The sequence below is a fragment of the Eulemur rufifrons genome, chromosome 30 (assembly GCF_041146395.1).
Source record: "Eulemur rufifrons isolate Redbay chromosome 30, OSU_ERuf_1, whole genome shotgun sequence".
In the NCBI taxonomy this organism is placed as follows: Eukaryota; Metazoa; Chordata; class Mammalia; order Primates; family Lemuridae; genus Eulemur; species Eulemur rufifrons.
The window spans coordinates 78139656-78283834 of record NC_091012.1 but is presented as its reverse complement, the minus strand read 5'-3'; positions in this window follow the sequence as shown (position 1 = coordinate 78283834).

Genomic DNA, 144179 nt, shown 5'->3' with positions numbered 1-144179 from the left:
TTACTAGAAATACACAATGTACCAAAATGACTCAAAAAGAAATGTTAAAAGAAACACCTGAATAGAACTATAACAACTCAATTAGTTATAACCCACCTCCCCCACACAAATTAGGTCTGATGTCTTTACTGATGTAACACCAATCCACTGCTATATACATACCCATAAAAAATCAAAACGTTCTGTCTATACAAAAACTTGTACATGATGTTTATAGCAACGTAATTGTAACAACCACATACTGAAGATAACCAAAATGTTTGTCAGCTAATGAATGAATAAACAAATTACAATTTTCCATACAATTAAATATTGTTTAGCCATAAAAGTGAAGTACTAATACAACATGGATGAACCTTGAAAGATTATGCAAAGTAAAGGAAGCCAGAGATAAAAAGCTACAAATTGCATGATTTCATTTACATGAAATACACAGAACAGGCAAATCCATAGCTGTAGAAGGTAGATTTTGAATTGCTAGTTATTGATTGAAGGAAGAAAGGGGAAATAACATCAGTATGGGCTTTCTTTTGGGGATGATTAAAATATTTTTGAATTAGACAATATTGATGATTGCATGAGAGATGTAGGGATGGTTCGACATGCACAAATCTATAAATGTAGTTCACCACATAAATAGAAGCAAAAACAAAGACCATATGATTCTCTCAATAGACACAGAAAAGACATTCGACAAAATTCAACACCCTTTTGTGATAAAAACACTTAACAAAATGGGCATAGATGGGACTTACTTAAAAATGATACAAGCCATATATGACAAACCCACAGCCAACATCATACTAAATGGAGAAAAATTGAAAGCATTCCCATTTAGAACTGGAACCAGATAAGTTTGCCCTCTATCACTGCTTCTATTCAGCATAGTGCTGGAAGTCCTAGCCAGAGCAATCAGACAAGAGAACAAATCAAGTTATCCAAATGGGGGCAAAAGAGGTCAAACTATCAGTCTTTGCTGATGACATGATCTTATATCTAGAAAACTCCAAAGAATCTGCCATGAGACTACTGGAATTGACAAACAAATTCAGCAAAGTCTCAGGTCACAAAATCTATTTTATGAATATATTTATGAATTACTGAAATTTAAATTTTTAAAAGGTTGATTTTATGGCATTTGAATACATCCCAATGAAAATATTAATATGAAAGAGAAATTTCTAACATGGAATGTAATATATATATACCTGTCTAAACTGAAAAATATTAGTAGTTAAAAATTCTTTAAAATTTTCCTTTGTATTCCCTATGTTCATTAGCAGTCATTTCTCATTTCTCCCTTTTTCTAGCCCATAGAAATCATTAATTTACTTTGTGTCTATGAATTTGCCTATTCTGGACATTTCACATATATGTGTGGAAAACAGTTGAAAAAAGCCATTGAGGTAGTCTATATTGTATGTAGGGAAACTTAGATCCAGAGAAATGAAGAAAGTGATGTGTCAATAATCTAAATTACTAAAAGATTTTTGGATGAATCTCACAGCTCATAGATCCACCTTAATACATATAGCACTGTAATGCCAACCTCCTCTAGTTTGAATTTCCAGAGCAGGACATTTTTCACATCATTGCTGAGAAAGTATTTAGCCCCTGCATATGAGACAATGATTTATATATTTAATATATATATATAAGATTTATACCACAAAATAAGAATATTAATATAACATGGATAAATACTGATACTTCTTTCAAATGGATGTTATTTGAACACTTTAAAAGAGCTATGTTGAAGTTGGCCTCCATAACATAACTAGATTCAATTGCCACTGTTTTCCTGAGCTCCACCCAAATTCTTGTAGGCCTCCCCTGCCCAGAGTCTGTGCAGAGACATTGCACTGGAGAACAAGTGAAGCAGAGATCTGGTGGCTAACAATCTGAGTTTCTGCAACCAATGTCATCCTGATAGGTCTGGTGCACAGAGCAAGGTCTTCCTGGGACTCAGCCTTCCAGCAGTAGCCTTTTCATCAACCCTGCCAGGCCAGGGAGGGAGCAGACAGAACAGATGCTCCCACATTTTCTGCTATGTGACTGGGGTCTGAGTGTTCTTCCACCCCCACTCCCCCACCCCTGCATGAGATCTGAGCAGAGGAGGAGCCTCAGAAGCCATAGGCACCACCTGGGAAGACTTGGGTGACTGCCGCAGTGGGTCCTAGGTGAGGAGGGAGAACCTTGGCTGACCAGCAGCTCTGGCCTACCTACCTGGTTCCTGGGCCACTGAGACAAACCCCTGCCTTTGCAACTGGGTATCAGCAGTCTCCATGATGGTGAAACATCCCTGCATCCATGTTGCTCTGCCCCCATAGTCCCCAGTGGCAGCTCTAAAACTCTTACTGTTCCTGAGCCCAAGGCTCTGCCCCTGAAGCTCCAGGGCCACTACCAGGCCTGAGCTACCACCCCTGACATTCCACAGTTAAGCTTGGGGCTCAAGACCCCAACAATAAGTCTCCACCACTGCTGCTGGGCCAGCAAAATCTCCCAGCAGTCCAACACTTTATTCAGGACCTGCCAACCCTGAGCAGCCATTACTCCTGGACCTGGTTCATGAAAAGACCTACAGCCCAGTCATCCACAATTGCTGCTCAAATAGACTAAACCAGCTGCCACTTTTAACTTTACTGGGTGATCCCAGTCAGAGCAATCCACCACAACAACAGCTACAGTGTAGGGGTTACATATAGCCCCTAACTTGAATTTCCAACAGTGAGCTGGGGAATGGCCCTCCACCCAACGAGAAAATCATTCAGCACAGGCTTGAGCTATGGTAATCAGAGGGAAATGGGTTAAAACAGAACAGCTGTTCTACAGGCTCTCCGTGCATGTGCCCCTCCCCTGATGTGTCAACATTCCAGAGTGGGACACAAAAGCTTCATTTAGGGTCCACCTCTTCTTCTAACTAAAGAGGAGAGTTTCCAGCAAAGGAGAATAGTTATCCTTCAATCATATTAACTCAGAACCAAGAGAAAAGGAAATCAGGACAAGAACTCTGGCAACATGACAAAAACAAAATAGTTCAACAGCACCAAGGGATAACAATGGAGCTACAGTAGTGGACTCCATCCACAAGGAAATTGCTGAGATGACAGAAATGGAATTCAGAATATGGATGGAAAAGAAGATGAATGGAATTGAAGAGAAAGTTGAAAACCAACAAAGAAAAGCCAAAAAAAAAATTTCAGGAAATAAATGAAAAAAGTCACTAAAGAGCTTGAGAACTTAAGAAAGGATATAATACAACTTAAAGAAAAAATGAAAAAGTCATTTAGGGAATTTCAAAACACAGCAGAAACCTTCAACAACAAATTAAATCAAGGAGAATAAACAATCTCAGAGATTGAGAACAAGGAGATCGAGATAATGCAGTCTTTCAATGAGGCATAGAAGAAAATTTTTTAAAAAATTGAGAAATCACTGAGATACTTGAATTGTAGGAAGAAGAAAGAACTAAAAGCACGCAAAACTTACTTGAGAAAATTATTGGAGAAAGCTTCATTGGTATCACCAGAGATTCAGACATTCAGGTCCAAGATTGCCATCAAATGTTGGGAAGATTTATAGAAAATAAGACATCTTGAAGACACATAGTAATTAACCTGGCCAAAGTCAAAATGAAGGAGAAAATTCTGTAAGCAGCAAGATGAAAGAATGAAACAATCTACAAAGGAAAACCCATCACGCTACCTGCAGACTTCTCAGTGGAAACCTTGTAAGACAGAAGGGATTGGGACACTATCTTCAATTGACTTAAATAGAAAAACTGCCAGCCTAGAATTTTGTATACTTCAAAACTAAGTTTCACAATTGGTAGGGAAATTAAGTCTTTTCCAGACAAGCAAACACTGAGAGAATTTGTCATGACCAGACCTGCCCTGTAGGAAATATTCAGAACTGCATTGTACGTGAATCAGCACAATAGATACCCACCCATCAGTGTAAATTCACCCCCAAATTCCCTAAAAATTAACAACTCTCATAAAATAACAGTAATAAGAGGAAAAAAGGCAATAAGGCCCTACTGAACATGATGAACAGATCATAATCCCACATATCAATTCTATCATGTAAAGTTAATGGTCTGAATGCTCCTCTCAGAAGACATAGGCTGGATGAATGGATGAAAAAACACAATCCAAGTATCTTCTGTCTTCAGGAAACACATCTAAACCACAAGGACACATACAGACTCAATATGAAAGGATGGAAAATTTTATTCCATGCAAATGGAAGTCAAAAGAGGGCAGGTATAGCCACTCTTATATCAGATAAAATTGATTTTAAGCCACCAAAGGTAAATAAATACAAAGAGGGTCATTATATAATGGTAAAGGAAGCAATTCAACAAAAGAGATTACAATTCTAAATACATATGTGCCTGAACCAGGAAGTCCCAGGTACATAAAGCAAATGTTACTAGAGCTTGCAAAGAAATAAATAGCACCATTGTAATTGCCAGAGACCTAAATACCTCACTTTCAGAGTTGGACAAATTATCAAAGAAGAAAATAAATAAAGAAACTATGTGCTTAATCTAGACTCTAAATCAAATGGACCTAACAGACATTTACACAAAATTCTACACCCAAACTACTAAATATACATTCTTCTTAGAAATACATGGGACATTTTCAAAGACTGATTATATTTTTGGCCATAAAACAGGTCTCAACAAATTCAAACATTCAAAATTATACCATGTAATTTCTCAGACCACAGTGGAATAATACTAGAAATGAATCACAAGAGAAATACTCAAACCTACAGAAAATCATGAAAATTAAACAACCTGCTTCTGAATGATTATTGGGTCAAGAATGAAATTAAGATGGAAATCAAAAGATTCTCTGACCTGAACAACAAAGGGAACACAAACTAGCAAAATGTATGGGACTCAGCAAAAGCATTCCTCAAGGAAATAATTATACCCTTAAACGCCTATATCAAAAGGACAGATAGATCACAAATTAGCAATCTAATGTCAAATCTCAAGAAACTAGAAAAGTAGTAAACCAAACTCAAACGTATCAGATGAAAAGAAATAACAAACGTCAGAACAAAAAATAATGCAAAGGATCAATGAAACAAAAAGTTAGTTCTTGGAAAAATTAAACAAAAGTGACACACTTCTCACTAGATTACCAGGAAGAGAAGAGAAAGGACCCAAGTAAGCTCGATCAAAAATGAAAGAAAATGACATTACAACTGATACCACATAAAGACTAAACATTATCCATGAATACTATAAAATTCTCTTTGCACATAAACTAGAAAATGTAGAGGAAATGAATAAATTCCTGGAAACACACAACCTCCAAAGATTCAATCAGAAAGAAATAGAACTCCTGAAGAGACCAATAATGAGCAGTGAGATCTAAGCAGTCCAAAAAGCAAAAAAAAAAAAAACAAAAAAAAAAAAACAAAAAAACTTCCAACAACAACAAAAAAGCCCTGGACCAGATGGATTCACAAGCAAATACTACCAGACCTACAAAGAGTGCTGTTAGCCATACTATAGAAATTATTCCATAATATTGAGAAGAACATAATTCTCCCCAACTCACTCTAGGAAGCCAGTACTAGCTTGAAACCAAAGCCAGGAAGGGACACAAAGAAAAAGAAAGCTACAGACCAATATCCCCTATGAATATAGATGCGAGATCCTCAATAAAATACTAGCAAAATGAATTGAACAGCAAGTAAAAAAAATAATAATAACTGACCAGGACCAAGTGGGCTTCATCCAGGGATGCAAGAATGGTTTAACATATGCAAATCAATAAATGTAATTCAACATATAAACAGAAGCAAAAACAAAGACCATATGATCATGTAAGTAGAAGCAGAAAAAGAATTCAACAAAATCCAGCACCCTTTCATGATTAATACCTTCAACAAACTAGGCATAGAAGGAACATGTCCCAGAATTCAAGCATTATGTTGAATAGAAGTGGTGAGGTTGGGCATCCTTGTCTTCTTCCAGTTCTTAGGGTGAATGCTTGCAACTTTTTCCTGTTCAGTATGATGTTGGCTGTGGGTTTGTCATACATGGCTTTTATTGTTTTGAGGTATATTCCTTCCAAACCTGGTTTATTGAGGGTTTTTATGATAAAGGGTGCTGGATTTTAGCGAATAATTTTTCTGCTTCTATTGAGATGATTATAAGGTTTTTGTTTTTAATTTTGTTTATGTGGTGAATCACATTTACTGATTTTCATATGTTGTACCCCTGGGATGAAACCCACCGTGGATCATGGTGAATTATCTTTTTGATGTGCTTTTTGATTTGGTTTTCTAATATTTTGTTGAGAATTTTTACATCTATATTCATGAGGGATATTGGTCTGTAGTTTTCTTTTTGTTGTTGTTGTATCCTTTCCTGGCTTTGGTACCAGGGCGACATTGGCTTTTTAGAATGAATTAGAGAGAATTCCCTCATTGTCTACCTTATGGAGCACTTTCATTAGGATATGTACCAGTTTTTCTTTGTATATCTGGTAGAATTCAGCTGTGAATCCATCTGGTCCTGGGCTTTTTATTTGTTGGGAGATTATTTTTATTACTGATTCAATTTCGTTATCGATCTGTTCAGCATTTCTCTTTCCATTTTCATTTCATCCTGATTCAAGACAATTGAAAGTTTGGGTTTCCAAAAATTTATCCATTTCCTCTATATTTTCTAGATTGTGTGCATAAAGGTGTTCATAGTAGTCTATTATAATCTGTTGTATTTCTCTGGAATCAGTTGTAATATCTCCTTTTTAATTTTTGATTGAGTTTATTTGAATATTCTCTCTTCTTGGCTAAACATGACAATGCTCTGTTGATTTTGTTTACCTTTTCAAAGAACCAACTTTTCCTTTCATTGATCCTTCATATGTATGTATTTAGTTTTTGGTTTCCATATTGTTTAGTTCTGCTCTTTTCTTCGTCAATTCTTGTCTTCTGCCGGCTTTGCGTGTGGTTTGGTCTTTTTCCAGTTCCTTGAAGTGTGACATTTAGTAGTTAATTTGCGATCTTTCTCTCTTTTTAACGTAGGCATTTGGTTCCATACACTTCATTCTCAGCACTGCTTTCACTATACACTAGAGATTTTGGTAGCTTGTGTCATCATTGCCATTCAAATTGAATTTTTTTTTTTAAATTTCCATCTTGATTTCATCATTGATCCAAAACTGTTAAGCAGCAGGTTTTTTTTTTTTTTAATTTCTATATATTAGTATAGTTTTGAGAATTCCTATTGGAATTAATTTCTGATTTTATCCCACTGTTGTCTGAGAAGACACATGATATGATTTTGACTTTTTAAAATTTACTGAGACTATTTTGTGACCTAACATATGATCTGTCTTGGAAATCTACTAGCATCATTAACTTCAGTAAAAGGGGAAATTATATTTAGAGTACAGGGGAATTCTGTGGAATCAAATTGTAGGGGTATAGCCAGGACTTAGGGACATTCTAGAATGAGGAATGTTAATGCTGTCTTTTGGTTCATGTTCTCTCTATCCATTTTCTGTGTTCTTTTTTCTCATTCAAATTGGATTCCTCTTCTTTTCAGTCAATATTAGTGTTGGCAGTGAAAGGAATGTGCATGTTCATTCTTTATGTGTAAAATAATATGATTTTTACTTTTCCCTACAAAATTCAGTAAAATTTTAAGTATAAATTAAAATATGTTGTAATACAAGATGTGTGGAATTGTTCCTGTCTATAATTGCAGCCCTATACCTGCCCCATTACATGGAAGTCATATAGCCACACCAGTATTACTTCTTGTATTAATAATGCATTCACATTAATCAGAGTACACAAGGTAGTTTTCAGAAAATATATTGGTGAAAATTTTGAATTTAAGCAATACAAAGGGGAAATAATGGGAATACTGATGGTTTTCATTCTTTTTAATGACAATGGAATCAAGGGCCATGGCTAAAGGCATTTTGTGCCCATTCTGTGGTCACTCTTAGGAAAAGAGAAACAGAGATTTTTATTTTTGCCTCCTACTTCCCAGTTGTGTATGTTCTGCAAACAGAAAAAAAGGTCTTATAAGCGTACTGTTATTCTTTGGTGTAAAACAGAGAAAAGGGAAACTAAAATTTCTTATTTTCCTGATTTTGGTCTTTTCAAAATTTAATGTCAAGGAAGATACATTAATTTGCAAATTAACCGTAGTTTCATTTATTTACATAGCATTTTTCTGTTTTTTATTGTGGTAAATATGCATAATATAAAATTTATTATTTAACCATTTTGAAGTGTGTATTTACTGGCATTAATCACATTCATATTTTTGTGCAACTATCACTACTATCTATCTCCAGAACTCTTTTTATCTTCCATTATTGAAGCTCTGTACCTATTAAAGAGTTATTCCCCGTTCCCTCCTCCCCCAAGCTCCTGGCAAACACCATTCCACTTTCTGTCTCTATAAATTTGATTTCTCTGTATACTACATATATGTGGAAACATACAGTATTTGTCTTTTTATTACTGGCTTATTTTACATCACATAAAGTCTTCAAAATTCATCTGTGTTGTAGCATGTGTCAGAATTTAACCCCCTTTATGGTTGAATTTCTGTATGGCTCTTTTTCATAATTTCTATGTCTGTGTTGATATTCTCACTTTGTTCATATACTGTTTTCCTAATTTCCTTTAGTTATTCATTTCTGTTTTCCTTTAGCTCTTTCAACATATTTAAGATTGTTGTTCTGATGTTCTGTCTAGTAGCTCTAATGTCTATGTTTCTCATAAACAATTTCTATATATTTATTTTATTCTTTTTAATGGCACATGTTTTCCTGTTTATTTATTTATTGGTATGTCGTGAGCTCTTTTGTTGAAAATTGGAAATTTTGAAAAACATCTTTTTCTAATCTTTACAGATTGGTTGTTAAACCTTTACTAATTACGACTGTAAGTTCTGAGTCTTGGGGTCAAACTACAGTGAAGGCTTAATGTCTTCTAAGTTCTTTTCTGGGCATGTGTCCTGCCTGGGGTTCTATGTGTACTTTTATTATTTCTTCCATAGTCACTGTTGCTTTAAATATTTTAATATCCCAAGGAGTCTCATCAAAGCTTTTTCTCAGGACTTTAGATGTTCTATTGTATTCTACATATCACTTCTTGTCACAGGAGTCTACAATCCCCCTGCAGCTTTCTTATGATTCCCTGTCCACTGTTGCCTTCTTTGGCTTTTGCCAGCATAAGATCTCAGTTATGCTGGCTCTTCCTTTCTGAACTCTGAGTCAAATGAGACAAAAATCAGTCCCTCAGGCATCCCAAAGACAGATTAAAATGTTGCAAATAAGTTCTTCTCTGCTCCTTCAGGCCCCAGAGAGGGAACCAGAAATTGGTCTACTTTTCTCTGACTGCACCACACTGCACCAAATAGTGAGTAGGGCAAGGCTAAATAAAAATGCCATGATAATTTTGATCATTTAAATGTGTCTTCTTGATTGGGCATTTGCATAGTTGCTCTCAATCCTTGCTTTCAAGAGTTTCTATGATGTTATATTAGCCATTATCTAATTTAGAAAATATGTTTTCATGGGAGAACAAGGGCCTGATTTTGTTGGCATCAATCTTCTATTTACAAATTTTAGTCATCTTAAAATGTAAAGGAAAGTCAGAAAAGCTTGACAGACAACTTGGGTGTCTTCATCAAAACATTTATATGGAAGGAAAGTAAAATTCAGATAATGACATAACTGTTATAATTTTGTTCTTATTTTAAAGCTACTCATTAGTTACCTAACTTTGAAAAAAGTCACATAAGTTTATCAAACTGAAATAGTTATGTTATGGGGATAGGAAGAAAAAATAATATCTATATTTGGTATCTGCCCTTAAATGTGTTTCATATTGCTTGGATAGAACTTTAAAGATTGATCATTAAATCACAAAAGTGACAGCAAGCCAACATTAAAATAAAATTTATGTAAAGAGTTTTAATTGTAAGGTATCCTTTACCTTTTGAGCTGGTAGTTTCCTTTAGGGGATAATGGTAGAGGAAATATGGTGGGCATGACCATTACATTTTGTAAAAGATGAGGTTAAGAAGTCTTTATATTTAAACCAAAAGAATAAGTATTATGCAAAAAGAAACTATTGCATCATGGTGTTTTGGGAAACCTTCAAAAGATTCTTTTAGGGTCACTTTTGGACTTAGGCACTTTTATCTCATTCATTTTAACTTGTACATGCATCTAGCAGTAGGAGAAATTCAAATAATTTGAATCTACATTATGTTAAATCTATATTGGCTTAACAGGTTATTCCAATTTTATTCATTTAAAATATAAATGCATTAATTCTTAGAAAAACTAGGCTCAAAATGAATAGTTGTTTCATTTTACTTGCTCCCAGATATTTAATAATACAATATTTAACAATAGTAAAATATTTTAACTATTATTCAATGTCTCATGAAATGCATTAAAACACAAAGCACTTAAAAAAATAAATGACATTAGGCAGTAAAACAATAATTTATCTTAACATTTCATTAAAGAGAATATAAAGGGTGAATCTAGCCTACTGACCATTTTTTCTTATTTACTTTTTATTTTTAAGTTAATGTGGCTTATGCTGTTAACTTGAAATGCATCCTTGTAAAAATTTTGATAATTATGTTTAAATATTAAATTTAAATTAATGAATCATAAAATAGTTGTAAGATAATTATCCTATGCTTTTGAAATTAGCATGCCAAAATTTTAATTGCAGCCTGTTATGGTATAGAATTTTTTGGTCATAGAAATAATTTGTTACAAACATACAGACACATATTAGCAAAATCATAAGTGAGTATATAGAACATAGAGAAGGGAAGGTGAGATTGCTTTTAATCAATCTCAGCAGGAGAGAGAGGCAAGATGGTGGGTGAGAAACACATCCAGTTAGAGTGCTTCTGCAAGAAGGAAAGATTTTAGATGAAAGTGAAAAAAACAAACAGGCAGATAAACATATTTCAGATGAGGCTTGGAAGGAAGGATGCCTGAACCTACAGGAGACTTCACAGGAAAAGGTTGCAGAGCAGAACTGGAAGGAGAAAGGCATCGACAGAGTCTAAGCCCCAAGAGGCTTGGAGACCAGTGAGAACAGAAGGTCGAGAGGTTAAAATTCCCTTCTCTTGCATCTTGCACTACTGGTTTGCTCCTGAGATGCTGGAGACACCTGCCAACACCAGCCCAGAGACTGCTGACACCAGTAAGCAGAGAGCCTCTTGTGTACAGGGCACTGGGTTCCAAGCTCCCTCAGGACATCTCCTGCCCAGAGACCAGAGCTGATTGGCAGGTGCCATATTACTTCATTCTCCCCCTTCCCCTACACTACAGTGGCTGCAGAAAGAGACAATTTAGCCACCACCGGGAGGAATCCACAAGGAATGGGATCTTTCCTTTTAGAGTCCTGCAGCAGACTGAGGGGTACTAGGACTGTGAGCTCTCCAACCACCGGACTTCCCTGGTGCTGCTTGCCTGGTGACTCAAGCACAGCAGAGCAAACCCCAAAGTGGAGGGACATTAATCCAGCTTGGGCACCCTGTGGGTAATTTTGGACCAGCATTCTTCTTACTGGCAGGGTCAGGGATTGATCTCCAGGGCCCAGGGGACAGGCCTGCAGGCCAGAAATTGTACATGCAGGTTTTGATTGCATTGCCCAGGGATACAGAAGGGATATTTGTGAACTAGTCTACTGAGGTGTGTGTGCCTTCAGAGGCAGATCAGAGTGGGTCTTAGCTGCAGCATGCTCAAGGGGTAACCCTCCTCCCACAGGAGGGCCACACTTCCAGCTCAGGCTGTGATCCTGGGCAGGGAACCTCCCAGCTCACATCACGGTCAGAGGTAGCTCAGCTGGCTTCAGGTCCTGCCTGCCGGCAGAGGCCAGGGAGAAATTGGGGAATAGGGGAGGGTTGAAAGCAGTGAGACCTGCTCCAGACTGCCATACTGCAGGTCTAAGACAGCCCCACCTTGACATGCAGACTGTCTGCTTGAATGGGGCCATTTCGACCCCTCCCTGACAGCTTTGTCCAGAGGAAGGGAACAGACCTTTGACGCCTGCTATAAGCATTTGTGGAGCTTGAGGACAGGCTCATCCACACTAGTCCTGTCAGCCTCACTCCCCCAACCTACCCCCTCTGAGGTGGAAAATAAGGACACACCTGGAAATCCCAGGGCCCCATCCACCACCTGAGGCACTAGAGTGCTTCTCCAGAGGAACAAGAGCTGGTTACAGGACCCCAAAACAACATTGCAACTTTCTCCTCCTGGCAAGTGCCACCTACTGACAGGGAGGTCAATTTGCATACACTTTTACTGCATTTACTGACTCATCCCGCAGGGTGTGGTTGAATCTTACCGATAAGCACCACTTACTGGTACAGAGACTAAACTGGGTGTGTCAATACATAAATGAACTTCCAAAAGTAAGAAGTAACAGATCCTCCAGATGGGAAGGAATCAGCGAAAGAACTCTGGAAGCATGAAGGATCAAACCGAAAGGACACCCCCAAAGGGAAACACCAGCTCTCTAGTAATGCATAAAAACCAAATTAAGAACATTAAAGTGATAGAAAATTTCAAACATGGATTGTAAGAAAATTCCATAATATGCAAGAGAAAATGGATACTCAACATAAACAAACCACAAAAAAAAAAAAGAAAATTCAGAATTTGGAAGAAAAATTCACTAAAGAAATTGAAATATTAAAGAAAATTCAAAAAGAACTTCTGGAAATGAAGAATTTATTCAAGGAATTACAAAACACAGTGGAAAGCCTCAAGAATAGGGGGGTTCAAGCAGAAGAAAGAATCTCAGGGATTGAAGATAACACCCTTCAATTAAACAAGTCAGTCACAGAGAAAGAGCAGAGAAATAAGAGAAAAGAGCAAAGTCTGTAAGAAATGTGGGACTATGTGAAGAGGCCTAATATGAGAATTATAGGCATCCCTGATGGTGAAGAAGAAAATACACAAGAGTTGTATAAACTATTTGATGATATAATGGAGGAAAATTTCACTGAGCTTGTTAGAAATCTAGAAATTCAGGTAAAAGAAGCTCAAAGGATTCCTGGGAGATTCATTGCAAACAGGAAGACACCATGACACATAGTCATCAGACTGGCCAGAGTGAACATGAAAGAGGCCCTCCTATGAGCCATAAGGTGAAAGCAGCAGGTAACCTACAAAGGGAAAATCCATCAGACTAACTGCAGATTTCTCAACTAAGACCTTACAATCCAGAAGAGACTGGGGTCCCATTCTCAGTCTTCTCAAACAGAATAATACCCAGCCTAGAATTTTGTATCCTGCAAAACTAAGTTTCTTATATGAAGAAAAAATAAAGACTTTCTCAGACAAGCAAAGAGTGAGGGAATTCATCAAGACAAGACCTGCCCTCCAGGAAGTACTCAGAACAGCATTACACACAGATCAGGACAATAGATTCTCACCGGTGTAAAATCATCCAAAAGCTAAAGGTCAAAGGCCACATACCACAATGGGTCAAGAGAGAAAACAAAGCAACAAAGTTCAACTTAACAGGATGAACAGAAATCTGTCCCACTTATCAATTCTTTCAATACATGTGAATGGCTTGAACTGTTTGCTAAAGGGACATAGGCTGGCCAAATGTATAAATAGACACAAGCCAAGTATCTTCTTGTTTAACCCACAAGTATGTATTTACACTCAAGGTGAAGGTATGGAAAACAATATTCCATGCAAATGGAAACCAAAAGAAAGCTGGCACAGAAGTTCTGATTTCAGATAACTTAATCCTCAAATCAACAAAAGTAATGAAAGACAAAGATGGTCACTATATAATGATGAAGGGTACAATTCAACAAGTAGACATATCCATTCTAAATATTTATGCAACTAACTGAGGTGCACACAGATTCATAAAAGAAGTCCTACTTTATCTAAACAAAATGACAAACAGCAGTACCATAATAGCTGGGGAGTTCAACACCCTTCTGACAGAACAGGGCAAATCCTCCAAACAGAAAATGAACAAAGAAACAATGGACTTAAACAGAACTCTAGAGCACATGGGCCCGACTGACATTACAGAACATTTGACCAAAAAAACCACTGAATATATGCTTTTCTCATCAGCTCATGGGATATTATCTAAGATTTCACATATCCTAGGCCATAAAACATCTCTCAACAAATTTAAAAAATAGAAATCATATCACACATCTTCTCAGACCACAGTGGAATAAAATTAGAAATCAACTCCTACAGAAACCTTCATCTCTACAGAAAGACATGGGAACCAAACAACAAACTTCTGCTGAATGATTGTTGGTTTAAGGAGGAAATTAAGATGGAAATCAAAAGGTTCTTTGAACTAAATGATAAAGGAGACATAAGTAATCAAAATTTGTGGGAGACAGGTAAAGCAGTCCTGAGAGAAAAATTTATATCCATAAATTTAATCAACCTCAGCCTCCAAATTAGTAGGTACATAATTCCTTATTGATCAGATAAATATTACTTTTAGCTATACTAGACTTAAGGTCATTGTAGTGTCTTCAGATATTTACTGCAGAGGTTACAAGTATTGGAAAGGAGCATGATATGCTGACATTGCTCTCATTTTTATCCTATCCCCCGTTTACCAGCAAAGCATGCCATCTTATTTACAGCAAGAAGCCAGACAAAATGGAGAAACTCAACTGCCTCTAGATATCCATAGTAGGGTAAGAAAAATGCTCAAGTAACTAAATGCAACTTTTTCAGGTACCTAAGGGAAACCTTCTACCAAATGTACAAAAACAGAGCAAAATCTTATGGAAGATTTCTAGCAGGGCATGATGAAATGAGCAGAACTTAATAGCTGAAATGATAATAGCTACCCTTTATTTAGAAATCACTATGATTGCTGTGATAAGTGTCTTACATAAATTGTATAAGGCCATCTCTTGTCTAAAATCTATATATGATTTTTCAGACCCAACCATAGGCAATTAATTACAAAGGATTTGTCTTTGCAACAAATATGCCTCCTATCACCAGGCTTGGTGCAGACAGTGCACTGAGTCCCTGAAGCCAATTGCAGTTAGATGCTCAGGACCCCCTGGCCAGCCATGCTCTTATGCCTGTCTGCATTTCTTGCCCATGGACTTCCATTCAGAGGCTTCCTTAGCTGGGCCTTTTGTTCAAAGCTTTCCTCAAGTGCCTCTGACAAGACCTCTTTATGGGCCAGGGAAGGGAGGTTGTGGGGAGGAAAACTTGGAGATACTTTTTCTCCACTCTGACTCAGAACTTGATACTTTTCCATTTCCAGATCTTTTCCCTCTTTCTACTTTGGATACTGGTTCCATAAAATGGCAGGAAGGCACTGTTTTCGGGGAGGTTTCCTTGGCAGTCAGACTACTCCTCACATCTGTGCTGATACATCTAACCTAGACCAGTGCAGTTCCAAGGTAAAAAATGGAACATTGGGGAGTCGGAACTTTCTATGGTTTAGTCTCTTGATTATACTATTGCAGTAAGCAATTAAAGTCTTGATTGCTACTTTCATTTTGACTTGTTATCTTTTTTTTTATTTCAGCATATTATGGGGTACAAAAGTTTAGGTTACATACATTGCTCTTGCCCCCACCCTGAGTCAGAACTTCAAGTATGTCCATCCTCCTGATGGTGCACATCACACTCATTGTTTTCTTAATTGGCTACTCCAGCATCTGGCAGCTCAGCTTACCTCCTGACATCATATAATTAAAACTTCTAAAAAACCCAATGAGTTATGGATTTTTATTATACACATTTTTATATAGGCAATGCTGGAACTCAAAAAGGTTTACATAACTTGCTTAAGATCACATAAGTAATAAGTGATGGAAACAATATATTAACTTTGTTCTCACTGGACTGTAAGGCCATCACTTTTGACTAACACTCTCATCAACTTAAGTGAAGAAACCACATTATCAGAATGTGGTTACTTTGTTTGAGAGGGGCTAGGGTGCACCAAAAAAATAAGTTTCCTGAGAAATAACTGAACACTGTTTCTCATCTGAGCTAATTGAATTAGCACGAAGTACCAGTAGGTTGGGGTTGAGAAGTATATACAGGAATAGCTAATGAGCATCAAGTAGATGAACACCAAGGGTTAAATGCTCAGAGGAGCTAGCACTGATCAAAGCAGGTGATCATAGTTTGAATGCCATCATGTAGACTGCATTGTCAATTAGCAACCAAAACAAGGAAGAAAAATAAAACAAGAAAACAACAAAAGGAAAATAGCATTGAAGTGTCATGAAGATCACCCTAGTATCATATTTACCACAGCAAAGCATAATGTCCATTTTCAGTATAATCATTTGATGTAGTCATTCACAATATGTTTACTTTTTTATTTGTTGCTATAACAAATTACCACAAATTTAGTGACTTAAGACAACACACATTTATACTGGCTGAATTATATTTCAAGTTGAACTCCTAGTCTTCTATGATGTCTACTATAAAAGTGAGGACATTGATTGAGAAAGAATGGGATACTGAAAGTTAGAATCAACATGTGTGGGAAGACCCTAAAGGGGACATTGAATACCTAAACTCTGATGAGCTTCTTTGTCAGTGGAAGAGGCCTCTCCAATTCCAATGGAAGTTGCCACCAACTGCCAGTGAGTGGAAGTGGCCTCTCCACTTATGTCTTCTCATATGAGATGGTTAACCCCACATTGCCTAAATAAATGGTGATGGATATCCCTGAGGCAGTTACCATGCAAGACAATTTGGATCTTCTCAGAAAGCAGTCTTACTGCCCTATCTTCTTTTAGACCTACACCTCCACTCAAGTCCTAGTAGACCTTGAAAGGTGAGATACAAACTGTGAACCATAAGGAGGTGTGCTACACTACAAAATAGTTACTTGAATTTTCTAATTTATGCCAAATGGAAGCCACTAGAATTGCCTCTACCTAGGAAGATAGTAAATCAAAGAAAAGCCACATTCCTAGAGGAATTACAGAGATCAGTGCTACCATCAAGCACTTAAAGAGATGTGGAGTGGTTATTCCCACAACATGCCCATACAACTTACCTATTTTGCCAATGTAGAAAGTATATAGATTTTGGAGAATAACAGTGGATTATTTTAAGCTTAATTAGGTTGCAGCTGCTGTACTAGATGTAGTTTCATTGCTTTGTTCAAATTAGCACAAACCCAGGTACCTGATATGCAGCTATTAATCCAGCAAATGTTTATTTTTTCCATACCCAGCAATAAGGACTGCCAGAAGCAGTTTGATTTCAGCCTGAAAGCCCAGAAATATACCTTCATTGTTCCACCTCAGGGATAAATCAACTTTCTGGCCCCAGGACGTAATTTAGTTTGCAGATACTTTGATCACCTTTCCTTTCCATAAGATACCATATTGGTCCATTACATTGATGACATTAGGTCGATTCAACCTAGTGAACAAGAAGTAACAATGACTCTAGTAGACTTATTGGTAATATATGTGCATATCACAATGCTAGGGATAAATCTGACAAAAATTCAGAAGACTTTTACCTCAGTGTATTACTAAGTGTCCAATGGTGTGGAACACATCAAGATATCTCTTCTTCTTTCTTTCTTTCTTTTTTTTTTTTTTTGAGACAGAGTCTTGCTCTGTTGCCCGGGCTAGAGTGAGTGCCATGGCATCAGCCTAGCTCACAGCAACCTCAAACTCCTGGACTTAAGCAATCCTACTGCCTCAGCCTCCCCGGTACCTGGGACTACAGGCATGCGCCACCATACCTGGCTAATTTTTTTCTATATATATTTTTAGTTGGCCAGATCATTTCTTTCTATTTTTAGTAGAGACAGGGTCTCGCTCTTGCTCAGGCTGGTCTCGAACTCCTGACCTCGAGTGATCCACCCGCCTCGGCCTCCCAGAGTGCTAGGATTACAGGCATGAGCCACTGCGCCTAGCCCAAGATATCTCTTCTAAGGTGAACAATACATGATTGCATCTGGCTCTTCCTACAACTAAAAAAAATGCACAACTTCTAGTGAACCTATTTAGATTTGGAAACAACTTATTTCTCATTTGAGTGTACTACACTGGCACATCTACTGAGTAATTTGAAAAGGTACTAATTTCGAGTGGAGGCGACCACAAGACAAGGCTCTACAACAGGTTCAGACTACTGTGTAACCTGTTCTTCCATTGTGGTTACATGATCTAGCAAATCCAATTTTGCTTAAAGTGTCAGTGGCCGGTAGAGATGCTTTTTGGTGCCTTTGGCTGGTTCCTATATGTGAGTCACACAGGGAATGCCCTTAGGATTGTGGAGCAAAAATCTGCCATCCTCTGTAGATAATTACTCTTCTTTTGAGAAAGAGCTCTTGGCTTGCTGATGGGCCTTAGTAGAGACTAAATTCTTGATCATGGGCCACCCTGTTACCAAGGGACCTGAGTTTCCCATCATGAAGTGGGTATTACCTTATCCACTGTCTTAGCCTGTTTATGCTGCTATAACAAAATTCCTTAGACTAAGTAATTTATACACAACAGAAATGCATTTCTCTGGAAGCTGGAAGGTCCAAGAACAAAATACTGGAAAATTCAGTGTCTGGAGAAGTTTCACTCTCTGTTTCCAAGATGGCGCATTTTTTTGTTGCATCCTCACATCATAAAAGGTGAAAGGGCAAAAAGGATGGAAGAGTTTGGATGTTCTCTGCAGCCTTTTGAAAAGAACATTAATCATATTTATAGGAGTGGAGCCCTCATGGCTTAATCACTTCCCAAAAGACCTCACCTCTTAATACCATCACCTTGGGGTTTAAGTTCCAACATAAGAATTTTGGGGGAACACATACATTCAAACAATAGTAACCCACCAAATCATAAAGTTGGCGTTGACAGTCAAACTGATAACCAAATCAAAGAATCAATACCCTTCACAATAGCAAAAAGAAAATAAAATACCTAGGACTATATTTAACTAACGAGGTGAAAAACCTCTACAGGGAGAACTATGAAACACTGAGGAAGGAAATAGCAGAGGAGGTAAACAGATATAAAAACGTACCATGCTCATGGGTTGGCAGAATCAACATTGCTAAAATGTCTATGATACCCAAAGTGATTTACAGATTCAATGCAATCCCTATTAAAATTCCAAAATCATTTTTTGCAGATCTAGAACAAATAATTCTATGCTTTGTATGGAAGCAGAGAAGACCCCATTTGGCAAAAGCAACCTTAACAAAAAGAACAAATTGGGAGGCATCAATTTACGACTTCAAGCTACACTACAAGGCTATAGTAACCAAAACAGCATGGTACTGGCACAAGAACAGAGACATAGACCAATGGAACATCACAGAGAACCCAGATATAAAACCATCCTCATATAGCTTTCTGATATTTGACAAAGCATAGAAACATACCCTGGGGAAAAGAATCCTTACTCAATAAATGGTGCTGGGAAAATTGGATAGCCACAGCAGAAGACTGAAACATGATCTGCACTTCTCACCTCTGAGAAAAATCAACCCCTGACAGATAACAGATTTAAACATAAGGCATGAAACTATAAGAATTCTAGAAGAGAATGTTGGAAAAACTCTCATAGAAATTGGCCTAGGGAAAGAATTTATGAAGAATACTTCTAAAGCAATCACAGCAACAACAAAAATAAATTAATGGGACCTGATCAAATTAAAAAGCTTCTGCATAACCAACAGAACTATCATGAGAACAAATAGATAACTTACACAATGGGAGAAAATATTCACATGGTACACATCCAATAAAGGGCTGATAACTAGAATCTATATAGAACTTAGGAAAATCAGCAAGAAAAAATCAAACAACCCCATTAAAAGATGGGCAAAGGACATGAACAGAAACTTTGCAAAATAAAATAGACTAATGGCCAACAAACATATGAAAAAAATGCTCAAGATCTCTAATTATCAGGGAAATGCAAATAAAAATTACAATGAGATGTCACTTAACTCCATTTAGAGTGGCTTTTATCAAATAGTTTGAAAACAACAAATGTTGGTGTGGATGCAGAGAGGGAAACACATACACTGCTGGTGTGACTGCAAACTAGTACAACATCTACGGAAAGTAATATGGAGTTACCTCAAAGAGCTGAAAAGTAGAACTACCATTTGATCCATCAATCCCATTACTGGGCATTTACCCAAAGGGATAAAAGACATTCTCTGAAATAGGCATCTGCACTAGAATATTTATAGAAGCAGAATTCACAATTGCAAAGATGTGGAAATAACCCAGGTGCCCATTTTTTAATGTGGTATATATATACCATGGAGTACTAAATCAGCCACAAAAAACAATGGTGATCTAGCACCACTTGCATTATTCTGGATGGAGCTGGAGCCCATTCTTCTAAGTAAAGTATCACAAGAATGGAAAAACAGCACCACATGTACTCACCATGAAATTTGTACTAATTGATCAACACTTACGTTCACATATGGCAGTAACATTCTTATGGTGTCAAGTAAGTGGGAGGAGGAAGAGAGGATGTGTATGTTCACACCTAAGGGGTGTGGTGTGCAATGTGTGGGGGATGGACATGCTTGTAGCTCTGACTCAGGTGAGGCAAAGGCAACATATGTAATTTAAACATTGTACCCCTGTAATATTCTGAAATAAAATAAATTGGGGAATGTATAGGACTCCATTATCAAACAGAAATTGCTAACAAGGGATCAGACTACATGAGGCCCTAAAGGCAAAGTTAAGTTGCCCTGAAGTGGCCAATTGTCCATTGTCCCCATTCCTCTTATGCTACCTTCTCTCTCCCAGCCTGAACCTATGACCTCATGGAAAATTACCTAAGATCAGTTAAAAGAGGAAGAGAAGACTTGAGCCCTGTTTACAAGTGGTTCTGCATGATATCTAGGCACCAACCAAAAGTGAACAGCTGCAATACTATAGCCTTTTTCTGTGACATCCCTGAATGATATTTGTAGAGAAAAATTCTCCCAGTGGACAGAACTTCCAGGAGTACACCTGGTTATTCATTTTACTTGGAAGAAGAAATGGCCAAACATGTGATTATATAGTGATTCATTGGCTCTAGACAAGGGTTTGGCTGGATGGTCAGAGGCTTGAAATCAATATGATTGAAAAATTGCTGACAAGTAAATTTGGGAAAGAAGTATGTGGTTAGATCTCTCTGAATGACTAAAAATTGAAGACATTTCTTATTGCATGTTAATGCTTAACAAAGAATAATGTCATCAGAAGAGGGTTTTAATAATCAGTTGGGTAGGAGGACCTTGTCTATGGATATCAGCCAGCCTCTTTCCCCAACTATCTGTCATTGTCCAGTGGGCTCATAAACAAAGTGACCATTGTGGCAGATATGAAGGTTATGCATGGGCTCAGCCACAAGGACTTACACCACCATGGCCAACCTGCTTAAGTGCACCACTTATTTCCTAATCTTCCAGCATTAGAGACCAATACTGTGTCCCTGATATGGCACCATTACCTACAGTAATTAGCAAAATGCCCAACAGGTTGATTACATTGGACCACTTCCATCATGGAAGGGGCAGTGTGTGTTTTCTGCTTACTGGAATAGACACTCTGAATATAAATTTGTATTCTCTGCATACAATGCTTCCGACAAAATTGTGGACTTACAGAATGCCTTATTCACTGTCTTAATATTCACACACCTCTGCTTCTGATCAAAGAACTCACTTAACAAAGTACAACAATGAGTAAATTCTTGTGGAATTCACTGGCCTTACCATGTTCCCTACTATCTTGAATTAGCTGAATTGACAGAATGATGAAATGACTTTTCTAAGACTCAAAGTGCCATCTAGGTGGCAAAACCTTGCATGGCTAGGGCAAGGCTCTCCAGAAGACTGTGTATGCTCTGAATTATTGTCCAAATATATGATACTGTTTCTCCCATAGGCAGGATTCATGTGTCCAGAAATCAAAGGATGGAGATGGCAATGGTACCACACACTATTACCCCTAACCCTTTAACAAAATTTTTGCTTCCTGCTTCTAGGAAGTTTTACTCTGCTGACCTAGAGACCTTAGTTCCAAAGGGAAGAATGCTTCCACAAGGAGATAAAATAATGATTCTATTGAACTGGAAATTAAGACTGCTACTTGTCCACTTTGTGCTCCTCATTCCTCTGAATAAACAAGCAAAGAAGAGAGTTACTGTGCTGGCTTGGGGTGACTGATCCTGACTACCAAGGAGAAATACACTAATACTCCACAAAAGAGGTAAAAAGAAATAATATGTATGAAATATAGGAAATCTTTTAGGTTGACTTTTAGTATTAATATGCTCTGTGATTATGGTAAATAGAAAACCACAAAAATCCAATCAAAGCAGGACTAGTAATGGCCCAGACACTTCATGAATGAAGGTTTTGGTTGTCCCACTAGGAAATGAACCAGGACTAGCTAAGGTATTTGCTGAAGGCAAAAAGAATTCAGAATTGGTGGTGGAAAGAATTAGTTATAAAAACCAGCTAAAACCATGTGATCAGTTATAGAAATGAGGACTCATATTGTCATGAGTGTATTTCCTCCTTATTTATGTTTATGTGTGTACACATATGTATTAATATATTTCATATACGTGTACGTAAACCAAATGTCTTTATTTTCTTCCCTCTCTATTCTCTTATCCTGTAACATAAACATTTACTTTATATTACAGTATTTAAATATTGTTAATTTTAAATCATAGTATTTAAGTTATAGGATATCAAATAAAAGAGTAAAAATTACTCAAAAATTTTACTCATTTTCTGGGGAAGGAGTTAGTATATCACTTTTTGGTGGTATACAGGATAGTTTTATCATGTTAAGTGGAATTATAACCTTCTTATTGTCTTTATTTGGAGATTAAGTATGGCTTAAGGAGTTATGTATGGGTGTCAAGTTGATAAGGGATGGATTTGTAATGGTTAAATTTGTGTGTCAACTTGACTCTACCACAGAGTGCCCAGATATCTGGGCAAATATTATTATGAGTGTATCCATGGGGAGATTTCTAGATGAGATTAACATGAATAAGTAAAACAAGTAAAGCAGATTTCCTTCCTTAATGTGAGTGGGCCTCATCAAAGCAGTTAAATATATGAAGGAAACAAAAAAATTGACACTCCCAGGAGTAATAGGGAATTCCTCCTGTCTTACTGCATTTAGTTGAGACATCTGTTTTTTTCTGCCTTCAGAATCAAACTGAAACATTGGCTTTTCTTTGGTCTTGAATCAGCTGACATTCAGACTGGAACAGTACCATTGGCTCTACTCGTTCTCAGCCCTTCAGACATGGTGGAATGGAAGTACACCATCTCTCCTGTGTCTTCAGGTCTTTGGATTTCTCAGCATCAATAATCACATGAGTCCATTCAGGTATGTGTGCGTGTATACATATATCTTATTCTGGAGAACCCTGGCTAATATACCTTAATTGAATTGTATAAAAATTAAGTAAACAATGCTTGTAAAGTATTCAGCATATGATGAGAACAGTGCTATTTTTATTACTATCTAGTGTAAATATTTTATAGCAGGATAGAATTTTCCAGTATACAAGAATATCCTCACCAGTAATACAATATATAAGAAAGTTAAATTAGGCTTGGGACCATATTTCAAATACCTGTGGTCCATGCTCTGCATAATATAAGTGTATACATACTCTTAATTCTTTCAAAGCTTCAACTAACTTTCCTTAAAAAAATAAAGATAAGCTATAAGCTCTCTGTTTGCTCTGCAAGTGTTTGTATTCCACAGAACATGCTGTCTGCTTTCCAGAAATGTGGACGTTCTTTCTGACAATTTAAACTATTTCTTGTGCTTACTTCAATGGCTGTTTTATCATCTAAACATATTATACACTACATGATTTAATCCTTATTTCATGGAGTTCAAATGAAGGGCTCCCATACCACTTATTGAGAATTTAGATAAGGAGTTGCATTAGCTAAAAAGAAAACATGGTTGAATGTCCTCCTCTTCATATCAGCAGACCATATAAATAACACACAATTTTCTTTTATGATTATTATATGTAATATTCTTTAAAACTTCCAGTTTTCCTATGTCACATTTAATGATATATTAATTTATTTATGGGATTACTTAAGTTTATTAAAAATTGAAATATTTTCTATTATAATCACATGACCTCAATAGATACAGAATATATAATTTGATAAAATTCAGCATCTTTCCATGATAAAATCTTTCAACAAGCTAGGAATAGAAGTAAATTACTCAAACACCATGGAGGTCATATATGAAAAATCATAGCTAACATCATACTCAATGATGAAAAACTGCAAACTTTTCCTCTAAGATCAGATAGAGAGCAAGGATGCACACTTTCTTCACTTCCATTCAATATACTAATGAAAGTCCCAGCCAGAGAAATTAGGCCAGTAAAAGAAATAAAAGGAATCCAAATAGAAAAAGAAGAAACAAAATTGCCCCTGTTTACAGAAAGCATGACATTATATATAGAAAACTCTAATGATTCCATAAAATAACTGTTAGAACCCCTCCCAAGGAAACAATAAAGTTGCAATGTAAAATCTACATAAAAAATCAGTTGTTTTTCTATATACTAATAATGAACTATCTGAAATGAATTCTAGAAAAATTTCTATTTACAATAGCAACAAAAAAGAATGAAATACTTAGGCATTAATTTAACTAAGAAGGTGAAAGTTTATATACCAAAAACTATGAAACATTGATGAAAGAAATTGAATAAGACACAAATGAAAAGACATCCCATGCATATGGATTGGAAGACACAATATTGCAAAAATGTCCATACTACTCAAAGTGATTCAATGCAATCTCTACCAGAATCCAAATCATATTTTTCACAGAAATAGGGTAAACAATTCTCAAATTCATATGGAACAACAAAAGACCACTAATTACAAAATCAATATCAAAAAAGAACAAAGCTGAAGGCATCATACTTTCTGATTGCAAGATATATTACAAAGCTATAGTAATCAAAACAGTATGGTAATGGCATAAAGATAGACATATATAGGCCAATAAAACAGAATAGAGAGCCTAGAAATAAATCTATGCATATCTAGTCAACCAATCTTTGACAAAGTCACCTACAATACATAATAGGTAAAGAATAATCTCTTTAACAAGTGTTGCTGGGAAAATGGGATATCCACATGCAAAAGGGTGAAATTGACCCTTATCTTACATCGTACAAAAAAAAATAAACCCAAATGGATTAAAGACTTACACATAAGACTTGAAACTCTAAAACTCCTTGAAGAAAAAATAGGGAAAAAGACTAATGACATTGGTCTTGTCAGTGATTTCTTGGATATGACAACAAAAGGAAAGGCAACAAAAACAAGAATATCCAATTAGGAATACATCAAACTATAAAGCCTATGCACAGAAAAAAACAAAAACTAAGAGAATGAAAAGGCGATCTAGAGAATGGGAGAAATATTTGCAAACCATATATCTTGATAAGGGTTTAATCTCCAAAATATCTAAGCAATTCTTACAACTCAATAAATAATAAAACACAGATACCTACTAAACAGATTAATAAATTGACTAAAGACTCAAAGAGAGACTTCCACAAAGAAGACATCCAAATGGCCAACAGATGTCTAAAACAATGTTCAATGTCACTAATCATCAAATACATATCAAAACCACAATAGGATATTATCCCACACCTGTCAGAACTACTACTATCAAGCAAAAAAGTAAACAAAAATAAATATCAGTGAAGATTTGGAGAAATTTGAACCCTTGAACATTGTTCATGAAGATGCAAAATGGTGCGACTGCTATGGAAAATAATATGGAGGTTCCTCAAAAAATTAAAAATGGAACTACCATATGATCCAGCATTCCTACTTCTGGGTATTTATTCAAAATAATTGAAATCATGCCGGGCGTGGTGGCTCACGTCTATAATCCTAGCACTCTGGGAGGCTGAGGCGGGTGGATCGCTTGAGGTCAGGAGTTCAAAATAATTGAAATCAGGATATGAAAATGATATTAGCATTCCTATAACTCTTTGTAGCACTATTCATAATAGACAAGACTTGGAAACAACCTAAGTGTCTATCAGTATGTGGGTAGATAGAGTAAGTGATACACACACACACACACACACACACACACATGTTATATATGTATATAAACACACAATGGAAAGTGATACACACAATGAAATATTATTTAGCCTTTAAAAAGAAGAAAATTTTGCAATATGAAACACAGGTGAAGCTCAAGGATACTATGCTACATTAAATAAGCCAGTCACAGAAAGACAGATACTGTATCAGTCCACTAATATGAGGTATCTTAAATAGAGAAATTCACGGAATCAAAGTGTGCAATAGTAGTTACCAGCGGATGAAGGAAGGGGGAAATGGAGAGTTATTAATCAATGACCATAAAGTTTCAGTCAAGCAAGGTGAATAAGATCTAGTGATCTGCTATATGACATTGTACCTATAGTAAATGATAATGTATTGTACACGTAAAATTTTGTTAAGGGTACATCTTCTGTTAATTGTTCTTACCATGATAAAATAAAATACCACAGTAATCTCATAATTTAATAAAAGAGAACAATTTGAAGTATGGGGATCTCAATACACTATAATGAGCTATTATTTTCTGTGTTTTAAAATCAGGCATGGCCAGTTCTTTTTTACTCTCACTGGTATATTATATTCTTTTCTTTTAAAATTAGATTAATTTTAAGAGCAAGTAATTATTCACTTATAATGTTACCAAATTACTTTTTGCTTTATCCACCCTCATCTCCTGTCTTCTTGTAAATAGAAAACTTATAATCCTCAAAGAAAAGTATATCATTTAAAACAAAAATTTACTCAATACATATCAGCCATTTAATTATCATGGAATAATATTTATCTGCATATCTAACCATCAAATTACTGATTTCTTAAAATGTGAGCCATTTTAAACTTAAAATTTTTATAAATTTAAATAAATTTTATGCTGTAAAAATACAGTAATGTGTTAGTCTGTAAAATATCTGAAGAAATAGGTGATTTGGAACTTTAACCAATGTATATTGATAAAGTATTATATTTAAGTCATTTATCAAATATTGTCATTTGCATTTTTTTAAAATATAAAACTGACATTTATATGAGAAAACTTGAAAATCCTCACAAATGGTTTATTGTTAATAAATTTAGTTTTTCTCAGACTGCTCAGAATATAAATATCTTAAAGCTCTTTCTTCTTCCAAAGAATACTTCCAATCATTCAATAATATGATCCCATCATAACACCTCACCCAGGATTTTCTTAAACAAAATGATATTGAGATAAGTTGATTTAAAAAGCAATATTTTCACATTAAATTTTAAAATATTTCTGTATTCTCATTCAGCTATGTACAGGAATGATAAAGGTAGTATCATTATACTAGTAAGGATGAAAAGTGATTGCAAAAGCAAGCTGCATAGAGAGAACAAAAGGTATTATACTTTGGCCAAATATGTTGGTGTTTGTTACATTTTTCTCATTTTTATTGTAACATCATATGATTAAAATCATTTTTACATAGATAAAGTCCTCTTTAACTTTGGTATAGGAAATGTCTTTCTAACAATAATTCAAAATACAGAAGCCACGCCTGTCTAATCCTAGCACTCTGGGGGACAGAGGCAAGAGGATTGCTTGAGCTCATGAGGTCGAGACCAGCCTGAGCAAGAGCAAGACCCCCCCCCCCCCGCACAGGTCATTAAATATGAAATGTCCAATTTCTAATTAAAAGAGTAGTTTAATATACTTCAAACAAGTAGCAGTACAATTAATCAAAGTATGTGCCTAAATTATTGGCACAATTTTGCCATCTTAACAGTAGCTTGTTTATGCCAGCAGCAAAGAAGCCTGGAGAGAGAGTGGCAAAAAAATCACAAAAGGCATTTCCCACAGCTTGTTGAGAACCGAATATTTTCTTGGCAAGAAGTGGTCCAAAGACTGGAAGAACTGGTAGTCAGTTGGTGCAAGGTCTGGTGAATATGGTGGACGACAGAGTCCAGCTTCTGTAGTCAGAGCAGGGTTTGTGTGATATGTGGTCGAGCATTGTCTTGCAAGAGAATTGGCCTGTCTTTACTGACCAATGTCAGCTGTTTAACAGCAAGCATCCTCATCATTTTTTCCAATTGGTTGCAGCACACATCCACTGTAACAGACTGAGTAGGTTTCATGAAGCTATAGGGGGTAATACTGGCACTGGTCCACCAAACAGACACCATTACCTTTTTTTGATGAGTATTCAGTTTTGGACTTTGTTTCGGCACTTCGTCTTTATCCAACCATTGATTGTCAAAAAGAATCCATTTTTCATGACACGTAACAACATGATGTAGAAATGGTTCACCTTTATATTGTGAGAACAAAAAAAAGACAAGCTTCAAGATTTCTCTGCTGACGAGTGTGGAACTCATCTATCCAGCTTCTTTACCTTGCCGATTTGTTTCAAATGGCCCAATATTGTTGGAATAGTAACGTCAAACTTTGCTGCTACTTCACACGTAAATTGAGATGGATTCACTTCCACTACAGCTTTCAGCTCATCATTATCCACCTTGGTCTCAGATCACCCACGTGGCTCATTTTCAAGATTAAAATCACCAGAATGGAACTTCTCAAACCATCCATGTATTGCATGATCATTAGGCACATCCTTTCCAAACACATGATATTTCGAGCTGTCTGCACTGCATTTGTTCCACAACGGAATTCATATTGTAAAATAACATGAATTTTTGAGTTATTTATGGTTACACAAAAATTACTCTAAAAAAATTTGAAAGATAGTCACAAGCCAAAATGTGCATTTGAAAGACTGAGGATGTACCTCCACAATAAAAATAAAACAAGAAGTGTCAAAATGAAATGTCAGAGATATCAACTGTCAAACTTAGTACTTAAGGAAATTGGACATTTCATACTTAATAATCTATTAAAAAAATTAGCTGGGTGTTATTGCCCATGCCTGTAGTCCCAGCTACTTGGAGAGGCTGAGGCAGGAGGATTGCTTGAGCCCAGGAGTTTGAAGTTGCAGTGAGCTATGATGACACCAGTGCACTCTACCTGGGGCAGCAGAGCAAGACTGTGTCTCAAAAAAAGAAAAACATCCAGAAGCATTAAAGGAAAATATAGATAAATTTAACTATACACAAAGAAAATGCATGATAAAATGCTATAAACAAAGTTTACAGATAACAGATAAACTGAGAGAAAATATGAATAACATACTACAGAAAAATAACTTTTATTGCTAATGAAGAACTCTTAAAATTTCAGGTCAAATAACTAAAATTCTGATAGAAAAGTGGGAAACAGCATAAGCACATAATTCACTCCCACATATGCAAAATATAAAAATTGCCATAAAATATGTAAAATGTTCAAAGTCAATAGTAATTGGCAAAATATAATTAAAGCATCTCACTTATACAACTGGCAAAATTTGGAAGTATGAAAACACATTCTGTTGGCAAGTTTGTAGGAATACAGGTACTCTCATGCATTGCTGGTGAAAATGTAAATTGGTACAATCCTTCTGGAATGAAATCTAACAAAACCACTATATTAGATTTTAATTATTGTTGTATCAAATTACCTCAAACTTAGTGGCTTGAAAAAGCACAGGTTCATTTTCTTATAGTTCTGGAGGCGAGACAACAAAAATAAGTTTCTCTTGGAAACCTTTGGGAAAATCCGTTTTCTTGCCTTTTTCAGCTTCTAGTGGCATGTGAATTCCTTGGCTTATGATTCCTTCCTCACATCACTTCAACGTTTGCTTCCATCATGTCATCTGCTACTCATTCCGATCTCCTGTCTCCTTCTTATAGGAACCCGTGTGATTGCATTTGGCACACCTAGATAATTCAGGTTAATGTCTCCATCTCAAGACCCTTCATGTAATCACATCTGCAAAATCCTTTTTTACATATAAGGTAACAGATACAAGTTGCTGGGATTAGGACATTCGTGTCTTTTGGAAGACTGTTATTCAGGCTACCATAACCATACGCAGTATGCACTGCCTTTTGAACCCGCAATTTTACTTTTAGGAATTTACCCTGAAGATAAACCCCAAATAATACAAAAATATATATATGCAAGGTTATTCATTGCAGCATTGTTTATACTTCCAAAATATTGGCAACAACCTAAATGTCCATATGGAGAAGAGTGGTTGAACAATGGTACATTCTGAAATTTAGCACTACGTAGCTATAAAAAAGAAAAAGTAAGAACTCAATAAGCTATACACCCATCCCTGCACACTGTCTGGGGAATGGTCATGCTTGAATGTTCTGACTCGGGGAGATGGGCGAGACATGGGCAATATATATAACCTGAACTTTTGTACCCCCATAATAAGCTGAAATAAATAATATAAAAAAAGAACTCAATAAGCTAACTTAATTTCCAGAACATACTTTTAGGTGTAAAAAAAGTAATTTTCAAAAGAATATTTATAATCTGCAATCCATCATGTACAAAAGAAAGAGATATAATAAAACATTCATGGATCATCTCAGTTATGCAAAATAAATGTAGAAAAGATAAACCAGAAACTAATGAGATTGTTTACACCAGAGTAGGTAGGAATGAGGTAGAAATAAATGAAGAATTCTTAACAGAATCTGTTAGTAGGGATGAGGAGGGAGTGACACTTCTCTAATTATACTTTTTTCTGTATGCTTTTTTACTCTTCAAATGATACTAAGATTTCACATACCCTAAGGTAAACATTTAAAAAATATATATTAACCAGCATGTAGAGGAAAACCAAAATGGATAAAAACAACAAAAATAAACCTGATGATATTTAAAAATAAGTAATGTGATTGCATTGAAGAGGGTGGAGAAAAAAAGGAACTAATCTGATTAAATGTGGAAAAGAATATTTTTAAATGAGTACTCTAAGGATAGAGACAAAAAATAATGGTATATAATGCTACAGTATTGTTAGTAAAGTTGTTTCTCGTAGAGGTATGAATTAACAATTTAAAACTACTTTAGATATATACTAATATTTAACTAAGTAATCCCTTATAAATAATAAGAGCTGAATTTGTAACTGTTGGAGAAGGAAATTATAAATAAGAAAGAGGAAACGCTAATATGAACCCTGTGTTAATGGGTATTGGATTAGAATCAGAGGTGCAAGTATAAACTTCTTGGCTTCATATATATAAATATATATGTGTGTATATGTATGTATGTATATACACACACAGTTTGCTGATAGGTGCTGAAACAAAGAGAGGTGAACGTACATGTGTGGGTTAGCACTATCTCCTGAGAAGGTATAGAATTGATGTCACCCAAGTAGCAATGAGCAAATATAGCACTAAGATCTTCATTTCCAAATACCATTCTCTAATATAGGGAAGTCTATGACTGGGGCAGGAAAAATGCAAGATCAATTTGGAATATTTTTTGGCATCAGAAATTAAAGAAGAGGGCTTGTTAAAAGGACACAGGAAGCCAAACTGAAGGAGAGCCTAATGGCCAAAGCTGTAAAGTTTTGAGCAAAAAGTAAGTAATGATAGTATAGCATAATAACCCAAAGTACAAAATAAGCATAATAATCCAAAGTATAAAATAAGCATCCATGAGCCCATATTGATAATAAATAATTAAATTAATTAAATAATTAAATAAATCATGTTTTAGAAGGGACAACTCTTCCTTATGGAAGAATTTCAATCTAAAAATTAGAAGTAAAGATAGAAATGGAGAGCCACCATTAGGCAAACACTACAGTAATAATTGCTGCAGACAAATTCCATTAATGGATAATAAAATTAGTAGCTAAATGTTGGAGAAGAAACAGAATATTTGCATAGTCTCAAATTATCTCTCTCAGTATATTTATTAACTCCAATGGGAAAAATAGTAATTTTAAAATCAATAGACCTGGTAAACACCACTTTAAGTGATCAAGGTTAACATTAGCAGTATTTAGACATAGCGACATCATGTGTCCCTGATTTGGTGCACCGAGAAGCTGGAAGCATCACCTCTGTGATGTTTGTGTCCAAAATGCCCAACCTGAAATTGTTCATGAGAAATTATCAGACAAACCTAAATTGAGAGACATTTTTCAAAATCACTGACCAGTTGCCCTCAAAGAGTGTCAAGGTTATAAAAGATAAGACTGAAGATCTGTTAACATAATAGAGGATGTAAAGAAGACAGATCAACTAAATGCCAAGTGGTATTCTGGATTGGATCCTGAAACAGAAAATGAGCATTAATGGGAAAACTCTTGACAGACAAATAAGGTCGATAGTTTAGTTAATAGTTTTGTACCAGTATTAATTTCTAAATTTAGATAATTATAATATGGTAACACTAGAGGTAACTGAGTGAAGTGTATACACAAACTCTCTGTACTATTTTTGCAACTTTTCTGTAAGTCTAAAATTAGTTCAAAGTTATAAATTTAAACAATTAATAAATTCATACAACATTCTGACTGAATATATAAGCTGTAAGGCTCTAAAGATTCATGTCAGTTTATGAAACCTTTATTACATGTCTATTTTGTGCAAAGCACTGTGATGGGCACTGAAAAAGGATATGGGAAAGTAGTAAAGATTAGTAAGGTATCAATCTCTGTCCTTGAGGCGTTTCAAGTCTAGTGTCATGAGGAGCAATCCCATACTCTGCTAATTTCACTTTAATTTGGTAAGCAATAATATTATAGTATGACCTGGGTATCATGGGAGCACAAAAGCAGCGATCTCAGGTTAATCTGAAAGTCTGGAGTTTTATTGGAATAGATAATTTCTGGGCCAATATTTTTTTGGAGGAATAAGAGTTATTTACAAAAAGCATAACATACATTTTATACTTTAATAATTCTCTTCATAATTTGCTAATTTGTTTATTCATTCATGTTAGCTTATAGATTTTCAGTTAACTTACTTTCTAATTTTAGTCAAAATATTAAAATATCAAAGAAAAATTAGATTTTCCAGTTCTTTTGGTTTTATCTATGCACAGCTACCAGCACAGACTCTGATAAAGTATTTTTTCCTGTTTTCATAATTGATTTCAACAGTCAAGCTGAATTGATTGACTGGTGATCCACCAAATTATCCACATTGTACAAACAAATATTTGAGTATGGTGTGTTCTATTTGATAATATTCTTGGGCTGGTTAGGACTAGCCTTCAAAGCTATTTGTCTCCTGGCTGAGCATGTTGGCTCATGCCTGTAATCTTAGCACTCTGAGAGGTCGAGGCAGGAGGATTGCTTGAGTTCAGGAGTTGGAAATCAGCCTAAGCAAGAGATCCCGTCTTTATTAAAAATAGAAAAATTAGCTGGGCTTTGTGGCACGTACCTGTAGTCCCAGCTACTCCGGAGGCTGAGGTAGGAGGGTCGCTTGAGCCCAGCAATTGGGGTTGCAGTGAGCTACGATGATGCCACTGCACTCTATGCAGGTGAGAGAGCAACAGTCGGTCTCAAAAAAAAAAAAAGTTATTTCTCTCCCAATTAGTATTCCACTCTTTTAAAAATTTGCCACATAAATCACTACTTCTATATTAAGTTGCAACAAATAGCTATTTAACTAACATATCTACTGAACTTCAACATTAATGCTTGCTTGTTAGATCAGCAGCTTTGTACACATTTTATACACTTAACACTTGCCATGAAATGAGACCAATAAGGTCAGCCAGATAATTACTAGCCTTGTCACACATGTAAGATTTACTATTATTCTTAATTAACTGGAACCTTGATGCAATCACCAAGGTAATCAGCAGTAATCATTCTGAACTGTTCTCCTTTGACTCTCCCTGAAATTGGGTTATTGGAGTGCTGTCTGATTTTAAGCAAGTAACTAAAACACAAGAGTCTGGAAATGCTCTTTAATACTTTATTTTAAAGAATTTCTTAACACTGCTCTCATTAATTTTTCCCAGCAGTTAGCACTCCAGAACATTTAAGTGGCCATGATGTACAGTGTATAATGCCAGGAGGAGTTAGAAAAGATGTTAACAAAGCATCTTAGCTTTGTGACAGGTAAGGCAATCATCAACAAAATAATAAAAAGTTATAATCTTTACACATAAATAGACATAACTGCACATGAATGCTAAGGGGCTTAATTGAGGTGTTGTAGATAAATATAGGTGCTTGGAGTATATAAGACTGAGTGACATTAAAAAAATCAAGCGGGAGGAATTACATAATTCACATGCAAGTGATAGTAGTACATTGTCATGGTTAGAGCAGAAGGTATACTCTCATGCAAAGACACAATGATGGATAAGCAATGGATTCTGGAGGACCTCAAAGACCCAAATTAGAGAGCCTTCATTGCTATTAAACGAAATTGTGAAGTGGCATAATCTTAGAGGAGAGTGACAAATTTAAAATGATGTCTAGAAATAAGTATTACCTTTGTCAGGACAAATCAGGAAGAGAGATTGTCATAAACAAGACTTTTCAAATTACTCAAGGTTAGTGAGAGAGAGAGAGAAAGAGGGAGGGAGAGAGAGAGAGAGAGAGAGAGAGAGAGAATGGGGGATATCTTATGCATCAACAAAAGGGAATGAATGGTAAGTCGTGTTACAGTCCTGGCAAGGAAGGATCTGGAGGTAAGCGCATGACTGCCTATGACTGTTGGTGCTGGGTTAAAGTAATATAACCTCCTCCCAAAGCAGTGACTTGATAAGGAGTTTGCTTATTTTTTGTTTATCTCATGTAATAAAACCTGGGGGTAGGCAGTCCACAGTTCGTATAGTCATTCAGCAGTGTTGCCAAGGACCCATGCACTTTATTCATTCCTGCTCTATTAGTTTCCTATGGCTATTGTAAAAGTGTCATGGTCCTGTCCATGGCTGGACTTTGAAGTGTTTCCTCAATTCTTGGGCTCCTGGATTGGAGGAATTGTAAGTCTTGGTCCATGCAATGGAGAGAGATGGCAGACACTCAGCAAGTATGTGTGAAGAATTTATTGTAAGGAAAGTTTAAGGGTGTAAAATGAAAGCATATTTTTAAGGGGAAAAGGGTTTGTCTCCAGGAGTAGAGAAGACACTTCTATGTTTTCCCTTTTATGTGCTAGTAGTACATGTTGATGTAAAGGTCAGTTACAATTACTTATGACTATATGTCAAGGGTTTGGGGTCTGGATTTTTCCAGGTATGAATATAACTTGAAGGTTAGTTCCAGGCATTCCTTTCTCCTATTAGTATAATGGGGAAAGTCACAGTTTATGGTGTTTTTCTATTTTATGATTGATGGTCACTGTTGTATGGTCTAATTACTCCTTTCTTTAAGACTGAAATAACTGTTTTCCCTGGTAATTTTTCTGTAACTATTTTCCTCTTATTATTTTCTTTAACTGTTTCCTCCTTCTTGTTTGTTTCTAGCATCCCATTATCTCTTGTTTTTCTGTCCTTAACAAAAGTTGACACAAATTTAGTGTCTTAAAGCAATAAACATTTATTCTCTTAGAATTCTGCATGTCAAAAGTGCAAACTTATAGAGCTAAAATCAAGGTGTATGCGTGACTAGTTCTTTCTGGAGGCTCCAGGAGAGAATCTGCTTCTTGCCTCTTTCAAATTCTAGAGATTGCTGTTATCTTTCTGGGGCTATTATACAGACTACCACATTTGCTATGGCGTCCCTACTATGTAATTTTGGCCTTGTAATTGCTGTACCTCCAGGCATTGCAGGAAGAAAGAAGAAAGGGAAGTCCAAAGCATGCTATTGGAGTAGTTCTTTTATGAAGAAGTTCCAAAAGTTCCACCCAACAACATTCATTTCCATTTCATTTATCAAAACCATGTCACATGGCCAATATCAGATGGAAATCAATATAAGAAGGCAATACTTTAATTTCCAGTCTCTTCAGAGGAGGAAAACAAAAAAAAAATGGGTTTGGGAACAGGTGTTGAGCAAGACAACCAAGAGTATCTAGTTTGTGGAAATCCCAGCATATGTGTGTGTACCTGTGGGAGTATATATACACATATACACAAATCACATGCCTTCCTCAATTCATAACATTTTCTAGTTATTATGTCTTTGGACTGGTGAAGGAGATGGAATGAAGGTGAAAGAGGGAGAGAGAAGAAAATGGGATTAAGAGTATATTGGCAATAGAAAAAGGAAAGCGATACCAATAAAATGATTAATTTGTTCACTCTTGAAATTCCATTAAAGTCATCTTCTGATGAAAATTATTTGTGAACAACAGGCCTATTTCTAAAAAAAGAAACAAAATCCACAACTGGATAGAAACCTAGTATCTTTTATAAGTTTTATTTTATTTTTAATTAACAAATGAAAAAACAAAAAAAATAAATAATTGTATGTATGGGGTACAATATGTTTCTTTTTTTATTTGTTTTTTTATTTGTTTGGTTTTTTTTGTTGTTTATTTTTATTTTTTTGTTATTTTATATCATCTTATTGTTATGGGGGATACAGAATTGCAAGTTACATACGTTGCCCATGTACCGCCTTTCCCCCCAAGTCAGAGCTCCAGGCGTGTCTGTTCCCCAGGTAGTGCGCGTTGCACCCATCATGTAGGTATATATCCCTCCCTTTCCCACCCCCCCTTCCCAAGTCAGCACCTTCAAGCATTACCATTCCCCAAATGGTGCGCAATGCACTCATTGTGTAGGCATACCCCCCATCCCCTCCCCCACCCCCCACCTCAGTCTGATATCCGATTGGTGTTGTCCCAGATGTGTATTTAGGTGATGTTCAGGGAAACCAATTTTCTGGTGAGTACATGTGATGCTTGTTTTTCCATTCTTGGGATACTTCACTTAATATAATGGGTTCCAACTCTCTCCAGGAGAACCATAGAGATATCGTATCTTCATTATTCCTTATAGCTGAGTAATATTCCATGGTATACATATACCACAGTTTACTAATCCAATCATGTATTGATGGGCATTTGCGTTGTTTCCACATCTTTGCTATTGTGAATTGTGCTGCTATAAACATTCGGGTACATGTGTCTTTGTTACAGAATGACCTTTTTTCCTTTGGGTATATGCCCAGTAATGGGATTGCTGGGTCAAATGGCAGGTCTACTTGAATCTGTTTAAGATACCTCCATAATGCTTTCCACAGGGGTTGCACTAGTTTGCAGTCCCACCAGCAGTGTATTAGTGTTCCTGTCTCTCCACACCCACGCCAACATGTGGTGTTTTGGGTTTTTTTGATAAAGGCCGTTCTCATTGGGGTTAAGTGATATCTCATTGTGGTTTTGATTTGCATTTCTCTGATGATTAGGGATGTTGAGCATTTTTTCATATGTTTGTTAGCCATTCTTATATCTTCTTTCGAGAAGTTTCTATTCATGAATATAGATGATGTTTCAATACATGTATACATTATGGAATATAAAAAATACTGCAAGTCCCTAAGAAATATAAATAGAGCTTTTTGGCAAAATATTTTATCAAATCTCAAAAAGAATGCCTCCCTCTCAGCTTTAGAATTTTCATTAATTTCTCCTACCTTAGAAAACTTGTCTTAGAAAAAGCTATATTGGATAACCAACATAGAGATATTTGTTGGCATTTATTATACAAAGTAGAAATGTTAGCTAAATTACCATATAAATACTTTTTTCCTCACATATATTCTTATTGAATATTAACACACCTAGGACAAAAGCCAATGAAAGGTAATGCTGCTCTGAAAATTAGACACAAAAGCCTTCCCCATTTTAAATTCATTGGCACAAGTAATAAAGATTATGGAACATCTGGTATTAAGCGTTTGACTCTGGAATCATTATATATCAAGGATAGGGTCTTATTACTCTAGCTTCATATTTGAATTTTAACAAATGCATTTGTTACATCACTCTTACTCTGTTGATTCTCTTTTAAGTTTCTAGTTCAAAAGCAAATTACTTTTCTTAATGTAGCATAGGATTCAATTTTCCTTTTTAATATGCAATTCTACTTCTCACAGTCTCCCTAAATAAAATCCAATCATAAATAAATAAAATATGTGACAATTATACTTTTACTGATGGGTGACTATGAGCTAATAATTTAAGCATTTAAAAAATTACAGCTGTCAGAAGTTTGCGTAAAATGTTCTCTATGAAAAAGCAGCTGTTAGCTAATTTTTAAGAAGACAATTGATCTGTACATTTAAAACAAAGAAGACAGCTTTATTATGCATCCCCTTGGGTGTTGGTTGAATCTTCAGAATTACAATTTATACATCATTATAATACCACTGTGTACGTTTTATTCCTCTACAGTGTAATATTTTATCTATATGTTAATTATTGTAGACTTACTAAGGAAAGATGCTTGTAAGAAATGTTAGATAGCACTTGGCTGTGATTCTGTAGAATCTGTAGGTTTTACTGGGGTCTATAAAGCCTCCTTATTTAAAGTGTGGCCTTATATTCATATCCCACCAAAATGTTTCTCAACCTTTTAAAGACTATTTTCTTTTCAAAATTCTTTAAAAATACCCAATTTAAGCTCAATTTAATTTAAACAAAGTCTTTAAACCCAGCTTTCTTAGGAAAGATCCATCCTCCTTCTGTACAGTCATTGTTTTTCAGGTAGCTCTGATCTCCAGATCTCTATTATTGCCAAAGTATCCTCCATGTAAAACAATACTGTCAGATAAATTGTCAAAACCTTTGGTACTGATTTTAACCTCAGGGCCAACCAGAGTTCTTTAGTCATTAAACAATTACTCCCAATGTTTTCAGCAAGCTGTGACTGAATTCTCAAGTTAGACAAGAGACTGCCTGATTTAGCTTTGATGGGCTCACATGCTGGGAGGATCTGACTCACTTGGTGTCCTTCCATTAAATTCACCATTGAAATGGAAGTTGACAATATGAAAAACAATAGTGACTGAGCAGCTACCTCTAGCAATACTCTTACAGAGTCAATTAGGCATTTTGGAATCTGAATGACTTCTTTCAGGGCCTTGAAGCAGTAACTTACTAATGGTACCCCAGTGGCAAGGAACAGTTCACACAGCTTCCAGAAATGCCCATATTTCTGCCAGGGAATAGTTTACACATTATAAATGTAGCCCAATCAATATGGGCCAAGTACTGCATTTATAAAATGTTAAGATATGTTGATCCTCTGGCAGATATCAAAATGGGCATATCTATTCCATGTGGGTAAGTAACGACTTCAATAGCAACCAAAATAGAAAAATGATTATAATACTAATGTAGGCAGTGTCAACAGAAAAGAAGCCAAACTCTGTAAAATAATTTTAAAGAGATTTATTCTGAGCCAAATTTGAGGACCATGACCCAGAGCCATGCCCAAGAAGCCTTGAGCAAATGGACTTGCTGTGGTTGGGTTACAGTTTGGTTTTATATATTTCAGGCATTTCAGGGAGACAGGGATGATAGGTAAAGTCATAAATCAATACATGGAAGGCATACATTGGTTTGGCCCGAAAAGGTGGGCCATCTTGAAGGGGGGGTGGGCTTAAAGGTTATAGGCGAGTTTAAAGATTCTTTGGCTTGTAATTGGTTAAAGACATGAAGATTTGTCTAAAGGCTTGGAATGTTTTAAGATAAGAAGCTGTTAATCAGAGACAAGCCACTGGATATATATTTGTTGTGTAAATTGAGGACCTGCAGGTTTGTCTTGCATACCCTTAGGCCTGTTAATGGGTTACAAAGGATGTCTCCAAGAAGGGAAGGGGCCATGATGAGGCATATCTGACCTCCCTCCTCATGGCAGGCAGTTTAGTTTTAGGATATCCCCTTGGCCAAGAGGGGGTCCATTCAGTCAGCCGGTGGAGCAGTGCCTTAAGATTTTATTTTAGTTCACAGAAGTGAGACACAAACATAAGTTATAAACTGCATGCCTATATGAAATATATATTTCTGGGTGAATGTCACAAGAACAGGTAAAAGTTCTCATCAGACTCAAGAGACAGAATGAAGCAACCTTTTCTAGAACTCATAGAAGCAGTGTGAAATGTCATTGACATTTCATTAAATGATTTAGTAGAAAAAAATACAGACATATTTTTAAAAATTAAGTATTGTCCTAGGTATCACAAAGACTGTTGCCTAGCTTTATGTGATAATCCTCCTCTTAAGTAGCTTTTATTTAATAAAGGATAAAAAAAGAACACATACTAAAATATTCAAAATGAAGATAGGTACTACACATACACTATACCTTCTATCCTTAATGGTCTGAATTACACCACAGCTAAATATTCATATGGATATTCCCATGGCTATTTTAAAGGATTTAATAAATTATACTATATTATCCCCTAGATAGACAGGGATTTAAACTATTGCTCATTAGGTGGTTTATTTTCACCTTACTATGAGCACATAAGTCTCATTAATTTTAAAGGGTATTAATCACAATAAAGAAAGAAGGGCATATATTTGAAAGTTCAATCCCAGTATGTTTAGGTAGTCAGAACATTTTTAATTTATTTGTAATCCCAATTGAATGTTCTTTTCTGGCCAAGAATTTTTTTATTATACCTATGAATAGTTTCTCATTTTCCCAATTTTACCTTTTTGCTTCATTTGGTTAATTAGGATTATGAAATTGGTGGAAATAGGGGAAATTTAAATTGTGAACCTAGCTCATTATTTGAATTCTACAACAGAAGTAAAATAATTAATAATAATGCTAAGCCTGATTTAAAAGTCTGATCCAGAATGGTTGCAAAAAAGTAATTTTAATGCATGGGCACTGCATTAGTTTTCTATTGTTGAATAACAAATTGTCACAAATTTAGTGGCTTAAAGAATATAAAAGTATTCTATTACAGTTTTGGAGGTTAGAATTTCAACATGGGTCCCAATAGGCTAAAGTAAAGGTTTTAGCCATGCTTCACTCCCTTCTGGTGGTGCTAGGGGAGAATCTGTTCCTTGATCAATCAGATTTATCTTAGTGCAAGCTCCTATACCAAAGTACCATAGATTTGGGTGGCTTAGAAGCAACATAAATTTATTTCTCACATTTCTGGAGTCTCGAAGTTTAAGATCACAGTGCCAACATGGTTGGGTTCTGGTTAGGGCCCTCTTCTGAGTTGCAGACTGCCAACTTCTTATTGTATCCTCACATTGCAGAGAGTAGAGAAAGGAAAAACAAGCACTCTCATGTCTTTTTTTTTTAAATTTTATATAGAATTTTATTTTTTTTTATTTCAACTTATTATGGGGGTACAAAAGTTCAGGTTATATATATTGCCCACACCCCCCCCATCCCCCCGAGTCTGAGCTTCAAGCGTGTCCATTCCCTAGACAGTGCACATCGCACTCATCACGTAGGTATGCACCCATCCCCTCCCCCCAAAAGTCATTCTATAAAAAACACACCTGCACCTGAATGTTTATAGCAGCACAATTCTCATGTCTTTTTATAAGGGCACAAATTCCATTCATGAGGGCTCCACTCTCATGACCTAATTATCTGCCAAAGGCCCTGCCTCCTAATAGCATCACATTGGGATTAAGATGTCACCATAAGAATTTTGGAGGAGATACAAACTTTCAGTCCATTGCAAGTTTTTTGACAGAATTCAGGTCCCTGCTGTTGTAGGACTGAAGTCCTAATTTCCTTGTTGGGTTTCAGCTGAAGATGTTCCCAGCTTCAGAGGCCACCTGTGTTTCTTAGCTCTTGACTTCTTTTCTCCATTTTTAAAGCCAACAGTGGCTTCTTACACTGTGGCTCTCTCCTCCTTCTTCTGTCTCATCTCTCTGATCCACTTTTCTGCCATCCTTTTTGCTTTTAAGGATTCATGTAATTACACTGGGCCCACTGAGGTAATTCAGGATTATCTCCTAATCTCAAGGTTGATAACCTTAATCGCACCTGCAAAGTCCCTTTTTCTATGTAAGGTAACATATTCACAGGTTCCAGGCATTAGGATGAGAACATCTTAGGAGACCATAATTCTGTCTACCACAAACAGTTAAAATTAAAGTGATGTTGAAATCCAAAATTATCTTTAATGATACTCTTTGCACATTTCATTTTTAAAATACAGATCACTGCAAACATGAAGCTTGGGTATAGACAATTACCTCCAAGGGTCATAATGACATATAGCTATTATACTTTGAAGGACTTGGTCTAGAAAGAAATAATTTTGGGATCTGAAATAGTGTGGATATTTTGGCTTTTAAAATAAATAGTGTTAATTATTATTTCATGATTTAAAAAGAGAAATATTAAAGAAAAAAAACATTCTTTTTCTAGTTGTTTATGCCTAAATACAGCCATGATAAAATAGTTATTATAATCCAGAATGAATATCAGATACAAAAATGGTACATTTCTATTTTTTTCATTATATTTTCACTCAAAAATAAAAAGAACATTCTTGTAGGCTTGTTCTTGCTTAGTTTGTAGCTTCCAACTTATTTCTCATTTTCCTCCTTTATATATCTCAAAGTCTTCTCCACTCTAACCTCTATATGGAAATATGTGAAATCTATCTTCTATAGAAAGAGTGCTCTCAAATTTCACTAGAGACCTCCTTGCAGTCATTTTTTTTTATTCTCAAATTTGTCTACAGTGGCACTATGTTTGTTATTAGTGGTGAGTCCTATATTTAACTCTCTGACTACTCCTCTAATTAATCTAATTTTCCTCTTTTTTGGCTATAATCCTCCAAGTATTTGTTCTTGAAACCTCTGCTACTCTGTATGCATATACTCATTTTTAGAAAGATAATTTGGTAATGTTCTTTTATTAGTTCAAACATTATTTTAAAAATAACTGAAATATAAATATTTAGACCCAATTTTTCAGCTAAACACCAGTACAATACTCCCAAACACATTCAGAGCATCAATGCTTGCTATAATTCACTCAAAAAGTATAAAATTAAATATATTATGTTCCTCTAAATTCTTCTATTCTCTCCAAATTCCCTATTTTTAATGATACCACACTTCTTCCAATATGAAACCTCAAAGTCAACTTTTATTCCTCTTTTCCTTTAGTCCTTCATATCAAATCTCCCATCAGGTTCTCAGTTATGTTTCTTCATATACTATAATACATATTCTTTCCCATTGATATTACTGTTGTCTAAACTTAGATCAACCCACATCCAGATTATTTCAACTGCTTCCTTTCTTTATAGTATTATTTTTATTTCAAAACACTTAGGAGGTACAAATGTACATATTTTGAGATGACAATCTGGGCATTAAGCATAACCATTGCTACTATGTATCCATTTCTCTGTTTTCACACCAGTATTTGCTGTTTTGGGACTTTTTGATAAAAGCTATTTTCATTGGAGTTAAGTGATATCCCATTGTGGTTTTCTTTTGCACTTTCTTTATGATTAGAGATGCTGAACAATTTTTTTATGTTTGTTATTTGTCTTCTTTTGAAAAGTTTCTGTTTGTGTCTTTTGCCCACTTTTGAATAAGGTTATATGATTTATTTCTTGTTGATTTTCTTGAATTCTATACAGATTCTTGTTATTAGCCCTTTGGTGGATATATAGCATGCAAATATTTTCTCCAATTCTATAGGTTGTCTCTTCATTTTAATGATATTTTCCTTGGCTGTGCGGAAGCTTTTTTATTTGATCAGGTACCATTTTTTTATTTTTGTTGTTGCTGTGATTGCTTTTGGGGTCTTCCTCATAAATTCTTTGCCTAGGCTTATATCCATAGGAGATTTTCCAACATTTTCTTCTAAAATTCTTGTGGTTTTGTGCCTTTGGTTTAAGTCTATTATCCATCATGAGTTGACCTTTCTGAGTGATGAGGGGTGCAGATCCTATTTTAGTCTTTTGCATGTGTCTGTCCAACTTTCCCAGCACCATTTATTGGATAAGGATTCTTTCCCCCAGTGTATGTTTTAGTCTGCTTTGTCAACGATTAGATGACAATATGATGATGGTTTTATATCTGGGTTCTCTGTCCTGTTCCATTGGTCTCTGTCTCTGTTCTTATGCCGTAGCATGGTGTTTTTGTTACTTACAGCCTTGTATTAATAGTATAGCTTGAAATCTGGTAGATTGTTGCATTTCAATTTGTTCTTTTTGCTTAAGGTTTCTTTGGGTATACACGGTCTTCTCTGGTTCCACGTGACACGTAGAATTATTTTTTCCAGATATGTGAAAAATGATGTTGGAATTTTAATAGGGATTGCATTGAATCTGTAGATCATTTTTGTTGGTATAAACATTTTGACAATATTAATTATGCCAATCCATGAGCATGGTTTGGTTTTTCCATCTGTTTACATCCTCTGCCTATTCTTTTCTCAGTGTTTCATTGTTCTCCCTATATAAGTCTTATACCTCCTTAGTTAAAGCTATTCCCAAATATTTTATTTTTTTGATACTATTGTGAAAGGTATCATGAATTTGATTTGATTCTCAGCTTGACTGTTATTGGTATATATGAAAGCTACTGATTTGTGTGCATTGTTTTTGTGTCCTAAGACTTTGCTGGATTCGTTTATCAATTCCAAGAGTCCCTAGGTTGAATCTTTTGGGTTTTCTAGATATATTATATTATCAGCAAAGAGTGGTAGTTTGACTTCTTCTGCCACCATTTGAATACTCTTGATTTAATTCTCTTGTCTGATTGCTTTGGCAAGTACTTCCAGCACTGTGTTGAATAGAAGTGGAGATAGTGGGCAACCTTGTCTGGTTCCAGTTTGAAGCAGGAATACTTTCAATTTTTCCTTGTTCAGTATGATATTGACTTTTGGTTTGTGGTATATGGCTTTAGTAATTTCAAGGTTTGTCCTGTCTATGCCTATTTTGTTAGGAGATGTTATCATAAAAGGGTGCTGAATTTTGTCAAATGCCTTTTCTGTGTCTATTGAGAGGATCATATGGTCTTTGTTTTTGCTTTTATTTACATGGTGAATTACATTTATAGATTTGCATATGTTGGACCATCCTTGCATCTCTGGGATGAAGTCCACCTGGTCATGATGAATTATTTTTTTGATGTGCAGTTGAATTCATTTGCTAAGATTTTTTGAGAATTTTTCCATCCATATTCATATGGAATATTCATCTGTAGTTTTTTTTGTTGTTGTTGTTGTTGCGTCCTTTCCTGGCTTTGGTATCAATGTGATATGGCCTTCATAGAATGAGTTCGGCAGCATTCCATTCTCAATGCTGTGGAATAATTTCTGCAGTATAGGTACCAATTATTTTTTTTACATTTGGTAAAATTTGGGTGTGAACCTATCTGGTCCAATATTTTTTTTTAACTGGAAAATTTTTTATTGCTGCTTCAATTTAGGTGCTTGATATTCTGTTCAGGAATGCTACTTCTTCTTGATTGAGCCTAGGGAAGTTGTTTGTTTCTAAGACTTTGTTCATTTCCTCCACATTTTCAAGTTTTGGGGCATAGAAATTTTTACAGTATTCAAAGATGATGTTCTGTATTTCTGTGATATCAATTGTAATTTATCCTTTTTCATTTCTAATTGAACTTACTAAAGTCCTTTCCTTTCTGCTTCTGGTCAATCTATGAGGAGGCCTGTTAGCTTTGTTTATCTTTTCTAAGTACCAACTTTTTGTTTCTTTAATCTTTTGTATAGTTCTTTTGTTCTCAATTTCATTTAGGTTTCTTCTTTCACCAATTTATTACTAAATTTTTAGTAGCTCTAGTAGTTTTTTTTTTATTGTATGTGAATGATTTTCTGTGTATAGGATCCAGTTTTCTTCTCTTAGAGAGGATTTTACATTTTCCTTTCTATTTTTGGATGCCTCTTATGTCTTTATCTTGCCTGATTGCTCTGGCTGTAATTGCCAATACATTGACGAAGAACAGTTTTTGAAAATTGGCATCCTTGTATTGTTTCTGATCTTAGAAGAAAAATTTTCACTCTTTCACCATTTAGTATAATGTTAGCTCTGTAGTTTCATATATCATCTTTAATATGTTTATAAAGTTTACTTATGCTCCTAGTTCTCTATGTGTTTTTTGTCATGCATAGGTTTTAAATTTTGTCAAATACTGTATCTGCATCAATTTTGATGACTATACATTTTATTTCAATTTTTCTATTAATGTAATGCATTACATTGATTGATTTTCTTATGTTGAACCATCCTTGAAGTGCTGGCATAAACCCTATTTGGGATTGGTATATAATCTTCTTAATACTTAATTGGATTTGGTTTTATAATATTTTTTGAATATTTCTGCATTGATATTCCTAAGTGATATTAATTTGCTGTTTTCTTTTCTTTGGAGTCAGGATAATGTTGGCCTCATTGAATAGGTCAGAAAGTTTTCTGCCCTGTTATAATTTTTAAGGAGTCTGGGAAACATTACTGTTAGGTTATTTTTTTTAATGTTTGACAGAATTTACCAGTGAATCCATATGTCTTTTCTTTGTTTGTGAGGTTTTTCCTTACTGATTTAATTTCTTCATTTGTTATAAGCCAGGTCAGAGATTCTATTTTGTTCTTGAGATTCTTTTGGAAGTTTGTGTATTTTTCAGCATTTGTCCATTTCATCTCAGTTACCTAATTTATTGACATAAAATTTCTCACAGTATTTTCTCATAATCATTTTTATTTCTATGAAGTCAGTAATTATGTGCCCACTTTAATCTTCAAGTTTAATTGTTTGTGTCTTCTCTCTTTTTTTCTTCATCATTTTACCTAAAATTTTGTCAAACCTTTTATCTTTTTACAGAACCAACTTTTGGTGTCATTGTATTTAGTTATGGGGCAAGGGAAAATAAAAATGCTGCAAACGTTTTCTAGAATTTTAAAGTTGTTTTTTTCTTGATTCAGCGTTTGTTTTCCTGTAACTCTTTAACTATTTTCTACAGCCCTGATAAAGTTGGTTCTGACAGTTGTTACTTGTTTTTACATGTTTCTGTGAGGCAATAAATGGTTGGAGCTGTTCTTTCCATCATTTTGCTGACATTCCGCAGGGGTTGCTTTTTCTGGTGTGTTGTGCTTGCACTTTGAGTGTACTTATCTCTGCATGCTCGCTTCATTTTTCTTGCTTATTTTACATGACAGAATATGATTGCCAATAGCTCATGAATTTCAGCCCCATGGAGATTGACTGCACTCTCTTTTTCAGTTGCAGTTGCAATATTCTTGAATAAAAGAGTGTAATTTCTGCAGCTTTGGTCAGATTTTCTCATCAGAACCAGTCAACTATGGTCAGGAACTGGGCCACATTATCCTTACAGAGGTTCACATGAAAATCATGTAGATTGATTTGGCAATGGTATGCAGAAGAAGGGGTGTTCTGGGATGTAATAATTAGAGGTTTCATACAGATTGTAAACTTTGACTTAATATATACTTGGTGGAATAAAGAACATATTGCCCTCAAAGATTCTGGCTCAATGACTTTGAATATATTTTAAAGTTATGTCACAAACTATTGTGCTCCCCAAATTAATAATTTAGCAGTTAATTTGTCATCATTCTTCTTTGTATTAGATAAGTTCCCTGTTTATGTTTAGTAGGGTATTTTATACTTGATGCTAGCACCTATGTATTCAGTGCACATTTCTCTAGTTACTTGAAAGAGTTAATAGACTTTTCAGTGATTTGACTTGTTTTCCTAGAGTCATTTTTATTCTTGCAAAGAAAAACTAAAAGGAGCATAATTTAAAGCCTTGCAAAGCTGAATAGTAATCACAGATGCTAGTCTGTGCTGAGAAAAAGCAAGTCAAGGCAGGGAGATATATTTTTGAGGTAAAACATTTTACCATTCATGAGACACCTTGGCTAGGTAGGAGTTATTTGCAGCAGTGTCTTTTGTTGAATTTAAAAGACCAGATGGACTGTATAATCTCTGTGGAAATGACTGTAGGCCACATACTGTCCTGTACAGCCAATCCTTTGTGCACACACACACACACACACACACACGTCTTTGTCATTACCTACAAAAATATTAGCATATTTTAGCAGTCACCTGGAGGAAAAAATGTCTTTTGCCATATTTCCTGAATATCTTCTTACAAAGGGAATATTGATAAAATATGCAAAGAATTATGTTACTATTGTTTATTAATCAGAAATTCCACATTTGAAGAAACCTGAGAAATCAATGTGACTTATTGCTTTGTGGAACATGACATTGAAGATGGCTTCCTACTTGCTACATTGCTTTGCTCACTGAAGTATAACATTGTGGAATTTCTATTTAAATCTATGTGCTGTCTAGTGATTTCACTAGTTCATGGATGTCCCTTCTTCTTAAAGTGCATTTTTGATTATGTCAAATTACAAATGTTTATGAATATTTTTAAAAAATGGGTAAAAATGTTTGACTATCAAAGAGATTCTAAAAGAGACAGTAGAATGTTTGTAGCACAAAATTAAATACTGTAAAAAACATCAAATGTGATGGGAAGAATGAATCGATCTTCCAAAAGTATGGAGATGGGGACAATTAATGGAAAGAAACGATAAAATACAATTCTAACTCTTGCATTGGTCCAAGCATAGTATGCCCACTTAGGACAGATCTGGACAAAGAAAGGCAGATCTAAGATTTTATTTCTGTATGATATTATGTTCTTATATCTCATATGTCACACATATTTTCTTAAATAGAAGATCAGTGAAACAGCTATCTCCTCTTGGTATATCACTATATTTTACTAAAGGGGATAGAATAAATTATCAATAAAAATGTGACAAATTGGCCAGATTAAATACCTAACATCTTAGAAAATGACAACATCATGGCACAAGATTTTTACCTATAGGTTTAGAGGAAAAGATTTCAGTGAAGGTGAACAACACTGAACTTCTGGGCACAAGAGGAAGATGGTAAAGAAAAGCCAGATATTACAACAGAACAGCTTTTTCTCCATAATGCAATTCCATCTCAGTCAACTGTGTATATAAATATAGACAATTTTGGCATGTAAGTTCAACTATTTTTAATCTGTGTAAATTTTTCTCAAATACACAAAAATATAATGTGAGAACATCAACAGAATTTTTTAATTTAAAATATTTGGCAATATTCCTATCATTGTTTTTATTTTATTTTATTTATTTATTTTTATGTCAGCATATTATGGGGGTACAAAAGTTTAGGTTATGTATATTGGTCATTCCCCCCTAACCCCCCGAGTCATAGCTTCAAGTGTGTCCATTCCCCAGACAGTGCTCATCGCACTCATTATGTAGGTATACACCCATCCCCTCAACCCCACGTCTGTCTGTCACCCGATTAATGTTATTCCTAAATGTGCTCTTAGGTGATGATCAGTGAAACCAATCTGATGGTGAGTATATGTGGTGCTTATTTTTCCATTCTTAGGATACTTCCCTTAGTAGAATGGGCTCCAACTCTATCCAGGAGAACATAAGAGATTCTGTATCCTCATTATATCTTATAGCTGAGTAATACTCGATGGTATACATATACCACATTTTATTAACCACTCATGTATTGATGGGCACTTGGGTTGTTTCCACATCTTTGCAATTGTGAATTGTGCTGCTATACACATTCGGGTGCAGGTGTCTTTTTTACAGAATGTCTTTTGTTCTTTTGGGTAGATGCCCAAAAATGGGATTGCTGCATCAAATGGTAGGTCTACTTGTATCTGTTTAAGGTATCTCCATATTGCTTTCCACAGAGGTTGCACTAGTTTGCAGTCCCACCAGTAGTGTATGAGTGTTCCTGTCTCTCCACATCCATGCCAACATTTGTTGGCATGGGACTTTTTGATAAAGGCCATTCTCACTGGGGTTAAGTGATATCTCATTGTGGTTTTGACATTTCCCTGATGATTAGAAATGTTGATCATTTCGAAATATGTTTGTTGACCATACTTCTGTCTTATTTTGAAAAAATTCTGTTCATGTTCTTTGCCAACTTTTTGATAGGGTTGTTTGATTTTTTCATGCTGATTTTCCTGAGTCCTAAATAGATTCTAGTTATCAGTCCTTTATCGTATGTGTAGCATGTAAATCTTTTTCCCATTCTGTAGGTTGTCTGTTTACTCTCCTGAGAGTTTCTTTTACTGTGCAGAAGCTTTTTGCTTCTGCAAAAGCTTATTTATTTTTATTGTTGCTGTGATTCCCTTTGGGGTCATCTTCATAAATTCTTTGCCTAGGCAAATATCTATAAGAGTTTTTCCAACATTTTCTTCTATAATTCTAATACTTTCACACCTAAGGTTTAAGTCTGTTTTCCACCATGATTTGATTTTTGTGAGAGGTGAAAGGTGTGGCTCCTTTTTCAGTCTTCTGCATGTGGCTATCCAGTTTTTCCAACACCATTTATTGAATATTAATTATTTTCCCCAGAGTATGTTTTTGTCTGCTTTGTCAAAGATTAGATGGCTATATCAGGATGGTTTTATTTCTGGATATTCTGTTCTGTTCCCCTGGTCTGTGTCCCTGGTCTTGTGCCAATACCATGCTGTTTTAATAACCACAGCCTTGTAGTATAGTTTGAAGTCTGGTAAATTAGTACCTCCCATTTTGTTCTTATTGCCTAAAATTGCTTTTGCTAAATGGGGTCTTCTCTGGTTCCATTGAAAGTGTAAAATTATTTTTTCTATATCTGTGAAAAATGATGTTGGTAATTTAATATGGATTGCATTAAATCTGTAGATCACTTGGGGTAGTATAGACATTATAACAATGTTGATTCTTCCAATCCACAAGCATGGTATTCTTTTCCAAATGTTTACATGCTTTGCAAATTCCTTCCTCAGTGTTTCATAGTTCTCCCTGTAGAGGTATTTTACCTCCTTAGTTAAATGTATTCCTAGGTATTTTATTTTCTTTGTTTCTATTGTGAGGGGTATTGAGTCCTTAATTTGGTTCTCTGTTTGACTATTATTAACATATAGGAATGCCTCTGATTTGTATGTATTGATTTTGTATACTGAGACATTACTAAATTTGTTGATCAATACCAAGGGTCTCCTGATTGAATCCTTGGGGTTTTCTAGATATAATATCATATCATCAGCAAAGAGTGAGAATTTGATCTCTTCTGTCCCCATTTGGGCACCCTTGACTCTGCTCTCTTCCCTGATTGCTCTTGCAAGGACTTCCAGGACTATGTTCAAAGGAATCGGGACAGTGGACAAACTTATCTGGTTCCATTTCTAAGTGGGAATGCATTCAGTTTTTCCCCATTCAGTATGATGTTGGCTGTGGGTTTGTCATATATGGCTTGTATCATTTTTAGATAGGCCCCATCTATGCCCTTTTGTTAAGTGTTCTTATCATAAAAGGGTGTTGAATTTTAACAAACGCTTTCTCTGCATCTATTGAGAGGATCATATGATCTTATTTTTGCTACTATTTATGTGGTGAATTACATTTATAGATTTGCATATGTGAAACCATCCCTGCATCTCTGGGATGAAGCCCACTTAGTTGTGATGGATTATTTTTTTTGATAAGAACTTGGATTTGATTTGCTAGGATTTTATTTAGAATTTTTGCATCTATATTCATAAGGGATATTGGTCTGTAGTTTTCTTTTTTTGTTGCATCCTTTCCTGGTTTTGGTATCTAGATTAGGTTGGCTTGGTAAAAAGTGTTGGGGAGAATCCCATCCTCGATATTGGAGAATAGTTTATGTAGGATGGGCACCAGTTCTTCTTTGCAGGTATGGTAAAATTCAGATGTGAACCTATCTGGTCCAGGGCTTTTCTTTTTGGGAAGGTTTTTTATTGCTTTTTCGATTTCAGATCTAGATATCGGTCTATTCAGGAATTCTATTTCTTCCTGGTTGAACCTGGGAAGGCTGTGTGTTTCTAAGAATTTGTCCATTTCCTCTAGGTTTTCTAATTTGTGTGCATAAAGATTTTTGTAGAATTCATAGACGATATCATGTATCTCTGCAGCATCAGTCATGATTTCTCCTTTCATGTTCCTGATGGAGATTATAAGAGTTTTTTTTTCCTTTTCTGCTCTTGGTTAGTCTAGCCAGAGATGTGTCTATCTTGTTTATTTTTTCAAAGAACCAACTCTTTGTTTTATTAATCTCCCTTATGGTTTGTTTGTTGTCCTTTTCATTTAGTTCTGATTTAATCTTAATATTTTCTCTCCTTCTGCTGGGTTTGGGGTCGGTCTGTTCTTCCTTCTCTAGCTCTTTGAGTCTATTCATTAGATTGTCTATTTGTAAGTTTTCTGTCTTTTTTGGTATAGGCATATATGGAAATAAATTTTCCTCTCAGGACTGCTTTGGCTGTGTCCCACAGATATTGATAAGTTGTGTCTCCTTTGTCACTTAATTCAAAGAATCTTTTGATTTCTGTCTTCATTTCTTCATTTATAAAATAATCATTCAGGAGAAGGTTGTTTAGCTTCCATGACTTTCAGTAGGAATAAGAATTTCTGTTAGGGTTCATTGTTACTTTTATTCCACTGTGATCTGAGAAGATGCATGGTGTAATTTCTATTTTTTTTAATTTTTTAAGACATGCTTTATGTCCTAGGATATGGTCAATCTTGGAGAATGTCCCATGAGCTAATGAGAAGAAAGTATATTTAGTGGTTTTTGGGTAGAATGTCCTTTAGATGTCAGGCCCATTTGTTCTAGCATTCTATTTAAGTCCATTATTTCTTTGTTTACTTTTTGTTTGGAGGATCTGTCCTGTACTGTCAGCAGCAAGTTAAGGTCTCCAGCTATTAAAGTGTTGTTATCTATCATTTGGTTCAGATCAAGTAGGGTTTGCCTTATGAATATGGGTGCACCTAAGTTGGGTGCATATATATTAAGTATAGTTATGTCTTCTTGTTGAATTGTACCCTTCACCAGTATATAGTAACCATCTTTGTCTTTCATTACTTTTGGTGATTTAAAAACTAAGTTATCGGAGACTAAAACCGCCACTCCAGCTTTCTTTTGGCTTCCATTTGCTTGAAATATCGATTTCCACCCTTTTATTTTCGGTCTAAATGCATCCTTGCAGGTTAGATGAGTTTCCTGAAGACAGCAGATACTTGGCTTGTATTTTTTTATCCATTGGGCCAGTCTATGTCTCCTGAATGGGGAATTCAATCCATTCACATTTAATGAGAGAACTGATAAGTGAGACAGATTTCTGTTCCTCATGTTGGGTTGGATTTCATTGATCTGTTTTCTCTCTTGAGCCATTGTGATAACTGGGTTTTTATCTTTATCTCTTGAGTAGTTTTACATTCAGGGGTCTTTCTTGTGCTGGACCGTGTATAACTCTGTTTTGAGTACCTCTTGGAGAGCTGGTCTGGTCTTGGTGAATTCTCTGAGTTTTTGTTTATCTGAGAATGTCTTAGTTTCACCTTCATATATAAAACTTAGCTTAGCTGGGTACAGGATTCTAGGCTGGGCATTAATCTCTTTCAGAAGAGTGAGAATGGGGCCCCAGTCTCTTCTTGCTTGTAAGGTTTCAGTTGAGAAATCTGGCATGATTCGGATGGACTTTCCTTTGTATGTTACTTGTTTCTTTCTCCTTACAGCTTGAAGAAGGGCCTCTTTAGTGGATATTTTGGTCAGTCTGCTAACTGCATGACGTGGTGTCTTCCTATTTGGTATGGATCTTCCAGGGGTTCTTTGAGCTTCTTGAACCTGTATATCTAAAGTTTTGGCAAGGCCTGGGAAATTTTCCTCAATTATATCTTCAAATAGCTTATCCAACCCTTGCTTATTGTCTTCTTCACCCTCAGGAATGCCGATAACTCTCACGTTAGGCTTCTTCACATAATCCCACATTTCTTGTAGACTCTCGTCTTTTCTCTTTTTTCTTTGGTCTATCTCTGTGATTGGCTTATTTAATTGGAAAGTGTTATCTTCGATCTCTGAGATTCTTTCTTGTGTTTGATCTACCCTGCTCTTGAGACTTTCCACTGTGTTTTGTAGCTCCCTGAATAAATTCTTCATTTCCAGGGGTTCAGTTTGATTTTTCTTCAATATTTTGATTTCTGTAGTGAATTTTTTCTTCCAAGTCCTGGATCTTTTTTGTGGTTTCTTTGTGTTGGTTATCCATATTTTCTTGCATAATATTCAGCTTATTTATGATCCATGTTTGAAATTCTTCCTGTGACATGTTGCTATTTTGAATCTGGTTTGTGTCAATTGGTAGAGAACTAGTAATCTTCTTTGAGGGCAAGGTTTTGGCTTGATTCTTTATACTCCCAGAGTTCTTTCATTGAGCCCTTCCCATCTGGATGAATCATTAAGATTCCTTCTTTCAGCTTCTTTCAGCTTTAGTCTGGATAGAGGCATGCTGTGCGTGCTGATCTTAAGCTGTGTAGCAGCCCAGGTAAGCTGCCTCCTCTGTCGCTAGGGGGAGCCCTTCGCGTGTTGTTCAGGATTTTGGTACCTCAGCTGGGGTGCTGCTCCTGTTGGGTCCAGCCCCAGAGAATTAATTTGACCCAAAACCGGTTTGACAGTCAAGACACTGGGCTCTTCCAATTGCAGATGGAAAGCAACTTTTTCCCTGCCTCTTTCTCTCCCAAGGTGGCCTCTGCCTCTCTCTGTGCGAAAGACAGTGGCTAGCGGGAGGGGGTGGCGCCCTTGTTCACCCAGCGCACCACCCACTGCAGCTCCCGGGGGCGATTGTCTGCCCCGCCCCAATGTCCGCAAGGTCCACACTCCACTCTCTCACGAATGGGGAAGCACTCAGCGTTCACACAAAGGCGGAGTTCCTAGTGGGTGTCCACGGACTAGGGGAGGGAGCCACCCAGGGAGCCGCCCGGTACCCAATCGCTCCGCAGCAGCTAGGCTGTGGACCCTGACAATGGCGGCTGCCCGTCTGCAGATTGCTGGCACTGGGGGTAAATGCTCAGGGTCCAGCAGGGGCTGGAGGAGCCGGGGACTGAGGGAGCTCAGCTGCCCGCGTAAAGGAGACAGTTCAGCATCTGCTAGGTGCCTGTTGCTGCAGCTTTTCGCAGACCCTCACCTGCCAGTTGCAGTCCAGGCACAGCGCTCCAGGGTCCAAAATGCCTCCCGCTAATGTCTCCTCTCCACAGAGCCCCACATCTTCCACAGCGATTCTGCACTGGCTTCAGGCAGATCCCTCAATCTTTTCTTGGTCTCTGTGTCCCACGCTGATTCTCCATGGATTCACACTGCCGTTCTTATGGGGGAGCAATCCTCTAGCATTGTGGCAGGCCAAGATCCATGCCTTCCTCTCCAGGAGCACGAATCCAGGAGATCACTACCACTCCACCATCTTTTCATCCGTGTTTAATCTTTTAACTTATTAAACCATTCAGTAGCAATAGCAAAGCCAATTCCACTTATGTGACTGTAAGTAAAAGTTATTAAATAATTAGTTAATTTATTAATTGTTCTGCTGCTCTAAAATCACTTTGAAGTGATTCTATTAAAATATGTCCTTTTCACACATCAGCCTAGGCAAAGAATTTTTGAAGAAAACCCCCAAAGCAATCACTGCAGCAACAAAAATGAATCAATTGGATCTGATGAAATTAAAAAGCTTTTGCACAGCCAAGGAAACTATGATTAGAGCTAATAGACAGCCTACAGAATGGGAGAAAATATTTGCTCTCTACACATCTGATAAAGGGCTGATAACAAGAATCTATTTAGAACTTTAAATAAATCAACAGGAAAAAAACAAACAACCACATCAATAAATGGGCAAAGGAAATGAACAGAAACTTTTCAAAACAAGAAAGAATAATGGCCAGCAAGCATATAAAAAATGCTCAGCATCTCCAATCATTAGAGAAATGCAAATCAAAACCACAATGAGATATCACTTAACCCCAGTGAGATTGGCCTCAAACAAAAAATCCCAAAACAACAAATGCTGACCAGGATGTGGAGAGACGGGAACACTCTTACACTGCTGGTGGGACTGCAAATTGGTGCAACCTCTGTGGAAAAGATTTTGGAGATACCTCAAAGAGCTAAAAATAGAAATACCATTCAATCCAGCAATAGCACTATTAGATATCCACCCCAAAGAGCAAAAGTCATTCTATAATAAAGACATCTGCACCCGAATGTTTATGGCAGCATAATTCACTATTGCAAGGATGTGGAAATAACCAAAGTGCCTGTCAATTCATGAGTGGATTTTTAAAATTTGGTATATGTATACAATGGAATACTACTCAATTATAAGAAATGACAGTAATCTGGCACCTCTTGTATTTTCCTGGATTAAGCTTGAGCCCATTATCCACAGTGAGGTATCACAAGTTCAGAGGAATAGCTTCCGCATGTACTCACCATCAAATTGGCACTAACTGATCAATACTATGGTGCTCACACAGTAGTAATATACTCCAGGGATTAGGGGGTTGGGGTGGGTAAACTCACAACTAATGGACATGGTGAGCATTACAGAGGGGAAGAGCATGCCTCTAATCCTCACTTGGATGGGGCAAAGACATAAAATGTACCCAAAAATTTGTACCCTCATAATATCCTGCAATAAAAAAAATAATAAAATATGTTTTATTAAGAGTATGTCAGATTATGAGAGTGTTATGTTGTCCAATATTGAGTCTAAACATGGAGGTATACATTGGAGTCTCTCTCTGAATATAAAGCCATCAACAAGGTAATTGTTTGAAAACTGCTTAGTTAATGTTTCCATTGTCCTGTTGCAATTTTTAAATAACAAGAATAATAATGCTGAGCACTGATGTTATTTGCAATGTTCTCAACTGTGTAGAATAATGATTAATTTTGCATTATTGTTAAATAAACATGCTCTTTTCTCTGAAAACTTAAGTTCTTCAACTAGGCTTGCAGGGGAAATCAAAGGTTAAATTTCCACTTCATTTATTGTAACATTTTTTTCTCATCATGATTTTGTATTTGTCAGTATGGTTGGAAAATAACACAGATAAGAGACATTCAGTGTACAAGATAGATAGTTAGCCCAAAGTATATGTAAATTTTAATGTATCAATTTATATAACAGCAACAGTGATGCTCCCGGGCTTCTATAGCATGCAAAGGATGGAGCTGGTTATATTACATGCACATTCCCTGATATTTAATGCAAGCCTACATTTTTTATTTCCTGCTTACCAATGAATTAGTAGAGAAACAGAATTTCACTGATCAATCTGAGACCACAAACTAGAATGTGGGAGATTTATGCTCTTTCTACTAGTCTTTAGTAATTGTAACCTAGAGAGGTACAGAGAATCTGAACTTAATAAATAAAAAGCTAATTTTTATGTTCATTTTAGTGGAAGAAGGGATAGTATGGATATTACTTATATGTTCTCCCTTTGCTGTTCCTTACACATAGTATGTGTTTGTTTTGGTGACACACAGTTCTGGTCAATGAGAAGTAAGCAGATATCTACTCAGTGGTTAGCACACATATTTTGGCCTTTACTTTTTGGATCAGCTTAGTAGGTAGGGCTTCCATAAAAATATATGGGGGTGGGAGATAGGGGGCTTAAAAAACAGAAATTTATTTTCTCACAGTTCTGGAATCCAGAAGTCCAAGATTAATGTAGCAGAGTTGGTTTCTCCTGTGGCCCATCTCCACGGTTTCCAGATAGCCATCTTCTTTTGGTGTCTTCATATTGTCTTCTGTATGGACATGTCTGTATCCAAATTTCCTCTTATAAGGACACCAGTCATATTGGATTAAGGTTCACCTAATATCCACATTCTAACTTAATTACTTCTTTGAAGACTCCATGTCCAATTATACTCCCATTTAGTACTAGTACTTTAACATATGAATTTGAAGAGGGATACAATTTAGCTTATAACACTCTTTTTCTGGAAGTAGAGAAGCCATGTTTTAACTACGAGAATAAAATTTCAGTGTTAAGAAGAGTGAAGGAAGATGTTCTGTTACTAAGAGTGCTCCAAAGGTCCATTGTCAACTATTGCATCTAATTCCTCTCTCCAAAAGATTATTCTTTTATTCATTCATCATTTATTTTTCCACTTCCTACATAGCACCAGTCAATGTGCTAGCTGTTGAGGTTGGATAATTATAAAATTCTCCCTAACTTTAAAAAGCTTAGAATCTAGGTTCTGCTTAAAAGATAGCAAATTCACACGGATATATTTTTCTTATTGTTTATCTCTCCATACTATATTTTTCATAAGGTGCTAGCACATGATATTTTCTTAGGCTCCATAGATAAATTTTCAAGGGTTTCATAATGTCACTGAAATCATATGTAAAAGTGTATATGTGTGCATATGTGTGATTTTTGAGGGGCTATAGTCCATAGATTTCATCAAGTCCTCTGACTCTTGACCTAGATTATAGTAATTACTGTAGCAGATAAGATGTATCATAAATATTTAATCTATCTACCACAAATCCCCATCCCCATGCATATTATAAGGTATTGATGGTTATTATTACATGGTTTATTTTTTGACTCACTTTACCTATGTATAGTAAACCACTGTTGCCCTGGAAAATGCACTAGCACTTGCTAACCAGAAAGTGTGATAATATTTAACTTTGACATACAGAACTTTTCTTTGCCCATGACTGCATGTCACTTTTATGTGTATCCCTGTGAGTTAAAATATTCATGCCACTTTCAAAGAAGAAGATTTTAAAACATTGTACTTGTTAATTCTCATTACAATTCTAGCTTCATGTGTATATTTTTTCGAGATAAAATGCCAAAATCAAGTTAATTGATTGGTCAAAGTTCACTCAGAAATGCATGAACAATCAGAATAAAATCAATGTTTTACATGTGCTTCAGCAAATACGTATCCTTAAGTGAATTTATTCTCTGAATAAAGTTTTTGTGTTTTTCCACAAAGACAGAAAAAGAAATATAGTATTAAGTAATAACTAAAATTTTAGGTGTATCATTTTTTTCTAGAACATTTTACTTTTCTGAAGATTATGTCAAGAAAGCAACAGAAGACTCTTCAATGTTATTACTACTATTATCATTATTGATTTATCCAATGTTCTCCCTGTGAAGTTTCTGGGCATGTGAACATTACAAGCACAAAAACTTGTCAATACCAGGTGTTTACAAGTGATCCATAACCAACCTTGTCAGAGTCACAATATTGGTTAAGCATATGTGTGAATGAACAGTTATTGTGAATTTAACTTTTTGATAGGAAGGCTAAAAAGCTGAAATTTCTTCTAAAAGGAAAGAGAACCCTTATTTATATGCTTCACCAAAAACACACAGTCCATATTCCTTAAAAAAAGGCACTGATGCTTCCCAGCAGGAGACTAACATTTGTCTCAAAAATGGTGGCACAAATAGAATAATCCATTAACAATCTAAAGAGCCCACCATAAAGTTTATGTAGACACAAAATGAAAGTGAGAGTAAATTTGTGGAGAATTTTAATATTGAAAAAAGCTAATTCTGAAATGGTGGCTCATTAAATTATATTTCTCCTCCACATACACAAACAAAAATTTAATAAGAATAACACTGGCTAATATCTGAATGTTTTCTCTTTGCTATGCACTGCACTGTTTTATAAGCATGGTATCATATAATTCACACAACACTGAGAAGGTAGATAATTTCCCTTGGCCATACAGTTCATAAGGGAAGGATCCTGGCCATGAAACCAGGTCTGACTGGCTTTGAGTCTATGCTCTTAGTAAAACTGTAAGGTAAAAATACCCGGAGAAAACATTTTCTATTTTATAAACTGAATAAATCAGATTACCTATTTACACTCATTATATTTACTTACTGTTTCCTTTATCTTCATTTTTCATTTCAGCTGAAGCTTATGGAATTGAGACTAATCTATTTTTACCCAGGTTAAACTGCATTGGACAAAGACAATGTGAAATATAAAAAAAAAGAAAGAAAAAATAAAACCTACCATAATATAGTGTTTTGCATAGTGGGAGATAAAATAATTCATAGAATGACTGGAAATAGTTCTTCAAATGAGCCCAACTGCTATTTTTTTTTTCCAGTAGTTTGAAGTTTATCTATATATATCAAGGCAATTTCTCAATGAACTGGCATGCTCTATTATAAACACCATGGAAACATTTTATATGATGATGATTTCACTCTACATTACTGGCTGATGTTACTATTGGTAGAAAAGGAAAACAAGCACAGATGCCTCACTTTTGTGTGTGTGTGTGTGTGTGTGTGTGTGTAGGGGTGAGATAATTCCATAATATAAATAATATTCCTTTGTCCATTTAAAAGTATATGGGAATAATAAAATTCCCTTGCTAAATTTGTGTATAGCAGGGGGTTTTTGACATTTTTGTTTGCCTTTTATATTTTTATCTTATTTTTAAGACAAATCCAGGATTCATTCTGTAAAATTTAGATTCAGTGAAAAGGCCTCACCTAAAGACCTGGAAGGCCACATGTGGACTTAAGGCTGCAGGTTCCCCACCCCTTGCAGTGCTTTCAAAACTTTCAGTAATTGATGAAAAATATCATCTGTATTTTGATCAATATCACAAATAGATGTGTCTACTTATGCACAAAGTTACCTTTAGCATAACTATTTTAAAGAAAACTCAAATAACTCTCAACTAAAGTTTGCTTTCACAGTAGTTTAGCTTCATGAAAGATGACTTTAACTTAACGGTAAATATGAAAATCATTAAGAACTATGCAGAAGGATCGTTTAACTGGAGTTAAAGATGGGGCAATTGACCACTTAGGGAGTCTACGCTCTATTATCCTGTTAATATGTGAATATTTATTTATTCTATAGTCAATAGTCATAGTTTGAATGGACAGATTTCTTTGAACATGGCTTTATGTACCTGGGATCACCTTCTAAAATCTCTTGCTGAGGATTTGGCAGAGTAGGAATTTTCCTCCATTTATACTTCTATTAAATATTTACACCTTATAGAAATTTCTGTTTATATGGTGACACTTGGATTTAATATTTCTAAGGAGACAGCATTTAGAAACAGATATTGTATTCTTTCACAACTATTAAGCTCTTTCCTGGGCCTTGAATGACCTGCCTTAACTCATCAAAATCTATTTATCCTCGATAGATCATAAAAATGTTATATGCTATACAAACCCTTCTTTAACAATGCCAACATAAATCAATCTGTCCTTCTTCTGTATTCTTAAATACATCGGGTATCCCTTTATAATAACACATATTGTTTTGCTGTATATTTATGCTAGTTATTTTACTGATTTTGATATCCTTAAGGGTAGAGAGTTTGTCTAATTTAGTTATCCAAGTACTCAAGCACTTTTCAGGTACCAAAAACTTGATGATAGGCTTTGTGTATGGAAGATTCTCAGTAAAATTTAAAAACAAATAAATATTCACTTTCAATATGGGCATAAAAAAATAAAAACAAGTAAATAAATAATTCACTGGATGGACAGATGGATGGGTGGATGGAGAGAGGATGGATTGATAAATGAATCAATTCAGAAAGACATGTTTCAAACTTCCAGTAACTCATAAATTAGTAGAGTGTATCAATTTATTCATTAACTTATTATGGATATATTATGATTATTTCATTGAAGTGAAGTATTTAAGTGTTCAGTGGAAGATCTGCTATTGTACGTGCATGACCTGCCCAACAAAATTGGGCTATCATGCCAATGCCTCAATATTCATAGTTTAGTTGGGCTCTAGGACTTTATTGTTGATGCCACCTACTGTTAGTTAAGTAGAACAGTGTGGAAAAGTCTTCAAAAAATAAATGTGATGAACATAGTATTTCTGAGTCTCTTATTTATATGAAAGTTTAGTGGCTTTAGTGATTTGCTTTAAAAGATTTTGTGTGACCTGAACATTAGGTTGCATATATAGGTATCACACTCGTTATAATATTTAATGGCAGGCTATGGATGGAGGCAGAAGTATGAGATTCTTCAAAGTGGTTTGGAAGTACAGCTTCAAGCACTAAAGTGTTCAGGAAGGTAACTGGGAAAAGGAGAATGCTGATATTTCAGTTTTATATACAGTTCTACTCATATATATATCTACTTCTGAAAAGTCTTTCATTGACCACAACTCATAAAAGTGGATGGACATTTAAATGGATAGACATAGCAACTAACAAAAAGATGCTCTTCTCAAGTTAGTACCACAACTAATATGATGACGATGATAACGACGATGATGACTATTACTGCTTGTGCTAATATTAGCACTAATATTACTAATAAGAGTTGTACTTGCCACTTGAGAATTTACTATGCAAAGCACTTTGCTGAGCATTTTACATTCAAGAACACTTTTTATATTCATAAACTTGTGACGTAGTTATTATCATCCTCATTTACTTCCAAGGACACTGAAGCTTATAAAGGATAACTTTTTTAAAATATTGCAGCTAGTAAGTGGCAAAATGTTCTGACACCAAGGCCAAATTTCTTAAGAAGTAAGTCTAGAGGCCATTTATTTTTATTTCAGCATATTAAGGGGATACAAAAGTTTAGGTTATGTATATTGCCCTTGCCCCCTGCTGCCCACATGAGTCAGAGCTTCAAGTGTGTCTATCCCTTGGACAGTACGCATTGCACTCATTATGTATGTATACACCCATCCCCTCTCCCCTCACATCTGCCTGAAACCCGATGAATGTTATTCATACATGTGTTCTTAGGTGATGATCACTAAAACCAATTTCATGGTGAGTATACATGGGGCTTATTTTTCCATTCTTGGGATACTTCACTTAGTAGAATGGGTTCCAGCTCTATCCAGGAAAATACAAGAGGTGCTATATCACCATTATTTCTTAAAGCTGAGTAGTACTCCATGGTACACATATATCACATTTTATTAATCCACACATGTATTGATGGGCACTTGGATTGTTTCCACATCTTAGCGATTGTGAATTGTGATGCTATACACATTCGGTTGCAGATGTCTTTTTTATAGAATGTCTTTTCTTTGGGGTAGATGACCAATAATGGGATTTCTGGATCAAATGGTAGGTCTACTTGTATCTGTTTAAGGTATTTCCATATTGCTTTCCACAGAGGTTGCACTAGTTTGCAGTCCCACCAGCAGTGCATGAGTGTTCCTATCTCTTTACATCCACACCATCATTTATTGTTTGGGACTTTTTGACAAAGGCCATTCTCACTGGAGTTAAGTGATATCTCATTGTGGTTTTGATTTGCATTTCACTGATGATTCGAGATGCTGAACATTTTTTCATATGATTGTTGGCCATTCTTCTGTATTCTTTTGAAAAGTTCCATTCATATCCTTTCTCCACTTTTTTATAGGGTTGTTTGATTTTTTCTTGCTGATTTTCCTGAGTTCTAAATCGATTCTAGTTATCAGTCCTTTATCGGATGTGTAGCATGCAAAAATTTTTTCCCATTCTGTAGGTTGTCTGTTTTCTCTTGTGACAGTTTCTTTGGCTGTGCAGATGCTTTTTAATTTGATCAGGTCCAATTTATTTATTTTTGTTGTTGCTGTGATTGCCTTTGGGGTCTTCTTCATAAATTCTTTGCCTAGGCCAATGTCTATAAGAGTTTTCCTCACATTTTCTTCTACAGTTCTAATAGTTTCACACCTTAGGTTTAAGTCTGTTATCCACCATAATTTGATTTTTGTGAGAGGTGAAAGGTGTGGGTCCTGTTTCAGTCTTCTACATGTGGCTATCCAGTTTTTCCAGCACCGTTTATTGAATAAGTTTCTTTTATGCTGTGTATGTTTTTGTCTGCTTTGTAAAAGATTAGATGGCTATATGAGGATGGTTTTATATCTGGATTTTCAGTTCTGTTCCACTGGTCTATGTCCCTGTTCTTGTGACAATACCAGCTGATTTAATAGCCACAACTTTGTAGTATAGTTTGAAGTCTGGCAAATTAATACCTTCCATTTTGTTCTTATTGCCTAAAATTTCTTTTACTAAATGGGGTCTTCTCTGTTTCCATATAAACAGTAAAATTGTTTTTTCTGTATCTGTGAAAAATGACGTTGGTGATTTAATAGGGATTGCGTTGAATCTGTAGATCACTTTGTGTAGTACAGACATTATAACAATGTTGATTCTTCTGATCCATGAGCATGGCATGGTTTTCCACCTGTTTACGTGCTCTGCTATCTCTATCCTCAGGGTTTCATAGTTCTCCCTGTAGAGGTCTTTTACCTCCTTAGTTAAATATGTTCCTAGGTACTTTATTTTCTTTTTTGCTATTGTGAAGGGTATTGAATCTTGATTTGCTTCTCAGTTTGACAGTTATTGTCACACATGAATACCTCTGATCTGTGTGTATTGATTTTGTGTCTTGAGACTTTACTGAGTTCATTTATCAATTCCAGGAGTCTGTTGGTTGAATCCTTGGGGTTTTCTAGATATAATATCATATCATCAGCACAGAGGGACAGTTTGATCTCTTCTGTCCCCATTTGGACACCCTTGATTCTGCTCTCTTCCCTGATTGCTCTCACAAGGACTTCCAGCACTATGTTGAATAGTAGTGGGGACAGTGGGGAACCTTGTCTGGTTCCAGTTCTAAATGGGAATGCTTTCAATTTTTCCCATTCATTATGATGTTGGCTGTGGGTTTGTCAAATATGGCTTGTATCATTTTTGGGTAGGCCTCATCTCTGCCTATTTTATTAACCATTCTTATCATAAAAGGGTGTTGAATTTTGTCTAATGACTTTTATGCATCTATTGAGAGGATCATATGGCCTTTGTTTTTGCTTCTATTTATGTGGTGAATTACATTTATAGATTTGCATATGTTGATGCATCCCTGCATCACTGCGATTAAGCCCACTTGGTCGTGATGTATTATTTTCTTTATAAGCACCTGGATTCCGTTTGCAAGGATTTTTTTTGAGAATTTTTTCATCTATATTCATAAGGGATATTGGCCTGTAGTTTTCTTTTTTTGTTGTGTCCATTCCTGGTTTTGGTATCAGGGCTATGTTGGCTTCATAAAATATGTTGGGGAGGATTCAATACTTCTTGACGTTGTGGAATAACTTTTGTAGGATGGGCACCATTTCTACTTTGTAAGTGTGGTAAAATTTGGGTGTGAAAACATCTTGCCTGGGTCATTTTTTGGGGAAAGTTTTTATTATTGTTTCAATTTTAGTTCTTGATATTGGTCTGTTCAGGAATTCTATTTCTTCCTGGTTGAGCATAGGGAGACTTTGTGTTTCTAAAAAATTGTCCATTTACTCCCCATTTTCAAGTTTGTGTGCATAAAGGTTTTTGTAGAATTCATAGATGGTATCTTGTATCTCCATGGCATTAGTTGTAATTTCTCTTTTCATGTTCCTGATGGAGCTTATTAGAGATTTTTCTTTTCTACTCTTAGTCTAGCCAAAGGCTTGTCAATTTTGTTTATGTTTTCAAAGAACCAACTTTTTGTTTTACTAATCTTCCATATCATTTCCCTGTTGTCAATTTCATTTAGTTCTGATTTGATCATATTAATTTCACTTCTTCTGCTGAGTTTTGAGTTGGACTGTTGTTCTTTCTCCACCTCTTTGAGTGAATTCGTTAGCTTGTCTATTTGTGATCTTTCTGTCTTTTTGATATAGGCATTTATGGAAATAAATTTTCCCTCAGGACTGCTTTAGGTAATTCCCACAGATTTTGATAACTTGTGTCTCTTTTGTCATTTAGTTCAAAGAACTTTTGATTTCCATCTTGATTTCCTTGTTTATAAAATAATTGTTCAGTAGAAGGTTATTTAACTTCCATGACTTTGAGTAGAAATGAGAATTTCTTTTAGGGTTGATTTCTACTTTTATTCCACTGTGCTCTGAGGAGATACATGGTATAATTTGTATTTCTTTTAATTTTTTAAGACATGCTTTGTGTCCTATGATATGGTAAGTCTTAGAGAATGTCCTATGAGCTGATGAGAAGAAGGTATATTCAATGGATTTTGGATACAATGTCCTGCAAATCTCAGTCAGCCCATTTGTTCTAGTGTTCTGTTTAAGTCCATTATTTCTTTGTTTATTTTGTGTTTGGAGGATCTATCCTGTGCTGTTAGTGGGGTGTTGAAATCTCCCGATATTATGGTGTTGCTATTTATCATATGGTTTAGATCAAGTAGGGTTTGCTTTATCAATCTGGGTGCACCTAAGTTGATCGCATACATATTTAGAACTGTTATATCTTCTTGTTGAACTGTAATCTTCACCAGTATATAGTGACCATCTTTGTATTCATTACTTTTGTTGATTTAAAACTAATTTATCTGAAATCAAAACAGCCATGCCAGCCTTCTTTTGGCTTCCGTTTGCTTGAAATATTGATTTCCACCCCTTTATTTTCAATCTAACTGCATCCTTGCAGGTTAAATGAGTTTCCTGGAGACAGCAGATACTTGGCTTGTATTTTTTTATCCATTGGGCCAGCCTATGGAACTTGAGTGGGGAGTTCAAGCCTTTCACATTTATGGAGAGAACCAATAGGTGGGGAAGATTTCTGTTCATCCTTTTGGGTAGAACTTCATTGCTATGTTTTCTCTCTTGAGCCATTGTGGTATCAGGCCTTTGATCTTTAGCTCTTGAGTAGTTTTACATTCGTGAGTGTTTCTTGTGCTGGTCCGTGTGCAACTCTGTTTTGAGTACTTCTAATAGGGCTGGTCTTGTCTTGGTGAATTCCCTCAGTCTTTGTTTATCTGAGAATATCTTCATTTCTCCTTCATATACAAAACTTTGCTGGGTACAAGATTCTGGGCTGGGCGTTATTCTGTTTCAGAAGAGTGAGAATGGGGCCCCAGTCTATTCTTGCTTGTAAGGTTTCAGTTGAGAAATCTGGCATTACTCTGATGGGCTTTCCTTTTTTGTTGTTGTCGTTGTTTGTTTGTTAATGTATAAAGTTTCTTTTTTGCTTTATTAGTTGGAATTGCAATTTTTGTTTTAAAAATAAACCTTATAACAGGATATTTAGACAGTTTGCTTTGTATTTTGGGGGTGTGTTACCTGTTTCTTTCACTTTACAGCTCGAAGAAGGGCCTCTTTAGTGGATATTTTGATCAGTCTGATGACTGCATGATGTGGTGTCTTCCTATTTGCAATGAATCTCCTAGAGGTCCTTTGGGCTTCTTGTACCTGGATATCTAGATTTTTAGCAAGGCCTTGGTAATTTTCCTGTATTATATCATCAGATATCTTATCCGACTCTTGTATATTATCTTCCTCACCCTCAGGGATGCCTATAACTCTCATGTTTGGCTACTTCACATAATCCCACATTTCTTGCAGGCTTTGCTCTTTTCTCTTATTTCTTTGCTCTATCTCTTTGACTGACTTATTTAATTGGAAGGTGTTGTTTTCAATCTCTGAGATTCTTTCTTCTGTTTGATCTACCCTGCTTTTGAGGCTTTCCATCATGTTTGTAGTTCCCTGAATAAATTCTTCATTTCCAGTTCGGTATGGTTTTGTTTTTTTTATATATTTCAATTTATTTAGTGAATTTTTCTTTCAAGTCCTGAATTCTTTTGTGGTTTCTTTGTGTTGGGAATGCATTTTTTCTTACATAACATTGATTTTTCTTATGATCTGTGTTTGAAATTCTTCTTCTGTCATTTTAGTATTCTGAGTTTGGTTAATGTTCATTAGTAGAGAGCTGGTGTTCCTCTTTGGGGTGTGTTTTTCATTTGATTCTTCATACTTTCAGAGTTCTTTTGCTGAGTCCTTCCCATCTGGATCAGTCTTTGCTTCCCACATTTCAGTTTTCATTTGGAAAGTCACACGCCTTGTGCAGGCTCTGTTCCAGTAGATGCTGTAGGGGCAAGGCAATTCGCAGCTGCTGCCTAACAGCCTTGATGTGTGCGCTTCTATGCTTGCTTGCTCTGTCACTAGGGAGGGCCGTTTATGTGTTGCTCAGGGTTCTTCTACTACAGTTGTGAGGCTGCTCCTGGAGGGAGGGGTTACTTGGGGAGCCTGGTTTGTCATCTTCCAGGGTTTTTGTTCCCTGGCCATGGATCTCACTGTTGACAGCCAACCAGAGGCAAGAGTCCATCCCCAGGGTTTTGATCCGAACCAATGACCAAATCAAGTCTGATGAGTAAAGTCACTCGGCTGTTAATTTTTAATCTGTGGCAGGGCCCCACAGATTCATGCTAGTTGCAGAGAGAGAGTGGTTCTTTTCTCTCCCTACCTCCAGAGGTGGTGCCTTCCACTTTCGGCATGAAAGATGCTGGGGAGGGGAGAGGGTGGTGCCACAGTCTGCCCAGCACCCCAGCAGCTGCAAGTCCCATGGGTGATAGCCTCCCCGACCCCAGAAACTGTAAGACCCGGGGGCTGTTTGTCTCTCATGACTGGGGAAGTACTCAGAGTTCACACATCAAAATGGCTCTGGCAAGTTGACAGTAGGTCTTATAAGGGCAGAGTTTGTCACAAGAGTACCCAGGCTAGGTGAAGGGAGCTGCCTGACACCATATCACACCACAGCAGGTGGGTTGTGAACCCCCAAAATGGTGACTGCCAACCCACAGAGCGCTAGCACTTGGAGCGACTGTTCAGGGGTTGGCAGGTGTCAGGTCTGAGGGCTGAGTCATCAGGATGTGCCCTTGTCTCTTTTATGTCTCCCTCCCACAATGTCACACCTGTCCAGTAGGAGCTCTTGCTCTTTCTGATCCAACCTGAATGGGCCTATTAGCCCGTGGTGGTTTCCAGTTTAGAATCACCTATTTAGTGTTCACCTCCATTGATCTGGACCTGCTGAGTGGTAGAGGCAATTTACCTGTCTCCTAACTGCCTCCAGCAGTAGCCCAGACCAGTCTCTGCCCCGCCCAGTGCAGTCCGGGCACAGAGCTTGGGGAGTTCAAGATGCTTCCTGCTAATGTCTCCTCTCCACAGAGCACCATGTCTCCCATTGTGATTTTGCAACAACTTCAGGTAGATCCCTGTCTGAGTGGGTGTGGGGGGTCAGTCGGGAAGCAAGACGTTCTCCTGTGGGACTGATCCCACCTCACTCACTTGGGAGATGGGTGCAGCCGTCCCACACTCTACTCTCTACTGTTTGTCTCTCACTCTCCAGATTTCGTGATCTTATCTCCCATTCACCTTTTCTTTTTCCTGCTTTTTGTGTCCCATGCTGATTCTCCATGGATTCACAATGCTGTTCTTGTGGGGGAGCAATCCATTCATGTGTAGCAGACCAAGAGCTACGCCTCCCTCTCTGGGAGCAGGAATGCAGGAGGTTACCTCCACTCTGCCATTTTTTTCTTTTATTTTTAAGTTACAAGTACATGTAAAGATCTTAATGATTATAGTAATTTCACTAATAATAATCTCTTACTGATCTCTCCAATGTCTCTTGCCTATGTAATTGATAACAGATTATTTATATCATTCCATGCCTGTTGCATAGTTTTAAAAGCTGTATAAAATGTTGTATTTTTCTCAGGTGCAGAAAGACAAGTACACCATGATCTCACTGATATGTAGAGTGTAAAGAAGTCAAATGCATAGAAACAAAGAGTAAAATTGTGGTTATTGGAGGCTGTAGAATGGGGGAAATGGGGAGATATTGGTCAAAGGACATGAAATTTTAGTTGGACAAGTGATGTAAGTTCAAGAGATCTATTGGACATCATTGTGGCTACAGTTAATAACAATATATTAATATTTTGTATTTGAAAATTACTATGGGTGGAAATTTTATGTGTTCTCACAACAAAATAAAGTATGAGAGGCAATACATATGTTAAGTGGCTTGATTTAGCCATTCCACAATGTATACATATATCAAAACATCATATTGTATAACATAAAATATACAATTTTGATTTGTCAATTAAAAATCATTGTTTGCCAAAAATGTTGGCTTTTTAAAGACAAAATTTGATTATGCTATGCATATTTTATTATAAATTTTTAAAACTTACTATATATCATGAAGGTTTTTCCATGTCAATATATATAAATTTAATTAGTCTGTTTTGATAACTAAGTAGTTATTCTGTACTATAGATATATCATCATTTATCTACAATATCTCACTGGTGGACATCTAGGATGGATACTACCACTACTTTTTGCCATTAGAGACAATGCTGCAATTAACATCTTTGGGATTAAGTATTTGAGCTTTTGTTGCTATAGGAGTGATCCATAGAATCATAATTACTAATTCAAAAGAATATATTTGCATTTTAAAGTTTAATAGATACTGCCACATTAACTGCCCCAGTATAAATTGAAATTGACACATTTCCCAGTAACATATAAGAGTGCTAATTTATCCACATATCCACTAACAATTGATGTTGTCAACCTCTATTTTTTGTCAACCTGATTGCTTTTGCTATTTCAGAAAACATATAGAGAACATTTGTTGTCTGATGATCCCTGACAATAAACAACATGTTTCTTCCCTTAATGGCTTACAATTTAATTTCAGAGGAAAACATTTATGAAATACTAATATTGGAATGTCTGTGGTGGAAATATTCCTGTGGTGGAGAGCCAGGGTTACATTGTCATAGGGGTGGAGTTGCTGGACTTGTATTATTTAGTTCAGATTCCCAGCCAGACAATGACACACAAAATTGTAATGAACAATCTAACACCCTTTTCTGAAAGAATTAGATAAATACTTATTTTGATTCTGGTTCTAAGTGGGAATGGTTTCAGTTTTTTTCCATTCAATATGATATTGGCCATGGGTTTGTCATAAATGGATTTGATAATTTTAAGGTATGACCCATCTATGCCTATTTTGTTCAGAGTTTTTATCATAAATGTGTGCTGGACTTTGTCAAATGCTTTCTCTGCATCTATTGAATGTTGAACCAGCCTTGCATCCCTGGAATAAAGCCCAAAGAGCAAAAGACATTCTATAATAAAGACATCTTCACCTGAATGTTTATGGCAGCACAATTCACTATTGCAAGGATCTGGAAACAACCCAAGTGCCCGTCAATTCATGAGTGAATTACTAAAATCTGGTATATGTTTACAATGGAATATTACTCGATTATAAGAAATGACAGTGATCTAGCACCACTTATATTTTCCTGGATTGAGCTTGAGCCCATTATCCGCAGTGAGGTATCACAAGATCGGAGGAATAGTCTACACATATACTCGCCGTCAAATTGGTACTAACTGATCAACACTATGGTGCTCACGTGGCAGTAATACTCTCCAGGGATTAGGGGGTTGGGGGGGACAAACTCACAACTAAGGGTCACAGACACAGTGAGCATTGTAGAGGAAAAGAGCATGCCTCTAAACCTCGCTTGGGTGAGGCAAAGTCATAAAATGTAACCAGAATATATTTGCACTTCAGTGTTTATTATAGCATTATTCATAATGGCTAAATTATGAAATCAACTTGAGCGTTTATCAAGGGATGAATGGATAAAAATGATGTGGTGTATATACACAAAGGAATATTATTTAGCCATGAAAAAGAAGGAAATTTTGTCATTTGCAGAAACATGGATAGATCTGGGGGACATTATTTTAAGTGAAATAAACCAGGCACAGAAAGACAAATATTTCATTTTCACACTCATATATGGGACCCCAAAAAAATTGATCTCAAAGAAGTAGTGAATAGAATGGTGGCTACTAGAGATTGGTAAGGGTGGTGGGATGGGGTAATGAAGAGATGTTGGAGAAGGGGTAATTCTGTTTAATAGAAGGAAGAAGTTCTGATGTTCACTGGTACAATGGGGCAACTATAGTTGACAAGAGTTTATTATATTTCAGAATAGCTAGAAGTTTTCAAATGCTCCCAACATAAAGCAATGATGAATGTTTTAGGTGAATCATGTCCCAGTTACCCTGATTCGATCATTGTATGTTGTGTGCTTGTATCAAGATGTAACACATAATCCATGAATATGTACAATTATTATGTATCAATAAAAAATTTAAAAAAATACTTATTTTGAGAGGAGACAAAACCAATAAGCATTCTGCTATCTGAAATAGACAAATCGTGATTTTGAGACTCCATAGTGCTTTGTGTCATATCAAAAGTCTCCTCATTTCACTTTTCTGTATCACATCTACACTGAGGTTCCTGCACCTTTAGCAGTTAAATAATTTGGCTAGCAGTTAAAAATCTTGAGCTATTTTCCTGCTTCTACCATAATTAGATGAATAATTTTGGGCAAGTCACTTCCTCCCAATTGTCTTAAGTTTCCTCATTTGGGCTTCTTAATCACATTAAACACACCTTCATTTTTAATAGGGATATATATATAGCTCCATCTCTTATAGTAGTTAATGGTCATGACATTGTATACACAATTCAACTATTGGAAAGAAATTCTAAATAGACAAATTTGTCCATTTGGGACTCTCAAAAATAAACCTGGATAAAATGTGTTCAGAATTTGTGATTCTTACATTGTTACCCTGAAACAAGTACTTTGTGATCCTGGAAATTGAGCATAACAACTAAAAATACAGAACTTGGTGTTAAGAAAACATGTATTGTAGACATCAAACTGACTATTTGGCAGTATAAAGTTAGGTAAATATTGTATTAGTGATGATGCTTTGTTTCATCAATTCAAAAGCCTAACTCAATGTGATTTAAATAAAGATGCAAATATATTACTTATGATGATTGAGTAGTTCGACAGTACACATAATGTCCTTAATAACTTGATTCAGTGTTCACATAATTTCATGAGGATAGGATTTTCTTTCTCTATATTTCATGGCTCTATTTTAGTATTGGCTCTATTTTTAAGTACCACATAGTCACAAAATAACTGCAGCAAATAGAATACCACAGTGGTCTCTATTTCATATCTAACAAGACATAAGAAATCTATTTTTCTGATAGTTAAAAAATATCCAAAATTGGTCCCAATTGGTTTAGCTTGTGTCATGTACCTATCCCTCAAGTAACCATTTTGACTGGGTAGAAATAGCAAGGATTAGTTAGATTCACTAGGGTCACATGCTAGACTCCCAAAACCTGGGTAAAGATGAGATCTCTACAGAAGCATTTAACCTGAGAATAAGCAAAGAATTAGTGTCCAAAAATTAAATTGCATAGTGTAGTCCCCCAAATGGGAGTGGTACATGGTGGCAAGAAATAAAATGTCCATGTTATTATAGTATTAGTTTTATGCTGCTGCTATTACAAACTACTACAAACTTCTAATGACTTAAGAACAAAATGGCTGTTGGGGCGATGGGGGTGAGTAAACTCACAACTAATGGATGAGGTGAGCATTGCATGGGGGAAGGGCATGCCTCCAATCCTGGCTTGCATGAGACAAAGTCATACCATGCAACCAAAATGTTTGTACCCCCATAATATCCTGAAATAAAAAAGACCAAAATTATCTTATAGTTCTGGAGGTCAGAAGACAAAATTCGGTCTCATTGGGTGCAAATGAAAGTATTTGAAGGGCTGCATTTCTTTTTAACTGTAGGGAAAATTGCTTTCTTGACTTTCCCACCTTCTAGAGACTGTTCAGATTCCTTGGTTCATGGCCCTGTTTAAACTTCAAAGCTAATAATGACCAGTCTATGCTTTCTGATGAATGTTGTCTTTCTGATTCTGACTCTCTCATCTTTGTCTTTGCCATTTAAAATCCTTGTGATTACTTTGGGATCATTTGAATAATCCAGGGTAATCTCTTTGTCTTAAAGTCAGCTGATTATCTACTTTAATTTCATCTGCAATAATAATCTGCAATTAATTTCATTCTTTATTCTCCCTTATCATGTAAAATAACTTACTCACATGTTCCAGGGATTGGAATGTGGTCATCACTGGGGATAGCAGGGGAGTTGGTCATCCTGTCTACCATATTACCTAAACTATTTGAGCCTTATTTTAGCATCTATAAAGTGAATTAATAACACTTGTCAAAGAATCCTTGCAATATTAAATAAAAGTATGCTTATAAAATGCTAAGTATAAGACATGTTATATAATATGTACTCTAATTATAACAGCAGGGTTTTTTGGAAATCATTGCTATTATTAGAAGTAGCATTATATCTAGGTACATTACATACATACCGTAATTTTTCAACATATATTTCATCTGTATTTTAAATTATACTTTAAATTACAAATATGAAATCCAGTTGAAACCACAAAGCTGGGTGGTAATGTTTCATTCCTTAATTATCCTGGTGCATCATGTCTGAGCCTGGGTCTGAGGTTAGCAGTGAGAGATGGTATCTGTCAACCTTTCCACAAGGTATTTTCAGGTGTTTTTTCTCAAAGGACAATAGTAGCTCAACTAGCAATCTAGTTGAGATGTCAGGCGGCTGAAAAAGAAGGGAACTTCTGGCACAGCATTCTAAGATTTAGAAGCTACACTTAGGCAGATACATACACAGTTGGTTTGCTTAACTCTTCCTCTATTGTTACTTGTATGTCTTGATTAAGGATATTTAGTATAGTTCCATTCCTGAAGTATCCCTTGTCAGTTACACTTTTAGTCTTCAGCTGTTAGCACCTGCTTACTTGCCCAATGAACCTGTTATTTAATCAACAAATTTCTGACCATGGAGGTAGGACTAAAAATGTACTCACCATCAAATTGGTTTCACTGATCATCACCTAAGAGCACATTTAGGAATAACGTTGATCGGGTGTCAGGCAGATGTAGGGGGGGAGGGGATGTGTGTATACATACATAATGAGTGTGTTGTGCACTGTCTAGGGGATGGACACATTTGAAGCTCTGACTCGGGGGGGTGGGGGGCCAAGGGCAATATACATAACCTAAACCTTTGTACCCCCACAATATGCTGAAATAAGAATAAAAATAAAGAAAGAGAAATAAATAAAGGCAAACATTAAAAAATGTTTCACAAGGAATATAATGTATTTTGGCTTTCATAGTCTATAAGTTTCAAAGAAAATATTTAAGAGGAGGGAGGCAAAATGGTGGATGAGAAACACCTCCAGCCAGAGTGTCTCTGTAAGAAGAAATTTTAGATGAAAGAGAAAACAAAAACAAACAAAAAAAAAAACACCAGACAGACAAACATCGATAAGATGACGGTAAGAAGGAATTATGCCTGAACCTACAGGAGACTCCACAGGAACACATTGCAGAGCAGAACTAGAAGGAGAATGGAATCACCAGGATCTAAGCCTTGAGAGGCATGGAGACCAGCAAGAAGGGTTGGTGGAGCATTTAAAATTCCTCTCCCTTGCATCTTGGACTGCTGGTGGGCTCCTGAGCTGCTGGAGAGACATGCCAACACCAACCCAGAGACTGCTGCCACCAGTAAGCAGATAGCCTCTTGCAGACAGGGCACCAGGCTCTTATATCCCTTGGGGTGCCTCCCACCCCACAGACCAGAGCCAGTTGGCAGGCACCATATTGCTGTTGTTCTCCTGGGGACCTCAACTCCTCAAGATTGGTCTTGCTTGTCCCCACGCTGACATTTTCCAACTCCATCCCAGACTGTAGGAGTCACAAGGGTTCAGTGGGCCCTGGGAGATTTGTGGGACTCCAGAGCCTGGGCATTCTGGGAGCCCTGAAAGCCGGAGAGAGGGTCGGAGACTACCAGTGTGCAGTCCTTCCTCACCTAGTTTTTTATTCTCCCCTTCCCTTCCTCTACTGAAAGATGCCAGGAGAGACAGTTTAAACACAACTGGGTGGCATCCACAGGGAACAGAGCTCAGACCATTCTTTTTAGGGCCCTTCAGTGCACTGAAGTGTGCTTGTATTGTGAGTGCCCTATGCACTGGCCCTTTCTGGTGCTGTTTTCCCTGTGACTACAGCATAATAGGGCAAACCCTGAGACAATGGACATTGATCCAGCTTGGGCTTACTGTGGGTGACTTGGGACGAGCATTCTTCTCCCTGGCATGGTGCATGATTGATCTCCAGGGCTCAGGGGACAAGCCTGCAAGACAGATCCTGTACACCAAGGTCTTGATTGCATTGACCAGGGAAAAAGAAGAGATTTTTGTGAACTAGTCTACTGAGGTGTGTGTGCCTTCAAGGGCATATCAGAGTGGGTCTAAGCTGCAGCATGCTTGAGCAGCAACCTTCCTCCCACAGGAGGGCCATACTCCCAGCTTGGGTGGTGATCCTGTACAGGGAACATCCCAGATCACATCAGAGTCATGGGGAGCTCCGCTGGCTTCAGGTCCTGCCTGCCAGCAGAGGCCTAGGAAAAGCCACAGAATAGGGATAGGTGGAAAGGAGCGAGGCCTTTTCCAGACTGCCAGACTGTGGGCCTCAGACAGCCCCACTTCCACACCCATACTTTCTGGTTGAGTGGGGCAACTTCTGACCCTCCCAGGCATCTTTGGCCAAAGGCAGGAAATAGACTTTGACCCCTGCTAAAAGCATGTGTGGAGCTTGAGGGAAGGCTCATCCAACCCAGCTCTGCCCAGCCTATCTCCCATAGCATCCCCTGCTGAGGTAGAGAAAAAGGAAACACTTGGAACTCCACCAACTGAGGCACTAGAGTTCCTCTTAGGAGTAACTAGAGCTGGTCACAGGACCCCAAAACAATGTTGCAGCTTGCTCCCTCCAGCAAGCACCACCTACTCACAGGAAGGTCAATTTGCACACACTTTTATTGCATATAATAACACATCATACGTGGTATGGTCAATTCCCACCCACAAGCAACACTTACTGGCTCAGAGATTAAACTGGGTGTGTCATTATCCAAATGAAATTCCAAAATGTAAGAAGCAACAGCTGCTCCAGATGTGAAGGAATCAGTGAAAGAACTCTGGAAGTATAAAGAATCAAACTGACAGGACACAACCAAAAGGGAACAGCAGCTCTCTAGCAATGGATACCAAAAAAATCAGAACACTGAAATAACAGATGAAGAATTTCAAACATGGATTGTAAGAAAACTTAATGAAATGCCAGAGGAAATGGATACCCAACACCAAGAAATGACACAAAGAAATCCAGGACGTTGAGGAAAACTTCACTAAAGATATTGAAATATCAAAGAAAAATAAAACAGAACTTCTGGAAATGAAGAATTTACTAAAGGAATTACAAAACACAGTGGAAATTCTCAGTAATAGGGTAGATCAAGCAGAAGAAAGAATCACAGGGATTGAGGCCAACACCTTTCAATTAAATAAGTCAGTCGCAGAGATAGAGCAGAGAAATAAGAGAAAAGAGCAAAGCCTACAAGAAAAGTGGGATTATGTGAAGAGGCCTAACATGAGAATCATAGACATCCCTGTTGGTGAAAAAGAAAATACGGAAGGATTGGATAAACTATTTGAGGATATAATGGAGGAAAATTTCCCTGGATGTGCTAGAAATCTAGATATCCAGGTACAAGAAGCTCAAAGGATTCCTGGGAGATTCATTGCAAACAGGAAGACACCATGACACATAGTCATCAGAGTGACCAAAATTAACATGAAAGAGGCTCTCCTATGAGCCATAAGGCAAAAGCAATAGGTAACCTACAAAGGAAAATCCATCAGATTGACTTCAGACTTCTCAACTGAGACCTTACAACCCAGAAGGGACTGGGGCCACATTCTCAGTCTTCTTAAACAGAATAATGGCCAGACTGGAATTTTTATCCTGAAACTAAGTTTCTCATACAAAGAAGAAATAAAGACTTTCTCAGACAAGCAAAGAGTGAGGGAATTCATCAACATCAGACCTGCTCTCTGGGATGTACTCAGAACAGCGTTACACATGGATCAGCACAATAGACACTTAAAAGTGTAAAATCATCCAAAAGCTAAAGGTCAAAGGCCAGATACTATAATAGCTCAAGAGAGAAAACAAAGCAACAAAGTTCAACTCAACAGGATGAACAGAAATCTTCCCCACTTATCAATTCTTTCAATAAATAAATGTGGCTTGAATTGATGATTAAAGAGACATAGGCTGGTCAAATGGATAAATATATGGAAGGGAAGTATCTTCTATCTTTAGGAAACACATATAACCCCCCATAATGCATTCAGATTCATTAAGGGATGAAAAACAATGTTCCATGCAAATGGAAAAGAAAAGAAAGCTGGCATAGAAGTTCTGATTTCACATAACTTGGTCTTCAAATCTACAAATGTAATGAAAGACAAAAATGGTCATTTTATAATGGTAAAGGGAACAATTCAATAAGAAGACATAACCATTCTAAATATTTATACACATAACTCAGGTACACCTAGATTCTTAAGGCAAATACTACTTGTTCTAAAAAAAAAAAAAATGATAGTCAGCATCATTGTAATAGCCCGGGAGTTCAACACCCCTCTGACAGAACAGGACAGATCCTCCAAACAGAAAATAAACAAAGAAACAATGGATGTACACAGAACTCTAGAACAAATGGGCCTGACTGACATTTAGAGAAAATGCTACCCAAAAACCACTGAATATACATTTTTCTCATCAGCTCATGGCATACTCTCTAACATTGAGCATATCCTAGGCCACAAAACATGTGTGAAAAATCTTAAAAACTATATATTATACCATGCATCTTCTCAGACCACAGTGGAACAAAATTAGAAATTAACTCCAATAGAAACACACATCTCTACTCAACATCATTGAAACTAAACATTATGTGGAGTGATTATTGTTTTAAGGAGGAAATTAAGACAGAAATCAAAAGATTCTTTGAACTTAATGATAGAGGAGACACAAGTTATCAAAATCTGGGACGCAGGTAAAGCAGTTTTAAGAGGAAAATTTACATACATAAAAGCCTACATCCAAAATACAGAAAGATCACAAACCAACAATCTAATGAATTATCTCAAAGAACTGGAAAAGTATGAGTAACCAATCGCAAATCAAGCAGAAAAAAAGAAATAACAAAGATCACAGCATAACTAAATGAAATAGATAACAAAAGAACTATATGGAATATTAATAAAAGAAAAAGTGGGTTCTTTGAAAAAATATTTAAAAAATGGCATACCTCTTGCTAGATTAACCAGAAGCAGAAAAGAAAGGACTCTAATAAGTTCAATCAGGAATGAAAATGGAAAAATTACAACTGATACCAGAGAAATAAAAAATATCATCAATGAATACTATTAAAAATCTCTACGCATATAAACTTGAAAATGTAGAGGAAATGGACAAATGCTTAGAAACACACAGCATCCCAAGGCTCAATCAGAAAGAAATAGAATTTCTGAACAGATCAATATAAAGTACCAAAGTTGAAGCAGCAATATAAAAACTTCCTAAGAAAATGAAGTCCCAGACCAGATGTCTTCACACCGAAATTTCACCAGACCTACAAAGAAAAACTAATTCCTATCCTGCAGAAATTATTCCACAACACTAAGAAGGAAGGATTTCTCCCCAACATGTTTTTGAAGCCAACATCACCCTGATACCCAAACCAGGACAGGATCCAATAATAAAAGAAAACTATAGACCAATATCCTTTATGAATATAGATGCAAAAATGGTGACTAAAATCCTAGCAAACCGAATTCCGGTGCTTATCAAAAAAATAATTCATCACGACCAAGTGGGCTTTATCCCAGAGATGCAGGGATGGCTCACCATATGCAAATCTATAAATGTAGTTAACCACATAAGCAGAAGTAAAAAAAAGGCAATATGATCCTCTCAATAGAAGCAGAAAAAGTATTTGACAAAATTCAACACCGTTTTATGATAAGAACACTTAACAAAATAGGCATAGATGGGACTTATCAAAAATGATAAAAGCCATATATAACAAACCCAAAGCCAACAGTAAACTGAATGGTGAGAAATTGAAAGCATTCTCACTTAGAACTGGTACTAAAAAAGTTGCCCTCCACTACTTCTTCTATTCAACATAGTGCCGAAAGTCCTAGCCAGAGGAATCAGACAAGAGAAGGAAATCAAGGGCATCCAAAAGAGGTCAAACTATTGCTCTTTACTGATAATATGAATTTATATCTACAAACCCCCAAAAGATTCTGCCATGAGGCTACTGGAATTGATAAAAAAAAATTCAGCAAAGTCTTGGGTTACAAAATCAACGTACAGAAATCAGTAGCATCCCTATATACCAACAACAGTCAAACTGAGAACCAAATCAAAGACTCAATACCCTTCACAATACCAGCAAAGAAAATAAAATACCTGGGAATATAGTTAACTAAGGAGGTGAAAGACCTCTACAGTAGAATTATGAAACACTGAGGAAGGAAATAGCAGAGGATATAAACAGGTGGAAAACCATACCATGCTCACAGGTCAGCAGAATCAATATAGTTAAAATGTCTGTATGACCCAAAGTGATCTAAAGATTCAATGCAATCCCTATAAAAATACCAACATTATTTTTCACAGATCTAGAAATAATAATTCTATGCTTTGTATGAGACCAGTAAAGACCCAATATACCAAAAGAAACATTAAGCAAAAATAATAAATTGGGAAATATCAATTTACCAAACTTCAAGCTATACTACAAGACTACAGCAATTAAAACAGCATGGTACTGGCACAAGAACAGAAACATAGACCAATGGAACATCACAGAGAACCCAGATACAAAACTATCTTCATATAGCCATCGGATATTTGACAAAGCAGACAAAAGCATACACTGGGGAAAAGAATTCTTATTCAATAAATGGTGTTGGGAAAATTGGATAGCCACATATAGAAGACTGAAACAGGTTATGTAACTCTCACCTCTCACAAAAATCAACTCATGATGAATAACAGACTTAAACCTAAGGCATGAAACTATAAGAATTTTAGAAGAAAATTTTGGAAAAGCTCTTATAGACATTGGCCTATGAAAATATTTTATGAAGAACACCCCAAAGGCAATCACAGCAACAACAAAAATAAATAAATTGGACCTGATCAAATTAAAAAGCTTCTGCACAGCCAAGGAAACTATCATGAGAGCAAACAGATAACCTACAGAATGGGATAAAATATTCACATGTTACACATCCCATAAAGGGCTGATAACTGTAATCTCTATAGAACTCAGGAAAATCAGCAAGAAAAAAATCAAACAACCCTACCAAAATGTCGGCAAAGGACATGAACAGAAACTTTTCAAAAGAAGATAGACTAATGGCCAAGAAACTTATGAAAAGATGCTCAACATCTCCAATCATCAGGGAAATACAAATCAGAACTACAATGAGATATCTGTTAACTCCAGTGAGAATGGTTTTTATCAAAAAGTCCCAGAATGACAAATGTTGGCATGGATGCAGAGAGATAGGAACACCCTTACACTGCCTGAGTGACTACAAACTGTTATAACCTCTATCAAAATTATTACAGAGATACCTCAAAGTGCTATAAGTAGAATTGCCATTTGAGCCAGCAATCCCATTAATGGGCATCTACCCAAAGGAAAAAAAAAAGACATTCTTTAAAAAAGACATCTGCCCTCAAATGTTTATAGCAGCAAAATTCACAATTGCAAAGATGTGGAAACCACCCAAGTTCCCATCAATACATGAGTGGATTAAGAAAATGTGGTATATTTATAACATGGAGTTCTTCTCAGCCACAAAAGAAACAATGGTGATCTAGCACGTCTTGTATTATACTGAATAGAGCTGGATCCCATTCTACTAAGTGAAGTTTCACAAGAATGGGAAAACAAGCTCCACATATACTCACCATCAAATTGGTATTAATTTACCAACACTTATGTGCACATATATTAGTAACATTCATAGGGTGTTGGGCAGGTGAAAGTGGGAGGAGAGGATGGGTATATACACACCTAATGGATGTGGTGCTCACTGTGTGGGGGATGGACACGCTTGTAGCTCTGACTTGGGTGATACAAAGGTAATGTATGTAACCTAAACTTTTGTACCCTCATAATATTTTGAAATTGAAAAAATCAAAGAGACTATTAATGATACCATAAACGATGAGATTTTAGCATTTTGAAATATTGCTCTATCAGGATTAGTTGATTGTCATATTTGTGTGAAAAAAAATCTCTGCTTCAATAATAATTGCCAAGACCTAAGTTTAGATACAACAAAAGTTTAGGTGGGTGCACCCACTTTTATGTAGCTTGACTCACACAAGACATCAGAATCTCTACAGTCAGCATCAATCATAAGTTATAGATAAAAGGAAGGTTTTAAGGTGAGATTTGAAGAGGTAGAGAGGCACTGGAGCGATCTCTGTATAACAGGCAGATCAAGTAGGTGTGAGATACCCATGCTTAAGGCATTCAGTGATGCATTTTTTGATCTTCAAAAGTAAAAAGAACAGGAGCCTCCACAGCACCATCCCATCCAAAGCCCCTTCATATTCGTTAAGCCCACTTAGTGAAAGACAGAGAATCCCTGAAGCATAGGCTTATTGAAGAACTCATACATAATTTGTCTTTGGAACAAAAGAGTGTGTTTCATATAATATCCATTAATTTTCCCCATAATATCCTGTAATTCAAAATTCACTAAATAAAACTTATGCTATCTAGGCTGTTATATCAGATATCATCAATTGTAGGGATTTTATTATAATCCTGTGAGAATATCTGAATAAGAAAAAAAAATGGACAGGATTTTCAAACTTTCTTGTATTTAGCATTTTCCAAATAACTGTGAGTTTCTAGCAAACAATTCACTTTGACATATGCCCATTTATTTTGATGTTTTAGAACTTTATACATGAATGGTTCCAAGGTCAATTGTTTAATAAGAATTTGTCAATTTTGACAGAAAAGCAATTTTTACAGTTATTAAAAATCACAATTTACATTCCAGTTGGTTTCACACTGCCATTTTTGATAAAGAGCATTGAGGAAAGAAGTGAAGACAAATGTTTATTGAATTCCAAAATGTGGTAGGGTAGTGTAGAGAGAAAAAGAGATGGCATTAAATACAAAAAAATTGGTTATTTATTTCCCAGAGAAAATCATATTAGTAAAGAAACATGGCAACAGAAACTTAGCCTTTGCCAGGTAAAATTCTGTTGCAGAATTAGACACTTTCATTTTTTTCACTGTATTACAAAAACAAGCACAAAAAATGATACTTTCTCTTAAACACTTACAGATGTGGATAAAATTCTTTTATGAATAGAGTCTTGCTCGATACCCAAAGCCCCTGTTACACAGTGAAACCTTTGTATTCTCTTTACCCATTCTCCATTCCTTGGGTAGGAAATTAACCACAATGCATACCAAAGTTTCAATAAACATTGTTAAGTCATTGTGAGGTATAATGGTCCCTTATAGCTCATTGTGCTTATGCCTAATGCAATCACTGGCAAGGGGAATAGATTTTCATGATTTTCTAAGTCAGTATTCAACTCCTGGAACTAGGAGTGTGTCAGAATCTTTAAACACATAGGAGAGTGATACATAAATAAAGGCAGGGCGCTGCCAGGATGGGAAGTAGCTATCAGATAGGAAACAAAACATGTATGATGCACCACATATTGAGTAACACCATTTATTAACCTGGGGACAAAACAGTATTTTGGAGAGATTAGTAATTATAAGATAATTACTAAAAATTGGTGCATTCAATCATTATATTCACATTATATTAATAGAAATACATAATATAAGAATATATTTTTAACTAGTAGATATAGACAGAAGTGTATGTATTATAACTCATACATGGAGTGTGCAGTGATGAATAGAATTCAATTAAGTAATTATCAACGCTAGGTATGTTTGAGGTGGGTTTGAATCTTTACTCATAATTAGCATTGGTAACTTATTTTTCATTAACATGGAAATCTAGAACTAAAGGAAAAAATGTTAGCTCACTGAAAAGGGGAAAAAAGTAATGGCACTGCTTAGAAAGAGAAAAAAATCAGTATGTAATATATCAGAGCAAAATATTATAATTGATTTAGCCTACATCACAGAATTTTAAATATTAACTTACTCTAATGTCTTCTTTTTGTAGCTGATTTTAAAAGAAGTTAGACATAATGTTTGCCACTAAATGTTTATAATATTTCCAGGTTGTGACATTCGTGAGGCTGAAGATAATATTTTAAAACAGAATAAAAATAAAAAGTATTTTTTGATGTCACAAATCACATGATTTATTGTCATACACAGGTAATTTTTTTCCCACAATCCTTAAAGAGGAGGAGAATAACAGAATAAATCTCACAGGGAATACGCTTGAGAGATGAATTACATTAACTACATAGTGACTGAGTTTCAAAATTATTAAAGTCTAGTTGCTCAATTAAGAGGAAACCAGGCCCGTGTGGCGTAAAATCTAATTAAAGTGTGAGGTTAAAAAGGGTAGGAGAGAGAGGTTCTTGGGAGAGATGGCTTGACCAATGTGGCAGAGATCTGTGATGACACGTAAGGGTCTCTCAACACCAGAGGGCAGTATGGGTGTTGACTGGTGAGGCTTTGTAGGTTAGTCCAAGGACTAACACAGTGTGGCCCTGCCATAGGCGAGCTCTCAATCTTTGGAGAAGCGGCCTGATGGAGTGCAGCCTTCCACCGCCTAAGTTCAAAAAGTGTCTGTCAAACTCTTAGGTTTATAGGTAAGTCAAATGTCACTGAACAATGAGAATACATTCTAAGAAATGTGTCATTAGGCAATTTTGTCATTGTGTGAACCTCATAGAGTATATTCACACAAACCTAGATGTTAGAGTCTAAAACACACCTACACTATATGGTATAGCCTATTGCTCCTACGTTGCAAACCTGCTTTCAGTAACAGCATGTTAACTGTACTGAATAGTGTAGGCAACAGTAGCATAAGGTGAAACAAAATTATAATTTACAAGAACAGGACCCACACCTTTCACCTCTCACAAAAATCAAATCACGGTGGATAACAGACTTAAACCTTAGGAGTGAAACTATTAGAATTCTAGAAGAAAATGTGGGAAAGACTCTTATAGACATTGGCCTAGGCAAAGAATTTATGAAGAAGACCCCAAAGGGAATCACAGCAACAACAAAAATAAATAAATGAGACCTGATTAAATTAAAAAGCTTCTGCACAGCCAAAGAAACTGTCACAAGAGTAAATAGAAAACCTAAAGAATGGGAAAAAATTTTTGCATGCTACACATCCGATAAAGGACTGATAACAAGAATCTATTTAGAACTCAGGAAAATCAGCAAGAAAAAAATCAAACAACCCTATCAAAAAGTGGGCAAAGGACATGAACAGAATTTTTTTCAAAAGAAGACAGAATAATGGCCAACAAACATATGGAAAAATGCTCAACATCTCTAATCATCAGGGAAATGCAAATCAAAACCACAATGAGATATCACTTAACTCCAGTGAGAATGGCCTTTATCAAAAAGTCCCAAAACAACACATGTTGGTGTGGATGTAGAGAGACAGGAACACTCATACACTGCTGGTGGGACTGCAAACTAGTGCAACCTCTGTGGAAAGCAATATGGAGATACCTTAAACAGATACAAGTAGACCTACCATTTGATCCAGCAATCTCATTATTGGGCATCTACCCAAAAGAACAAAAGACATTCTAAAACAAAGATATCTGCACCCGAATGTTTATAGCAGCACAATTCACAATTGTGAAGATGTGGAAACAACTCAAGTGCCCATCAATACATGAGTGGATTAATAAAATGAGTATATGTATATCATGGAGTACTACTAAGCTATAAGAAACAATGGTGATATAGCACCTCTTGTAGTTTACTGGAAAGAGTTGGAACCCATTCTACTAAGTGAAGTATCCCAAGAATGGAAAAATAAGCACCACATGTACTCACCATCAAATTGGTTTCACTGATCATCATGTAAGAGCACTTTTAGGAATAACATTGATCAGGTGTTGGGAAGATGCGGGTAGGGGAGGGGATGGGTGTATACCTATATAATGAGGGCGATGCGCTCTGTCTAGGGGATGGACACATTTTAAGCTCTGACTTGGGCGGTAGGGGGGTAAGGGCAATATACGTAACCTAAACATTTGTACCCCCACAATATGCTGCAATAAGAATTAAAAAAAAAAAAAAACTTTATACATAGAAGTTATACACTTTTTAACAGAGGAAACTGTGGCTCAGAATGATAAAGTGAAATGTCTAATATCACACATTATGTTGTAAATTAGGAGCAGAACCAAAACTATGTCCATCTTTCTTATCAAAATGACATTCTCACTTAGAAAATATTCATTCTCAGAACTAATGTGGGAGCACGGAAGAGAAACACAGAATCAGGTAAAGGAAGCTATCCTTTTGTTTGTGGATATTCATTTTGACTTGTAAGGGGATGTTTTATTTTATTTGCAACATACAAATTATTTTATTTTGAAAAAAACAGTATTGGTGATCTTTGCTGCACACTGAGTGCATGTTAATAATCTTAATTGTCAGAACAAAAGAAAGGGATTGATGAGTTTATGCTGTTCAATTCCATTTTCTTTATAGCTTTTATTTGAACAGTTTGGTGTGCAAATGCATTTTGGTCATGCAAATCACTTGGTGTAAAGAATTGTTAATAAAGTCTACAAATGTGTTTATGGAAACCCTTTGTGTGGCTTAGGACAATATTTTTTTTAATTTCGTTGGAGGGTAAGGATCTGAATATTAAATATATTATTTCTCTGCAGGGTTCTTCAAATTTGGAGGATTCACACACTAGAATTTTTTTACCTTATTATTGAGTTGATAAGAATTTGTTTAAAATTGTATTGCTTTGGTTTTTCAGTCTCTACAAATTACTTGCCTCCCTAAGTCCCACTAATAAATGATATAAATTGAAATGTTGTTAGGGAAAGTCTGAAAACTGGCATTTTTTCCTTCAGGGGCCAACAGCTTTTAAATATTTAGCTACTTTTCCTCCAATAAGTTTTGAGTTATTTACATCAAGCCAGATACTTCTGTTGTCATGTTTACTTATCTCTGTATGGCTCAATGAGAGGAAACACATCTTTTTTTTCTTTTTTTCATGTTATTTATGTCAATCTGGGAGCCAAAAGAAAATTTCCCCTTTGCCCTCTGAAGCTTCATTGAAAACCAACTTACAATGGCAGATTAATAGGAAAAATGATCTACAAATTTATTAACATGCACATGGGGGAGAGAACCACAGAGTGATTACACCAACCTTCCAGTATGGTGCAGATGCTTATATATTATCTTGAGGTTACAGAAAGAATGGGAGCTCAGAGTATGGCCAGAACAGTTTTTGTTATAATGGCAAGACAGGATATGCTAGGGGGAAGAAGAGGAGGCCTGGCTGGCAAAAGTGGTCTTGTTACATAGGTGAAATCTCACAGGTAGCAGCCCTCAGAGAGAATAGATCATAAATGTTTCTTTCAGACTTATAAAGGTGTTAGACTCCCAGCTAATCTTTTGAACAAGGGAAGGCCTCAAAGTAAACCTGGTTGCATCAATACAGATTTTATATGTAGATGCAAATCTCCCTCACAAAACACAGCTTTGTGTAGCTACTTCTGCTTGCTGGCTCTCTGAACAGCTACTTCAAAATATGTCAGAGGAGTATATTTTGGGGTGAAATATTTTAATTTTCTTCATCAACTTGATATTGTTACTTTTTGAAAAGTCAATTGAGATAATATCTATTTTACAGATTTAGATGATAGAAGTAAGGAGTTAAGCCAAATAAAGACTCACAAAACATACTACATGGCCATCTTGGTGACATATACACATACACATACACAAATGTATTTATGTTTGTGTGTAAAATTTTGTTGCAATATATGAAGGCTGTCCAGAAGGTATCTAGCCATGTAATATGAAAAATAGAGACATTTATTGAAGAAGATACAAGATATAAGAAACATTGTACATAGGATAATGATGCCTCACTCCCCTTCAAGTTAGACACCTTGGAACCTCATACAGTGCTCCCAGCGTCTCTTAACCTAACCCATACACATTCAGCATTCTCAGGTATTCTGCTTGTTGCAGGTCTTCAGAATGTGGATCACTTTAAACAAATCTAGACCATCTTTGAAGCATTTGTGTCACACATTTATTTGTGCTGCACTCATTGTATCATCCCTGAAAGCTTTCTGAATCATCTGAATCATTTCTGTAGAGGAATGTTCAAGCTTAACACAAAATATAATGCAGATTCATTGTTCTACTCACTCAAGTCATTTAGAATGCAATGGCTACACAGTACACATGCTCACTCAATGACATCTAGTGCCCCAGTGACTCGTATAGTGAAGTCGTCATTATTCATGGATGCACATTATAGTTCATTCTCCATGGCTTCCAGGTTACATCAGTATTGTGTAAACCATTCTCATTATATTAGCAATGGTTGGATACTTTCCAGACACTCTTGATAAGTATGTGTGTGTATGATATGTGGCTCAATATTAGTGCCATGTATCAAAATTGAATGTTGTGTTGATATTTTAATAAAGTTAAATTTATTTTCTTAGCCCTACAAAGATACTACTGAAAAAGACTTTTTTCCTCCATTTTTTAAGTTTTCTTTTAATTCAGGTTTCTTATCTATTATAGTTGTCCTACTTCTTTTTTCTAGTAAGATTTTGGGCATCCTCATGTCTGGATTGAGTAGAATTTCAAATTGCTAAAGTATAAAAATACTTTAGAAATAATCAAATAAATGATAAATGATAAGGAATAAAATTGTATACATTTCCCCTCAGAATATGTCAACCCAAAATAACTGACTGAGGCAAAAATCTCAACCAATAGAGGTATATTAAGCCAAAGTTGAGAAAATGTCTGGGACACACACAAACCTTTTTTTTGTTTTTCAGAAGGAGAATTTGGAAGTTTTAACATTTAAAGGCATATAGAAGAAAAAGGCAGGGAATTGGGGGTAGTGAGACAAAATGATTAAATTTTTGTTAGATCCAGGGAAATATACATTTTACATAAGATAAGGTGAATGTTAAAAGAGAAAAAGGGGTGTGAAAATAGCATCAATTAAACATATGTCCCTTGGTAGGTGGAAGAATGTCTTAATCCTGCTAGCCTCTGTTTTGCTGCATGTGAAGATAAACTTGTAATTCATTATTAGTGTGGAATTGAACAGACATTGGTTTTAGGTGCTAGACATAGCCTGTGGACCTAAAGTTGCAGTGTGCATGTCCTTGGTTATGGGAGGTCAGCAAAGCAATTCCTTAATGAATGATATCTGGGCCTGTTCTTCACAGTTGCCTGAGGCCTTTCACTTTACTGTTACCTAAGGAGTTGGGATGGGGGGGTTGGCCCTAAGATTTTTATTTTCTTTTTACAAATATAATCATCAGTTAATATAGGAAATTCTCAATGAAATTTGATGTATACAGACTGTGCAATTTTTATGTATAAAAAGGATAATACAGTGAATGATTTTTCCTTTTAAGTTTTTATAGTTGTAAGCCTCAGTGATTAAAAGCTTCAGTGATTTATTTATTTATTTGTTTCAGTTTATTATGGGGGTACAAAAGTTCAGGTTATGTATATTGCCCCTGCCCCCCCATCCCCCTGAGTCAGAGCTTCTAGTGTGTCCATTCCCCAGACAGTGCGCATTGCACTCATTATGTAGGTATACACCCATCCCCTCCCTCTCCCCCCACATCTGTCCAAAACTCAATTGAGTCCCAAAACAATACATGTTGGCGTGGATGCAGAGAGACAGGAACACTCACACACTGCTGGTGGGACTGCAAACTAGTGCAACCCCTGTGGAAAGCAATATGGAGATACCTTAAACAGATTCAAGTAGACCTACCATTCGATCCAGCAATCCCATTATTGGGCATCTACCCAAAAGAACAAAAGTCATTCAATAAAAAAGACACCTACACCCGGATGTTTATAGCAGCACAATTCACAATTGCAAAGAAGTGATTTAAAACTATGGCTGATGTTTATCATTCTCTCAACCCTTATATATTGCCATTCTGTTACATTTACTACTAATAGGTGTGACTACCATTTTAAACAGTTAGGAATGTCCTTGAATAATTTATTTTAGCATAACAATTTATGTTCAGCAAGTCTATCAATGTTCCAAGGGGAGCCATTCCTATTGAATTACACATTGTGGAATGCCACTTAATTTATCTCAATTGTTAGTATTAAAATATACAAAAATTGCAGGACACAAAATCAACATGCAAAAGTCAGTTGTGTTCTATTATGTACTGACAATGAATAATCCAGAAAGAAAATTAAGAAAACAATTCCACTTTCAATGGAATCAAATACATAAAATACTTAAGAATAAAGCTAACCAAAGCGATGAAAGAATATTCACTGAAAAGTACAAAAAGTTAATGAAATATGATATACATAAATAGAAAGATATCCTGTGTTTGTTTGAAGACTTAATATTGTTAAGACATCAATTCTATTCAAAACAATCTATAGATTCAATGCAATCATTATCAAAATCACAGGGATTTTTACTTTGTACAAATAGAAAAATCCATTTTAAAATTTATATGGAATCTCAAGGGACCCTAAATAGCCAAATCTACCTTGAAAATGAACAATGTCAGAAGAGTCTTACACTTCCTGATTTGAAAACTGACTGCAAACATACAATGATCAAACAATGTGGTGGACTGGCATAAAGATATATAATGATACACACACACACACATATCTCAAAGAAATAAAATAAAGACCCCAGGAATAAACTCTCACATATATGGTCAAATGATTTCTGACAATGATGCTAATACTCTTGGACAGGTTGTTCAAAAAATGGTGTTGGAAAAACTGGATATCCACATGCAAAAAAATAGTTACATTACATTATATATAAAAATTAACTCAAAATAAATGAAATACCTAAAAATAAGAGCTAAAATTATAAAACTCTTAAAACAAAACATAGCAGAAAAGCATTATTACATTACAATTACTTCTTGGATGTGACACCAAAAGCATAGGTCGCAAAAGTGAATAATAGGTAAATCATGCTACATAAGAATTAAAAATGTTTATGCATGAAAGAACAATATTAACAGAGTGAAAAGATAATACAGAGTGGGAGAAAATATTTACAAATCATCTGGTAAGTGGTTAATATCTAGAATATATAACTCAATGACAACAACAACAAAAAAACCCACAAATGACTCTTCTCAAAAGTGGACAAATGAGTAGAATAGATATTTTTTCAAAGAAGAGATACAAATGGCTAATCAGCACAAGAAAAAATGCTCAACATCACTAATCAACAAGGAAATGCAAATCGAAATCACAATGAGATACCACTTCACACCTATTAGGATGTCTATGATCAAAAAGAGAAAATAACAAGTGTCTGAGAGGATGTGGATAACTTGTTACCCTTGTGCACTGCTGGTGGGAATTTAAAATGGTACAGCCACTGTGTAAAACAGTACAATGGTTCCTTTAAAAACTAGAAGTAGCATTATCATATGACCCAGATGAAGAAGCTCAGGAAATTTTACCCAAATATATAACTTCTTAGTATTTTGAATTAAAGGCTCTTAGAGATTAGCAAGCCCTTCAAGATAAAAAACCATTGGATGGGGCTTTCCCTCTATCTCCATAAATCAGACTGACCCATCAAAAGAACAATGGACTTCCCTTCCTCTCCCTGTTATCTCACTATATTGCAGAAAAAAGAAGATCAAGACTGCAACTAGACCTGGCCCAAACAATTTTAAACATAATACCTGTCTCTCAGGTTAATTTATAAGTCAATCCCCCCACTTCATCCATTTCCCCATGTAGCTATTCATCCTCCCTAGCAACGATTTTTTGCTCCATAACAGAATTATCTATACTCCTCATATTTCCTCTCCTCTCTAAAAGGCATGTATAAAAATATCTGGATTCCATTGGGATATTGATTAATCACTCTGTGATTCTCCCCATGCATATGGTAAATAAACCTTTCTCTTATTAATCTGCCTTAATTGTGACTTGATCTTTCCACAACTTTTCAGTGAAAAGAACAAGTACTCCCTCACCCCCCCCACAGAAATTCCACTTCTGGATATATACCCAAAAGAATTTAAAGCAGTCATTGAATCGATATCTGTATACTCATATTCATAATACAAATATTCACAATAAAAAATGTTGAATCAAGACAGGTATCCATGGAGAGATGAATAGATAAACAAAGGTGATATAGACATACAAAAGAATATTATTCATCTGTGAAAAGGAAGAAAATTTTGACATGTGCTGGGGCTTACAAATGCATACCCCCAAATACGGTGTTTTGACATGAAGAACAAAAGAAGAAACCTCAGGGTCTTTCTGACAACCCACCTCAAACTATCTCTCAATGTTATGTCTCTCCCAAAGCACAGGATAAATTTGTTCTCTGAAGTTCCTTATCTGTCTAAACTCCAGATACACCACAGAGACAATAATTGTTTTCTTCTTACCTATTATCTCATTTTCTACTACAGAAATAAAGACTAAGAATGTAACCACATCAGGCCCTTTCACAAGATAATTTCTGTCTCTGAGGAATGATCAAATTCCAAGGAGAACTATTTATAAATTAATCTGTTTCCTGATCCATTTCTTCTCCCTAGTAATCATTTATTGTCCTTCAACAGAATTCTTCTTCTCCCCCTCCCATAATCTGTTTTGCCACCATAACCTGTTTTGCCAGGATCCAAGCCCCATTCTTTCTGTAACCTCAAGATGGTATATACCCTTCTGAACCCCACTGGGGAATAAGCGATCACTCTGTGGCTCTCCCCATGTGCATATTAATAAATTCATATGCCTTTTCTTCAATTAATTTGCCTTTTTTGAGTTGATTTTTCAGTGAACCTTCAGAGAGTGAAGGGGAAGTTTTCCCTTTGTCCCTATGTTACTGAAAACTTGGCACTTGTCCACAAGGCCAAACCAGAAGAATGAGGACAAGTAGTTTGGGGAGGAGGAAAGAGAAGTTTTATTACTTTGTGGGAAAAGGAGGAAAACCAGTAGGCCTTGTCTCAAAATCCAAATTTTCCTGAACATTCACAGAAATACACAGTTTTAAAGGATAGTTTCTCAGCTTCAGGCAATTACTGTTCAACTACAGTTGATGATTCTGATCATCCCGCCTTCTCTGAAGACAATTTTGTGACCTCTGCCTATGACCTCCCTTTACCAGGGCCAGGGTGGGCCATCTCCTGTTGCCCAAATAAACAAAGACTTACCTTGCCCCTCCTAACCACTGGCCTGAGGCAGAGATTCAGGCTTTAGTTCTCAAAAAGGAGTGGAGGATGTTTTAAAGAGACAAAATACTTTTGCCATTTTTCCCAGTCCATTCCCTCTTACACCTACACATGTTATAACACTGATGAACTTTGAAGACATTATGCTAAGTGAAATAAGCCAGACACAAGGGGTAAATATTACATGATTTCACTTATGTGATGTACCAAGTGTAGTCAAATTCACAAAGAAATAAAGTAGAATTGTGGTGGCTTGGAGCTGAGAGAAGGGAATGGGGATTTATTGTTGAGTGGGTATGGAGTTTTACTTTGCAAAGATGAAGATGAAAAATTGGAACGTAGTTTTGTAAGATGAGAAATTTCTGGAGATGGATGGTATTGATAATTGCACAACAATGAGCATGGAATGAATGCCACTGAAAATGATTAAAATGGTAAATTTTATATTATGTATGTTTTACCACAGCCCCTTCCAAAAAAAATCCTTAAAAACCTATTTGACAAGGCTCTCATTGCTCAATGACAAAATGATTTTTTCATCATTAATGATAAGTACAATGAATATAAAAATATTAAATATGTTTTAATGCATGAGTTCATAATGCTATTAGAAAACAAAATCTCAATAATTACCCTTGCAGTATGCTAGTGTATCAACACATTATATTGAAAATTGATAAATAGTATAATAATCAAATATATATACTGCTTTTCTGGTAAAAACTGTACCTATGGGTAACCAAATACTTGACAATGGTAAGTTTGGTTCATAGAAATTTACCATCTAAAATAAATAATAGCATACAGCTGAAAGGACAAAGCAAGATGGCCAAATAGAAACCTCTAGTGATTTCCCCTCCATGCAAACACTAAATTCAACAACTTTCCATGTAAACAAGCATCTTCAGAAGAACCAAACATCAGGTGAGTGATTATAATGCCTGGTTTTAACATATCAAAGAAAGAGGCACAGAAAAGGGCAAAAAATACAATCTTGCATTGCCTATGCCACCTCTCCTCCATCCCCTGGCAGTGCTGTACCAGCAGGCTGAGTGTAGAGAGAATCTCTGTGCCTTGGGGAGGGAGAGTGGAGTGACTGTGGGACTTTGCATTGGAAATTAGGGCTGCCCTGGCACAGGGGAACACAGTAAAAGGCAGAATTCTTCTGGTGCCTACAGAAGGAGCATTTAGGCCAGTCCGGACAGGGAGAAATTCTCCACTTCAAAAACCAGGTTCTGGCTAACCCCATCACTGACTGGAAAAAGCAGCCTGGGACCTGTAATAAATTTGTAAGGCAGTCAGGCCACAAAGGATGCAGTCTTTGTGCAATTCCTGTGGCCGTGCTGCTCAGAGTAAGTTGACTTGAGGTGCACAGGACACAATTATATAGCAGAAGCAGTGGTCAAGCCAGTGCCTTAGTCACCTATCCCTCAACTACAGGCACTGCAGCTAAGGGAGAGTCTTCTTCCACTTGGGTAAGGGAAAGGGAAGAGTTCAAAAAACTTTATTTTGCAACTTGGGTAACAGGTCAATCGTACTAAAATAAAATACCAAGCAGACTCCTGAAGCCCTTGAGTGCAGGCTTTAGTTCCTGGATAACATTTCTAGACTCACTTGGGCCAGAATGAAACATGCAACGCTGAAGGGAAGGACCCAGTCTTGGTAGGATTTACCACCTGCTAACTAAAGAGCTTTGAAAAAAACATAAGAGGTAGGCAGGGAAAAGTCACCACTGGGTTTGGGTGAGAATGGGCTGGCTTCAGATGTGACCTGGCACTGGGGTACATGAGGCAGTGCCCACATCACTCCTACCCCAGCAGCAGCAGTCCAGTACAAAGAGTGATGGGAGAGAGTGAGAGACTTTGCTTGGTAATCCAGGGAATTCTCTTATATCTTACCCAAGCTCACCAAAGTGGTAACACCAGGAGTCTGCAAGAGTCACAGTGTTACTCAGCTTGGGGCATGCCCAGTGCTGACATGGCTGCAGTGAACAAAGATTTAGACCACAATACTTAATTCTCTTTGAGTATCTGGAAAGTCTTCTCAAGAAGGATGGGTTCAAAAAAGCCTAGACTGTGAAGATTAAAACAAATATCAAACTCTTCAATGCCCAGACAACAATGAACAATCACAGGTATCAAGAACACCCAGGAAGACATGCCATTACCAAATGAACTAAATAACATAGCAGTTACCAGCCCCAGAGTGATGAATATGTGACCTTTTATTTATTTATTTATTTATTTTTTATTTTAGCCTATTATGGGAGTATAAAAGTTTAGGTTACATATATTGCCCTTGCCCCCCCCCCCCACCTTTTTAGACAAAAAATCAAGTAGCTTTCCTGAGCAAGATCAATCAACTTCAAGACAACACAAGGAAAGATTGAGCAGCATATCAAAGAAATTTAACAAAGACATTGAAGTAATAAAAATAAAAATCAAGCAGAAATTAGCTTTTGCACAGCCAAAGAAACTATCATGAAAGCAAACAGACAATCTAAAGAATGGGAGAAAATATCCACGTGCTACACAACTGATAAAGGGATGATAACTACAACCTATTTAGAACTCAGGAAAATCAGCAAGAAAAAAATCAAATAACCCTATTAAAAAGTGGGCAAAGGACAGGAACAGAAACTTTTCAAAACAAGACAGAATTATGGCCAACAAACATATGAAAAAATGCTCAAAACCTCTAACCATCAGGGAAATGCAAATCAAAACCACAATGACATATCACTTAACTCCAGTGAGAATGGCCTTTATCAAAAAATCCCAAAGCAACAAATGCTGGCATGGATGTGCAGAGATAGGAATGCTCTTACACTTCTGGTGGGACTGCAAAGTAGTGGAACTTCTGTGGAAAGCAATATGGAGATACCTTAAACAGATACAAGTAGACCTACCATTTGATCCAGCAATCCCATTATTGGGCATCTACCCAAAAGAACAAAAGATATTCTATAAAAAGACATTTGCACCCGAATGCTTATAGCAGCACAATTCACAATTACAAAGATGTGGAAACAATCCAAGTGCCCATCAATACATGTGTGGATTAATAAAATGTGGTATATGCATACCATGGAATACTATTCAGCTATAAGAAACAATGGTGATCTAACACCTCTTGTATTATCCTGGATAGAGCTGGAACCTATTCTACTCGGTGAAGTATCCCAAGAATGGAAAAATAAGCATCACATGTACTCATCATCAAATTGGTTTTAATTGATCAACACCTAAGTGCACATATAGGAATAACATTCATTGAGCGTCAGGCAGATGGGAGCGAGGAGGAGGGGATGGGTATATACATACTTAATGAGTGTGATGAGCACCATTTGGGGGATGGACATGCTTGAAGCTATGACTTGGTGGGGGGCAAGTGTGATATACATAACCTAAACATTTATACCCCCATAATATGCTGAAATTAAAAAAATAGAATTCAATTGACAAACTAAGAAATTCATCACAGGGTGTCAACAGCAAAATTGACAAAGAAGAAGAAAGAATTAGTGAGCTTAAGACTAGCAGTTTGAAAATATACAGTCAGAAGAGAAAGAAGGAAAAAGAATAAAAAAGAATGAAGCATGCCTACAAGATCAAGAAAATAGTCTCAAAAAAGCAAATCTAAGAGTTATTGACCTTAAAGAGGAGGTAGAGAGAGAGAGACTAGGCTAGAAAGTTTATTCAAAGAAATGATAAAAGAGAATTTTCGAAACCTAGAGAAAGATATCAATATTCAGATACAAGAAGGTCATCAAACACCACACAGATTTGACTCAAACAAGAATACCTAATGAAATTTAATAATCAAGCTCCCAAATGTCACAGATAAAGAAAAAGTCCTAAGGGAAGTAAGAAAAAAATTCAAAGGAGCTCCAATATGTCTGACAGCTGACTTCTTAGTGGAAACCTTACAGACCAGGAGAGAGCAGCATGATATATTCAAAGGGCTGAAGGAAAAGAACCTTAACCCTGGAATATTATATCCTGCAAAAAAAAATAATAACCTTCAAACATAAAGCATAAATAAAGCCTTTCCCAGTCAAACAAAATCTGAGGACTTTCTTCAACACCAGACCTGTCCTAAAAGAAATGCTGAAAAAAAAAAAAAAAGGAAACTAATACCGTTTGTAAAAACCTACATGGAACTGGAAAACAGTCTTCTAAGGAAAGTATCAAAAAATGGGGGAAAAAAACACCATACATACTCATTAAACTGGGACTATTTGATCAACACTTATATCCCATATGGAAGTAAAACTCAATGGAAATCAAACAAGTGAGAAGGGGGAGAAAGGGTTGTGTAAATTAACACCTAACAGGTATAATGCATACTAACTGGATGATGGACACATGTATAATGTTGACTCAAACTGTACCAAAGCAATACATGTAGCCAAAACATTTGTACCCCTGTAATATTCTGAATTAAAAAAAAAGTTTATCAATCTGAAAGAAAAGGATTTAATAAACAATAAGAAATCATGAAAGGTATACAACTTACAGGTAGAAGTAAGTACACACATACAGAATACTATATTGCTGTAATTGTGATGTATAGATCACTTAAATCTAGAGTAGGAAGACTAAAAAACAAACCCCTCAAAAATAACTACAAAAACTTTTTGAGAGATAGATAGAATAAAAGATATGGATTCAACAAGAAAAGTTAAAAAATGGGGGTGGATGGAGTTAAAGGGTAGAATTTCTGTTAGATTTCTCTTTTCTTGTTCATTTGTTTGTAAGCAGAGTTGTTATATGTATAAAATAATTGGTTATATAATGTTTTTTGAAAGCCTCATGGTAACCTCAAATCAAAAAACCAATAACATATACACAAAAATAAAAAACAAAAAATTAAAACACACTGGCAGAGAAAATCACTTTTAACAATGGAAGACAGGAAAGAAGTAGGAAAGAAAGAGAAGACCACAGAACAACCAAAAATCAAATAACAACATGGTCATAGTAAGTCCTTACCTATCAATAATAACATTGAATGTGAATGGACTGAAGTTTCCAATCAAAATACATAGAGTGGCTGATTGGATTAAAAAAAAAAGCAACCATATGTTGTCTGCAAGAAATATACTTCAGGCCAGGCACAATGGCTCATGCCTGTAATCCTAGCACTCTGGGAGGCTGAGGCGGGAGGATCACTCGAGGTCAGGATTTCGAGACCAGCCTGAAAAAGAGCGAGATCCCATCTCCAAAACAAAACAAAACAAAACAAAACAAAACCACAAAACCAGAAAGAAATGATCTGGACAGCTAAAAATATATATAGAAAAATATTAGCCAGGCATGGTGGCACATGCCTATAGTCCCAGCTACTTGGGAGGTTGAGGCAGAAGGATTGCTTGAGCCCAGGAGTTTGAGGTTGCTGTGTGCTTGAAGCCACGGCATTCTAGCACTCTAGTCCAAGCAACAGAGCAAGACTCTGTCTCAGAAAATTTAAAAAAATACATATATACATATATATATATATATATATATACACTTCACCTATAAGCACTATAAGCACACATAGACTGAAAATAAAAGAATGGGAAAAGATATTCCATGCAAATGAAAACCAAAAAAGAGGAGAAGTAGCTATAATTATACCAGGGAAAATAGATTTCAACCAAAAAACTGTAAAAAAAGACAAAGAATGTCATTATATAATCATAAAGGAGTAAATTCATCAGGGGATATAAAAATTCTAAATATATATGCACTCAACACCAGAGCACCCTGATATGTAAATCAAATATTATCAGAGCTAAAGAGAGAGAAATATCCCAATACAATATTCATTGCAGACTTCAACACTCCACTTTCATTTTGGACAGATCACTGAGACAGAAATTCAACAAAGAAATATTGGATTTAATCTGCACTGTAGACCAAATGTACCTAATAGACATTTACAGAACACTTCATGCAACAGCTGCAGAATACACATACTCCTTAGATCATGGATCATTCTCCAGAATAGACTATATGTCAGGTCACAAAACAAGTCTTCAAAATTTTAAGAAAATTGAAATCATACCAAGTGTTTTCCCTGATCACAATGGAATAAAACTTGAAAACAATGACAAGAGAAACACTGGAAAATATACAAACACATGGAAATTAAACAATATGCTCCTAAATGACCAGTCACTGAAGAGATTGAGAAAGAAATTTAAAAATTTCTCAAAACAAATGAAAATGAAAACACAACATATTGAAACCTCAGGGATACAGTAAAAGTCATAATAAGAGGAAAGTTTACAGCAATAAGTTCAAAAAAGTAGAAAAACTTCAAATAACCTAACAATGTGTCTCAAAAAACTAGAAAAAGAAGAGCAAAGCAAATAGATACAAAACGACCTGGACTTCAGTTCAAAAGGAATCAGGAAAGTAAAGGTAAGAGGAAATCTGCCAAGTGTTTAATTTTCTTATAAAATTTCTATAGAGAGATATGCTACTGGAAATGCGGGTAACCACATACCTTGCAGATAACAAAGTTAATTTCCATTTAAATAGAGGTAAGTAGTTTGAATTATTTGAAGATCTATAACAGATATAAGATGAAAACTTTTGTTACAATGTTTCAATAAACTTTTTTAAAACATCAGAAATTTAGTTTTTATTACTCTAGACTCTAGTGTAAAGTTTAGGAGCATTTACTCAAGTCTGTTTGACAATGTGTCATGATTTTTGATTTATACTTTCAGAATATGTTAGGACAACAGCTTTGATTCTAACATGACAACACTTTAATCTTAAAAGTATATGTTATTTTATGTATGCTATGTAGTCATTGCATTCAAATAGAAAGAATGAAGATATTACTACCTGTTTACCAATATTATGAATTTCAGTTTGGAGAGAAATATATTGCAAGGCCAAACTATGTTATGTTATACAGTCCATTTCTCTAGAGGCTGTTAAATTATTATTATTATTATTTATTTATTTATTTTTTTGAGACAGAGTCTCACTCTGTTGCTCGGGCTAGAGTGAGTGCCGTGGCGTCAGCCTAGCTCACAGCAACCTCAAACTCCTGGGGTCAACTGATCCTACTCCTTCAGCCTCCCGAGTAGCTGGGACTACAGGCATGCACCACCATGCCCGGCTAATTTTTTTCTATATATATATTTTAGTTGGCCAGATAATTTCTTTCTATGTTTAGTAGAGACGAGGTCTCGCTCTTGCTCAGGCTGGTCTCGAACTCCTGACCTCCAGCGATCCACCCGCCTTGGCCTCCCAGAGTGCTAGGATTACAGGCGTGAGCCACCGCACCCGGCCTGTTAAATTATTAATAAAACACATTGCACCTACTCTAGAAAACAGATGGTCAAAACAATAGCATAAACAGTTGTTTGTTTTTTTTTTTTTGAGACAGAGTCTCGCTTTGTTGCCCAGGCTAGAGTGAGTGCTATGGCGTCAGCCTAGCTCACAGCAACCTCAAACTCCTGGGCTCCAGTGATCCTCCTGCCTCAGCCTCCCACGTAGCTTGGACTACAGGTGCGAGCCACCATGGCTGGCTAATTTTTTGTTTTTCTTTTTAGTTGATTGGCTAATTTTTCTTCTATTTTTTTAGTAGAAACAGGGTCTCACTCTTGGCATAAACAGTTTTAAAAAGCACATTGCAGACACTATGCTTTTTAATGTCCACATAAATATAATCAAGTACATCAATATATAATTGCTCTACTAGGATATATATTTTTTCCAGGGGTGATAACAGTAATTTTCAACATAATATTGAAGCAACAATTAGACATATAAAAATTGTGAAATAGAAACCATGTCTTCTTTTAATAAAACATTTTTTTCTTAGAGATTATTAGCATGAATAGTAAAGTATTCTGTTTACCATTGAAATTGATGACTGAAATATCTGGAGGTGATATACTCTTAATAGAAAAATAAATGCATATTATGTAGTTCTATATATATTGAGGTACAAGTTCAGTAATCTATTAACAGCTGGTGTATTTTTGTTATTTATCTGTTATGAATTCTTATATTCTAGTGGTGGATGCCAGAGAAATGAACAATTACAGGTGGGATTATAACTGATATAAAGAGTGTTGACTAGGTGCTTAGAACACAGAGAATAGGCACCTGACTCTGACTAGAGGGGTCAGGGGAGGCTTCCTAGAAGAAGTGATGACCAGCCAAGTCCTAAATACTAAGTTATTTAGGTGAAGTGTCTTTTGAGTGTTTGTTATTGGGAGTATTGATAGAGTAGAAACTCCTTAACATAATAATGGTTTAGCAGAAACCTATAAGAGAAACACATAATGGACAAAGTTTAGAAGAATTCCTTTTAAAATCATAACTAAGAAAAACTGGCAAATAGTCACTGCTACTGTTTAACATATTATTGGAGATCCTGAACAAAGCAATATAACAAGAAAAAATACAGTGTATGTTTCAGAAGAGAAGACATAAACTTGGCATTATTTGCAAATATTGAAATTATACGCATGGAGAATCCAAGTGTATGAATCAATCTTAAGTTATGAATTAATAAGAGTCTAGTGTTCATATACCAGATCCCCACACAAAATAAAAGACTGTCCCTTTATATCTGTAGGAATGATTTAGGAAATATGATAGAAAATATTCTAGAATTTATAATAGCAACAAAAACTATAAAATATGTAGAACCTAATGAAAGATGCATGTGATATTTAATGAAAACTTCTTTTCTCAATTTAGTGAGAAAAAATAATGGCTATAACTACAGTAAAATAAAATATTTTTTCTCAATCAGCATATTTAGCCAACTTGTAATGTACTGGGACATTATATTTGCAATATTTATAACAAGAATAATTAATTTATCTTGCTTATATAAGGATCTTGTGCAAATCACAATGAACACAGGAAATAGTAGAAAACTGAACAAAGGATAACAGCAGGCAATTTTCAGAAAGTGATAATCAAATGGCCAGTAAGTATATGAAAACATGATCTACATCACTAGATATCTGAGAAATGTAAACCCAAACAAAAATCGGATACCTGTTTGCATCTATTATTCTTAGAAAAGTTATAGTCAAATAATACCAAATACTGATAATAACATGGGAAACACAAAGTTTTGTTCCCTGTTGATAGAACCATAAACTTGTGCAGCCAGTTTTAACCATAATCTGATTGCTTTTAGTTAAATTAACTTTATGTACATATTATATCCCAGCAATTCCTTTCTTTGGTATATAACCAAAAGAAACACTCACACAGTACACTCACAAAGTTTTCCTTAAAGTATTGTTTGATGTAGAAAAAGTTATATGCAATCTAGGTTACTATAGGTTAAAAACTTAAGTAAAATGTGATATATATGAAATACTGATACATATATGTATAAGTGTGTGTGTGTGTATATATATATATACACACACACACATATATATGTGTGGGTAATTGCAATTACATCAAACTTACATTGAAATATGTATAGGTCAGGATTCCATAAATGCACTGACAGTGGCTTATTCTACTACAATGACTGCAATTAGAGGTAAGAAATCTGCAGGTGGTGTAATTGCTCCTCTAGCTTCCTGTTCCATTCTCATAGGTATGTGGCTTTGCATCTTCATTATGGAAAGATAGCTGCTTTTACCTTCAGACATTGCATCAGCATTCCAGGAAGAAAAAAACTATGAGATAGGTATAAGGCAATAAGCAAACTAACTGAGTTTTTATATTTCAAGCTGAAAAATAATGTTTTCCTGGAATCTCCTCCTAGTAGAATGCACTTGTATTTCTTTGGCCAAAAGTAAGTCACATAGACCCTGTGCAAAATAGGAGAGAACGGTGAGGTGACTACTTCAACTCAGCACATTGCTACCTAGAACAGAAAGAGAATTTGTTACTAATCAATCAGGAAGTGAAGAAAAGATACTGGGTAAGGAGTTGGCATTGTATGCCATTCATGGACATACATTAAATACAAAAGATTGAGGAGGCTTTGGAAATGAGTTGAACAATTAAACAAGGGGAGTATAGTAGTAAATAAACAAATAAAAAGGGACTATGTACAGGTAGATAGTGTACATTGAACTGAGGAGTACAATCAGCATGTTTCTATTCAACTGAGGAAAGAAAACAAAAAATCAACAATACAAAATAACAAAAACAATAAAACAAAGGCCATATTAAATGATATATTTAGGGTACTGAATGATGTTCAGTATGTTTTAAATACAGAGTTGGGAGTGCTGAGAAATAGAGAAAGCAAAACAGGACCTTGTGAGCAAGATTAAGAAGTTTGGACTTTATCCTAACATCATGTGGGAATCTGTTGAAATTTTATTCATCCTCAGCACTAACAAATACATATTTGCTTATATAGGCTACAAAGTGCAGTCAAGATTTGATAATTATCTAAGACAGGCCTACATTTACCAGTGTGACAACTCCAAAAAGTAGTGTGTCATGACTCATTCTTCGATTCTCATTATAAAATTTTCTTCAGATTTCAATAGGCTACATGAATAACATTATGTGGAAAGTATTATAAGATAATATTACAATGACATGTAAACTGTGTTTAAATTTCATGTGTTTATTGTAATATATTTACATGTTTAAAGAAATACCTGTTTTGCAGGACCCACAGCTTTCACCTCTCACAAAAATCAAATCACGGTGGATAACAGACTTAAACCTTAGGCGTGATACAATCAGAATTCTAGAAGAAAATGTAGGAAAGACTCTTACAGACATTGGCCTAGGCAAAGAATTTATGAAGAAGACCCCCAAGGCAATCACAGCAGCAACAAAAATTAATGAATGGGACATGATTAAATTAAAAAGCTTCTGCACAGCCAAAGAAACAGTCCAGAGAATAAACAGACCACCTACAGAATGGGAAAAAATTTTTGCATACTACACATCAGATAAAGGACTGATAACAAGAATCTATTTAGAACTCAGGAAAATCAGCAAGAAAAAATCAAGTAACCCTATCAAAAAGTGGGCAAATGACATGAATAGAAACTTCTCGAAAGAAGATATAAGAATGGCTAACAAACATATGAAAAAATGCTCAACATCCCTAATCATCAGAGAAATGCAAATCAAAACCACAATGAGATATCACTTAACCCCAGTGAGAATGGCCTTTATCAAAAAAACCCAAAACAACACATGTTGGCGTGGGTGCGGAGAGACAGGAACACTCCTACACTGCTGGTGGGACTGCAAACTAGTGCAACCCCTGTGGAAAGCATTATGGAGGTATCTTAAACAGATTCAAGTAGACCTGCCATTTGACCCAGCAATCCCATTACTGGGCATATACCCAAAGGAAAAAAGGTCATTCTTTAACAAAGACACATGTACCCGAATGTTTATAGCAGCACAATTCACAATAGCAAAGATGTGGAAGCAACCCAAATGCCCATCAATACATGATTGGATTAGTAAGCTGTGGTATATGTATACCATGGAATATTACTCAGCTATAAGGAATGATGAAGATACGACATCTCTATGGTTCTCCTGGAGAGAATTGGAACCCATTATATTAAGTGAAGTATCCCAAGAATGGAAAAACAAGCATCACATGTACTCACCAGAAAATTGGTTCCCCTGATCATCACCTAAATACACATCTGGGAACAACACCAATTGGATGTCAGACTGAGGTGGGGGGTGGGGGAGGGGATGGGGGTATGCCTACACAATGAGTGCATTGTGCACTGTTTGGGGAGTGGTAACACTTGAAGGTGCTGACTCGGGAAGGCGGGGTGGGGAAGGGAGGGATATATACCTACATGATGGGTGCAATGCGCACGACCTGGGGAACAGACACGTCTGGAGCTCTGGCTTGGGGGGAAAGGCGGAACAGGAGCAACGTATGTAACCTGAAATTCTGTATCCCCCATAACAAGATGAAATAAAAAAAAAAATAAAAAAATAAAGAAATACCTGTTTTGAAATTAGATATTGGCAATAATTGCATGATCTTTAGAATAAAGTAGAAAACATTGAATTGTACACTTTAAAGGGGTGGATTTTACTGTATGTGAATTATATCTTTAAAAAGACACAAAATATATTATTTAAGAACATGTGGTATTTAATTTTTTGACATTAAAACCTGGTATGAATAATGAAAAATAACCTCAGATGAGTACTTGTATTAAAATCTCACAAATAAGAGAATTTCAAAGCTATTTCCTCTTTGAGATTTTTGCTAAAAATCTTCAAATTTTTTTAATCTTAATACCATTTGAAAGGGAAACAACAGCTTACGATAAAGAAACATTAACAACTTTAATTAATCCCTTTTTTGGTTGAGTGAACTAAATGTAATTTGAAATAGCTCAATGAACTGTAAAGATTGACAGTAGATGTGTGTGAGGGGGATTTTGACAAAGCAATTATCTGACACTAATTTGAAATAATTGATCATGCAGAAATTAGACTTACATTGGGAAATATTAGGATTTTTATGTCAAAATAGAATCCCATATTTCCACTTAGATATTCAGGCAACATGAATAGGCTGTATTGTTACCTAACCTGACAGTGCAGTGCAGGCATAAATTGAACTAAGCACACCTAAAGATCAAGTTGGATAATTTACCTAAATATAGCATCTATAGTACTGGTGAGAGTCATTGAAATATAAAATAGAAATGTGTGTGTTTGGATGAGAACATTTAACTTTCCTATAATGCTTATAACAGAATAAAGGTCTTTCATTCTTTAGCCCCTGCCTAGCTCTCCAATTTCACTTCCACGTGTTTCATTTGTACTTTTTTACTAAGTCCCACTGTATCAGTCAAGTAATATTAAAGGACTAATTTACAGCATACCCATATGACATTATTTTATATTCTGCATTGAAAATATTTTATTAAGAATAATTATATGGAAATAATGTATACATTATGAGGACATACTGTATCTAACAAAAAAAATTGCTAACATTTGACAATTGTGTGAAAGTAGGGTAGTTAGCATAGTTTAGAAGGGTGACATGGAGGTAAGAAGAGAGAGAGCAAGACAGATAGAACAAAACTAGTGTGTTAGGCTAGGATAGGCTATGCTGGGTAATAAACAAGTCCAAAATTACAAAAAAAAAAAAAAGAATAATGATATGATGGGCAAACTTATAACTTTGACTCAAACTGCACAAAAGCAAAGCATATCAAAAATTAAGTACCCCCATAATATTCTGAAATAAAAATAATAATAATTATGACTATAATGATATTTGCAGAGTATATGTTTCCAAGTATTATGGTTTAAACAGTATCTAATAATTGTAGCTAGAGAGAGATGGCTTTTTTCTGACTTGATTACTCAAGCTATCTAATTGATTTTGAAATCTGGTTTTTCCCTCAAAAATCTACCACCCTACTATTTCCTGTGTATTCTTCATTGCATTTTTCCTAGAAAAACTCAAGTGATGGTAGGACAATTAGTGAAGGAGTAAAATGTAAGACTTTAGTCCTAATTTACCGATTATTTGCTGTGTAATTTAGGGGATTAAATGTGCTAAACTGCTTTTTCTCTATCAGGATAGTAGATAACACCAAAAACATGTTGTGCATATTCATTGAGTTAACCTGTGGGAAAAGTCTGAATAATCTGGGGAAAAATTACAAATTCAAGCTATTTCTTTTTCTTTTACTTTAGACAAGGTCTCACTCTATTGCTCAGGCTAGAGTGCAGTGTCATCATTACAGCTCACTATAATCTTGAACTTCTGGGCTCCAGCAATCCTCCTGCCCTAGCCTCTTGATTAGCTGGGGCTACAGGCACATGCCACCGCACCTGGTTAATTTTTCTTTCCTTCCTTCTTTCCTTCCTTCCTTCCTTTCTTCTTCTTCTTTTTTTTTTTTTTTTTTTTTGTAGAGATTGAGTTCAAGGTATTTCTATGAAAGTAATTAGTCAGGAATTGTTCAGATGTGTAAGATACTGGTTAACTAAGTTTTCTTTGTAAACAGATTTAGAGTAATTCATTTTAACCTTTGTTGTTGAAAAGCTTTGTAAGTGTAACAGTTCATTTTTCTGTCCTAGTAAATATAGTTTAGTGAACATTTTATTTTGTATCTTTGCTTAAGTGAGATCTTACACTCAGTGTCTTCATTTAGCTAATGTGGGAGATGTATCTGATTAGGCTGAATTGTATTTATACTGAAATATCCTCTTTGAGCATCTCTTATTTACAATTCTTGCTCATTTTTTGATTCACAGTCTCCTCATCTCAAAGAATATTCTAAAGAATTTAACAAATGGTACTTTCTATAAAATTATTATTTTAAATAGTATGTGCTATAATTGAAGTATTTTATAAATGATAGGATTATTTTATACCTTTTGGGGGATTTCTTTATCAGATAGGTAACTTTCCTCAGGCTTTTTCAAGAATATTGCTCTAAAAGAGTAATTCTCAAATTTTGAGACCATAAAGAATAAACTGGGGAAGGGCTATATGTTAAAAATTTATGTTTCTGGTTTTGGGAAGCAGATAGCTGACCAGAGACACCAGCTGGCAGAGAATCTCAGTAGGAAGAAAAGGTTTTAGATGAAAAAGAAACAAACAAACAAACATAGATCAGGTGTAATTCTGAGGGAAGGGTGAAAGAACTTGCAAGGGATTCCATGGGAAGAAGGTGCAGAGCAGAACAAGGAGAAGAAAGATATTGGCAGAGATCAACCCCTAAGAGGCTTGGAGTACAGCACAAAGGGTCGGTGGAGTGGTTTGTTCCTTCCACCCTCACATCTCTGACAGTCAGCAGGCTTCCGAGCTGCTGGAGAGACTTTCTCCCAAACAAGCGCAAAAGCAGCTGCCATCAGAGAACTTGGGACTTCTTATGGACAAATTATCAGGCTCTCAGCCCCACTGGGGCACTTCCCATCACCACAGACCTGAACAGAGATAGAAGGTACCATATTGCTTCTCTAAGCACTGTGTGCCTTTGTCCTCCACAGGGGACTTCAGCCTCTCAGTATTCAGCTTGCTTGTTCCTATGAAAATAATTCCCAACTCATGCCCAGACTGCAGGAGCCACAGGGGTCCACTGGGTCCTGGGGAATCTACATTATCCTGAGGCCTGGACATTCCAGTGGGGCTGCCTTGCAGAGAGATGGACAGAGACTACCAGAGTGCTAGCTTTCGTTCATCTAGACTCTTTTCCTCCCCTCCCCTCCCCTACCTGCAGCTGCCAAGAAAGACAGTTGAGGCATCACACCAAGACTTCTAAAGAGAGTAGAGCTCAAACTATTTTCTATTAAAGTCCTGCAGCCGACTAAGGGGTGCTTGGACTGTGAGGTCCCTGCTCACAAGCCCTTCCTAGTGCTGAGTGCCCAGTTGCTCCATTAGAACAGGGCATGCCCGAAATAAGAGGGACAGCAAACCTGCTTGAGCACCCCATAGGCAACTAGGGACCAGTAAACTTCCCCCTGGCATTGTCAGGTATTGACCTTCAGAGAAACAAAGGCAGGCCTGCAGGCCAGATCCCATACCTCCAGGACTCTATTGTGTTGCTTGGGGACATAGAGGGGAGATATGTGTACTGATCTTGTAAAGTGAGGGAGTTCACAGGGGCAGAACTGAGAGGAGAGTGAAGTGGGTCCCCACTGTGGCATACTCATGGAGCATCCTTCCTCCCAATGGAAGGCTGCACTCTCGCGCAGGCCAGGATCCTGGGTGGGGAGGTTCCCCAGCCCTCAGTGCCAACATGGAGGAGTTTAGCTAGTTCAAGCTCCTGCCTGCTGGCAGATGTTGGATAAAAACCACAGAGCAGGAGAGTAGGGAGAAGAGTGAAACCCACTCCTGACAGCCAGATTGTGAATCTCCGATGGTCCCATCTCCATAACCAGAATTTCTGGTTAGGTGGGAATACTTCAGCACCCCGCCCCCAGAGGGCTTTCCTCAGCCATGACCAGCCTCACTCTCCCACATTCTACTGCTGTGGCAGAGTGTAGAAATTCACCTGAAAGTCACAGAGCCCCACCCAATACCTGGGACATTGAAGTGCTTCTCCTGAGGTACTTGAGCTGGTCAGAGATCCCCAAAACAACGTTTCAGGTTGTACCTTCTGTCAGGCACCACCTACTGACCAGAAGGTCAATCTGCACAGCCCTTTACAACATCAATTGACTAGATCATACAGGATGTGGTTGATTCTCACCCAAAAGCATCAGCTACTGTCTCAAATATTAAACTGGGATAGAGAATATAATTCACCCTGTAAAGAAGACCACAGGGCTGGGAAAAGAGAAAGGATTTAAAAGACCTCCATCCTCCCTCATCAAAGAGAGATGGGGAATCTGCCCACTCATATATCTCACCAAGGCTAAAGCCTACAAACAACTAGCAAGTGAGAAAACCACCACACTAAGGATATCTATAACCAAGGCATCTATCCAGAAATGAGAGCAGCATCAAAGCACCCACAAACAAACCCAAAGATTCTTACCAAACATATGCTGAAAGCATACCCTTAAAAGTGAGGAGGGAGTAAAAAGCCCCATCTAAACAAAAGAAAATCCAAAAATAAGAAGAAACAGCTGTTCCAGATGAGAAGGAATCAGCATAAGAACTCTGAAAGTATAAAAACTCAAAGCAAAAGAAAAGCCCCCAAAGGAAACACCAGCCTTCTAGCAATGGATACTAACCAAAATGAAAATATCGGGATGACAGATAAAAAATTCCAAACATGGGTTGTAAGAAAGCTCAATGAAAACCAAGAGAAAATGGAAAACCAACCCCAAGAAACCAGAAAAAAAACATTCAGGAAATTTAAAAAATCCACTAAAGATATCAAAATATAAAAAAAGAAGCAAATGGAGCATGTAGAAATGAAATATTTAAGAATACACTAGACCAAGCAGAAGAAAGAATCTAAGAGCTAAAAGACAGCTCTTTCAAATTAATTTACTCAGTCAAAAATAAATAACAGAAAATTAAGAGGAATTAACAAATCCTACATGAAATATGGGATATGTAAAGCAGCCAAATATAACAATCATAAGCATCACTAAAGGTTAAGAAGAAAATGCACAAGGGCTGGAAAACCAATTTGAGGAAATAATCAAGGAAAACTTTCCTGCTCTTGTTATATATTTGGAAATCCAGGTACAAGAAGCTCAACAAACACCTGGGAGATTCATTTCAAAGAGGCAAACTCCAAGACACACAGTCATCAGACTGACCAAAGTCAACATGAAGGAAGAACTCCTGTAAGCCATGAGGCAAGAACATCAAGTAACTTACAAAGAAAACCCATGAGGCTAACTGAAGACTTCTCAACTGAGACCTTATAAGACAGAAAGGATTGGGACCCCATCTTCTTGAGTCTTCTTAAACAGAACAACTGCCAGACTAGAATTTTATATCCTGTAAAGCTAACTTTCATACACGAAGGAGAAATAAAGACTTTTCCAGCCAAGCAAGCACTTAGGAAATTTGTCAAGATCAGACCTGCCCTGTAGGAAATACTCAGATCTGCATTATACATGGATTAGCACAAGAGTCACCCAACAATGTAAAACTACCCAAAAGCTAAAGCTCACAGTTCATATAAAACAATAGTACAAGAGGCAAAACAAAGCATTCAACTGCTACCCTATAGGATAAAGAGAACAGCACCCCACATTATCAATTCTATCAATCAATGTGAATTGTTTTCATTCCCTACTCAAGAGTCATAGGCTGGCTAAATGGATAAAAAAGTAAAAGCCACGTATCCACTGTCTCCAGGAAACATATCTAACTCACAAGGATTCATACAGACTCATGGTGAAGGAATGGAAAAAATATTCCATGCATATGGAAATCAAAAAAAGCAAGTGTAGCCATTCTCATATCAGATAAAATTCTCTTTAAATCACAAAGAATAACAATGGTGATATAGCATGTCTTGTATTTTCCTGGATAGTGCTGAAACCCATTCTACTAAGTGAAGTATCCCAAGAATGAAAAAATAAGCACCACATGTACTCACCATCAGATTGGTTTCACTGATTAACACCTAAGTGCACATATAGGAATAACATTAATTGGGTGTCGGGAAGATGGGGGGGAGGGGATGGGTGTATACATATATAGTGAGTGCGATGCACACCATCTGGGGGATGGACACGCTTGAAGCTCTGACTTGGCGGGGGGACAAGGGCAATATATGTAACCTGAACTTTTGTACCCCCATAATATACTGAAATAAATAAATATATATATACACACAAACGTAGAGAAAATTAAAAAAAGAGTAAGCAAAGACAAAGATGGTTCTTATACAATGGTAAAGGGAATGATTCAACAAGAAGATATAACAATCCTAAATGTTTATTACATAGTACAGGAGCTCCCAGATTTATAACACAAATCTTACTAGAACAGCACAAAAACATAAACAGAAGCATCATTATTGTCAGGGACTTCAACACCCTACTGACAGAACTGGACAGATGATAGAAGCTGAAAATAAAATTTAAAACTCTGGCATTAAATGGGACTGTAGAACCATAAGTCCTAACAGATATTTACAGAACATTTTACCCCAAAACTTCTGAACATACATTTTTCTTATTAGCACATGGAACATTCTCCAAGATTGATCATATTTTATGCCACAAAACATGGCTCAACAAACTAAAAAAATAGAAATCATTCTATGTATCTTCTCAGAACATATTGTAATAAAACAAGAAATCAACTCCAAGAGAAATAATTCTGCACAAAGTCATATAAATTAAACAACTTGCTGCTGACTGATTATTGGATCAACAATGAAATTAAGGTGAAAATCAAAAGATTAATCCAACTAAATGACAAAGTCAACAAAAGCTGTCAAAATCTCTGGGATTGAGGTAAAGCATTCCTAAGGGGAATATTCATAGCCTTAAATTCCCACATCAAAAAGACAGAAAAATCACAAATTAGCAATCTAATGGCACATCTCAAAGTACTAGAAAAGGAAGATCAATCCAGTACCAAACCCAGCAGAAGAAAAGAAATAACTAAGATTAGAGCAGAAGTAAGTGAAATAAAAAAACAAGAAAATAATACAGAAGACCAATGAAACAAAAAGTTGGTTCTTTAAAAAGATTAAAAAAAATTGATAGACATCTTGCTAGATTAACCAAGAACAGAATAGAAAGGACTAAGCAAGCTCAATGAGAAAGAAAAAATTAGATATTACAACTGATACCACAGACATATAGAATATCATATGAGAATACTATGAAAATCTCTGTGCACACAAACTCAAAAAGGTAGAGGAAATGGACAAATTACTGGAAACACACAACCTCCCAAGACTCAATCAGGAAGAAATAGACATCCTGAACAGACTAATAAGGAGGAATGAGATTGAAGCTGCAAAAAAAAAAAAAAAAAAAAAAAAAAAAAAACAATCTTCCAAACAATAACAATGAAAAGGCCTGGACCAGATGGATTCACAGCCAAATTTTCTCAGATCTATAAAGAGAGTTGGTATACATACTACAGAGAAATTATTCCATAACATCAAGAAGGAGGGAATCCTCCCCAACTCATTCTAGGAAGCTAGTATCACCTTGATACCAAAATGAAGAAAGTACACAAAAAGAAAAGAAAATTACAGACCAATATCCCTTATGAATGTGGATGCAAAAAATCCTCAGTAAAATACTAGCAAATTGAATTCAGCAGCACATCAGAAAAAAAATTAGTAGTAATCTGCCAGGACCAAGTTGTCTTCATATCAGGGCTGCAAGGATGATTCAACATATGTAAATCAATAAATATGATTTACCACATAAACAGACACAAAAGCAAAGATTATATGATCATACCAATAGAGGCAGAAAAAATATTTTACACGATTCAGCGCCCTCTCAAGATAAAAATCCTCAACGAATTTGTCATAGAAGGAATATATCTCAGAATTATAAAATCCATATATGGCAAACCCACAGCCAACATCATAGTGAATGGGGAGAAGTTGAAAACATTCCCACTAAGAAGTAGAACAAGATAAGAATGCCCACTGTCACTACTTCTATTCAACACATCCTGGAAGTCTTAGTCAGAGCAATCAGGTAAGAGAAAGAAATTGAGGTATACAAATTGGGAACGAGATGGTAAAACTATTGCTCTTTGCTGATAATATGGTCTTATATCTAGAAAATCCCAAAGATTGCACCAACAGACTCCTGAAATTGATAAACAAATTCATCAAAGTGGCAAGTCACAAAATCAATGTATACCAATCAGTAGCATTCCTATACACCCATCACAGTCAAGCTGAGAGTCAAATAAAAGACTCAATACCATTCACAATAGCCTCAAAGAAAATAAAATACCCATGAATATACTTAAGCAAGGAGGTGCAAGATCTCTACAAAGAGAACTATAAAACACTGAGGAAAGAAATTGATGATGAGACAAACAAATGGAAAAGCATATCATGGTCATGGATCAGTAGAATCAACATTTTCCAAATGTCCATACTTCCCAAAGTGATTTATATATTCAATGCAATCCCCATCAAAATGTCACTATTTCACAGATCTAAAGAAAATAATTCTATGCTTTGTTTCAAACCAGAAAAGTCCCTGAATAGTCAAAGAAAACTTAAGCAAAAAGAACAAATCAAGATACATCACATTACCAGACTTCAAATTATACTACAAGGCTATAATAATCAAGATAGTATGGTAGTGGCACAAAGATAGGGACATAGAACAATGGAACAGAACAGAAAACCCAGATATAAAACCATCCACTTACAGTCAACTGATCTCTGACAAAGAAGACAATAATATACACTGGGTAAAATAATCTTTATTTAATAAATGGTGCTAATATATCTGGATAACCAAATGCAGAACAGTGAAACAGGATCCATCTCCCTCATGATTCACAAAAATTAATTCAATATAGACAAAATACTTAAATGCAAGGCATGAAACCATAAGAACTCTAGAGAAAAAATGTTGGAAAAACTCTTCTTGCTACTAGCCTAGGCAAAGAATTTATGAAGAAGACCCCAATATCAATCATGGCAAAACCAAAAATAAATAAATGGGACTTGATGAAATTGAAAAGGTTATGCATAGCCAAGTAAATAATCAACAGAGCAAATGGACATCATACAAAATGGGAGAAAATATTTGCAAGCTATACATATCATCAGTTAATAACCAGAATCTACAAAGAAGTCAAGCAAATTAACAAGAAAAAAGGAAACAGCCCCAGTAAAAAGTGGGCAAAAGACATCAATGGAAGCTTTTCAAAAGAAGATAGATAAATGGCCAATAAACATATGAAAAAAATGGTCAGTGTCACTAATTATCAGGGAAATGCAAATTCAAACCACAATGAAATATCACCTTACCTCAGTTAGAATGGCTTTTATTAAAAAGCCCCAAAACAATATATGTTAGCATCATGCAGAGAGAAAGGAATGCTTATACACTTTGATGTGTCTGCAAGTTAGTACAACCTCTATAGAAAACAGTATGGAGAGTCTTCAAAGAACTAAAAGTAGACTGACCATTCAATCCAAGAACCCTACTACTGGGTATTTACTCAAAGGAAAAGAGGTCATTTTATCAAAAAGACACCTGAACTTGAATGTTTATTGAAGCTTAATTCATAATTTCAAAAATGTGAAATCAACCCAAGTGCCCATCAATTCATGAGTGGATTAACAAAATGTGCTATATGGATACTGTGAAATACTACTCAGTCATGAAGAAGGATGACTTAATGCCTTTTATAACAATATGGATGAAACTGGAGACCATTATCCTAAGTGAAATATAACAAGAATTGAAAAACAAACACCACATGTACTTACTTAGTATTAAATTGGAACCAACCAATGACCACACGTGTGAATAGAGAGGTGTATAACTCAATGGAAATCAACCAGGGGGTAGGGAGAAGGAGGGGATGGGAGAAAACCTACCTAATGTGTGAACACTCTCTGGGTGACGGGAACACTTATAACTCTGACTGGAATATTACAAAAGTGATCCTCATGACCAAAAACATTCGTACCCCTGTAATAATTTGAAATTAAAAAAAATATTTTCCTGAGCCTATCCTAAGAGAGTCTAATTCAGTGGTATGAAATGTGGTCTAGGAACCTGTGTTTTAACAAGCTTTTAGGAAAATTATGAAAAGTGGTCTTTGAACCACTTTTTACTTCATGTAAGCTACATTTATCTTCAAAGAACTTTTCTATGTATTCATATATTCTTTGATTAAATCATTTATTTCTCTTTGGATGTGTGTGTGTGTGTGTGTGTGTGTGTGTAGAAACTGATCCATAGGCAAAATGGTTTTACCTGAGCTGGCTTTGGTCAAACTATAGTATCTATTACACAAGAAAAATCTTAAGTGTGACACTTATTCTTACCATGTCCCAGCTTTGCATGTTCTTGCCAAAGCAATTTTTGTCCTTGCTGATATGCAGTTGGAGGCCTTGTAGGCAATCTCCCGAGTCAGCAGGCTACAACTAGGTACACTACTCCTTTCCATTCAACTCAGGGAAGATAGACAACTTTAAGAATGTTTAAGCTAAAATTTCAGAAAAGCTTATTTCTATGCCTTTGCTCCAGATTTCTCTTACAGGGGTGGCTTGTATAAATTAGATGTAAGTAAAGTGAAGAAGAAAATTGTTGCAAGTGCAAGACTGGAAACCAAAAGAAAAAAAGATAAAAAAGTAATTCAGTAACAGAAAATTATATTATCTTATCCCATGGGCATTGTTTTGCTCAAATTGTATTATCTATACTAATATCTCTGTTCATCAGCATATTCTGTCACTTTGTAACCATAATTTTGGTATCTGTTCGAAATTTTTTCAATGGCATATGATGTCTTTTGATTTTAGCATTATTGTAACTTTTTTTAGTAGCTTGCTTTATAGTTTTCCATGAATCAGGAAATCTGCAACTAGTGTGGCTAATCCTGAGAGCAATAAAAAAATGAAGCATCTATAATCTGTCATACAAGATCCATAAAATGTTCCTATAATATCATTTTTCACAGTGTCAGAAAAATATTTTAAAATATTTTGAAATTGCCAAAAGGATTACTAGGTATACTTTTAACAGAATTCTGAGCATTATTTAGAATATTCTTGTGGGGCTATCTTATTTTATAGAGATTTTCACATTTAATTTTCTTTAAGCATATTTATAACTGTGTTAGCTGTTGGAAACTGACAGTGCAAATGATTCTTGTCCATACAAATGCAAATAAGTTTTCTCCAAAGGAAATGCAATTAGTCATTTCTTTGTAGTTATTGATCAATTTTGCATCTACTAGCAAATTCAGGTTAGCATCCCTAGTTGCTTATTTATGTGTTGATTCTTTGAATTCTCTTTTGAATATTTTTTTACATCTTATTTTTTTCCTTATAAAATGAAAGTTTCCAAAAATGTTCCTTTTATATTTATATGAGGATCATGGTTTTTTTCAGTAAGAAATGAACTTTTTTTTTAAAAAGTGGCAAACTAAATTTAATTTTAAAATGTGTTTTCCAGTTAAAGTAATAATGCTCTTAATATATTTCAGGATAATCGCTATTATAAAATAAAAGGCTTTGATAGTTTAAAGTTTCTTTATAGCACAGCTTCTCCTCACTGAAGTTCTAGGAAATTAGATTAATATATTAACATTTTTATTAAAAGAATATCTAGTTATACTGGAACTAAAGTGATTGCTCAGTATTGCTGATAATTGCTCAGAATTCCATACTGTTCTGATATAAATAAAACAGCCCTAAAAACTTTTAAATTAATAAATTTTAGTGTCAAATATCTCCATGAAGACCTCAGGAGAAGATGTAGACCATAGTATTTTTCAGAAAGCATCCAAGGAGATGCTAATGTATAACCAAAGGTCAGGAATACTAGTGTAAACCAATGAGAAACCATGAGGATAATGCAGCAGGATGTAGGAAAGCAGTAGAAGCAGGCATAATACGACTATATGTAATGTTATAGAAATGAAACACTCTAAAAAAAATCTCCTATATACAGTGAAACATAGGCCAACAGTTAAAATAGAATGAGGTTGGGTTTCTTGTTGGACGTGCAAAGAGCTTGGAATTTTTCACAATCATTCTCACAATGAGAATAAAAGCTAAATAAATTGAACATCAACAACTCTTCCTAGAGCCATCATAGAATTAATGTCACAGGGCAAACTGCCAGCCTAAAAACTGGAAAAACATAAATATAGAGAATCAAAGCTTAATACACTAGAAAAAAAATTTCCTGGGGCCACAGTGTTGTATTAAAATAAAATTGTCCTTTCTAATTTGTTGTTTTTTATGGGTTTTTTTGTGAATTATATGCAACACAATCCATGTTTTTTAGAATTAAATTGTAAATATTAATTGTAACAATAAGAACATCAACAATTAAGATATTCATCAAACAACTGCAGGGTTTTGCTTCACGCAGCCCTAGGCTCAAAAGTAGCCTGAGTTAAATACAACTAACATGGTAGTCAATGTGTTAAAGAGAGCAGAAGCCACAGCTGAGGCCTGTTAGGAACACTTAATTGGTCATTGACTAATTTCCAGAGACTCCGAATGGACTAGCTTTCAGAGATATTATTACAAACCCCTAGGGGCTCAGCCTTCAGGGGAAGGTGGGGATACTTTAATGTATTTTATCTTATCAGGAGCTTTACCAGATTCTCAGATTGAAGATTGGAGACAAATCCTCTAATGCTTCTAAGAAGGGGAGGGGAAAAGTAATCATTCTGAAATATACCAAGAGCTTTCCCTTCTCATTAACAAAGACCTGCCCTCAAAGGAAACTATTTTACCAACATGATTTTTACCAAAGCCTAACTGAAATAACTGTTTCATCTAAGGAAGAGAAAAAGCTGAGAAGCATTTTTGAAGTCACAGCCCAGGAATGCAAAGCCATTAAAAGACTAACACCTAATCATGGAAATATAGAAGACCCCACCTCTCCCCACACTTTACCACTCACATTAACAGGGCCCTTCTAAAATTACAGGGTAGTCACAGCTGGTAAGAACTGAAAGTCAGTCACTGGGCATGGTGGTTTGCATGTAGAATCATAGGCTAAGGTAGGAAGATTGCTTAAGTCCAGGAGCTGTCTCTAATTTTTTTTAATTAGCCAGGTGTGGTGGTGCACAACTCTAGTCCTTGCTACCTGGAGGCTGAAGCAAGAGGATCACTTTAGCACAAGAGTTTGAGGCTGTAGTGAACTACGATCATGCCACCTGCACTCCAACCTGGGAAACAAGTCTTAGACGCTTTAAGGAATTTCTAGGGAAACTCAAAGAAAATAGGAAAGACGATATAGGAAATTTTAGTCTGCTAAACATATAATTATAGCAAACACTAAATACAGCCTAATAATACAAATACACCACTAAATACAGCCAAATAAATATAAAACTTCACACTAAGAGCCTATGTACCTCAGTTGATTTTATCTGCCTGGCTTTCAATATAAAATCGCAGGGCACGATAAAAGACAAAAAGACTTTCTAAAGACACATAGTAAGCAGCAAAAAGAGATTCAGATATATGATGCTGATTTTTAAATTATTATACCATGAATTTAAAAAAGCTATAACTAATATGCTGGAAGATCTAATGAAAAAAAACTGGACAGTATGCAAGAACAGTTGAGCAAACTAAGCAGAGAGGTGAAAACTGTGAATTTTTTTAAAAAAGCTAGAAATAAAACACTGAAACAAAGAATATTTTTGATGAGCTCATCAGTAGACTACATACTTTCCAAACTGAAAGGAAAAGAGAAAAAAGAACGGAAAGAAATGTAACAGACTACAATATCCCAGAACTTTGGGACAATTACAAATGTTCAATAAATGCATTATGGGAATAACAGAAAAGGAAGAAAGATAGAAGAAGAAGAAATATTTGAAGTATTAATGGTTGAGAATTTTCCAACATTGATGACAAACACCAAACCACAGATCTAGGAAGCTCAGATAACACCAAACACAATAAAAAAAATTAACACCTATGTATATTATATTCAAATTGCAGAAGAGACAAAGAGTAAATCTTAAGACAGAGGAAACGAACTACTTACCTATATAAGAACAATAATAAGAATTAGGTTGTACTTCTTAGAAACCATGCAAATAACAAGAGAGTGGATTGAAATATTTACAGTGTTCAAAGTCAAAGCAGCACCAACATAGGATTCCATAGCCAATGAAATTATTCATCAAAAGTAAAGGGAAAATTTATTTTTAGACAAAAATGTAATTTGTCACTAGTAGACATGTCTTTCAAAAAATGTAAATTGAACCTTTTCAGAAAGAAGGAAAAAATAATATGTGTTAGAAACTTGGATATACATGAATAAAGGAAGCATGTCAGAGAAGAAATATATAAAGACAAAATTTAAAAATATATGTATTTTTCTTATTTTTAAGTGATCTAACCAATAACAGTTTGTTCAAAATAATAGCAACTATATATTGGGTGATGACAGCTTATGAAGAAGTGAAATGAATGACTGCAGTGTTACAAGAAACAGAAGGAAGGGTGGGGGGATGCTCTTAGAAAGCACCTGTACTCCTCATGAAGTAGTATAGTGTTATTTTAAAGTGGACTTACATTAGTTGTAAATGTATATGGCAAACTCTAGATAAACCACTAAAATATATTTTAACCAATGACTAATTGATAGATTAACAGCAGAAAGAAAATGGAATAGTATAGAACGTCAAATTAAAAATAGAAAATTCAGAAATACAATAGAAGTAAAAAAAGAATAAGGGTAATGAATAGAAAATAGTTACAAATATGGTCAGTATTAACCCAACTATATCAATAATCATTATTCTTCAAAAAGGGTCTTGCACTGTTGCCCAGGCTGGGGCGCAGTGGTGTCATCATAGCTTCCTGCAACCACAAACTCCTGGGCTCAAGCACTCCTTATGCCTCAGCCTCCTTAGTAGCTGGTACTACAAGCATGCACCACCATGCATGGTTAATTTTTCTTTCTTTCTTTCTTTTTTTTTTTTTTTTTTTTGTAGAGATGTGATCTCACTCTTGCTCAGGCTGGTCTCAAACTCCCAGCCTCAAGCCATCTTTCTGACTTGATCTCTCAAAGTGCTAGGATTACAGACATGAGTAACTGCACCTGGCAAACAATCATTTCATATTTTCATTTATTTTATTTTTATTTTTTTTTATTTCAGCATATTATGGGGTTACAGATGTTTAGGTTATGTATATTGCCTTTTCCCCACCAGAATCAGAGCTTCAAGTGTATCCATTCCCCAAACAGTGTGCTCCACACCCATTAGGTGTGCATTTACCTATCCCCTCCTCCCCCCATCTGCCTAACACCTGATGAATGTTATTACTATATGAGCATTTAAGTGTTCATCCGTCGCAACCAATTTCATGGTGAGTACATGTGCTGCTTGTTTCCATTCTTGTGAAGCTTCAGTTAGTAGAATGGGTTCCAGCTCTAGGCAGGATAATACAGGCTATATCACCATTCCTTTTTGTGGCTGAGTAGAACTCCATGGTATGTATATACCACATTTTATTAATCTACTACCGTATTGATGGGAACTTGGGTTGTTTCCACATCTTTGCAATTGTGAATTGTACTGGTATAAACATTCAAATGCAGAAGTCTTTTTTACATAATGTCTTATATACTTTTGGGTAGGTGCCCAGTAATGGGATTGCTGGATCAAATGGTAGTTCTACTTGTAGCTCCTTGATGTATCTCCATATTTCTTTTCACAGAGGTTGCACTAGTTTGTAGTCCCACCAGCAGTGTATGAGTGTTCTTATCTCTCTGCATCCACGCTAACATTTATTGGTTTTGGACTTTTTGATAAAGGCCATTCTCACTGGAGATAAGTAATATCACACTGTGGTTTTGATTTGCATTTCTCTGATGATTAGATATGTTGAGCATTTTTTTGATATATTTGTTGGTCATTAGTCTATCTTCTTTTGAAAAGTTTCTGTTCATGTCCTTTGTTCACTTTTTGATAGGGTTGTTTTATTTTTTCTTGCTGATTTTCCTGAGTTCTATGTAGATTCTAGTTTTCATCCCTTTATCGGATGTGTAACATGTGAATATTTTCTCCCATTCCGTAGACTGTTTGCTCTCATGATAGTTTCCTTGGCTGTGCAGAAGCTTTTTAATTTGATCAGGTCCCATTTATTTATGTTTGTTGTTGCTGTGATTGCCTTTGAGGTCTTATTCATAAATTCTTTGCATAGGCCAATGTATATAAGTGTTTTTCCAATATTTTCTTCCAGAATTCTTATAATTTCACACCTTAGGTTTAAGTCTGTTATCCACTATGAGTTTATTTTTATGAGAGGTGAAAGGTGCAGATCCTGTTTCAGTCTTCTACCTATGGCCATCCAATTTTCCCAGCACCATTTATTGAATAAGGATTCTTTTTCCAAGTGTATGTTTTTGTCTGCTTTGTCAAAGGTTAGATGGCTATATAGGATGGTTTTATATCTGGGTTCTCAGTTCTGTTCCATCCATCTATATCTCTGTTCTTGTGCCAGTACCATGCTGTTTTAGTTACTATAGCCTTGTAGTATAGCTTGAAGTCTGGTAAATTGATGCCTCCCAATTTGTTCTTTTTGTTTAAGATTGCTTCTGCTCATACAAAGTGTAGAATTATTTCTTCTAGATCTATGAAAAATGATCCAACAATCATTTTAAATATGAATCCCCTAAATATGACAACTGAAACACAGTAAATGTTAGCATTAATTTTTTAAAAAGACAAATTATATGTTGTCCAAAAGAAGCCCATTTTAAATATAAAGATACAGATAAATTAGGAAGGAAAATTATGAGAAAAAGATAGACTATGCTAACACTAATCAAAAGAAATCTAGATTATTTATATTACTTTAGGCAAAGCAGATTTCAAAGCAAACAAATCAATGATAGAAAAAGTCATTACATAATGATAGAGGATAATTATCCAAGAAAACATAACAGTCTTTAATACATATGTACCTAATAAGAGAACATCAAAATATGTGAGGCAATAACTGATAGTACTGCAAGGAAAAGTAGACAAATTCATTATTAGAGTTGGATAATTTAATAACTCACTATCAGTAATTGACAGATCCAACAGACAGAAAATTAATAAGAATATAGTTCAACTCAACAGCACCCACAATCAACTGGATAAATTTTACATTTATGAAATACTTCATCCATTAATGGCAGAATACAAATTCTTCTCAAGTTCACATGGAACTTTCACCAAGTCGACAACATTCTGAGAAATACAACACATTTAACAAATGAAAAAATTGGAAGTCATACCAAATACGCTCTCGGACAACAACTGAATTAAACTCAGTAACAGCAGGATACCTGACAAATCCCAAAATATTTTGATATTAAACAACACACTTGGGACATAACACATGGGACAAAGGAAAAGTCTCAAAAGAAAGTAAAAAATTTGAACTAAATGATAAGTAAAATACAGCCTATCAAAATATGAGAGATACAACAAAAGCAGTGCTTACAGGGAAATTTACAGTGTTCAATACATATGTTAGAAAAGGAAAAATATATGAAATTATTAATCTAAGTTATTACTTAGAAAAGTAGAAAGACACAAGCAAATGACATCCAAAATAAGCAGAAGAAAAGAAATAGTAAAAATTACAGCAGAAATAAATGGAATAAAAAGCAGGATATCAATACAGAAAATCAACAAAACCAAACCCAATTCTTTGAAAGATCAATAAAATTGATACAATGTTAGCCAGGCTAAACAGGGGAAAAGAGAGAAGATGCACATTATTAATATCAGAAATGAAAGACAGACTATCACTACTGATTCCATGGGCATTAAAAAGGATAATAAAAGAATATTATGACCAACTCTATGCTCACAAATTTGATAACTATATGAAATGAACCAATTTCTTGAAAAACACAATCTATCAAAACTCATATTAAATACAAGAAGAGGTAGATAATGTAAATGGGCTTATATCTATTAAAGAAGTCGAACAAAAAATTGATAATCTTCCAAAAAAAGCAATTACCAAGCCTAGATAATTTGACTAGTGACTTCTACCAAATTTTAAAGATAAAATTATAACAACTCTTCACAATCTCTTCCATAAAATAGAAGCAGATGGAATATTTCCTAACTTATTCTGTGAATCCAGCATTACCCTAATAGTGAAATCAGAAAAATACATTACAAAAAAGGGAAACTACAGACCATATCTCTCATAAACATAGATGGCAAATCCTCAACAAAGTATTAGCAATTAAAATCCAATAATATATAGGAAGAATTTTACATCATGATCAATTCAGGTTTATTCCAGGTTTATCTGGGTCGACATTCAAAAATCAATCTGTGTAATTCATTATTACATTAACATGCATAAGAAAGAAAACATTGCCATATCAATAAATGAAAAGCAAATATTTCACAAAATCCAACATCCATTCATTATAAAAAATACTCAGTAAGTTAGCAATGATGAGAACTTCCTCAACATGATGAACATATACCAAAAAATGTACAGTTAATACTCAAGGGTGAAAAACTGGATGCTTTCCTCCTAAGACGGGGAACAAGGGAAGGATATCCCCTCTCATCACTCTTCATCAACAGTACTAGAAGTCTGAGCTAGCGTAATAAGGTATAAAAAAGGAAATATGCTGGCAAGGTTGCAGAGAGAAAGGTACACTTATACACTGCTGGTGAGACTGCAAACTAGCACAACCTCTATGGAAAGCATTGGAAAGATACCTCAAGGGACTAAAAGTAGACCTACCATTTGATCCAGCAATTCCAGTACTAGGTATTTACTCAAAGGAAAAAAGATATTTTATATAAAAGACACTTACACTCAAATGTTTATAGCATCACAATTCACAATTGCAAAGATATGGAATCAACCGAAATGCCCATTGGTACATGAGTGAATTAAAAAATGTGGTATATGTATACCATGGAGCACTATTCAGCCATAAAAAATGGTGATCTAGTAGCTTGTGTTACAACCTGGATGGAACTGGAGGCCATTCTTCTTAGTGAAGTATTGCAAGAATGGAAAAACAAACACCACATATATTCAATACTCACCTGGAACTAATCGTCCAACACTTATGTACACATATGGAAGTAAAACTCAAGGAATATCAAGTAGGTGGGATGGGGAGGAGGGGGTGGGTAAATTCACACCTAACAGGTACAATGCATACTAACTGGGTGAAGGGAACACTTATAACTGACTCAAACTGTACAAAAGCAAATTATGTAACCAAAACGTGTGTATCCCCATAAAATTCTGAAATACAGCAGAGGAAATAAAAGGTATACAGATTAGAAATCATGAAATAAAACTGCCTTTGCATATGACATGATTGTCTAAGTAGAAAATTCAAAAGAATCAGCAAAAATAAACATGAAACTAAGAAGTGATCATAGCAAGTTTGCAAGATGAAAGATTTATATGCAAAGATCAATTGTTTCCTAATATACCAGTAATGAACTATTGAAATATAAAATTTAAAACGCAATATTATTTATATTAGCACCAAAAATGAAATACTTAGGGATAAATCTAACAATATATGTACAAGTCTATGAGGAAAACTACAAAATTCTGTTGAAATAATTTAAAGAGTGAAATAAATGAAATTTATGAAATTCCATGTTCAGGACTAAGAAGATTCAATGTTGTTATGGTGTTAATTTTTCTCAACTTTATCTCTAGATTCAATGCATTCCCAATAAAGCTCCCATCAAGATATTTTTGCAAATCAACAAACCATTTCTAAAGTTTATATAGAAATGCAAAAGATAGAGAATAGCCAACAAAATACTGAAGAACAATAAAGTCAGAGGACTGACATTACCTGATTTACTATACTTACTGTAATTACTATACTTAACTTAGTATATTTACTATGCTTATAAATATTCAATAATTGAGACAGCATGATACTGGCCAAGAATAGGCAAATTAATAAGTGCAGTAGAATAGAGAGTCCAGAAAATAGACCCACACAAATATAGTCATCCTATCTTTGGAAAAAATCAAAAGTAATCCATTAGTGATAATATAGTCTTTTCAATAAATGATGCTGGAACAAATTAGCATCTACATACAAAAATTAAAAAAAAAATGAATCTAGGCAAAGATTTTACAACTTCCACAAACTGTAAATTCAAATGGGTCATGGACATAAGTGTAAAACTCTAAAACTAGTACATAACAAGAGAAAATCTGGGTGACCCTGAGGTTGACAATAACCTTTTAAATAACAACACCAAAAGTATGATTTCTGAAAGAAAAAATTGCTAAACTGAACTACATGAAAAATAAAAACTTTTGTCCTGCAAAAACACTGTTAACAAAATGAAAGCCACAAACTGGGGTAAAATATTTGCAACACACATATCTATAAGGACTTGTATCCAAAATATTTACCAATTCATAAGACTTAACAATAATAAAACAACCTAATTTAAAAATGGACAAAATATTTGAATAGGCACCTCACCAAAGAAAATCTACAGATGGCAAATAAGCCTATGAAAAGATGCTCCATATCATATGTTATTAGGAAATTTCAAATTAAAACTACAATGACATAGAACTACATATTTATTGGAATGAATACAATGCAAAAACTCACAACACTAAATGTTGGTCAGGCTGTGGAATGACAGGAACTCTCATTTATTGCTGGTGGAAATGCAAAAAGGTACAGCCACTTTGGAAGACAGTTTGGCAGTTTCTGGTAAAACTAGAAATAGGCTTACCATATAATTCAGAAATTTCAATCGTGGATATTTACCCAAATGAATTAAAGAATTATGTCTACACAAAAACTTGCATGCAAATGTTATAGTAGCTTTATTCATAACTGCCAAAATTGGAAACAACAAATATATCTTTCAATATCTGAATGGATGAACAAACTGTGGTAATCCATACAATGGAATATTATTCAGCAATAAGAAGAAATGTGCTATTTAGCCATTAAAAGATATGGAGGATTCTGAAAGGTATATTGCTAAATGAAAGAAGAGAGTCTGAAAAAGCTACATGTTATATGTATGAGTCCAACCAAATTACATTCTAGAAAGGGCAAAACCACAGACAGAATTTTGATTTTCAGGGATTCTGGAGGAAGGAAGAAAGGAGAGATGAATAGGTGTAGCACTAAGGATTTTTAGGGAGGTGACATTATTCTGTATGATACTGTAATGGGGGATACATGACATTATATATTTGCAAAAATTGTAGAAGTATACAGCACAAAAGGTGAATGCTAATGTAAACTATGGACTTCAGTTAATAATAATGTATCAGTATTTTTCACAAATTGTTAAAATTCAACCACACTAATGCATGTTAATAATAGTGGAATTTTTTGTGGGGGAGAGGGAAATATATGTGCTTTCCGTACATTTTTTTCTGTAAACCTAAAGCTTCTACAAAAATGAAGGTTAATAATAAACAATAGAATGAGGTAAACCCATATACGTCAATATGGAACAATCTCCAAGATTTAATATGTTTAATAAATAATATACATAACAATGTGTATGTGTTATAACACTTATTTAAAACATAATATGTGTTTACATATAGACCCACACATGTATAGATAAGTGTGTGTGTAACTATATGTTGAAAAATACACATGAAGTAATAAGAAATTTTTACCAGTAGTGGCCTCTGTAGAAGAGACCTGGGAATGCCAGGGGGAAAGGTAATTTTTTTCAATGTTTGCTTCTTTGTATTCTTTGCAGTTTTTACCATGTGTGTGTGCACTGCTCTTATATATAAAAAGTTAATTAATTTTAAAGCAAAATCAAAACAGAACCAAAAACTCAGTGAAAACATTTGCTTTGCATATAAATACATGGATTAAAGTAGAATTCATAATCTCATAATCAAATTGCTCAGAAAAATAATATATTGAAAATATCCAAGAAACAAGTATGAAGCATTGAAAAGATCAGAGATAGAGTACAAATAAATCATTGCAAGAGAATAGCTATACATTTGAACAAAACCTATGCAGGTTTCACCCCCTGTCTGGGAGAATAATATATACTGAAAGCCCTGACAAATGTTAAATGTTTTGAAAAAACCTATATTGACCATAAAATAATAATTGATATTATTTTATAATCTCATTAACTATAAGTTTCATTAGGGAAATGACTACATGTATTACATCTTCAGAGCCTTTAACCATTTCTATTATAAAATAAGTGCTCAACAGGTATTTGTTATATGAGCATTGAATTCTGTTGTGATAAATGCAGTCATTTTTGGCAATGCTTGCATTTTCTAGTCAGCATGTTTATAACCGTGGTAATTTTAAAATTTTAAAAGACATTACCTTTCTTTTGATTACTTAGGAAATGATTTCTTAAAATGAAAGTGACATCCTGAAAATGGATATACTAAATTGTTAATAGTTTCTCTACAATTTTCTGAAGACAAATGGTGTATTGAAGCAATTATATGTTTTAGGTTTGTACAAGTATTTGTCATTTTATGTAAAAAGAAATTAACCTAATAACAAAGAATACAAAACTTTGGTTAAAAATACTCTGAAGTCAAGAAGTAGTTAATCAGAGAAAAATAAATTTCAGGACAGATCATTAATTGTATTACAAATACCTCTCAAAAATATAGTCCTGCAACTAGCTTTCTTGATTCAGATCCAGGTAAATGACAGTGAATGTTTTGCTACAAAAAAGTATGGCCTCTACATATTGTGTATAGTTAGCATAAAATGAAGAATGCTTGTGTAAACCAGAAATATGGAATTGTTTCCATACACCATTTCTCTTCAGAAAATTCTGAAGAAACTATTCACAATTTAGTACATTCATTTTCAAGATATCAGTTTTATTTAAGTAAGTAAATAAGTAATAAATAAGTAATCAAAGGGAAAAAAACAAGCTTTTTAACAATATAAAATTACCACTGTTATAGACATGCTGATTATAACATGGAAGCATTGCCCAAAACATGACTGCATTAATTACAACCATTTACTAAGAACATCTTATGAACCAGTCATTGTGCTGGGCATGTAACCTGCTTGAGTTACCTTATTTTACCCTAGAACAAGCAAAAGAGTTAGGTACTGTCATTAGCACCATTTTTAAAATAGGAAATTAAGACTTGGAGAGGTTATATGGCTAAGAGCACATTTAGGAATAACATTGATCAGGTGTCGGGCAGATGTGGATTGGGGAGGGGATGGATGCATACATACATAATGAGTGCGATGTGCACCATCTAGGGGATGGACATGTTTGAAGCTCTGACTCGGGGTGGTGGGGGGGCAAGGGCAATATACGTAACCTAAACTTTTGTACCCCCACCATATGCTGAAATAAGAATAAAAAAAACATTCCACAGGTGGATGAGTTAAGTTTGAACCATGTTCTGCCTTAAGACAAAGCTTAAGTTTATTCCATTATGCAAACTACTTACCCATCTTACTAGAGCCATAAAACTGTAAAATAAAAAAAAAAACTAGATAAAAGCAAAGGAACCCTTCTCTCCATTTCAGCCCACAGCAACAGCCATTAATTTTGCAACCATTATTGATCCTGGAGTACAGGTGAAGAGCTACTTCATATTCTGGATGCCTCAAACAGATAAAAAGACTACTCATTAAGTCCTTCACTCATTCATTTATTACATTTTTATTTAATAAACATTCATTAAAATTCTATTATGTCAGTAATTATTTTAATTTCTGAGACTTAATGGAATGAATAAACAAATACGGGTTCACTGTCAAGTGTGGGAGATAAATATGTAAAATAATAAATAGCATATTATGCAATCAAGAATATAATTATAATAATGTTAAAGTTATGATTGCAAATATTAGAGAAAACCTTGTAGTCCACCTGGGATAATTAGTGAAGATTTCACAAGGTCATGATTTAACTAGATTTTAATAATGTGTACAATTTACCCAAGAGCATAAAAGGGACCAAGTACTTCTGTTAGAGGTGAAATAATGTGCAAATGAAAGAAGGTGTGAGGAATTAACTTTTTTCAAAAATGAAAGTATTTTTGTAGGCATCATGTAGGGATTATGATAAATATTCTGAAGTTGAGGTTTCTATTAATATTAGATTTCTAGAGCAATCTAACCACTCTAAGAGTGGTTTTCAATTTCTTCAATAATGTAAATTTTTATCAAAGAAAATCTAATGTGAAACCCTAATATAGAGAAAAGTAAAAAAAGAACCTCTTATGCAGGTGGAATTGAAAGGCACAACTACTAAAATACTGAACCAGTCTCCAGTACATGTGAATGACTCCTGCAGCACAGCCATTCATCCACAGGCACTCTGTTTACTTTGTCAGAAAGATTATAAGTCTAACATGCCTGATGTCAAAAATTTTATGTTTGCTATATCACTATCTGTGTATCTTTGGCCAAATTATTACTCTCTGTGAACCTCAATTTTCAAGCTATAAAATAATCTTTCCTACCTCAGAGTGTTTTGTAAAGATTAAAATAATATAAGTCATATGAAAGAGCCAGCCCAACAAAATATGAACAGTTTCTCAGCAAACACAAATTAATGATAACTACCATTCTTTGTACATCTATCTTGTGCCAGGTATTATGCTAACTTTTTACATAGATTTTCATTAATTCTCAAAAAAACTTCAAATTCTAAAATGAAAATCTAAAAATAAAGGTAGTTTAGAGAAGTTAATTTCCTTGGAAAAGAGCTAAATGTACTAAGTGGTGGGTGTAGATTCTTTTCTCTCCATTTCTAAACTAATGAATCTCACATTTACATTTAATGGAAATAAGATATACAAACTTTGCTAGTATATTATTAACATATTAAAGAAATCTAGCCAGAAATTAGATATAGAATCATGAGAGATTTTTATTGCAATTTATTTTAAAGTACGAAATCTCTCCTATTAATTGCGATAATGTAATTACATAAATACACTTGTAATTCAGTTTGCACAGATACTGTGGTGCCCCACACATTGACAATAAGATCTTCTCTTAGGAATGACGACATATAAAAATAAAAGGAAAACAACAAATGTACAAATATGCACATTTTGGGGGAAAGCATAACAAATGGGTTACTTTGCTTGTGCTGGCCTTGGAAATGGAATACTATGGACAATATTATGAGGTTATATAATTTTTCCATGGGAAAAATGTCTCTAAATTTTAAAACATGATTAATCCAAATGTCTTCAAATTGCTCAAATTTTAGAAACAATATAGGTGAGAAAATAATTTTTTCCTCAGAGATAAAACATTTTTTTTCTTTTTTTAAAATTTCAGAATATTACAGGGGTACAAGGGTTTTGGTTACATAAATTGACTTTGTACTCTTTCAGTCAAAATTGTAAGTGTGCCCATCCCCCTCGATAGTGTGCACTGTACCCTTTAGGTGTAAATATACCCATACCCTCTTCAGGCCTCCCTTCTGTTTGATTCTGATGAATGTGATTTCCATATATGAACAGAAATGTTGATTGATTAGTTCCAATTTAATGGTGAGTACATATGGTGTTTGTTTTCCCATTCAAGTGATACTTCACTTAGAAGAATGGTCTCCAACTCCATCTAGGTTAATACGAGAGGTATTAGTTTGCCATTTTTTTATGGCTGACTAGTACTCCATGGCATACATATACCACACTTTATAAACCCACTAATGTATTGATGGGCACTTGTGTTGTTTCCACATCTTTTCAATTATGAATTATGCTGCTATAAACATTCAAGTGCAGATATCTTTTTTATAGAATCTATTTTTTTTTCCTTTGGGTAAATACTCAGCAGTGGGATTGTTGGATCAAATGTTAGTTTTTAGTTTTTGAGGTATCTCAATACTACTTTCCATAGAGGCTGTACTAGTTTGCAGTCTCAGCAGCAGTGTAGGAGTGTTCCTACCTCTGTGCATCAATGCCAGCATTTGTTGTTTTGGGACTTTTTGATAAAAGGCATTCTCACTGGAGTTAAGTGGTATCTCATTGTGGTTTCTTTTTTTTTTTTTTTTCTTTTTTTTAAATTCCTATTTTAGCATATTGTGGGGCTACAAAAGTTTAAGCTACATATATTGCCCTTGCCCCGCAGCCCCCCGAGTCAGAGCTTCAAACGTGTCCATCCCCTAGACAGTACGCATCACACTCATTATGTATGTATACACCCATCCCCTCCTCCCTTCTCCCATCTGCCCGACACCCCATAAATGTTATTCCTATATGTGCACTTAGGTGTTGATCAGTGAAACTAATTTTATGGTGAGTACATGTGGTGCTTATTCTTCCATCTTGGGATATTGCACTTAGTAGAATGGGTTCCAGCTGTATCCAGGAAAATACAAGAGGTGCTGTATCACCATTGTTTCTTATAGCTGAATAGTACTCCATGGTATACATATACCACATTTTATTAATCCACTCAGGTATTGATGGGCACTTGGGTTGTTTCCACATCTTTGCAATTATGAATTGTGCTGCTATAAATATTCGAGTGCAGATGACTTTTTTTATAGAATGTCTTTAGTTCTTTTGGGTAGATGCCCAGTAACGGGATTGCTGTATCAAATGGTAGATCTACTTGCATCTCTTTAAGGTATTTCCATATTGCTTTCCACAGATGTTGCACTACTTTGCAATCCCACCAGCAGTGTATGAGTGTTCTTATCTCTCCGCATCCACACCAACATTTATTGTTTTGCTTTGTCCACTTTTTGATAGGATGGTTTGATTTTTTCTTCCTGATTTTCCTGAGTTCTATATAGATTCTAGTTATCCGCCCTTTATGGGATGTGTAGTAGCATCTGAATATTTTATCCCATTTTGTAGGTTGCCTATTTTCTCTGTTGATGGTTTCCTTGGCTAGGATCCACTCTTATCTTCCCCTGAAGGCACACACACCTTGTAGACTAGTTCACAAATATCCCTTCTGTGTCCCCAGGCAATGCGATCAAGACCTGGGTGTATGGAATCTGGCATGCAGGCCTGTTCCCCGTGCCCTGGAGATCAATCTCTGACCCTACCAGGGAGAAGAGTGCTGGTCTCAATCACTCAGGGGGTATCCAAGCTGGATCAATGTCTTTCTGCCTCAGGATTTGCCCTGGTCTTCTGGAGTCACCAGGCAAGCATCACCTGGGAGGGCCAGCAGGTAGGGGCTCATAGTCAGAGTACCCCTGAGTCCTCTCTAGGGCCCCAAAAGGAAAGGTCCCATTTCCTGTGGATGCCTCCTGGTGGTGGCTAAATTGTCTTTCTTGGCAGCCATGGGTAGGGTAGGGGAAGGGGAGAATGAAGCAATATGGCACCTGCAAATCTGCTCTGGACTGTGGGACAGGAGGTGCCCCAAGGGAGCTGGGAGCCTGGTACCCTGTCTGCAAGAGGATCACCACTCACTGGCAGCAGCCATCTCTGGGCTGGTGTTAGTTAGCAGGTATCTCCAGCAGCTCAGGATCCCAGCAGCAGTCTGAGATGCAAGGGAGGGGAAATTTAACTGCTCCACATACCCTTGTAGCTGGTCTCCAAGCCTCTTAAGGTTTAGACTCTGTTGATGCCTTTCTCCTTCCAGTTCTGTTCCTTAACTTCTTCCTGTGGAGTCTCCTGTAGTTTCAGGCATGCTTCTTTCCAATTCTCATCCAATCTATGTTTGTCTGCCTTTTTGTTTTTGTCACTTTCATCTAAAATCTATCTTTCTTGCAGAGACACACTGACTGTTGGTTTTCCTCATCTGCCATCTTGCCTCCCCTCCCATTTGATTCTTTTCCTTTCCTATTTCTAGAGTCTAAGCCATTTCTCATATTTCGTTCTTTTCTTAATTTGGAAGATTATGTGATTTTTTTTCCTGGATGTGGATGTAGTGACCAGGATATTTGAGATTAGAAGAGAAAAGGAAATTGAAGAATAATTCAGTATTTTATGGAATATTGAGTACCTATTATATTGCCAGCATTGTGGAATGGACAAAAACAGAAAGCTAAAAGTATAATTGAGAAGATAAGAAACATTCACAAAGCATGGATAACAGTATTGGATAACATGTCTAATAGGAAAGTACAATTATATGCCCTAATGAGAAGCTATGATGATATGTCTTACTGAATTGTAATGACAATAAATATTATCATCATAGATACTGCTTCATGACAGAACAAAAGAATTAAAAAACGTCTATCCCTCCTTCGGGGAAAATAATATAGGACAATTAAGAAGAGTGATAATTACATGGACATGAAGCAATTTATTCATTGGATGCAGAGAGTTATAATGGTTGTGTGTAGGTAAACAGAGTGTCATTAAATAGGTCTCTAACAGGTGACTTAAATAGTTTTGTGACAAAATTTTTTATTATGCTGCTGGTTAAGTGGCATGTTGCCTGAACTTTCTAGCATCTCTACAGTTAGCAGAAGTGTCAAAATTAGTGATGTAATTTTCTTACTCCTAATGCTTCACTAAATTTACCATAGATTATTTTATGTTTACTGATATCAGATGGTAAAAATGCTAATCACTGAATAACAATCCTTATTTTAATAATGATGTGCATTACACTGTATTGTGCATTTTTTCAAAACATCTTTAACATGTACCATGAAAATAAATTAATATTCACACTTTAAATCACCCATTTATGAAAATATGTTTACATTTGAAAGGGGCAAGAGAAGGGAGGGAAAGTGTTAGGCAAATGAATAAAGAAAAATAATTATCAAGTCAGAGTTTGGGTATCATTATACATTCAAATTTGCCAATGCAATAAGGTTTTCATCTGATCAGAGAATGTAGATCTCTGGATTGGATATTCTAAATGTTGTATTTTCACCAATGAATTAAAAAAAAACTATTTTGGAGCTTACCTTCCTCAGATGTAATTAAAATTTAAAATTTTCAAAGAAAAAATTATGTAGATATTTAGAACTGGCCAATTCCCAACAGATCATCTAGGTTAGAGATAAATTCTGTTCACAGTCTTCTCTGTGAAACTCTAGGGATTATTGGCCTTTCTTTTGTGATTTTATTTGAGTGAAGAATTCTGGTGTTTAACAACTTAAAAAGCAACATAATGAAAAAATTAATATAAAAAAGAAAGTTTAATAATCAGTGGTCTAGTTCAAAATTCACCTTTATTTTTATGGATAAAGCAAATTATGTTCATTGATATTAAGTGACTTGTCCAAAGTCACAGGGATAGTTTAATTTTAGAGATAAAATTAGGATTCATAGACTATATATTTTTCCATCACTCCACAATGCTTCTCAGATTAAAGAGTTCTTAAGGAAGATAATATTATAGAATTTTAATTAATATAAGAATACATATGTGTCATGAATGTATTATAAGATAATTATTGTCAAAACCCCTACTATATCTAAGGAAATCATTGCCTGACAATACTTATAATATGGTCCAATAATAGGGTTAAAAATGAGGCTGAAAATAAATATTAAATATGTCTTGTTTATCAGTACAATAGAGATTGTGATTTTAAAACCTTAAGTTTGTCCTAGGAGATATTTCTTGTATGATTACAAGGATATCCTGGGGTGGTATCTGGGCATGCTTTTAAAAAATAGATTATCACTCAGCAATACTGGTGTTTATATTTCTCATGTTCAGTTGTGATACTTTGCCCACACTCAAGTATTCATACCTATACAGGATATCACTTAAGTCCCTTAAGATGGGGTGGGATCCATCAGTAGGAAATTAACATTGAAAGTCAACTTTATACGTATTAACTAACATTACCTCACACTTTAAATTGATATAGGCACAACTTTAATTTTGCAATTTAGATTGAATATTGAGGGACAATCAGAGATGACATTATTTGTTTTAACACAAGAGACTTTGAAGATATTCACAATTTATAATATTAGTACTTTGACTAATTTTCCTTTTGAATTAACTGTCTTAGACCTTGGGCTGAAATTTCATATAGAGACATCTTTCATCACTGTAATTTCTTTACCAATATTACTCCAAGTACACAGCAGCATGTAGTATTTTTGTTCCAAGACATCAGAATTACTAATATCAGTAAGTCTAGTGCCAATGAGGTACTAAATGGAGAAAAATATTCAATGAATGAGCTTTAATTTGAGGATTGGACTGATCAAGGCAACAAAACAATAAAATAGCATTAATGTCTACCTGGCTTATTCAATAATTCATTTATTTATGTTTTATTTCTTTTATTCACTTAAATGCCACTGACAATAATTGAAAACTTCTTAGAAGAGCCTTTTCAGTTTTATAAAATCAAAAATTATTCCCAGAATGTCTTTTCTTCCATTCCAGTGATCAATACACACACACACATGCAAACACATCTCCATGTTTTGTTATTAGTGTGACAACCCAAACTGCTGCACAATAAATTCAAGAAATGGAAGGATTAAGATAGGCAAATTAAGCAAGACTCTGGAACCAGAAATTCATGTTTTCAATGTCCTACTGGCAGAAAGGCTGCATCATTACTCAAAGGATGTAAATAATCCTGATTAGAGTTGAATCATTGATATTGTCAATATTTTTTTTTTCATCTTCAGTATTTGAAATCCATTGTGGAGTTTACACTAATACTAATAACACATCTCAATTAGTATAGCACATTTCAAATGTTCAGCAGCAACATGAGTTTAGTAGTTATCATGTTGAACAATACAGGCTAGACTTTACCCTACAACCTAGTTGTTGCCACACATGTAAAATCAGTATAGAATGCAAGTGGCTTTACTTAGCTTGATTCTCACCCTTACCTCTATAAGGTGAAACCACATTCTTTTTTAAATTAAGACCCTTTGAAGCCTAGGCTGAATTTTCCCAAGCCTGCACTGATATTTGGAGATTTTACTTATGTAGGATCTCAGTTGGGCCTAAGAATTAAGCTGGCATATGACAGATTAACAGGAGAAAAACATATACAATCATTTGTTATACATTTTACATTACATAAAGACATAAAGGCCAAAAGAAGCAATTATATACTGAGTTGGACAGAAAATTGTAGATTATGAAATATGACAAGACAAAGAGGCTGAGCTAGGATAGTTAATTGTGGACAAGTCTCTGGGATGATAAAGGCTAGTTTAACAAAGTTATTACAGATTCCTCCTGACATCCCTCCATCTTTGGAGATAAGAATGCTCCTATCCTCCATGTATACAGAAGATACTTCTCACATGAGGCTATTATGATGTGCCTTAGAGGAGAAGGTCAAGGTAAGGTCAGGGAGTCCTTCCTGCTGTTTAGAAAATTCTTTGAGCTTAAAAAATTCAATATGCCAAAGCACCATATTTTGGGTAGCTTGTTCTTAATCTTATCACCTATAACTCTGATGGATTGAGTTTAGTCCATGGTGAAGTTCATGCTTTTATCAATCAGAAATTAAACATTTTGAAAGAGCAAGGATTTGAAATTTAGTCTGCAGTAGTCAAGGGCACAATAGACTGAATATTTAAAAATTCAGAGCCATGCTAGACTGAGTCAAATGAAATCTTCCAGATTTAGTCCAGAGAATTATAACTACTACTTACATAATAAAATAAAAAGAACTTCATGTCCCAATTCAATAATTGCAGGAAGAAATAGGTAGTTAGCTGCTCATCTATCCAAATGCACATCAAATTACCCAATTTTCATGTGCAAGTGTAAGAGGGATTTTTTTTTTTAAATACAAAGGCATCAGAAAGTCAATGTGACAATAATTAACATGATCTCTTATAATCATTATGCGTGCTTATTGAACACAAAGGAATCAAACGAATGACAGGTTTTTGCTATAATATTTGATGGTTTGCACCTGTGTATACATTTGCAGTCATTCGAATGGTTTGAAACAAATGAAGTGCTCTGCTGGTTGGCCTTTTCTACATAATGAATCGTGTTGTTTGAGAGGTCGATGGTGTTGCTGTATAGATTATGAGATCAACTTGCTCACTTCCTGGAAAACTTCTCTTCCTTGATTAGGAGACCATTCTGTGATCCTCAGAATAATCTGAGCTTTTAAATATTCCATATATCAAATCTAGTGAAGAAATTGTCACAACATTGTACTATTGGGAGGACCTAAACAATAAATTGATAGTTTCCTCTTGAAAGAACGGATAATTGGGAAATTTTCCTCTAAACAGTTCTTACAGACATTGGCCTAAGCAAAGAATTTATGAGGAAGACCCCTAAGGCAATCACAGCAACAAGAAAAATAAAAGAATGGGACCTGATTAAATTAAAAAGCTTCTGCACAGCCAAAGAAACAGTCACGAGAATAAACAGACCACCTACAGAATGGGAAAAAAAATTTTGCATACTATACACCAGATAAAGGACTGATAACAAGAATCTATTTAGAACTCAGGAAAATCAGCAAGAAAAAATCAAACAACCCTATCAAAAAGTGGCAAATGACATGAATAGAAATTTCTCAAAAGAAGATATAAGAATGGCTAACAAACATATGAAAAAATGCTTAACATCCCTAATCATCAGAGAAATGCAAATCAAAACCACAATGAGATATCACTTAACTCCAGTGAGAATGGCCTTTATCAAAAAATCCCAAAACAATACATGTTGGCGTGGATGCGGAGAGACAGGAACACTCATACACTGCTGGTGGGACTGCAAACTAGTGCAACCCCTGTGGAAAGCATTATGGGGATATCTTAAACAGATTCAAGTAGACCTACCATTTGATACAGCAATCCCATTATTGGGCACATACCCAAAGGAAAAAAGGTCATTCTGTAACAAAGACACATGTACCCGAATGTTTATGGCAGCACAATTCACAATTGCAAAGATGTGGAAACAACCCAAATTCCCATCAATACATGATTGGATTAGTAAACTGTGGTATATGTATACCATGGAATATTACTCAGCTATAAGAAATAATGAAGATATGACATCTCTATGGTTCTCCTGGAGAGAGTTGGAACCCATTATATTAAGTGAAGTAGCCCAAGAATGGAAAAACAAGCATCACATGTACTCACCAGAAAATTGGTTTCCCTGATCATCACCTAAATACACATCTGGGAACGATACCAATCAGATATCAGACTGAGGTGGGGGGTGGGGGGAGGGATGGGTGTATGCCTACATGATGAGTGCATTGTGCACCGTTTGGGGAATGGACACGCCTGGAGCTTTGACTTGGGGGGACAGGTGGTACATGGGCAACGTATGTAACCTGAAATTCTGTATCCCCCATAATAAGATGAAATAAATAAAAAAAATTGCTTTTTTAAAGCCATATAAAGTGCACGATTTTTTATTTTACCTTCCAACATCTTACATTCCTTTTGTTTTGATGTGAAATTCAAAATGATAAAAAAGAGTCTTAGATTCAGCTTCTGGAATACCCCGTACTGTAAACAACTATCACATTGAATAACATATATAGCAAGTGAGGGAAATGGGAGAGAGACTTTGCCTGGTAATCCGAGGAATTCTCTCTCATCTTACCCAAGTCCACCAAGGCAGTATCACCAGGAGTCTGAAAGAGTCACGGAACTATTGGACTTGGGATGCCCCCAGTGCTGAAAGAGCTGTAGTACCCAAAGACTTGAACTCAGTTCTCTTTGCATATCTGTAAAAGTTTCTCAAGGACAGGTTCAAACAAGCTCAGTCTGTTAAGATTAAAATAAATATCTAGCTCTTCAATGCTCAAACATCAATGAATATCCACAAGCATCAAGAACATCCAGGAAAACATGACCTCAACAAATGAACTAAATAAGGAACCAGTAATGAGTCCTGGAGTGATGACATGGAGACATATCACCTTTCAGCAAATCTTTTTAACATATTGGGCAACAGGCAATTCAGGACTATGATCACTCATGGAGGAGAAACCCATGAGTGAAACCTATAGCCACCACAGCCTTCTGCCTTAGGGAACCTTGTAAACCAACATTTTACTGAGTTGGGGAGACAGAAATCAGATTTCAGAGCTCCTAGAGTTACTGGTTCAGGCCACTACAGAGGATGGAAGAGGAAATTCCAGAAACCTTTATGGAGGACTCTCTAAGCTTTTGTCAAAACAGTAAGCTTTGCATATACAAGATGAGAACCAACAAGTCCTGGCTGAGAGCAATTTTAAGGAGCACTGAAATGGATGAAAGTCCCAGAATTAAAAGTTCTCAAAATTATGAACATTCCAATTGACATATACTTAAGACTTCACTGAAGACCCAGACATTCAGGTAATACCCTAGAAAGGCCATACTTAAGAGTAAGATATGTCTAGATATTATAAAGAAAAGAATCAAATAAAACTTTTTGAAATTAAAAGTTAAGTATCTGAAATGAAAAATTGTTGAAAAGCTCAATAGCAAATTAGAGATAGTAGAACATATTAGTGAACTTAAAGTCAGACCAATAGAAATAATTAAATTTGAGGAATATTGAGGGAGATATTAAATGATTAGAATTTATGGAATGTGTAGAGAAATAGTAAACAATCTAGGATATATACAATTTAGGTCCCAGGAGAGAAGATAATTAGTACAATAGAAAAATATATTTGATGAAATAATCACCAAAATTTTGCAACTTTAGGCCGGGCGTGGTGGCTCACGCCTGTAATCCTAGCACTCTGGGAGGCCGAGGTGGGTGGATCGTTTGAGCTCAGGAGTTCGAGACCAGCCTGAGCAAGAGCGAGACCCCACCTCTACTAAAAATAGAAAGAAATTATATGGACAGCTAAAAATATATAGAGAAAAAATTAGCCGGGCATGGTGGTGCATGCCTGTAGTTCCAACTACTGGGGAGGCTGAGACAGGAGGATCGCTTGAGCTCAGGAGTTTGAGGTTGCTGTGAGCTAGGCTGACGCCACGGCACTCACTCTAGCCTGGGCAACAGAGTGAGACTCTGTCTCAAAAAAAAAAAAAAAAATTTGCAACTTTAATGAAAAACATAAATTTGAGGATAAAAGTTGTTCTGTTAACAATAAACATATCAAATCCAAAATCCAAATAAAATTGTATTTATACATATCATAGTAAAAACAAAAGATAAAGAGAAAATATTGAAAGCATCTGGCAAATGTAACACATTGTTATATACAGGTAAAAAACAATATGAATGATGTCTGACTTTTTATCAGGAACTACACTATAAAGTCTCTAAAGTGATGAAAACCAATAGCAAATTAAAAACTTTTAATCCAAAATTCTACATTCAATGTAAATACACTTCACATATGAAGTCAAATAAAGACATTCACATAAACAATAAACAAGGAGATTTGTTACCAGTAGATATGCTATATAATAACTATTCAATAAATTTCATCGGCTTGAAGATAATTGACACCAGCTAGAAATTTAAATCACTATTAAGGAATGATGAGTAATGGAGATAATACATATGCAGACAAATGTAAAATGAAATATTTTTCTTAATGTCTTTGAGACATCATGATGGCTTAAAGCAAAGAATGTCACACTATTATGGAACTTATGCTTCATGAAGATGTAATGTATCATAATACTATAGTTTGAATGTTTGGGTCCCCCTCAAATTCATTTGTTAAAATCCTAACCACTGGGGAGACTGGCAAGACGGCAGATGAAGAAAACTGCGAGCCAGAGTGTCTCTGCAAGAAAGATAGATTTTAGAAGAAAGTGAAAAAAAAAAAAGGCAGACAAACATAGATTGGATGAGGGTTGGAAGGAAGGGTACCTGAAACTATAGGAGACTCCACGGAAAGAAGTCGCAGAGCAGAACTGGAAGGAGAAAGGCCCCTGAGAGGCTTGGAGACCATCGTCAAGGCTAGGTGGAGTAGTTAAATTTCCGCTCCCTTGCATCTTGGACTGCTGGTGGGCTCCTGAGTGGTTGGAGAGACCTGCCAACACCAGCACAGAGATGGCTGCCACCAGTGAGCAGTGAGCCTCTTGTGAACAGGGCACCAGGTGACCAGCTCCCTCAGGGAAACTCCTGCCCCACAGACCTGAGTCAACTGTCATGTGCTGTATTGCTTCATTCTCCCCTTCCCCTTCCGTGCCCACAGCTGCTGAAAGAGACAATTTAGCTACCACGCAGAGGCATCGGCAGGGAATGGCTCCTTTCCTTTTGGGGCCCTACAGTGGACTGAGGGGTACTCAGACTGTGAGCTCCCTACCCTCCAGCCCTCCCAGGTGCTGCTTGCCTGGTGACTCCAAGAGACTGGGGCAAATCCCAAGACATAGAGATATTGATCCATCTTGAGCACCCATGGATGACTTGAGACCAGAACTCCTCCCCCTGGCAGGGTCAGGGATTGATCTCTGGGGCCTAGCGGACAGGTCGGAAGACCAGATCCCATACACCCAGGTCGGCATTGCCTGGGGAGACAGAAGGGACATTTGTGAACAAGCCTACTGAGGTGTGTGTGCCTTTAGGGGCAGATCAGTGTGCTTGAGGGGCAACCCTCCTCCCATGGAAGGGCCATGCTACCAGCTTAGGATGCGATCCTGGGCAGGGAAACTCCCGGCCCCCATCACAGCCAGGGGAGATCCGCTGGCTTGACATCCTGTTTGCTGGCAGAGGCCCGGGAGAAACTGTGGAATACGGAAGGGTGGAAAGGGGGGAGGCCTGCTCCAGACTTCAGTCTCAGACATCCCCACCCCTCCACACAGACTTTTCAGCTGAGTTGGACCATTTCAGCCCCTCCCTGGTAGCTTAGCCCAGAAGCAAAGAACAGAACTTTGACCCCTGCAAACAGCATTTGTGGAGCTTAAGGACAGGCTCACCCAACCCAGATCCACCCAGCCTCACTCCCCCACCTGCCCCTACTAAAGTAGAGAATAAGGATACCTGGAAGTCCCAGGGCCCCACCCACCACCTGAGGCACTAGAGTGCCTCTCCAGAGGAATAAGTGCTGGTTGTAGGACCCAAAAAACAATACTGCAGCTTGCTCCTCCCAGAAACCACAATCTACAGGCAGGGAGGTCATTCTGAACACACTTTTACTGCATCTGCTGACTCATCATACAGAGTGTAGTCAAATCTCACCCACAAACACCACCTACTGGCTCAGAGACTAAACAGGGCATGTCATTATCCAAACAAAAATCTAAAGGTAAGAAGCAACAGCTGATCCAGATGGGAAGGAATCAGCAAAAGAACTCTGGAAGTATAAAGAATGAAACCAAAAGGACACCCCCAAAGGGGAACACCAGCTCTCTGGCAATGAACATCAACAATTTCAGAACACTAAAATTAAAGAAGAATTTTGAACATGGATTATAAGAAAACTCAATGATATGCAAGAGAAAATGGATAACCAACACAAAGAAACACATACACACACAAAAAATCCAGGAGTTGGAAGAAAAATTCACTAAAGAAATTGAACTATTAAAGACAAAATCAAACAGAACTTCTGGAAATGAAGAATTTATTCAAGGAATTACAAAACACAATGGAAAGCCTCAAGAACAGGGTGGATCAAATGGAAGAAAGAATCTCAGGGATTGAAGATATCACCTTTCAGTTAATCAGTCAGTGGCAGAGAATTAAGAGAAAAGAGCAAAGCTTACAAGAAATGTGGGACTATGTGAAGAGGCCTAACATAAGAATCATATGTATCCCTGAGGGTGAAGAAGAAAATACACAAGGGTTATATAAGCTATTTGAGTATATAATAGAGGAAAATTTCCCAGAGCTTGCTAAAAAAATCTAGATATCCAGGTACAAGAAGCTCAAAGGACTCCTGAGAGATTCATAGCAAACAGAAAGACACCACGACACACAGTCATCAGACGGACCAAAATAACCACCAAAGAGACCCTTCTATGAGCTGTAAGGTGAAAGAAGCAGGTTACCTACAAAGGAAAACCCATCCACATAATGGCAGACTTCTCAACTGAAACCTTACAAGCAAGAAGAAACTGGGGCCCCATTCTCACTCTTCTGAAACAGAATGCCCAGCCTAGAATCTTGTACCCAGCAAAATTAAGTTTTGTATATGAAGGAGAAATAAAGACCTTCTCAGATAAGCAAAGACTGAGGGAATTCACCAAGACAAGACCTGCCCTACAGGAAGTACTCAAAACAGTGTTACACACGGATCAGCACAATAAACACTCATGAATATAAAACCACTCAAAAGCTAAAGATCAAAGGCCAGATACTACAATGGCTCAAGAGAGAAAACAAAGCAACAAATTACAATCCAACAGGATGAACAGAAATTTTCCCCACTTCTCAATTCTCTCAATAAATTTGAATGGCTTGAACTGCTGACTAATGAGATATAGGCTGGAAAAATGGATAAATATACACAAGCCATGTATCTGCTATGTTCAGGAAACACATCTAACCCACAAGAATGAATTCAGACTCAAGATGAAGGGGTGGAAAACAATATGTCAAGCAAATGGAAGCTAAAAGAAAGCTCAGATGGCAGTTCTGATTTCAGATAATTTAGTCTTCAACTTTGTGTTCAAATCAACAAAAATAATGAAAGACAAAGATGGTCACTATATAATGGTGAAGGGTATAATTCAACAAGACATAACACTTCTAAATATTTACACACCTAACTCAGGTGCACCCAGATTCATCAAGCAAATCCTACTTGATCTAAACAAAAAGATAAACTGTCACACTGTAATAGCAGAGGACTTCAACACACCTCTGACAGAACAGGACAGATCCTCCAAACAGAAAATAAACAAAGAAACAACGGACAGAAACAGAACTCTAGAAAAAACGCGCCTCACTAACATTTACAGAACATTCTACCCCAAAACCACTGAATATATGTGCTCATAAGCTCATGGGACATTATCTAAGATTGACCATATCCTAGGCCACAAAGGATGTCTCAAAAAATTTAAAAAAGAAAAAAATTTTACCATGCACCTTCTCACCACAGTGGAATAAAATTAGAAATGAACTACAAGAGAAACTCTCATTTTACACAAAATCATGGAAACTAAACCACCTTCTGCTGAATGATTATTATGCTAAGGAGGAATTCAAGATGAAAATCAAAAGATTCTTTAAAGTAAGTGATAAAGGAGACACAAGTTATCAAAATCTTTGGGACACAGCTAAGGCAGTCCTGAGAGGAAAATTTATAACCATGAGTGCCTACATCCAGATGACAGAGAGATCTCAAATAAACAATCTAATGAATCATTTCAAAGAACTGGAAAGGATGAGGAAACCAACCCCAAACTCA